We start from the raw sequence: 121,896 nt of genomic DNA, 5'->3' as shown, positions 1-121,896 counted from the left end.
ACCATTGCTTTGTATCGGCCCCAGCTCTCCAGTCCCACTTTGACTTCCTGGAGGCCTAGAATGTGTTGTTCCCCATCTGTCTTGTCTGACCACAGTGAGAGGAATGCTCTTTTGTTGCATGCCAGTGGCACTCTATACCTTCATTGCCACCAGCAAGTTAGAGAGTGAAGCTAATCAGAGAAATTGACAGCTGTCAAACGTCCCACCGAAGTCAAACATGCTTGTGATTTCCATACTAGTAAAATATTTTTATTATTTTTATAACACAAGGAAAGTAAAGATTTCTTTTTGGTGTATACCAGAGCTAAGGGAAGCAGAGTAAGGGGATTAATAGGACTTTTATGCACTTTTGATGATCATAAAAAGTTAACAATACCAACTGCTTGCCATAAAACTTATCATAGCTCCAAACACATATAAAGGATGAGTTTTTAAATCTATAAAAGTAAAAAATATACAGTTGGACGCTCTAACACTTATTCCATCTTCAATATAAAATTGTAAACATTTATTTACACAAAGCACATGTGTATAAGAGAGTCCGAGCACCCTTTTCTTCTTGAGTCATGGCTCTGAGAAGATGGGAGAGAGGAAGTGGGTTACCTCTTCCCAACTCCTCAAAGCCAGACTCATAAATAAAGCCATGGGCAGCTCTGGGCAGACCCCAAGAATCACATTTTATTGCTATGACACTGCAGCAAGTGAGCTGCCCACTGCCTGTGGCCAGCCTGGGCCTAAGGTAGAGTGCTGGGGCCAGCTGGTGTGGCCTGGGCAACGGAGGCAGGAGGTGGGCAGCGGTAGCAGGAGGCTGGACGAGGAACGGGGATCCATCTCCAGCCCTTAGCCCTGTTTTTGGTAGAGAACCCGCTGAAGTCACTCCCTTTCTTCCCCCTACAGTGGGGAGAATCAGAGGGTGGCGTCTTCACTGACTTTATGATTCACCTGCTTCTCTGAGAGCTGAACTGAGTTTCTAGGGGCTGGGTGAGGGGACATGGCAGGAGAAATGGCTATGAGGGACAAGGACCTGAGAGCACAGGTGCCCTCAGTGAAAAAGGCACTGCCGGTGCAAACTAGTTAGCAGTGTGTGCACGTTCTGACCCTCCCGGTGCGAAGGCTGCTCGTGCTTCTCCTTGGCTCAGTTCTTTACACTGGACGAAGTGTTCCAGGACCCCAGGACAAAGAGCCGTGGTTTCTCTACAGACCACTCTGCACGGAAGTCACTCCAGCAAACACCTTTCCCTCCGCCATCCTGTTAAAGGTCTCACTCTGTGCTCATCATCTTGCTTGTGATGAAGACAAGTGCTCCCTCTTGCTGTTAGCAGCCCACGCACCATATTCTATTCCACGGTTTCTCTGCTCAGACATGGCCATCAATAGACCTTTTAAGAGAATCTACTTCAATCTTTAGCAAGGACGGGGGTTAGTGTTATAAAACCACTTTAAAAGTGCAAGTCATCAGCTGTGGGAGGAGCAGAAGTCTGGAGGGTAAAAAATAAAGTGATGCCTAGACGGCAGGCTGCCTGCAGCCTTCTTTCCCCAAGCCCGTGCCAGGCTCAGACTCCCTAAGGAGTTTGACTTTTCCTCTTCTAATGCAGTGAAGTCAGCCACTGTTTCCCGTTTTGGCTGGAAGAGGCCAGGAGTTAGAAGGGTCGTGGGGATGATGTGGAGGAGGAAAGATGTGTGTACAACTGAATGGCACTTCTATAGTGTACATCCGGGTTGTCAGACATGCTGAACCTCCACCTTCAGCATTTAACCACGCTAGGGCATGGAGGGATTCCATGGGGGCCCAGTGTTCTCAAGAGTGAGTGGCAGACAAGAAGTAGGAGATTTCAGGAGGGATCCTATCTGGACCACTAGATGTACCATCTGTGGCATCCTGATCATTTTGGCATCTGCAGTCACAGCCTGTACTGTGGCAGTGATTTCCAGTGACCATGAAAGCTGACAGAGCAGGAATAAAGAAGGCCTCGACTCCCAAGGAAACCCTGGGTTCCCAGTGCCACTTACGATACAACCACCACCTGTCCTAATCTGCTTAAAAATCTTAAATTAAAAAAATTATGTCTACGCTATAAAATGCAAATAATCCTATTTAAAATTCCAACAGAAGTTTGTTCCCAGCCTTGAGGCAAGTGGAGAAATCTTGGGTTAAAACACGGCACATATTCTTGGTAAGCCTGATATGGAGGGGCTTAACTGTTTCCACTGGCTTTTTGGTCATCTGGGTAGGAAGCTATCTTTCAAACTTCTATCCCGCTATGCCACCCCTAGTTAGTGACGTCAATGTGCTGAGCAGCCCAGTGGCCATCAGAGACTGAGCAGAGCGGGCCTCAGGTGTGGCCCAGCTCTCTGGGCCGTGGCTTTTGGTCCAAAGTAGTTGCTTTCTTGAGTCTGAGAACAAAAATATAAGATGACTAAACACTGAAAACACCACGGTCGCCGCCTCTGTTACTGTGACCCTAAAAGATCATCCAATTCATTGATCCACTCCTCAGAAGTCCTGTTCTTCAGCAGCGAGTCGATCAGGTCAGTGTGTCCAGCCACACTGGACAGACCACTGCTACCTGGCTGCCCGCTGTAGGCAAAGGGCAGCTCTTGGCCCATGGTCCTCACAGGGTAAGCCTGCGCACAGTGTAGCCCTGGCCGGCCGCTCATCTGGGAGGTGGGGCTCTGGCCGAAGGCCCCCAGCTCGGGCCCCGAAGGACTTAAGCCAGGTAAGCCCTGCTGCGGGGCTGCTTGGGGAGGTGCAGATGCAGGGGCACTGTTCCTCTGCTGTGTGCTCACTGGGGGCAGCATGGGCCCTGCTGCACCTGTTGAACTCAGAGGCGCCATGGGCCTGCTGGGCATGGCTTGGGAGAACTGCTGGCCAGCTAGTTTCAGGTGGGCTTGCTGTATGTGGAAACTGGGAGCTGCAGTGAAGGGGCTCACACTGCTGTTCCCAGGCGTCTGGCTGCTCAGGTTTGGCATTCCCTGATGCTGCCACGAGGCATTCTGGCTTCCCATGGCTGCTGACACCCTTGGGACTTGTGGCTTTGTTAAACCAGGAGGCAGGGTTCCCTTACTGTGCTGCTGGGAAAGACTGGCACTCCCCAGAGAGTTCTGTCCATATGCAGCCGAGGTGGAGGAGTTCTGGCCCACGTTGGTCTGCCGTGGAATGTGGGCATGTGTGCTGGTAGCCTGTGGTGGGGGCTGGGCAACTATCTGGGCTAGGCCAGATGCCATGCCATAAAGGCTGTTCTGAGGCAAACTCTGGGACCCAGTAAACTGGGCTACTCCACGGTCCTGCTGGCCTGAGCTGGAGGGGAGAGAGGATACAGGGGCATGTCCAGGGCCCATGGACATCAGAGTCCCAGGCTGAGGAAACACTCGAGGACAGCTGGAGTTGGATGGACCCAAGTTGTTCATCCCAGGCACAGCAGCAGAAGGTCCTAAAAGAAAGAAAGTTCTAGCCGTCAAATCAGCATTCATTTTTCTTTGTTTGTGTGTGCATATAGGTACAGGTGCATATGTGCCACAAGCGTGAGGGAGTAGGAGGACAACAGGCAGGGGTTAGTTCCTGTCTTAGTTAAAAGAGTTTCTACTGCTGTGATAAATACCATGACCAAACCTGAGATGGGGTCTTGCTATGTAACTCTAGCTGTAGACCAGGGTGGCTTCAGGCTCACAGAAATCTGCCTGCCTCTGCCTCCCAAGTGCTAGTAATAAAGGTATGCACCACCACACCCAGACGCAGGGTCTGAAGCAGAGGCCATACCCGGATGCTGCCGACTAGCCTGTTTACCACGGCTTGCTCAGCTCTTACTCCCAGGACCACCAACCAGACCAGGGGTAGCAGCACCCACATGGGCTGGGCCCTCCCATGTTAATTTCTAGTTAAGGAATGCCCCACAGGTTTGCCTACAGGCCACTCTTACTGAGGCATTTCTCAATTGAGCATCTCCCTCTTCCCAAATGTCACAAACTAGCCAGTACAGCTCCCTCCCACACCAGGTGGGACTTAGGGATCACACTCAGGGCATCAGACTTAACCTGTTGAACTATCTTGCCAGCCCATGTTGGCATCCCTGACTATCATGGTCAGCTGTCTCTGAGACCCAAGCTGCAGCTCCTCTTCCACGGGCATGAAAGTCAGAGCCCTCACATGTCATGGGTACAGGGACAGGAACAGAACTCAAAGACAGACGATGGAGGGAGATCCAGAGGGGAAGCCAGCTGTCAAATCCATATATTTATCAAGTAGCCAACAAAGTTTTCTCAGCTGGGAGTAGGGATTTCAAGACCAATACCCCAGAATCTGTCTGTGGAAGCCAACGCCATCACGTGGTGATGCGTTGAGCAGCAGGTTATAGGAATACACGGCTCTGAAGGCGTTGTGCCTGCCATTTGGGGAAGTGTTGAGAACTGAATGTGGGGCTGAGGGAGAAGCTCAGTAGGTAGAACTCTTCCTTAGCACGCACAAGGCCTTGACTCCAGTCGCCAGTAGCACAGAAGCACATGTGAGTGCACCCATGCAAACACACACATATGTAATACACATACACACAGAGGCATACACAAACGTGCCCCCATAGGCACTTGTATCTCATGTGCATAACACCCATCAAAGGGAGACATAATAAAAATAACTTTTAAATAACAGTTGTGATGAAAAGGGGAGAGCTGAAAAGGACCACTTCACTGTGGTAACAGCCCAGATCTATCAATGTGGCATGGAAGGAGTTGAGAACCCAGGCCAGGCACATGTTCCAGTGGCTCCAACAGACTTCCAACTCATATTCCTAGCCAGCACACCAGATTGCACCTAGACTCTTTCCTGGCTGTGGTCAGTTTCTATGACACTTCACCGTGAGAGTTCACTAAGGAAGGCAAGGCCAGCATACACCTGACATGTGACTTGCAATCTCTATAGCTCAGAGGTGACGCTGAGGCTCAGGTGCCTCCCTTCTTTGTGACACCAGAGTGCACTAGAATGCATCTTTCCATTTGGGAATGTTGGTTTTCTTTTAGAGACAAGAGTCTTCGATTCACTAAGATGACGCTGAAGGTGATACTGAACTTGACCCTTGACCTTCCTGCCCTCATTTCCCAAGTGCTAGGATTACAGGAAAGCGCCACCAAACCCAGCTTGCTGTGGGGTTCTCCTACGGACACAAAGAACTATTTTTTTTTTTTTTTTTTTTTTTTTTTTTGGTTTTTTGAGACAGGGTTTCTCTGTATAGCCCTGACTGTCCTGGAACTCACTTTGTAGACCAGGCTGGCCTCGAACTCAGAAATCCGCCTGCCTCTGCCTCCCGAGTGCTGGGATTAAAGGCGTGCGCCACCACGCCCGGCTTCAAAGAACTATTTTAATTAAGATTTACACATAAGCCAGGTCGTGGTGGTGGCACATGCCTTTAATCTCAGCACTCAGGAGGCAGAGGCAGAAGGATGAATTCAAGGCCAGCCTGGTCTACAGATGAGTTTCAGGACAGCCAAGGCTATACAGAGAAAAATCCTGTCTAGCAACAAAACAAAACAAAACAAAACAAAACAAAACAAAACAAAGGCTTACACGTAAGATGCCCTCTAACAGTAATAATTTTGCTCCAGATGGATGTTTAACTGAGTATCCTCGTAGTCAACCCTGGAGACCTTCTTGTGCCACAAAGAAACTGAAAATCTAGCCCTCTCTTCCTAACCACAGCTTCTGTGAGCAAGTAAATTCAGGAATTCTATCAGTACCATACACCATGAGCTCGACTCCCCAAAGCTGCCTTCCCCCAACCTCCTTCACCTCCCCTTACCTGTGAACTGTCCAGCCTGTTGTGGGAAGGTGCTTTGTGTTGGGTCTTGGTACTGGGGGGGTGGGCGGGTCAGATGACGCTGAAACTGCTGCTTCTCCTGCAAAGTGCCAAGAACAGAAACAACCAGGAAAACTCAATGCAAGTCTGAAGTCAAAACCAATGAGCAGAAACGCAAGGTGTACAAGCAAGTGTGTCATTCACAAGGGGCACCAGCAAGCCTGTCACTTGCTCACAGGCATCCGTGAGTGCAGGGAAGGCAAGTGACTGCTCATGGGTGCAGTGTTTGGGGTGATAAGCATGGGCTCTGGTGGTAACTGCATTGTAACTCTGCACAACAGTTACAATGGACATCACTGGAGTGTGCTGGTTAAGCAAACCGTATGTGATAATGAATAGATCCTAATAAGCAGCTAGTTTAAAGATGGCGGGCATGGTGGTGGTGTTGCACACCTTTAATTCCAGCACTCGGGAGGCAGAAGCAGGCAGATCTCTATGTTTGAAACCACCCTGGTCTACAGAGTGAGTTCCAGGACAGCCAGGGCTACACAGAGAAACCCTGTCTAGAAAAACAAAACAAAAATTAATAAGGAACTGAGGCAGTGACCAACCTCAGCAAAGTGTAGTCTCTAGAGTCGGGTCCACAGTATTCTCTTTGTTTGTTATGTGGGTAAGCATTGCCATGGCGTGTCAAGAGGGCTTTGGGTGTGGGTCCTGCTTTCTTCCTCGTGCTGTCACAGGGTTTCTTTTGTTCATTACTGAAGCCAGGCTTGCTGACCCAGGAGCATCAAGGGCATCTATCCCCGCTTCCCATTTCCACTTACGGTTACAGATTTGGACCCTGCTTTACATGGGTCCCAGAATTATGAACTTAGGGCCTCCGACTTGTGAGTCCCTCCCTGGCCTCTTCCCTCCCTTTGAGATACCACATCGATCTGTAGCCCAGACTGGCCTCGAGCTTACTGTGTAGCTAAACATGAGGGTGATTCTCCTGCATCAGCTTCCTGGCAGCTAGGATTACAGGTGAGGGCTCCTATGCCCAGCTAGCTCCTGTCTTAGTTAGAAGACATGGTTCAACCTCTCAAAGGCTCTCATCATCGCCTGGGGTCTGCACTATTCCTGGTAACCCAGTAGGAAAATGTGCATCGTGATCTGAGGACTTCAAGGGCTGCTCTACTTTATGCCATTTTTATTTATTTGTGTGTGTACGGATGTGTGCCATGGTGTGAAGTTCAGAGAGCAACTTGCTGGAGTCAGCTCTCTCCTGCCACCTTGTGGGACTCTGGGTCACACTTAGGTCATCACACCTGCATACAAGGACTTCTACCCACTGAGCTACCTCAGTAGCCTTTTATTTTCTTTAAGATTTATTTATAGGGCCTGGAGAGATGGCTCAGCGGTTAAGAGCGCTGACTGCTCTTCCGGAGGTCCTGAGTTCAAATCCCAGCACCCACAAGGTGGCTCACAACCATCTGTAATGAGATCTGACACCTTCTTCTGGTGTGTCTGAATACAGCTACAGTGTACTTACATATAAAAATAATTAAATGTTTTTTTTAAGAAAAAGATTTATTTATAAAGAATTATTTATTTTATGTATATAAGCTGTCTTCAGACACACCAGAAGAGGGCATCTGATCCCATTACAGATGGTTGTGAGCCACCATGTGGTTGCTTGGAATTGAACTCAGGACCTCTGGAAGAGCAGTCAGTGCTCTTAACCACTGAGTCATCTCTCCAGTCCCTTCTTTAAGATTTAATATTAAAGGTTTTGTTGTTGTTGTTTGATATAGTGTCTCACCATGTAGCTCAGGCTGGCCTCAAACTCAGAGATCGACCTGCCTCTAACCTTCAAGTGCTGGGATTAAAGGTGTGCACCACCATGGCTGGCATATTCTTAAAAACATATTTGTTTGTGTGGGTTTCTGTGTACCACATGTATAGAGGTGTCCACAGAGGTGAGATATGGTGGTTGGATTCCTGGAACTGGAGTTATAGGCAGTTGTGAACCACCTGATGTAGGGGTGCTGGGAGCAGACCCCTAGCCTAGCTGGTCCTAACTTCTTAAACAAACAACCTGTCATCACGTGTGAATGTGTGCGTGAATGCTTGCTCTTGAGGTGTGCGTGCCACGGTGTGCTGTAGACTCTCACTCTCCGCGTGTATGTGAGATTCAGGGATTGCATGCAGGCCATAGGCTGACCAGCACTTTAGCACTTTACCTGTTTTTATTGCTGGGCTGAAAAGGGGGTTTTAAAGGACACGGCACTGACACTGAGTGCAAACAAGCTGAAATGGTGCCTGTTACCTGCTCAGCCAGGAGGTGCTGCCTCTGCAGGAACTGCTGCTGCTGCAGCTGCTGCTGCTGCTCCCTCTGCTTCTGCTGGTCCAGGAGCAGCTGGTGCTGCTTCATCACAGCTGCCTGCTGCTGGCTGCTGAGGTATGGGGAGCTGTTGTGAGTGCTGGCCACTGACACATTAGGCTGGGTTCCCACACTGGCAGCTGGGGCAGGTACAGGGACACTGGGAGGGTTCTGCTCCTGTCAACAAAGATGAAGGGATACAAGTCAGGTAGTATGGATCCAACCCTGATCAGGCCAGGTCAGCTGCACCCAGTGACAGTCTTGTTCTCTTTTGTACTCCAAGCCTCTGCTTCCCTGATTTTATAGTTTGGACATGAAATGCCCCTCATGTGTGTGGAGGCATCTTTAAGTTTTAGCACTTGGGAGGCAGAGGCAAGTGGAACTCTGTGCGTTCCAGATCAGTCAGGGATACATGAGACCCTAACTCAAAATAGCAAGCAACATTCCAAACCAACCAACCTATAACCTATAAAAATTCTCATTAAAAAGACAAACAATAGGGCTGGAGAAATGGCTCAGTGGTTAAGAGACTGACTGCTCTTCCAGAGGAGCCAGGTTCAATTCCCAGCACCCACATGGCAGCTCACAACTGTCTGTAATGCCAATCTTTGACACCCTTATGTAGGCAAACCACCAATGTACATAAAATAAAAATAAATTATTTTTTAAAAGCCAAAAAACAAGCCAGGCAGTGGTGGCACACGCCTTTGATCCCAGCACTTGGGAGGCAGAGGCAGGAGGATTTCTGAGTTCAAGACCACCTGGTCTACAAAGTGAGTTCCAGGACAGCCAGGGCTACACAGAGAAACCCTGTCTCGAAAAACCAAAAAAAAAAAAAAAAAAAAAAAGCCAAAAAACACTAATACCCTACAAATATCCTAGCCTCCAACCAAACAAAACAAAAGCAAAATAATGCTATGTTGTTAAGAATGCAGACTTGCCTTATGGCTGCCCCAGAGAGCATGAAATCGTTTTTATGCTCACTTGTCTATGCGTATTTTTCTGGGAAGACACAGATACTTTATAGTGTTTAGATTTTAAATTTTATTTGGTGTTTCTTTGTGCACCAGTGGTCAGCATCAAGTGACTTTCTTCATTGTTTCACCTCATTTTCTGAGAGAGAATCTCGTGAGCCCAGAGCTGCTCAGTGTAGTTAGACAGGCTGGCCAGTGAGCTGCCGGACTCCTGTCTCAGGAGCACGTTCTGAGCACATGGCCCACCACCTCCGTACCCTGCCTTTCTTGAGTTCATGCTTAAAGCCATGGAACTTAAGACATCCATCCCCTCCCCCTCAATTTCTTTTCTCCAAAACAAAACAAGCAAGGCCTCACACTGTAGCCCAGGCTGGCCTCAAACTTGTGGCAATCTTGCCTCAACTTCCCTGTGCTGGGATTACTGTGGGATTACTGTGAACCACAACTGGTTTGTTGTTTTGTGACAGGGTCTCATTTTATAGCCAAGGCTGGTCTTGGACTCAGAGATCCCCCCTGCCTCTGCCTCCTCAGAGAATGCAGGATTTAAGGTATGTGCTGCCATGTCAGGCTATTTGACTAACACACACACACACACACACACACACGCACGCACGCACACACACACACACACACACACACACACGAGAAGGATTTATTTATTTAATTATATGAGTGCTCTGTCTTCATACACACCAGAAGAGAGAATCAGGTTCCATTACAGATGGTTGTGAGCTACCATATGGTTGCTGGGAACTGAACTCAGGACTTCTAGAACAGCCAGTCTTAATGGCTGAGCCACCTCTCCAGCTCCTTATTTTATTTATTTTTTGACAAGGACTTATGTAGTTGTTTGGCATGAAAGAGATGACTAAACTAAATTAGGTGATTTCTCAAATGTTTGTGTAGTTAAAGTCTAATTTATACTAAGGAATTTTTTCTTGCCGAGCGTGGTGGTGCACGCCTTTAATCCCAGCACTCGGGAGGCAGAGGCAGGCAGATTTCTGAGTTCAAGGCCAGCCTGGTCTACAAAGTGAGCTCCAGGACAGCCAGGGCTACACAGAGAAACCCTGTCTCGAAAAAACAAAAAAAAAACCAAAAAAAAAAAAAAAAAGAATTTTTTCTTTCTAGACAGGGTTTCTCCATATAGTCCTGGCTGTCCTGGAACTTGCTTTGTAGACCAGGCTGGTCTCAAATTGCAAAAGATCCTCTACTTCTGCCTCCCAAGTGCTGGGATTAAAGGTCTGACCACCACTGCCTAGATACATTAAGGAATTTTACTCTATTTTTATTAAGGATCAATTCCAGTCATCTGTAATCTCAACACTTGGGAGGTAGAGGCACGGGGAATCAGGTTCAAGAGCAGCATGGCTCCACAGCCAGCCAAGGATAAATGAACTGTGCCTCAAAACACGAACATCAGCCTTGCCCTGTTTTTTACATTTTCCACTTAAAAGGATGACAGCAGCCGCTCCCACTGTCTCTTGCACACTGATTCTAGCTCAGTGTGTGCATTCACTAGTGCCCATAGCAGAGTGATGGCAAGTGAAGGCCTACTCACCTGGCCAGGTGGAACCAATGACCGGAAGGGCATGTTTCCTGACTTTGGTTTCATCAGAAACAAGGAGTTCTGCTCGTTACTCAGATGGGGCAGCTGCTGGGGAAGGTATGCCATCAAAGCTGGTTTGTTCTGGCCAGACCCAGGACCACCTTGACCACAGTCTGCTTTGTAATGAGAAAGGGGTTTTGTATTGCCATAGTCTAGCACAGACCCTTGGTTATTCACGGGGTTCTGATTCAAGTTACTTGGTGACTGGTGACTCAGCAGGTTGGAGTGGCTAGGTTGGAGGTAGGGGCCTCCTGGCCGAGGAGAACTCTTGTTCACACCGGGCATCATGAGCAGTTTTGAGTTGGTAAAGTCTTGCTTGTAGCCAGAAGGGCTGGCAGGCTTCTCCATGGGATAAGGAACATCTAAGGGACTGTGGGAGGGCCCTGCCTGCTGCCACGTGGCCAGCTGGCCTGGGCCCGGTGCTGCGGCAGCTTGCTGGGGATTCTGCAACATCTGCTCGCGCTTCTGCTTGGCAGCTATCTGCTGGAGCTGGTGAGCAGAGGACAGCTCCGAGGCCCCGCCTGGGCCCTGGCTAGGTAATACCACATTCGTGAGGGCTCTTTGTGCACTTTGAGCCTGGGCTGATGCCGGCATCAGGTTTGGACTGGAATTATCCACCCCAGGTTGACTAGCTGTGTGAAACAGAGTCTGAGAGCTCCCAAGGCTTGGAGAATCTGTGCCCACAGGGGCAGATGAGGCTCCTAGGAAGGTCTGGCCTGCAGACCCAGCCCTTACTTGTGGGGAACCTAACTGCTCCTGCTCAAAAGCTGCTGGAGAGAACTCAGTCTTAATATTAATGTCCTGGGCCAGGGGGGGTTGTGTGGCAGAGCCAGGAGGCTCTGGATCCTTCTTCTCCTCAAAGTCCTCCGTAAACAGGTCCTTCATGTCTTCGTCGGGCACTGACCTGTTGAGCTCTTCAATGAGCTCCTTCCACTCCTGCTCGTTAAGGTTGAGGTCAGGCATGAGGTTGCTCTGAGCTACGGAGCCTCCAGCGCCCGCAATCATGCACGGCAGGTCGTCCACTGGCTCCTGCTTGAGTTCTTTACTCAGGCTTAGAGGAAATGGCTCACTGGAGTTGCCTCCATTCAGGTGGATGCCTGAGTCTGCCAGACACTTCTTGTTGATGGGATCGAGCCCCAGGGAGTGCTTCCCAGCGGTCTGCAGGGTGTCTCCCCCTGCAGGCTTGTCAGGCTGGCCCAGGGGCGAGGCAGGAGGAAGTCCATTGGCAGACACACTGACCCCCAGAGGGGCCTCCCGGCGCGTCTTCTTATGCCCAGGAAACAAGTCTCCGTAGCCATTTGGTTGATCGCCATTCTGAGGGGAGGCAGCACTGTCAAGACTCCTCTTCACTGTATCATGAAGATGCTGAAAAACATTGGAACACAGACTTAGCCTTGTCTTAGGTCTCTTTGCTCCCAACAGTGACTCAAGCAGGACCTTGATTGCTCCCTCACACCTCCCTGCCCTCTGCTTCCCCTTGCAGCACTCCCTCTAGCACTAGGTCTGGCCTGGCCAGTCAGAACTGGACATCTGAATTGCTATGGGAAGGTGATCATTGCACAGGGCTTTGGCAGGGCACAAGCTTGATAATGGCTGCTGTCATCTCGTTTGAGGGTGCATTAGGTCACCACAGGAATCCTGTATCTTGTTATACCCAAGACCTGCCAATGTCCTCAGCTGCCACCTCCAGCCCCTCTGCCCCCAACCCCTGACTTTCCACTCCTAAACCAATACATTTTTCCTTGTGCTTAGGCTGATTTAATATGGATCCTATAACTTCCAACCAAAGGAGCTGGGCTAGCTTGAATGAGAATGGCCCCCTTATGCTTAGATATGAGTCACTCAGTGGAACTGTTTGGGGAGGAGTAGGAGCCTCAGTGGAGGAGTTAAGTCATTGGGGGTGTCCCGTGCTGTTTCAAAAGCCCACACTGGGGACAGTCTTGCTCTTTCTCTACGTGAAACCTGTGGATCGTATGTGAACTCTTGGGTACTGCTGCAGCACCATGCCTGCCACCATATCACTTCCCATGACGGTCCTAGACCGTCTGAACGCTTTCTTTTGCCTTGGTCATGGTGTCTCCTCACAGCAAGAGAACAATGACTAAGACAGGAATGCTGACTGTAGTTTTTCTTCCTCAGGTAGTGGCAGTGGTGGCCACAGTAATCCTACGTCCACCTACCTGCCCATTTCTTATCCTTATCAAAGCCACATGCTCCCTCCACGGGACAAGCACCACATGAGCTTCTGCACACACCACATGGGCTGGTTGTATTTTTCAGCTCTTGTCCCACTTAACATCTACTTATTGTGTGTGTGTGGTGGGGTATGCACACATACCACAGTGTATGTGTGTTGGGGGAGACATGCATACAGGCCACAGTGTGTGTGGGTGTGTGTGTGTGGCATGTCCACAGGCCACAGTGCACCTGTGGAGGTCACAGGACAACTCGCAGGACAAGGTTCCCCCTTTCACTATGTGGGTTCCATGGCCTGAAATTTGGGGGTCAGGTTTGGGGCAAGTCTTAACCCACTGAGCCGTCTCACCAGTCACCCCAGCACCTCCTAAGCAGCTTCTGATTAGTTGACCCATTGGCAACCTTACAAACACTGCCACTCCTACAAAGTCTGTCACTGGACTCGATCATGTCTGCTCTGGCACCCTCATTTTCTTTGTGACTAGCTTCACTCTGCTAGCCTTATTAAGAGTTTACTTGTGCCGGGAGGTGGTGGCGCACGACTTTAATCCCAGCACTTGGAAGGCAGAGGCAGGTGGATTTCTGAGTTTGAGGCCAGCCTGGTCTACAGAGTGAGTTCCAGGACAGCCAGGGCTACACAGAGAAACCCTGTCTTGAGAAACCAAAAAAAAAAAAAAAAAAAGTTTTCTTATGCCAGTTTACAAGTGCTGTGGGGACTATAAAGGCAAATAAAAGTCAGTCATTGCACTTAATGGCCCTCCAGTCTCCTGAGAGCACAGAGCAAACTGGACATTGCTATAGAATAAGACAAATGTCCCATGCATGCCATTGAATAAGCTCCCTAAGAGTTGGGGGTGGGAATTCCTTGATGAGAACTGGCAGAGTGTGGCTCCCTCCCTCCCAGCCCTGGGCTTCAGCTCTAAACACCTCCTTCCTTATGCTCACATTTATTAACTTATATCTTATCCTTACCCCTCACCCCCAGTACCGAATCCATCTCCTACTACTTCTGAGCACATGAAGTGTGATATCAAAAATATCCCAGCCTGGTGCTGTGTGTGGTGTATGCTTGTGAGCCCAGTACTTAGTAGGCTGAGTTAAGTCTTTAGAGTTCAAAGCCAACCTCGACTATGGAGTGAGACTCGACTCTTCTTTTAAGATTTATTTATTTATGAGTACAGTGTTCTGCCTGAATGTTTGCCTGCACACCAGAAGAGGGCACCAGATGCCATTATAGATGGTTGTGAGCCACCATGTGGTTGCTGGGAACTGAACTCTGGACCTTTGGAAGAATGGAAGAGCAGCCAGTGGTCTTAACCTCTGAACCATCTTTAAGTCCCTTAAGACTCTATTTATTTATTTATTTAACAAAGAAAGTGTTCCTAATAACAGTTTTAGTTTTCAGTTTTCAGAGGAGTCAGAGCAGCGCAGAAGTCCACGCTCATGAATCGGGCTGCAGGGAAGGGCTACTGATTTGGAAGCAGTGCGGGCATTCTCTAATCTGAATTTGTGTCTCAGCAGCAGCCTGTGATCTGGTCACTAAGGAGTTTCCTTCACCTCTCAGTTTCCACTGCTGCCATCCTTCTTTCCCACCTTATCAACATTTTCCTTTTATCCATTTTAACTGTTTGGGTGTTTGGCCTGCTTGCTTGTCTATGTATCACATGTGTGCAGTGCCTATGGAGGACACAAGAGGGCACTGGATTCCCCTGGGACCAGAGTTCTAGTCAGTTTTGCTTTGTTTTGTTTTTAAATTTATTTATTTATTTTATGTAAGTACACTGTAGCTGTCTTCAGACACCCCAGAAGAGGGCATCAGATCTCATTACGGATGGTTGTGAGCCACCATGTGGTTGCTGGGATTTGAACCCAGGACCTCTGAAAGATCAGTCAGTGCTCTTAACTGCTGAGCCATCTCTCCAGTCCCTCTAGTCAGTTTTGAGCTTTCATGTGAGTGCTGGGAATAGAACCTGAGTCCTTGAAGAGCAGTGAGCACTCTCCACTGCTGAGCCATCACTCTAGCCCCACATGAGGATTTTCTTGATTATTAAAGCTGATGACTCTGAGTTCTACCCCTACCAGCTGGCATTCCTTTAAACCCACATATGGCTACATAGTTTCTCTAAGAAAGGGAACCGTGGGGCAGAGTAAGCAACTTAATCTGATCCAAGAATCCAATTTAAGAACAAGCCCTTGGGGGCTGGAGAAATGGCTCATTGCATAAGAGGCTGCTATTCTAGAGGACCTGGGTTCAATCCACAGCACACACATGGTGCCTCACAACCACATGCAGCTCTTTCTATCTTTCCTATCATCTTTTGCTCCAAGTAACATCTGGCTGGTCACTTTCCCATGTTTCCAGTGAAGGTAGACACCAAAGGTGTCAAGTCATTTATAAGCCAGTCAGCTGCCTCAGATTAGAACAGAATCCCTCTAGAGTAGCCACATTTAAACAGCTGCAGACAAGTTCCAAAAGAACAGCTCACTTTTCTTTCTTTCTTTTTTTTTTTTTTATTTATTATATGTAAGTACACTGTAGCTGTCTTCAGACACTCCAGAAGAGGGAGTCAGATCTTGTTATGGATGGTTGTGAGCCACCATGTGGTTGCTGGGATTTGAACTCCAGACCTTCAGAAGAGCAGTCGGGTGCTCTTACCCACTGAGCCATCTCACCAGCCCCCAGCTCACTTTTCTAACACAGTGCTTCAGCCAAGAGAAGTGCTTGGCCACATCCTCAACTAGGCAAAGATTTCACTGAAATGATGTAGGCTGGGGTGGGGTACTGTAGGATGTGGTAGCCCTGGCTGATTCGCAAGCACTGGACACTTGCAGGAGTGCTCAGTATGTGCAAAATCCCTGCAGGGGAAGGAAAAGTGGGAGAAGCCTGGGTGCCCAGTCTCCAGACATCTACAAGGAAGATGAGAAGACAATCTGAACAGGTTGAATAATATCAGGATGGAGATAGGACACAGAAACAAGATGCTCACCTACAATCTGTGATAGTGTATGTTCTGTCCCCACCACTACTATAGTAAAATTATGTGAATATTGTACAGTAATACAAGCCCAGACTCCATCTATATGAGCATATGCTGAGCTTAGAGGTACAGAGAATTCTAGAATGATCTAGTTCCATGGGGTACTGTTCCATGGGATGATGTAATTGGGTAGCTGTGGTCTGCAGAATATCTAGTGTCTCTATAATGGCATCCTTAGTCCTGATTCCCACCCCACGTGGGCCAGCTCTCCTACAGGAAGGCCAGAGATTCTTGATGCTACCCACCAAATTCCACTCTAGGAGGAGGTCTCCAGGATATCAGCACAGCTCTGAAGCTATAGTCATTCATACCCTACAGACAAAAATCAGCATCCTGGCTTGTGGACAACACCCCCATCATTCTTTACAAGGTCTCTCCCTAGCTACTACTAAGATTTTAAAGATTACTTTTATTTTAGATGCATGCATCTAAAAGCACTATGTTTGTGCCTGGTGCTCACAGAGGCTAGAAGAGGGTGTCTAGTCCACTAAAGCTAGAGTTACAGAGGCTTATATGTTATCATGTAAGTGCTGGGAACTGAACCCAGGTTCTCGGGAAGAGCAACACTCTTAGAATCGCTGTTCCCACCTGCCTGGGATTTGTTCTAGGGTCTCACTGGTTATACATCTGGCTATGTGAGCTCTTGAGTTCTGAGACTACAAGTGCACACACACTGTATCTGGCCAAGATGTCAGCAATCCCCTAATTAGTGGCCACCATTTCTTCTTGTTGCCGTTCCTCCTTCCTCCCCGGCCACATATCACCCACTGCATCCCTCAGGTCCTCTGTAAGGTGACTTCCATCTGTCCTACTTTGGATGTGGACCACACTTTGAGTCCTTCCGTTTCTCTGTCATCTGTGCCCCACACCATATGTCAGCTAATGAGTCTATGTATCAGCCTCTCTTCAAAGTGCCTCACATTCCTGTCCACAGTCTTGTTTTAGCATCAGCTCTCCCACCCCTGCTGCTGCTGCCACCACCTCTTCCTCTTTTTGAGATAAGGTTTCTCTGTGTCTCTGTGTAGCCCTAGCTGTTCTGGAACTCTCTAGGATTAAAGGCATGTGCCACCACCTTCCCAGTTCCTTCTTTTTGGCTCTGAGCTGTCTCTTCTGATCCCTGTCCTCGGATGAAGCAGTGTAGTCCTCTCCTCTGTCCTACCACACATGTCCTAGATCACATCTCCTCCCTCTTCCTCATGCTCCAAGGGCTGAACACCTCACCCAGAACAAGTCCAACGCCACTGGCTGGAATGCTAAGTTAGCAGCTGCCCCTCCACCACCTCTCCTGCTCCCACAGAGTACCCCTCCACCACCTCTCCTGCTCCCACAGCACCCCATGAACCTTGCAGGTCTGCAAATGTGCAGGCTCATTCTTCTCTTTGCCCAGAGCGACTTTTCTCTCTTCTCCTTTCAGTGACTCAACCGTCATGCCCCATCGTCTGCACCCCCAGTTTTGTTCACTTCATGGGAATGAGTACCAAGCGTATAGGAGCAAACTCCCACATACACCCCATCCTGGGACAGTGAGGAGCACACAGGGGATGGAATGTGCTGTATCCAGGTGCTCACCCACCTCTGCAGACTCCTGCTTCCCTCTATACCCATCTGCACACCTGCCCTAGGGCACACAGGTGCCTTCAGATGCAATCTAGCCCTAGGTAGTGTCCCCACTCTAAGCTTATTCCTATTTTAGAGGATGTCAGTACTAGCCAGCCAGTTCCACAAACAGAAGCCAGAGTCCCCCTGCCCCCTATATCAAAGCAGTCTCCACCATCCCCCTTAACCTTCTACCCACCCCTCCTTAATTTTCTCTTTTATCTACCAGTTCAACCACCAGTCCACCTACCCACCCAACCAAGACAGGGAGGGTCTTTACTCACTGTGTAAGCTGTACTGCCTGGAAGTCAGAGCTCCACCTGCCTCTGCCTCCCAAGTGCTGGGATTAAGAGTATACCACTATACCTAGCTCTTTTTCTTCTTGTTGTTAATGTTGGTGGGGAGTCAACAGGACTCTACACACCAGGCAAGCACTTACCACTGAGCTATATTCATACCCCAGTTTTTCTTCACCCCACCTACTTGCTGTATCCACTAACACCAGCGGCTTCTCTTTGAACTATTTGAATGATTTCTAGAACCAGTGTTGCTGTACCATGGCTCCTACCCATATCTGACTCCAGGGTCAAATAATGACAGTGACTAGCAAATGTGTGATCAATCCTTTTCTCGTGCCCTTCTGTGGCTCCTGGTTGCTCTTGGGTCTTCACAGCACCAAGCTTTGGCTCTGCTGTCCTTGAGTTTTTTCTCCTCAGCCATATCATAGCTGCACCAAGGCTGTGGCTCCCTGGAACTCCTCCAGAGCACAGGATAAAACAAAAAGAAAACCTCATGTTTGGCTCTTTCCCCTACTACAACTCATTATATATTCAGACTGACCTAGACTCATAATCCTCCTTTCTTAGCCTACAAAATGCTAGGGTTGTAGGCAAATACACACACTTCACTAGAACTCCTAATGAATTCAGCTTCCTTCCCCCACAGCTCTATTCTGCATAGATACGCTCAGAGGCTTCACGGCTGTTTTTGTTGGAAAAACTCATTATTTACAAAGTGTACCTTGCCACTCTGTCACTGTCTTCAGACACACCAGAAAAAGGCATCCAATCCCATTACAGATGGTGGTGAGCCATTGCTGGGAATTGAACTCAGGACCTCTGGAAGAGTAGTCAGTGCTCTTAGCCACTGAGCCATCTCTCCAGCCCCTGTTTGAGTTTCTTAATCTGGGATCCCACTGAATATTCAAACACCCCTAGGACATGAGACCCATTGATCCCATGTTACAGCCAGTAAAATTCAGTAAATCTCATGTTTTCTACAGCTTTCAGTGTTTGGCTATCTTGGGAAGGATCCTTGTAAATACTGGAGTCTGCTTTAGATCCTTCAGCCCAATCTTGCAGATGAAATCCCAGTGGGAAAATGGCATGCATCAGAGTTTCAGATCATACACATGTTCCCTCAGCAAAGAATGGGGAAGAGCCCTCCAGGTGCTATCAGTAGAAAAACAAGCCCACACAGGCCCACAGCAGTTCTTTTTAAGAGATACATAAGGAGCCGGGCGTGGTGGCGCACGCCTTTAATCCCAGCACTCGGGAGGCAGAGGCAGGCGGATTTCTGAGTTCGAGGCCAGCCTGGTCTACAAAGTGAGTTCCAGGACAGCCAAGGCTACACAGAGAAACCCTGTCTCGAAAAACCAAAAAAAAAAAAAAAGAGAGAGAGACATAAGGATCTGGGCAGTACTGCTGCACATCTTTTTAATCCCAATACTTAGGAGGTAGAGGCAGGCATTATTTCTGAGTTGGAGGCCAAACTTGAGTTAGTTCTACAGAGTAAGTTCCAGGACAACCTGGGCTACCCACAGAATCCCTCAAAACAAACAAGACACGAAAAAGAAATACAACAGAACTGCCTATAACATACCCTGTTGTTAGGATTTTACCTCTTTTATGTCATTTGCCTGTAGTTTAAAATAGTTGCCCATTAGGGTGCAAACAGCCCAGCACAGGGAGTACATGAGGCCTCTGGAGGTCCCTCCCACTTGCTAGGGACATTCTGAGGATGGCAAGGTCCCTCCAGACACGACTTTACAGTTTGGTGCCTAAAAACTTTTTGGAGTGTTATTGTGGGTCGGTTCTTGAACTTTTTTTTTTTTTTTTAAAGATTTATTTATTTATTATATGTAAGTACACTGTAGCTGTCTTCAGACACTCCAGAAGAGGGAGTCAGATCTTGTTACAGATGGTTGTTAGCCACCATGTGGTTGCTGGGATTTGAACTCTGGACCTTTGGAAGAGCAGTCGGGTGCTCTTACCCACTGAGCCATCTCACCAGCCCGGTTCTTGAACTTTTGACTGTCCTGCCTTGCCGTCCCGAAGGCTGGGACTGTAGCCATGCTGCAAATGCACACTGCATTTTCTTTTTTAAAAAGATTTATTTATTTGTTTCATGTATGTGAGTACACTGTAGCTGTCTTCAGACACACCAGAAGAGGGCATCCAATCCCATTACAGATGGTTGTGAGCCACCATGTGGTTTCTGGGAATTGAACTCAGGACCTCTGCAAGAGCAGTCAGTGCTCTTAGCCACTGAGCCATCTCTCCAGCCCACATTGTTTTCTTTTAGAACAGGTTTATCAAGTACACTGGCACTGACTGCCTCCATTGTCCTTAAGTGTTTACTGTGAATTCATTTTAGATTAAGAGGAAACTACCAAAGTAGTATGGAAAGGCCACTCTGTCCAGCAGTCTCTCCCCTTTTCTCTTTTAAACTAGCTCATGTAGCCCAGGCTGGCCTTGAAGTTCTTTTAGCTGAGGGTGACTCAACCAACAGAGACACATTCTCAGATCTTGAAGTAGCGTTAACTAATGTCTGAGAGATGAGAAGGCCTCGTGAGTGGGGAAGGAGCTGTTTTAGTTAGGCTGAAGACAACTTGGAAGGTTTAGTTCACTTAAAAGAAAAGAAGTAGGGCTTTCTAGCAAGTTCGAATGCCTTTTTATCATCTTCTTCCTCTTCCTCCTCGATGAGGAACAAGGTGAAGAAATGGCTGTGGGATTCCCACGTCATATCTAGGAACAGTGAGTAATACTGACTATGTGTGCTGTGGAGAGAGACATCAGCAGGACGTGGCTGGAGCAGTAATAGCACACCTTATCACTCAGGAAGAGGGAGCAAGCGAGAGGACAGACAGACAGGTGAAGAAAACAGAGCATAAAGGAGAAAGGCAGGTTCAACTACAACAGAAGGTAAGCGCTGTACATGAGCAGCAGACCAGCAATTAGAGGGTCCCTGGTGAAATTCCCTAAGCACAAGTTACCAAGTGAGGAGGCGTAAAGGGTGAGCATGGAGAGTTAATTCTTTCTCAAACTCAGTTTGAAAAGTAGACAGAATAAGTGGTTGCCAGGGACTGAAGGGGAGGGGGGAGGACTGAAAGGAGAAGGAAGGAATGATGGAGGAGAAGGACTGTAGAAGAGAGGAACAGCTGAAGGAGATGTAGCATTTCTTACTATGAAAACGATCTGTAAGTGACTACAATTGCTCAACTCTATGAATATACTAACATGCCCACTGAACTAGGTATCTAAAATGGGAGGATGAGGCAGCATGTGAATACTATCACACTAAAGCTCTTATTTAAAACCGAGGGAGGGGCAGCTAGATGATTCAGTGAGTAAATATGCCTGCTTCCAAGCCTAACACCTAACAACCTGAGGTAATTCCCCAGAACCCTGGAAGTGCCTTCTGACCCACATACATGCAGCATGTGGGGGTGGGGGTGGGGTGTGTGTGTGAGGCCTGAGGCTGAATTCAGGTATCTTTCTCAATCACTGACCACCTTATCCACTGAGCCAGGGTCTCTCAGGTGACTCCAGACTTCAGTACTCTGACAAGTTCAGCTAAGTGCACTCGCCCATCTGTCTCCCCTCAGACCACAGTGAGCCCCCACGCTCACCCAGCATGCACTGTGTGCTAGGGAAGCAAATTCAGCTCCTCCCACATGCCCAGCTCATACTTCCTCACTTACCATTGCCCTAGATCCCCCTCAGGACTCTGAAGCTCTGATCGATCAGCTGTCTTCCTGTTTTCTACTGCTGGTGTGGGTCACAAGGGACCCTCTTTCCAGGACTTTGAGATGGTCTGACTGCCATGGGTTTATTTGACTAACCTAAGTCTGGGCACAGGCTTACCCTTTAATGACGGATCATTCCCTGCAGCTGTCAAAATTAAGTTATATAGGTAATTTCCCACTTTTTTTTTCTACTGTAATTTCTATTATTCTGATATTGGGACATCTGCACTGGTCCTCCAAATTCCACCACCCACCCACCCATCCCCCAATGCCCCAGTTTTTTGAGATAGGATTTCTCTGTGTAGCCCTGGCTGTACTGGAACTTGCTCTGTAGACCAGATTATCCTCAAACTCAAGAGATCCATCTGCTTCTGCCTCCTGGGTACTGGAATTAAAAAGTATGTACCACCATGCCTGCCTTTTTTCCTTAAAAAAAATTGTTTTTTTTTTTTTTACATTTGTTTATGTGTTTGTGTGATTGTGTGTGCATGTAGCAAGGCATGTGTGTGGACAACTTGGGGGAGGGAGTCCAATAGTTCTTTTCCACCATGTGGGCCCTGGAAACTGAACTCAGGTTGTCGAACTTGGCGACATATCCTTATCCACTTTTTCCCCTTGGATTTTCCTCTTTTTATTTTTAAGATTTTTTTATTTCTATTTATGTGTTTACATGAATGAATATGTTGGATTGCCTGAAGCTGGAGTCGTAGGTGCTTGTGAGCTGCCTGGTATGGGAGCTATAAACCAAACCCAGGTTCCAAGAACAGTACACGTTCTTTTGTTTTGCTTTTTTTTTTTTTTTTTTTTTGGTTTTTCGAGACAGGGTTTCTCTGTGTAGCCCTGGCTGTCCTGGAACTCACTTTGTAGACCAGGCTGGCCTCAAACTCAGAAATCCGCCTGCCTCTGCCTCCCAAGTGCTGGGATTAAAGGCGTGCGCCACCACGCCCGGCTTTGTTTTGCTTTTGATACACAGTCTTGCTTTGTAGGCCAGGCTGGCCTTAATCTTCCTGCTTTTGCACCATGTCTGATTCTCTTTTCAACCTTCTTTATTTACTTTATTTATTTAATTTTATTTTTCAAGACAAGATTTCTCTATGTAATGGAGCCCTCCCTGGCTGTCCTGGAACTCAGTTTGTAGACCAGGCTGGCCTGGAAATCACAGATTAAAGGCATACACCACACCCTGAGCATGAATGTTTGCCTGTATGTATGTCTGTGTATCACAAGCACGCAGTGCCCTTAGCGGCCAGAAGAGGGCATCAGATCACATGGATCTGGAAAAGTAGTTGTGAAGAACCATGTGGTTGCTGGGAATTGAACTTGGATCCTTTGAAGAGCAACTAAACTGCTGAGCCACTTCTCCTGCCCCCAGGCCTCACTTCTGATATTGTTGGGAATTTGCTTCAAAACATAGATTACAGGGCTGGTGATACAGCTCACTGTGGAGTCTTTGCTTAGCACATCAAAGCCCTGGGTTCAATCTCCAACACTATACAAAAACAAAAAGTACCATACAGTGCTGAGCTGCTTGCTACCTAAAAGGCTGAGGAGGGATGGCTGCTTGAGTCTGGGAGTTTAAGACTATACTAGGTGATAGTGAGACTTTCTTTCAAATACAAAACAAACAGATGGGGGAAAAAACAACCCCTCAATACCCAGGCTTGGAGGCACAGAGTCATCTTAGCTCTCTCAGCATAGAGGCAGGAGTCACAAGCTAACCTAAGCTACAAAGCAAGACCCCATCTTAAACAATAAATGGCAAAAGGCCATTTGGGAACAAGAGGCCTGAGCTGTTCCTCTCTCCTCCAGTACAGCAGCGGTTAGGTTCCGAAGTCACTGTGAGTACAGGCTGCCTTGGAAGTATGTCAGTTCACTGTCTCCTGGATGCATTCACCTGCTGCACAGAACCTTTGTACATCCTCCTTACCCCATCCCCATGTCCCGGGCTCTTTAGGTTCACTGTGCTCAGCTGATCTGCCTGTTAGACTTCAGTCTCACAGACCCTCTCTAAAGGGAAGTGCTGAGCCAGGGACCTGGATCCCTAATGATGAGCTGGGTGGCGATAACACAGGACCCTGATGGAGCAGCACAATCAATTCTCTCCTCTTGCTTCACACTCTGAAATTCTCTTTCAGTTGTGTCTGATGGACTAGGACATTCCTGTCTGAGACCCTAGTAAATGTAAGTTTCCATTTACCTGGTTAATCTAGTAAGATATAAGCTTCTGTAGCTAGAGCGGACACAGCATCTGGGAGGAAAGCAGAACAAGTTGAATTCTAGCTGGACTCAGCAAGATCTTGTTTCCAGAAACAAAACCCAGCTGAGGATACAACACAGCACAGTAGAACAGTGTCTGCCTCATGAGCATAGTGCCCTGGGTTCAATCCCCAGAAAAGGCAAAACCAAGAAAAAGAAGAAACAAATAAGAAAAAAGAGCACAGTCTTCACAGCCCCTGGGTCTCAGAACCGCTGACAGCAAAGTAAAGCCAGCGTTGCTCAGCCCTGCACTGCCCACATCCTTCTGCTGCCCGTCTTTGCTATCTGGAAGAATTATGTGTGTATAATCCACATATACATTTGAGACTGTAAGATTTTCTGAAACTCTGCTCTCTGAATTTTGAAACTTGTCTAATGAAAGCACAATGTGTATTCTCTCTGCTTTCAAACAGCATCTTAGTAGCAAAAAAAAAAAAAAAAAAGTGTACTGCTGGACAGGATGAGGGAGTGAGTGCATCCCACCTTCTGTGAGGCATGGCAAGGGTGTTATGTAGATCTGTAAATGCCCTGAACTAAGCACACTCCCACACAGCTAAGGGTTTGGACATACCATCACTGAAGCTCATTAACAACAGTAAGAAATAAATCCCAGGACTGATGGTGAATACCTGTAGTTTCAGAACTTGAGAAATAAAGGCATAAGGACAGGAGTTCAAGGCCAGCCTCAACCACATAGTCAGAGGGCAGTGTAGTAGGCTACATGAGGCTCTAAAAGGCAAAGAAAAAAAAAGAAAGGAAACTGAGAGGTAGGGATGGAAGAGTAAGCGAGGAGGTAAAGAGTTACAAAGTGCTGTTGTACTGCACTGGCTCTCCACCAGTCTTCAATGAAAAACCATTGGTCTTTACTACATAAAATAATAACCAGCAACTTACTTTCTAATTTTTAGAGTGCTTTCACCTATGATCCACCTGCAGAAACTAAGTAATCCAGTGGAAGGGTAAAGAGGCTTTACTTTGAATTCTGGTTCTACCAGTTTGCTGGCAACGTTGTCCAATTAGCCTGCTGTAAGTCTCAGTTTACTTACATATCATTCGCCAAACAATGTCTACTATTTGAGACTGAAGTGAACATTAAATAAGAGAGAAAGACTTTCCTTGTTTCATATATAGGAAGAAAATCATGGGCACCTTTCTTTACATTGCCTTTGAAATGACAATGTCCTTGGTCAGGCAGTGGTGGCAGAGGCAGGCTCTGTGAACTCTGGGTTCAAGGCAAGCTTAGTCTTCAGAGTGAGCCCAGCACAGCCAGCGCTACCGAAACAGGGGGTGGGGGAACAAATCAAAAAAGCCGATGGCTCAGTGGTTCCTCTGAGGACTAGAAATTGGATTCCATGGATCCTATATAAATGCCAGGTGGGGGTGGGAGCTTGCCTATAATAATTCCTGCTTCAGAGACAGACGGGCGCCTCAGAGCAAACTGGTTAGCTAGACTAGCCATATCAGCGAACTCGGGATTTGATTGATATTTGATTGATAAACCCTGCCTTAGGTGGAGCCGGGCGTGGTGGCTCATGCCTTTAGTCCCAGCACTTGGGAGGCAGAGGCAGGCGGATTTCTGAGTTCGAGGCCAGCCTGGTCTACAGAGTGAGTTCCAGGACAGCCAGGTTCAACCCTCAACCCTCAGAACAAATCAACCACGAAGCCCTGAAACTTGCTATCCACTGTACTCTCTCTGTTGCACATTCCCTCAGACCCCAGGAGCCAACCTTCTTTGTTTCTCAGTCTGACTCAAGTATCTCATACAAATGGAATTATGTAGTGTTTGTCTTTTTTGTGACTACTTTGTTTCATTTAGAATAATATCATCTGGGTTCTTCATGTTAGAAATGAAAAGGGGCTGGGAGATGGGACTGTCTGTACACTGCTGTTGGTGCAAACATGAAGAGCTGAGTTTGGATTGCCAGCAACCACACACACACACTCACACGACCCAGAAAGGCATCTAATGTCAGATTTGGGTCTGTACATACACATATGCTACACATACATGAAAACAGAAAAAGACAAGATTGCCTTCGTTTAAAAGTACTACTATTCCAGGGGCTGGGGAGACGGACGGCTCAGTGGTGAAGAGCATGCACTGCTTTTGCAGAGGACCTGGCCTTCTCCCCAGCACCACATGGTGGCTCACAACTGTCTGTAACTCTAGTCCTGGGGCATCTGACACTCTCTCTGGGGCATCAGGCACACATGTGGTGCACAGACATTTTTAAAAGTAATATTACAGGGTTGGCAAGACGACACAGTGGTAAAGGTGCTTGCTGGGTGAGGCTGGTCCCCCGTGCCATCTCCAGATCCCACGTAGGACAGACATATGTGCGGGTACGCACTGGAACAGGAACGGAAGAGCACTGTGTGTAGACAGCAGCACAAACTGCTATTTACTGATGCTGTAACAGTGTGATCTGGGATGAACAACAAGGTTTCATACGAAATGTTGCTGTAACTAAATTTCTTCCCTTCCTTCACATGAACCAAGATTTCTAAGGACTTACGTTTATAAAAACAGGATAAAAACTGAGAACTCTTCTTCATTCTAATGACAAGAAATGCTTGTCCATTGTTATGGACAAGGTAGGAGTGGCTACTTCACCTGTTTCATTAAGATTAAGGAAGGCATTTCTGCTAAGCCTGAACATTTTGCTTAATAGCTACTTATAAAAACTTATAGTGCAGTTGGTGTGCTGGTCTTTAATCTCACTTGGGGGACAGAGGCAGGTGGATCTCTTGTGGGTTCCAGCCTGGTCTATATAGGGGAGATCCAGGACAGCCAAGTCTATATAGAGAACCTGTCTCAAACAGACAACAAACAAATCGTTGTCCATTACATATTAAATCGTTATAATGCAACTTACAAAACAAATGTGGCACATAGACACTCACACATGTCCATGCTCTTATTCAACAATTAGTATACATCATTTGTACAAAATAATGGGTCATCATGAGTCACCTGTACCTACAAGCTACTCTGGCCACAGTCGTCACCCCCTTTACCTTCTCATGTCTCTCACCTCTCTGTTCCTTTTAGAGTCCCCCCTCCCCTTTTTAAATCTAGACTCTGCACAGGTGTTCTTTGCAATGAATCACCTTAATTTTCTTTAATTAGCTTACTTTTTTTTTTTAAGCTAGGGGTATAGGCTCAGAAGTAGAGTGCACAAGAGGCCCTAGGTTTTTTGATCCCCTGTACCACATACATAGCTGAACAATGAAAATCTGAAGTTCAATTTATAGATTTATTTTTGTTGCAGAGAAATACTGAAGAGTGACCAGTAAATGTTTTCATACATGTTATGTCAAAAATCAAAATATATATTATATGAAGTCACTATAAAAAAATTTAAGTTCCAAGAAACAACAGTAGTGATTCAAAGTTTTGTTTAAAGAAAAACATTCTCCAAATGGTTATTAAAGAATATCATGCTACTAAGATGCCTACTGGCTTCATTTAAGAAAGTGATGTAGCCATCTTATTTTTAAATGTTAATATTTATAATTCTCTAGAAGTTAAATTCCTTGAACTATAAATAGCATGTTTCACCATTTCACCTTCTAAAGTATCTGGTTTATATTAAGCATGCAGAATGTACAATTTTTATTTTTCACTTAAATGAATTATGGTAATTCATTATACAGTTGGTCTAAAAATAAATGCATTAATATTTAATCTTTTAAAAAAATGTTGTGTGTATAGGTGCTTTGCCTGTATGTATAGCCATGCACCACCTGTGTGCCTGGTGCTGGAGAAGCCAAGACATTGAATCCCCAGCAACTGGAGTTACATAAGTTTTAAGACACTATGTGGGTGCTGGGAATCAAAATCTGGGTCTTCAAGAAGAGCAGCCAGTGCTCTTAACCATGAAACCATTGCTCTATACCTGCACTTAGTGTATAATAAGTTTAAAAGCTTAGGAGGAAAAGTTGTAGAGATTTTGTCAGGCATGGTGGTGCTTGCCATTAACCTCAGCACTTGGGAGACAGAGGCAGGTGGGTCTCTGGCTACAGCTAGCTACACATGATACCCTGACCAAAAAAAAAAAAAAGAAAGAAAGAAAGAAGAGAAGAGAAGAGAAGAGAAGAGAAGAGAAGAGAAGAGAAGAGAAAAAAAAAGAAAAACAAAGGAAAAGAAGTTTGAGGAGTTAAAGATGTATCTCAGTGATGGAGTGATGGCCAAATATGTCAAGGGTTATGGAGTTCAGAGTGCTTCAAAGTGATGTCGCTAAGAGAGATGGCCTGATGGTTAGAGTGCTTGCTCTGCTTCCACAGAACCCAGGCTTCCACCTGTTAAATCCAGTTCTGTATCTGACACCTTATTCTGCCTCCACAGTCACCTTCACATATGTGGCATACACTCACGCAGGCTTAAACAAATGTACACAAATAAAAATAAAATCTTTAGTTTCCTAAAGAAATCAAAGTCCCTTTAGATGCTTTTTTGGTAAGAGGGCAAGTCCTCGTGAGTCCTGGCCTATTATAGTTTGCAATGACCTAAATAATGAAAGCTGATTACATTCATTTAGCCCAGTTCTCCCAAATATTTCACTTTAGGTGTGTTTCTGAGGATCAAACCCAGACACTCTAGGCAAGTGATCTATTACTGAGCCACTAAGTCATTCCAGTAGCCCCTAGAATTCAAACAGCCAATACAAAGCTGATGTTCCATAGAACCCCTGGGGGAAAAAAAAAAAAAACAAGGATAAGCCAGGCAGTATGGTACACACCTATAATTCCAGCGCTAGAGAGGTCGAGGCAGGTGGATCTTTGATTTCAAGGCCAGCCTAGTGTACAGAGTGAGTTTTAGCATGGCCAGACCTAAACAGAGAAACTCTGTATTGAAACAACCAACCAAAATGAAAAAAGAAAGAAAGTCAAGATAAATTAAGACTCGTCTTACAGATCAGTTCCTTTAAGTGTTCCAGGCAGCACTTGAGGCCGCCCTGCCTGAGAGATGCATGGGCTTCGCTTCCCATCACGGGGCTGACACAGACCCAGCATCTAAAATCCTTGGTTCCCAGGAAAAACTTACTATTGATTTTGAAAGAACAAGCATCTGAAAGCTGGAAGCAAGGTAGAGGAATATACGTAGCTTAAGGGGGTTTGTATAACTGCTTAAATAGAAGATTTGATAGGAATAATACAATTTGGCAGGTTAAATAAAAGATGTAGTAGAAAAAAAGTCCATTTTAAATATATTGGAAATACACATGAGAATGGACAATAGACTAGCAGAAATACAGATCTTGCCTGGAAGTTGCAAAATTATTATTACAGGTAACATAAAAAGACAGAAAAGAATCATCAATGTTATTTAGGAAAAAATATCACTTATTTTTAAAAAAAAAAGTGGAAGAGGTATTTGTCTAGGAACATTGTTTTTAAATGTGTAAATAAGAGGCCAAGAATGTGAAATTCAGGGCCAATATTAGCTCCACAGCTGACTACATGGGATCCTGTTCTAGAAAAGCTGGGGGGGGCCCCAATGGAGGAGCTAGAGAAAGTACCCAAGGAGCTAAAGGGGTCTGGGGTCTGCAAGCCTATAGGTGGAACAACAATATGAACTAACCAGTACCCCCAGAGCTCGTGTCTCTAGCTGCATATGTATCAGAAGATGGCCTAGTTGGCCATCAGTGGAAAGAGAGGCCCATTGGTCGTGCAAACTTTATATGCCTCAGTACAGGAGAACGACAGGGCCAAGAAGTGGGAGTGGGTGGGTAGGGGAGTGGGGTGGGAGGGTATGGGGGACTTTTGGGATAGCACTGGAAATGTAAATGAAGAAAATACCTAATTAAAAAAAAAAAAGAAAAAGAAATCACAGAAAAAAAAAAAAAAGAAAAGAAAAGCTGGGGGTTTTGTTTGTCTTTGATTTTTCTTTCTGTTGAGAGCTGGAACTTGAACTCCTGCTTGTACTAATGCTCTACCCCTGACCTACACTTTCAGCCCCACTCAAACTCTCGTTTTTTACATTTTTTATTTTATGTGTATAGCATTTTGCCTTTGTGTGCGCATGATCTTCATAATCTGTTCACCAGCCCCAGATTATCTTCCATCTGGTACCAAAATCTTAAAAAACAAAACAAAAAAAACCTAAGCCAGAGGCAGCAAGATGATGGCTCAAATTATGAAGCCTGATAACCTGAGTTACCCTTGGTCCAGCATGGTAAAAGGGAAGACTTGTCATCACATGTATTCACCATACAGTAAATAAATAAATGTAATAAAAATTAAAAATGAAAACTCCACAGCCGGGCGTGGTGGCGCACGCCTTTAATCCCAGCACTCGGGAGGCAGAGGCAGGCGGATTTCTAAGTTCGAGGCCAGCCTGGTCTACAAAGTGAGTGCCAGGACAGCCAGGGCTACACAGAGAAACCCTGTCTCGAAAAACCAAAAAAAAAAAAAAAAAATGAAAACTCCAATGATTAACACAAGTTAAGAGCCAGATAGTAAACTCATGGTATATTATATTCTGATTTAATTATAAGGTGTTTCCAATATTATTCAAATAGAAATAGCTAAGAATAGTCAAAGTTTAACAGTTCAGATATACTTTATATAGTCTTCAAAAATATCAAAAGTCCACAAAATATGACATTTATAGTCCTTTCATTTTTGACTAAGAGGCATGTCTGCTCCTGACAGTGCCCCCTTCATGGATCAAGAAGATACTGAGCATCGTAACCTCCACAGAGAGTTGCTCCAGCTGTACATAGTAGCACTGGGGAAGAACTGCCTAATTCATCTACAGACCAAAAGTACTGTCCAGGAAAGGACACAGGATGTGGGATAGTCGACAGCTTAGCTCTGCCAAGAAAGGGTAAGCTAGTCTTCCATAGTTGCTGCTTCATTTAAGGTCTGTCAGATGGTTCTGGGCCAGAAGGCTGAAGACAGATGCTTCAACATTTTAAATGGGCAACTGTTCAGGTAGTCAGCTATCTCTATAAATTGATTAAGCTTTGAAAGCTATGTTTTTTATTTTTGTTGTTGTTGTTGTTTGGTTTGTTTTTTTGAGACAGGGTTTCTCTGTGTAGCCCTGGCTGTCCTGGAACTCACTCTGTAGACTAGGCTGGCCTCGAATTCAGAAATCTGCCTGCCTCTGCCTCTGCCTCTGCCTCTGCCTCCCAAGTGCTGGGATTAAAGGCGTGTGCCACCACTGCTCAGTGAAAGCTATATATATTTTTTTTTTTTTTTTTGGTTTTTTCGAGACAGGGTTTCTCTGTGTAGCCTTGGCTGTCCTGGAACTCACTTTGTAGACCAGGCTGGCCTCGAACTCAGAAATCTGCCTGCCTCTGCCTCCCGAGTGCTGGGATTAAAGGCGTGCGCCACCACGCCCAGCTGAAAGCTATATTTTTGTGCTTCAAATATATTCAGATAATATTTAAATCATTCTCAGACTTCTGGCAGGGTTGAAGACAAGTTATAATCTCATAAATCAAACTTAAGTTTAATACTAAAAAAGATCTAGATTTTAAAAGATGGTTTGCAGATGGTAATACAAGTTAAAAATCAAAACATAATTCAGATATTATTATAGACTAAGATAATGTTAAAGTAATATACCTAAATTCACAAATTGATAGACTAGATGGTTATTAGTGCATATTATACCTTATAGTTTACATAACTAGTTGTATATCTGAAAGAAAGGGCCTTTTTAATGGACAAAAAGGGGGAAGCATGGATTTGTCTTAATGCTTGTATTATGTTATTTGGGTTCTCAAATTTCATGAGAATCCCTCATGTAAAATGCTGAGGGTTCCTTCCCCCAGTTGATTTCGATTGCTAAATAAAGTTGCCAGCAGCCAATGGATGGGTAGGGAGACAGAGGAGGGGACTTTAAGATTCACAGGCAAGGGGACTGAGAGAAGAGGAAGGACAGAACTGTCATGCTGGGGGAAGTGCAGGACACAGACAACCAACATGTAATAGTCATGGAGGACCATGCGCACGTGCGCACACACACACACACACACAGAGCGACCTAATTAGATCTAGTATAGCAAAGACAGAATGTAGACTTTAGTAATAACTCAGGAGTATTGGAGGGGAGGCATTATCGAGTAACCTAGCCATTGGGCTGATTAAGACATATTAAATATAATGTGGCATGTGTGTTTATGTCTGTCTGTCTTTCATTCAAGAATCCAACACACTGGGGCAGATATGGAGGAACTTGTGCCGCCTGCCACTGAGTGGTTAGAGCACATTCATTGTGTGTTTGTTTCAACCCACTGCTTACTGCTTCCCAATGAACCTGACTTCTGTCCCTGCTTACCAAGTTAGCAGTTGTCCGTCTGCCAGCCTGCTTAGGTCACTGACTTTTCTCACACACTCAGCAATCTCGTGTCTCAGAGATTCTGTACTGGTGGACCTATCTGGAATGTTCTTTCCTAAGACTTTCAGCCAGCCAATGGCTTTCTCTTAGGTACAAAAGAACAGAGAAGCTGGGTGGTGGTGGTGATGAACACCTTTAATCCCAGCACTTGGAAGGCAGAGGCAGGCGCATCTCTATAAGTTCCAGGTCAGCTAGGGCGGTACAGTGAGACCCCACCTAATTAACTAATTAATGGGGTCTAAGTTACCTAGGCTGGTCTCAAACTGTGCACAGTGAGACCCCTTCTAATTAATTAATTAAATCCTCCTTCAACCTTCTGAGGAGCTGGTCTCCTAAGTGCCCATTACCACTTCTGGGTAGAATTAATTTTTGAAATTACTGATCATTTCTCTCCATGGCACCAAGCTTTAATCTATCCTGTCCACTGTTATATTCCTAGTGCCTAGAACATGCTGGCCCACACAGTAGGAACTCAACACCTGTTACAAAAAGTAAAAAAAAAAAAGAAAAAAAAGGAAAGGAGATGCTCGCGCACACACACACACACACACACACACACACACACACACGCACACGGAGTCAGAGTTGGAAAGCAAATCAGAAAAGAACAGAAGCTAAGAGTCTTTGGGAAGAGGAAGTCAAGGATGATGACGTAAGAAACCACTGAATTTGGCAATGCCATATTTGGTGTCCTTTAAGGGGGCAATTTCAGAAAAGCAGGTAAACATAACAATGTGCTAGTAATTTCAGGTGGAAAGGGCAGAAGGGAAGGAGGAGCACAGACTGAGTGAGAGTGAGAAAGTGAGGACTAGTGTGGAGAATGTTTGCAGTTCTCAAGCTGAAAGGCCTGGTGAGAAAGGAAAAGTCATGTTTACAAACAAGACTGCCCCGCACTGTCACAGAACAGTGGCTTCTTCATGCTTAGATGTAGTCTTCAAATGAATTTACCTGTCTAACTCTTACATGAATTTCCAGTCTCGCTCACAGGAGTCCACACTGGGGAGTGGAGTAGAATAGTGTGATCTTCAGGTAGCTCACAGGACAAAGCCACTGGGAATTTGGGAGGGGAAACAGCATGCAAATGACAAGGTAACAAGAGCTCAAAGGGGACAACGGTTCAATCAAAGTGAAGTGTGCTTTGTATTGTTGGTGTCCTACTTCTCCATAAACGACAAGTTAAGCTGGGCATGCTGTTGCACACCTGTAATCCCAGCACTCAGGAGGCAGAGGCAGGTGGATTTCTGTGAGTTCCAGGACAGTGTGGTCTGTAGGAAGAGAAACCTTGTCTCAAAACAAACAAACAAAAACCCAACCAAACAAAAAAATGAGAGTGGATAAACAGAGGAGAGGAGCAGTTAGCTAAAGGAGAGCAGCTGCTTGTCAGCAGGCGAGGCAGGAAGGTAGCTTTAAGGATGAACAGGCTGAAGTGCAACTGTCACGAGCACTCATGGGCAATTCCTCTTGCCTCAGTAGCAAAAGTCTAACAAAGGCCACAGAGAAACTGGGAATAAAGATTTATAACATTTTATTATAGAAATAAACGGTCCTTACTTCCATAGAAGACTATTTTCACTCACAGAATGAAGGTTTGTATGAAGTGGGTAGTAACTTTCTATAATCTAGCAAGCCTAATAAGAAGGCCATCCTGGGGCTGGTGAGATGGCTCAGTGGGTAAGAGCACCCGACTGCTCTTCCGAAGGTCCTGAGTTCAAATCCCAGCAACCACATGGTGGCTCACAACCACCTGTAATGAGATCTGGCGCCCTCTTCTGGTGCATCTGAAGACAGCTACAGTGTACTTACATATAATAAATAAACAAATAAATAAATCTTAAAAAAAAAAAAAAAAAAAGAAGAAGGCCATCCTGCCATCAGGACACCATCTCTGGGACCAGCAGGGTAGGCTCAGCGAGTGAGTACAGGTGCTCGCTCTCCGCCCCTGAGTCTGACCCCTGACCCCTGACCCCAGGGCAGAAGGAAGGAGAGCACCAACTCCTCAAAGTCGCTCTGTGCTCTCCACATTCAAACTGTAGTACGCCAGCGCCTATGCACAGACCCAACGCGACACACACAAACTGTAGTACGCCAGCGCCTATGCACAGACCCAACGCAACACACACAAACTGTAGTACGCCAGCGCCTATGCACAGACCCAACGCGACACACACAAACTGTAGTACGCCAGCGCCTATGCACAGACCCAACACAAACGAGCAAAAATAGAGTGCACACGTTCTTTTCAAGAGCAAATTATAAAGAAAATGTAATAGGCTGGTTCCTCAAAAGCTAGGATAGAGAAAAGCCTCAAGTATTGTTCCTGATCTCTAACATGGTGGGTAGTGGTCAGGCCTTTGCTGGGGGGATGTGTTTGTGAGCTACCCTAAGAAGAAGAGGACAAGTACGTAAAGGGACTCTTATTAGCAGTATCTATATCAACCCTAGCTGTGCAGTGACTGCCTAACAGTCTGATATTGCCCCATCCTGGGAGGGTAAAATAAGTCTTTCTATAAAGATTAATGAGACCACACACACACACACACACAATTGGGAGTAACAGGTTTTCCCTTTTTTAGCTCCCTGCAAAGCTTTACACTTGGGCTGTCAAGATGGCTCAGCTAGTCTTCCACCACATCTGATGACATGATTATAATCCCTGGGACCCACTTGGGGAAGCCAACTCCAGCAAGTTAATCTTCTAGTCTCCACAGGCATGCTGTGGCATACATCTACCGACATCCACATATTATTTTAAAATGTAGTGAGAAAAATTCAAAGTTGTGCTATCCAAGTTGAAATCCTACATCATCAAGGCCTCTTTTCCCCTCTAAAGGAGCCACTGAAATGGAAACCCCACTGCTTCCTTAGAGAGACTTCTCTTGTAGGCCCAATCCCGGGTTGAACAGCTCAGCGAGCATCACACCAGTGAGAAGGCCCTTCCTCTGTAGAGAAATCAAGAACACTACCCACTCTGAAGTTTACACTCACAAGACCCTCACATCAAGCTTTAATAGGGTAGCATCAACCTGACATGGCAAATCTATCTGGTCAGGGCTTCACACTCAAAGGACTTACTGACAAGTCAGACTCAGGTCGCTTTTTAAAGCTAAGCTCGGTGGTGTACATCTTTAATCTCAGCACTTGGGAAGTAGGAACAAGCGGATCTCTGAATTTGAGGCCAGCCTGGTCTATAGAGCAAGTTCCAGAACAGCCAGGACTACACACACACACACACACACACACACACACACACACACAGTGTGCCCCCCAAAAATAAATAAATAAAAGTTTTGATTTTCATTGTTTTGAGTGTTGTACCTAAATGTCTGTCTGTCTGTCACGTATGTGCCCAGTGTGCTCAGAGGCCAGGAGAGGGCACTGGACCTCCAGGATCTCAAACTGCAGTTACAGACAGTGAGCTGCCAAGTGGATGCTGTGAACCAAGCCTGCTCCTCTAGGAGAGCACCAAGTGACCTTAACTGCTGCGCCAGCTCCCCTCCCCACCCTTCCTTTAAGATATGTTCTCCCTACACAGCCCCACCTAGCTTAGCTACATATACCAGGCTGGCTGTGACCTTACAGTTATCCTGCTGTCCCTGCTTCAGATGCTGGGATCACGCGCACGCGCAACCTGCTGGATTCAAGTGCTAACATTTCTTTTTTAAACACTAGATGAGAACTCAAGTTTTTCTCTAATGAGTCAGAAATTAAAAATTATGTAAATTCTATAAGTTTTATCATATTTTTAAACAGAAATTCAAGCACTATTAATATTCTTTCTGGAAGGTGTTGAAGGACAGTTTGTACAAGTTATGTACCATGTATTTGTACAGGTAAGTTTTTCTAATGAGCTTTCTTTTTTTTTTAAATATTTATTTATTATTATATGTAAGTACACTGTAGCTGTCTTCAGACATTCCAGAAGAGGGCACCAGATCTCGTTGCGGATGGTTGTGAGCCACCATGTGGTTGCTGGGATTTGAACTCTGGACCTTCGGAAGAGCAGTCGGGTGCTCTTACCCACTGAGCCATCTCACCAGCCCCTAATGAGCTTTCATAATCAACTTCAGTTGGGATGGCGACCTACTGCCCTCAAAGGTCTTTCCTTAGGGTTAGCAGTGTAGTTTGGTGGCCTGAATGAAAATGGCTCACAGGGAGCAGCATTACTGGGAGGTGTGGTCTTGCTGGAGGAAGTATGTCATGGTGGGTGGACTTTGAGGTTTCAGATGCTCAAGCCAGGCCCAGTGTCACCACATCTTTGTGCTGCCTGTACATCTAGATGTAGAACTCTCAGCCTCCTCTCCGGCACCAGCTCTGCCTGCATGCCATCATGCTTCCCGCTGTGAAAATGGACTATACCTCTGAGCTATAAAACGCCTCAACCAAATGGTGTCCTTTAGAAAAGCTGCTGTGGTCATGGTGTCTCTCCATAGCAATAGAAACTCCAACTAAGAAAACCAATAATTACAATGTCTTAGGCTCAGTCCCCCAACAGGGACTGGGGGAAAGGTGGAGATCTTTCAAGAAAAGTTGTTAGTTAAAGTCATTTTGGGTAAAGCACACCCAAGTTGGTTATCAGTCACTCAACAAGTACATGGGTGGCCTACAGTATGAATGGGACTTAGCCCAAGCCTTTCAGGCTCCAAAGCTTACAGTCTACTTGGCAAGACACAATACTGCTGAAGTAATGTGTGACTATGTGCTAAAAACAAAGGGTGTAAGTTGGGCAGTGGTGGTGCACCCCTTTAATTCCAACCCTCCAGAGGCAGAGGCAGGAGGATCTCTCTGAGTTTGAGGTTACAGAGTGAGCTTCAGAGAGTACAGTGAAACTCTGTCTTGAAAAAAAAAACAAAAAAGAAGTCAAACCAAACCAAACCAGAAACACGTATACATCACATACACACACACACACACATATACATATGGTTCATAACTGTATTGAGAGAGGACAATCTGCTGTGGGCTGGTTTTTCACCAACTGCAGATGAAGGTAGGCTGTGGCTGGAAGGACGGCAGGATTCTGAAAATGTTGAGAAAGATCCTGCAAGCAGCCGTTTAGTTTGAGAAATTTGCTCACATCACATCCACTGTCATTTCTTCTTTCCTCCTTCCTACGTCTGGGCAGGAATCACCACACCTACCTAACCTCATACTCATTTGATTCCTTCAAGAAACCTTGTAAGGCGCACAACATACCCTCGTTTTACAGGCGGGAAAGTGAGGATGAGAAGACTCGAGCAGCTGGGTCAGAACCGGTGTGTTCTGCCGTGTGGTCTCGCAGCGGGGATAGTGTGGGAAAGAAGGAAAGCAATAGCCCTGTGGGGCACATGAAAAGACAGGCTAGCTCAGGCTGGCTCCGAAAGCCAACCGAAGATTAAACCTAATTCCCTCCAGCAACAGAAGGGTTTCTAACATTTCAAGAGGAAGGGTATTAAGTGACTGAAAGACTAACCACCAGTTAGGGAAGAGTTTTAACAACGGCCCAAGTGAGAGACAATGAAGACATAAATTAGAATTACCGAACAACTTAAGTGTTGTAAAATTTTACTTTTAAACTACCAAGAATTTTGTAACACCCATTCCCCTCCCCCCTCCACACAGGTTTCCGGTTTATAAATCAGTTTCAGGGAGGCAAAACTTCTAACCAATAAATCTCGGGATTAGCTACTAAAAACCAAAGGGCGCAGCTGACCAACAAGCAACGTCATTTCCCCCGTTCAACAACTATTAATATTATCAGAGGTTTTTAACAGGCTTAGTAGGTTAATTTTGGAACTGTCAATAGTATAGCAGGAATCAGGCGTTCACAAATTCCAAAGTTCCCTTTGCGGGGGTTGGGGGAAAACGAATGCCTTTTAAGCAACTCCGTTTACCGAAACTTCCAAAGACTTTTCAATTTTCCATTCGGAAGCCGCGGGATACTGTCAACTGAAGGGAGACTTATTTCCATATTAAAGCCCTAACTAACCTCCGCGAAGCAAAGATCCAATCAACAACTGCAGACTAAGCGAGGCCAGGCCTATGGTGCAAGAACGCCCTACATCCTAGGCAACTCCAACGCGGGTCTGTTCCAAGACGAAGTTCTCATCAGTTGGAAATTAAGTTTAGGAGAAAAGCCTACCAGCAACTAACCTCCTGCTTTCCAGCCCCGACTTCACTCAAGTCCTCACGGGGAAGTTTTCCCAAAGTACACCGCAGTGCCACTTCTGGAAGATGACAAGCGCCCTGCCATGTTTGCCTCCTCCCAGGACCCAGACTAAGAAATGGGGGCGCTCGGGAAAGTTTCCCCGAGGCCCGATCCCCGCCGGAAGAGGCGTTTTCGGGAGTGAGTACTGCTGTGGCAGGCGCCAGCCTTACTCACCGCGACCGGGCGGCCGTGCTCCGGGCCGTCCGCTGCGTCCAGGCGCGCGGCCGCCGGGGCCGAGGCGGGGGCCGGAGCGGCTACCGGGGCCGTGGCGGCGGCGGGCGGCTGCCGGTGCTTGCCGGCGCGCTTGGCCTTGGCCTGGATGCAGCGCTGGTGCAGGGCAAAGGTGTGCTGGCGCTCGAGCTCCAGGCGCTCGGGAGACACAGCCTCGTAGCGGGCCTCACAGGTGCTGTGGTGGCGCCGGCACAGCTCGATGCGCCGGCGGAGGCGCTCCATGACCGCGCTGTGCCGCGGCAGCGCGAACTCCGCCATGGGGCAGGTGGGTAGCACCATGGGCCGCGGGCGGCACTGGCCCGGCCCGGGCCTCCCGGCGCCGGCTGCCACTTCGGGTTCCTCCGCTTCTGACGGCCCGGATCCGCCTCACGCCCGCGCCATGTCCGGCCGGGCTGTGGAGCGGGCTCGGGCGCGGCGGCGGGTCTTCCTCCGGCCCCGCTCGGCCCGATTCCAGGCCGGGAAACACCGCCCGCCTCAGGCTTCGGCCTGTCCGCTATACCCCTGCCCCATTGTTTTCCGCGCCGCTGCCGCCGCCATCTTAAAATTGTTTTCGGGGCTTTCGGAAGAGGGCGGGGCCTGGGCCGGCGAACTCTGCGTCACTGCTGATGGACAGAAGCTCTAGCCAATCAAAAGAAACCCGCTGCCCGAGGGCGTGGGGGACAAGCACGTCAGGAATTTTCGGGTATTTAAACTTAACACTCTGGCGAGGAGGGAAGCCCCGAGGCGGGCTCAGTGCGGCACAGTGGACTGTGACTGACGGGAACCTATCCAAGAAGAGCCACGTTTTCTGAACACCGCCCCCTGAGGGCAGTCCCTTCCGGGTTCGTGAGGAACGCAGGTTAAGTCTGAGTGAGGTGGAAGCTTTAAGACCCAGATGTTCAAAGCTGTCTATCTTTTTAGTCCACCCACACTATTTCGAGGTCAGCCATTTCCGACCTCATTCTTTACATACAGCCACGTAATTGATCAGAATTGTTTTGAGCTTGAGCGACCTAGTAGAGATAGTTATCACTGGTACTGTGAGCAATAGCTCATTACTTGAAGGGGTGAGGGTGGGAAAGAGTCTCAATACTGGGGACTGGAGTTATTTAGATCTACAGGGACATACACTTAAACCCGACTGATATGTAAAATTGAGTCACTCAAAGTCCAATCCAAAGCACTGGGTTCCAATGATGCCACTAGCAAGCAAGTGAGCGAAGGTAAAAAGCCAGGAAAGGACCAAAAAATGTTCTGGATGGTTACTGACACCCAAACTGCCATAGGAGATGCTGGGAGGCTTTGCACTAGAAGACCTCCCGAGCCACTCAAACATGTCACCCTTTAACCTCTTACTAGAGTTCATTAAAGTTTTATTTTTAAAATCACAAAGAAAAAAAGTTAACAGCCAAGTGTTTTTATACAAATGGAGTTAAAAAAAGAAAAAGGAATCCTAAGTTTTTTGGTGGCGGGAGTGGCAAAGATAAGTGAGCACTGCTTCTTCCCATTACCCAAGTGAAACCAGCAACTTTTGTGTGCAGTGATGAAGGGCTGAATCCAGGACCACATGAGTACGCTGCAGCTGTCTTCAGATACACACTAGAAGAGTGCATTGGATCCCATTACTGATGGTTGTGGGCCACCACGTGGTTGCTGGGAATTCAGGACCTCTGGCAGAGCAGTGGGTACTTAGCCGCTGAGTCAACTCTTCGGCCCACCATTAAACTTTCGAGTGTCAGGTACCCCAGATTGCCCTCAAATATATTGTCTGAGGCTGGCCTGCCTCACTCTGCTTCTGACTTCTGAGTACTGGGTTTACAGATCACACCATTACGCCCAGTTAGAAGTGCAAGGTTATCTGCAAAACTCTGTAGTGTATGAATTCAGGAAGCAACCTAAAACACAAAATATCCTGGGCATGACTTCCAATATCTTCAAATATGAAGCCTGAGAAATTTTTTCTAATAAAAACTGTTAAAATAGTTTCCATATATCCTAAAGAATAGTATCTAGGAGGACAGGGTGTAGCTCAGTGGCAGAGCACTGGTTCAAATGCCGGCAATGAGAAAGCTTTTGGGCTGTTGTCCATTTTACACAATGGTAATGACTAAACCATCACTTAAAATACAAAACTAAATTAAGTTCTCCTATGAGAAAAGATTAAATTAACCATTATTCAAACAGTAAAAACATTCAATGTTATGATGTAGATATTTAACACGGGGCTTTAATATAATGTCATTTATCAGTGTGACAATCTGAAAAGTGGACAATAGAAGAGTACTACTGGCGTAGACATTTTATAACAAGGAATCCAGCATAGAAAATCAGAATATAAGGGCGTTTATTTTAATTCAGTGCCAGGAATCAGACCCATGGAACCTTGCACATGCTTAGCAGTTCTACCTACTGAGCTACAATACCTGCCCTCTAAGCTTTTTTTAAGAGCTGAAAACTGCTGATCATTCACTAACGTGTCAGGCATTTAAGGAGGCTGGAGCTTCAATGGAACCTTGAGGGAGGAAGAGGGACCCAAAAAGGCAATGACCACCACCATGACATAAATAAACCTGTCATTGTACAGCCTGGGTGAATATAAAGTAGGCACAAAACAATGTCAATGTAGAATGATGAAGCAGATAAACAGATTTCTAGAAAAGCAATCATCCCCATGTTTGCTTCAAGGAGAAACCTGCAGACATGTATTCATTTCTTGCTAGTAACTGTTTATTTCACTCTATACATTTGGAAACGTCCGCTACATAGCTATGGTCACTGTGACCACAAACAACAGATGGTGATAAAGCACTGAACAGGAAGAAAAATGCATTCCACCCTCAAAAGAAATGAACCAGTGTTTATAAAGACAACAGATACAGCCTTCATCCTTAACAAATATATTTCTTTCCCAGTATCTCCCCAATATAAACACCGAAGAGTGTTTATATATATTCAGTGCAAGGAATAGTATCATTGGTACAACTGGACCACCTCTGGAGAAAGAATGAAATTGAAACATCTGTTTCTGAATACATTTCAGTGTGGTGTAATAATATTACACTATAGTGATGTGGGAGAGGCTCCTCTAGCACCCATCTGCATTCCACATGAAAAACAAAAAACAAACAAAAAACAAAAAGCCCTAAATTCACTTTTAAAAAATTCTACAAGCCACAAAAAAAAAATTTTTTTCTTTGAACAGGACTGCTTTATTATGTGAATTTTAAGACACAACTGTTACATGAACTGCAAATGAAGATTTTAAATATCCTACAAAAGTCAAATAACTCATGCTGTGTGTCAATTCTCCCATAAATACTTTTTAGCATGTGTTCAATTATAGTCAATTCTGAATTGGCCCACCTGTGGATTAGACTTTCTAAAGTCTACACAGAGTAAAAGAAATAGACACTAATGGAAAGTCTGTAATCTATCCTGTAGTTGGACCCTAGGAAGGTGTGGGCCAGCTAAAAAAGAAGAAACATGTCACCACAGTAAAGCCAACACTATGCAGAGCTTATAATTTTCAGCAACGGACTGCAAGCTGCGCTGTGAAGAAAATGCATAGCAGAGAAAGCTAGGGATGGAGGAGATCCATGAGGAAAACAGTGTCAACACAGTGGAACAGTGATGTAATTATCTACCCAGGCACCACCAGCATTCCTTAAAAAGCCTTGTGCTCCAGAGGACCCGAGCTGTCAGACCTCCTATAAGGGAAGTACAGTATGAACTGCTGCATGAAGCCAGCTCCTTTCCTCTGCAAAGGTGTTTGTGAATGGAGCAGTCCCTAGGGCAACAGAACACTGCACTTTATGATCTGATGTGAAATGACCAAGTCAAAGTCTCCTTTTAGTTCTTTTTGGGTCTATTCAATACAATGTAAAGGGAACTTTGATATAAATTTGGGCTTCCATCCAATCACTCTTGTGTCCTTAAAAGGAATTAACTAATGGAAGCACACAAAACAAGATTTATAACCACAAATGAATGCACTTGAACGTGATTACAATTTTAGGACAGACACATGAATGCTTTAATACCAAACTTAAAAAAAATTGTTATAAAAACTGCAATTCATTCTCCCTAGCATTCCTAATGTTGGTGTTATTTCTGCATGAACAAATTAATATATTAAATTAAGCCAAGATTTTAAACTGGCAAAAATTCTATCATTGTATCTAAAAAAAAAAAGGAAAAGGAAAAAAAAAGACAAACCTGGGAAATTTTAAAAACAACAAAACACTAGTTAGTTGCTTCATGTTACATTTCACAACCATTATGTTAAATGTTTTCCTTTCTACAGAAACAGGGTCCTTTACATTACAACTGCAATTATTTACTGCTAGATGTTTAAAATTACAGGCTAGTATTCACTGGAACCTGTTGATGGTGACATCTTGAGGTTTTCTGAGCTCCCACCTAAGGTACACCAGGCCCTCTCCTAGGACCACATTTGCAGGGGAAGGGGAGGGAGAGGAAATCACAGATCAAGTTCTTAAGATTGTTTCACTCTCTTCGTGGCTTTCTGTTTCTTGGCGATCTGTTCAAAATTTCATCCTCCTATTAGTTGAAAAGAGACGTCATATAAGTTAGTGTATTTAAAAAAAGCAAATGCTGCCAAATTTCCACAACCATTTAAACTAAGTCATTTCAATTGATGAAAAGGTACTGGAATTATAGGTATTCAATTTTAGTCTTTCTTTTCAGAAAACATGTACTTTCCCTAAACCTATTAACTTTTTAAAAACTGTGGTGGAGGATTTTACTTTTATTTAATTTGCGTTTGCCTGGATCTGCATCTCTACCCCGTGCATGCCTGATGCGCTCAGAGCCAGAAGAGGGCATCAGAACCCCAGGGATTGGAATTACAGATTGCTGTGGGCCATCATATGTGTACTGAGAATTGAATCCAGGTGCTCTTGGGAGCACCCACAGCACCACATAAAATAGGGTAGAGCACATACTAGGAATGGAGGCAGAAAGATTACAAGATCAATAAATATTACCCTTGACTACACAGAATGAAAGGATAGTGTAGACTACATGAAAGCCTGTCTCAAAAAGTTTGGGAGGCAAAGGCATGCAGACCTCTCAGTTCCAGGCCACGATGGGCTTCACAGAGAAGCCCTGTCTTGAAAAACCAAAAAGAGTTTAAAATGCAGTGGTATTCAAGAAATACCTTTGAGGGGACAGTGAGGAGATATAAATGTCACAAGACTGTTAAAAACTTGGTATTCCTATTTAAAAAAAAAAAAAAAAAAGAAAGAAAGAAAAACCTTACCAGGACGCAGAGCTAGCTCACTGCTTAAGCGCACATATGGCTCTTTGAGAGGACCCATGCCACCGGTAACTCCAGTGCCTTGGGGGATTCATCACCTCTGGCAACTGAAGTACTCACACGTACGTACATATTATACCCCACTCTGAACACACTTACTTTAAAAAAGTCTCTTTACTACATATGCGGTCAGCTTTGTTGCCTGAAGTATTTATTATCCCTCCCTTACCTCTGCTTTAGGCTTGCTATCTTCCTCATCTTGACTGCCAGCACCACCATCTTCTTCAGCATCACTCTTCTGTTTCTCTTCTAAGACAGAAAATAATAAATCTACTGAACAGATCTTCACATAGAGTTCTGACAATAATTATATCATCATTTAACAACAATCTACTATAGCTTGTCTTGTTAGTCAGGGTTTAGGACAGGTTTCTAGACTCCACTCACCAAGCTTCTCCTCTTCTTCTTCTTCATCCCTCTTGTTCTTCTCTTCTTCCTTCCCTTCTTCATCCTTTACATCTGGCTGGGGAGCATCCGTCTTCTTGTACTCCATAGCATTAGACTGTTTCTGAAATATTGCCAAGTGTAGGAGCCATGGTTATGTTGTAACAAATATATTACCCCTCAATTCCTGAATGTTTACAGGCAAAATTCTATCCAAGGTTGTGTAGAGGGAAGTTATGCAGACATGTGAAAGGCATTGTTCTTACTCTACACGTTTGCCCCATGGGAGGGAGACTGAGAGGGAAGTTAAGGGGGAGGGGTATCATGAAAACCAGAACAAGCACTAGGACTTGGTCAGGAGGCACAGGCTAAGCTTGACAAGCTGACTCATAGACTCCAACAATGGGTAGTGAGGGTAAGGCTAGAAAGACACCTTTGGATCTGACAAAGTGTAAATAATTTAAATAGAATCCTAAGTTAGTGGAGACAGCATGAAACAAGGTCTGAATAAGAAAAACACTGAGGCTGTGTAGAACCTAAAAGCACTGTTTGAGGATGTATTGTTTGAGAGAGTGTAGGCAGGGAAGGAGTCATAGATAAATAAGAATAGAAATAATGAGGAAAACGAGTTTGTGCCTAGATGGTTAATCTTATAGCCATTGTTCTTTTTTCCCCTAGACAGGCTCACTCCATATAAAGGAGAAGAATAGAGTGGAATGACAATCAAGGGACTCTAAATCCTGTCATCATTTGGGTACAAAGAGCCCCTGTAAAACACGGCCCAGTATTTACAGAACTACCACTAAAGAAAACCTCAGTGGATACAATTATTTAGTTAGACATCCCTACCTTTCCAGAACAGCAGAAGAGGATCACAAGGAACACTGGCAAAGCTACAGTCAGAATGTAGACCACCCAAAGCCATGGACGCTCTTCAGCTGCCTCCAGCATCTGCCCCACTACACCTGGCTGAAATACCAAACGACAGTAATTCAGAGTCCTGGTTTATGACACCAAATACAGGCTAGACCGATTGCTTCATAGTCATACAACTAACTCCTGTATTTCCAAAGGAGTCAAACTATGCACATTAAGAAATTAGGAAAAGCCGAGCAGTGGTGGGTCACGCACACCTTTAATCCCAGCACTTAGGAGGCAGGCGGATTTCTGAGTTTGAGGCCAGCCAGGTCAACAGAGTGAATTCCAGGACAGCTAGGGAGACACAGAGGAACCCTGTCTCGAAAAACCAAGTTAAAAGAAAACAAAACAAAAAATAGAAATTAGGGAAAAAAAAAATCCCCCACTTTACTGCTTTTACCATCATGAAGTTTCACCTGCATAGGTACAAACTGTGGCTTGTAATAACTGCAAAATGTTCCTTACTCAGGAAACAGAAGAATTATCTTTCTGCCAGTTTTCTGGCCATCCAAATCGCAACTCAACACCACTATTAGTTATTTGAAAATTCCACACAATTCCAACCAAGATTCAGCATTTTCAGTGCATTAAAACATACTTAAGCCAGGTGCAATAACACATGACTTTAATTGAAACACTGGAGGCAGAGGCAGGTAGGTCCCTGTGAGTTTGAGGCCAGCCTAGTCTACAGAGCAAGTTCTAAGACAGCTAGGGCTACACTGAAAAACTGCCTTGAAGACCAAAAAAATAAAATAAAATAAAATGATAAACAGATACAAATATACACATACATAAAACATAGGATTGGAAAGCCAAAATAGGAGTCTAACAGTTATATATTTTGACACTGAATAAGTAAAAAGATAAATACTAAAATCTGCTTTTTATAAAGTAATCAGTCTCCCCCAAAAGTAGATATAAATCCACAAGTAATGAACAATCACTAACCTCAGCAGCCCCATCAGCAGCTTTCTTCAGGCCCCACCCGTCATTGGCCCAATCATCAACTACTCTTCGGTCACCACTAATGATAAAGTTGTCAAAAAAGATGTCGGATGTCATGGACCAGAGCTCCAAACCAATAGCACTGAAAGGAGTCATCTTAAAAGGTTCTAGGTCTTCAAAGAAATCTGGATTTGGTATTTTCCTTGGTTTCCAGATTCCCTAGTTTGTGAATGGTGGGGGGGGGGGGGGGGGGGTAGGTTGGGGGCGAGGCAGAGACAAGAGAAGTTTCAAAACATCATTTCAGATAATAAGGAAAAAAGAAAATCTATGTAAGACTCATTTCACATGATCAAAGAAGATAAACATTAACTGTCAAATTTAAACAAGCACAGAACAATAAATGCTAGTAATGTTTTTATACTGAATTCTGGACTTCTACCAAATTCAGTCTCCAATCTGCAGGATCTTATTCTGAACCAACACCTGGTCCTGTGTAGCTCACTCTACCCTCAACAAGTGATGGTGGAGTGTAGTCAGTAAAGCCATTTCTCATTCCCCATTCCCCAGAAGTGATTTTAAAAAGTGGGCTAGGGCTGTAGGCCAGAAACACAGCACTTCCACCTAATATGCACGAGGCACTGGATTCAGTCTCAATACTAATCCTCAACAAAACACAATTGGTGGCGGCCATCCGGATAGCTACATGTCTGGTTTGGCTTGGTTCAACAGGGATTCATACAGCCCAGGATAGCCTTAACCTATCCCTGATCTTCTTACTTATAGCTGAAGTTGACATTTCAACTCCTGGTCCTCATGCAGATAACCAAGTGCTAGATGACAAGCATGTAACAAAGACATATTCACATAGTCAAATGGCAAGCTAAAGAATAATTTTTGGGGTCAGTCTTCCACTAGCAGCCTTTGGATGAAGACATAGAACTCTCAGCTCCTCCTGCACCATGCAAGCCTGGATACTGCCATGCTCCCACCTTGATGATAATGGACTGAACCTCTGAACCTGTAAGCCAGCCCCAATTAAATGTTGTTTTTTATAAGAAAAAAAAAAAAAAAGAATAATTTTTGGGGCTGATGAGATGGCTCAGTGGGTAAGAGCACCCGACTGCTCTTCCGAAGGTCCAGAGTTCAAATCCCAGCAACCACATGGTGGCTCACAACCATCCGTAACGAGATCTGGCGCCCTCTTCTGGAGTGTCTGAAGATAGCTACAGTGAACTTACATATAATAAATAAATAAATCTTAAAAAAAAAAAAGAATTATTTTTGTTTGATCATAGTTATCTAAATGGACAACTAAAAACATTTTACAACAGAAAAGCAAACAAAATATATGCATAGATAGATGCACCATACATCTAAAAGTATAAGTGAAAATTTATGACTATACTTTTTTTGGTTTAGAAACTGAAGCCAGGAAGGATCTACATTGGTACCTTCCCAGAACACAAGTGGAGCTTCATAGCTTCACTATACATATTACTACTGCTTTATATGTACCTACCTATCTTTGGCAGAAAACTGATGAGAACAAGCAATTAACTGACTTGGCATGGCAAGATCCAATTCCCATCACAGTTCCCTTATAGCCAATCTATGCACTCAACAATAGGGTATCCACACCCTAAGTTCTTCTACCCTACTTTTTTTTTAGATATAGCTCACTATGATGGTTTGAAAAGAAATGGGCTCCATAGACTCATGTGTTTCAATGCTTGGACCATGGGGAGTCACACTATTAGGTGTGGCCTTATTGGAGGAAGTATGTCACTGTTGGGGCAGGCTTCGAGTTCTTGTATGCTCAAACTCTGCCCAATAAATATGGTACAGAGTCCCCCTCTGCTGCCTGCAGGCTGCCATGCTTCCCAATATAATGACAATGGAATCAACCTCTAAACTGTAAGCCAGCCTTAATTAAATACTTTCCTTTCTAAGAGTTGTCTTAGTCATGGTGTTTCTCTTCATAGCAATGGAAACCCAAACTAAGATAGTCACATAGCAAGTTTGAACACTCCTCTTTCCTGTTTTTTTAGGTTTTATGTTTAGCCCAATATTCACTCACCTGTCTCTTAAGTTTACTTTCTCTTTTTGATTTGCTGGCCTTACTATTGATCAAACTTCTGCCAGACATGAACAAATTAATAAAAACACTTAAACCATCAGGAGACACAAACCTGGTAGTTAGGATTGTCAATCATGGGAGGTTTCCATTTGCCCTTATAATTGGGGTTGTCAATCATAGGTCGCTGCCAGACACCACACCCAGGGGCTGACTCACACTTGGGGTTGGCAATCTGAGGAGCCTCCCATTCTCCGTCCATATCCTCATCCCTGTGGAGGGATAAACAAGTTATATAAACAAACAACTAGTCTTATGCTCTCAAGATGTTTCTGGAGCTATACCAGCAGCATATGACAGAACAATATCTCATTTCTCATTTCCACTATCAATGCACTATCATAAACAACCTACTTTGTTTTTACCCAATGAAATTTAGTAAAGTTTGTAAGGTTTTTCACTCAAACTTGGGCAGTTGGCTTTTTATTTTTCCCTTTAGATTTTGAGTCAGGGTTCCTGTGGTAGCCCTGGGTGTCCACCTGCCTCTGAGTGCTGAGATAAAGGCATGTACTACTATACCCAGCTCTTTTTTTTTTTTGCTTTTGCTTTTTTGTTGTTGTTGTTGTTGTTGTTGGGGGAGAGGGGCACATAGTTATTGCTTTCATTGGTTGATTTTGGTTTGCCCAAGACAGAATTTCTGTGTAACAGCTTTGGCTGTCCCAGAACTCACTTTGTAGACCAGGTTGGCCTCAATCTCAGAGATCTGCCTGCCTCTGCTGGGATGAAATGCTTGATTATAATTGGGGCAGTTCAGCAGTTAAGAACACTGGCTTCTCTTCCAGATCCAAGTGATTTGACACATAGACAAACATTAAGGCAAAATTCCAAAGCACATAAAAATAAATTTTTACCCAGCACTCGGGAGGCAGAGGCAGGCGGATTTCTGAGTTCGAGGCCAGCCTGGTCTACAGAGTGAGTTCCAGGACAGCGAGGGCTACACAGAGAAACCCTGTCTCGAAAAACCAAAAAAAAAAATAAATAAATAAATAAATAAATTTTTAAAACAAAAACCAGGTAATTACAAAAGCAAACTCAAACTCACCAATCCTCTGGCTTCTCCGCATCAGGGTCTGGAATATACTCAGGTTCATCATCTAACCAGCCTTCAGGCTTGGTGGCCTCTTCATCTGGAATCTTAGAAGGGGCATCTTCATCCCTTAAACAGAAAACACCAGGTATGGCAACAAAGGCCAGAGAATCAGTCAAGGTAGGCTCTTTTACAAACCCAGATTAAGTCATTCTAGAAAACATTTATAAATCATTATCTAGGCTACTCTCCCCCCCACCACCACCACCACACATACACCAAAAAAAAAAAAAAAAAAAGAGAGAGAGAGAGAGAGAGAGAGAGAGAGAGAGAAAGAAAGAAAGAAAGAACTTAACTAAGAACAGCAGCTAAAGATCAACACTAAACATTTTTCTAATGGAACTACAGGAATCATCAAGAGTTATAAGGGAAGATGCTTAACTTCACTGGTTATCAGAGAAACTAAAACCATGGTAATATTCCACTATCACACATCCACATAGGAAGGCCATTACAATAAGAAATTCTGAGGGGAAAAAAGTGCTGGTGAAAAAAAGCGGGGGCAGTTCCTCAAAATTGGAAGTTACTGTATGACAATTTCATTCCTAAGTTTGTATCTGAGAAAAACAAAACCAAACACACATGAAAACCAGTACATCTAAAAGGCAACAACCTATGCATCTATCAATTACATAATGGTTAAGTGGATAAGCATAGTATATCATTCACTGATATGATAAAGTATTTCTCAGTCATAAAAAGAAATGAAATGCTTATCCATGTTTCAATATGGTTGAATGTTGAAAACATTTATGTTGACAAGAAGAAGTCGCATGCCAAAGGCCACATATTATAATTCAATGTCATTTCCATAAAATTTTTCAATGGACAAATCCAGAAACAAAATACAGGCCGATTAGTGGTTACCAGAATCTGGGGGCAAGGGACTGACAGTAGGGTACATTATAAAAAAAAATCCTACAATTAGATAGTAGTGTATATATAGCACTGCAGATACATATACATTGACCATCTCTGTTTTACACACCAAAAAAAAAAAAATACTCTCAAGATGGTTATGGTACAGCCGGGCGGTGGTGGCGCACACCTTTAATCCCAGGACTTGGAGGCAGAGGCAGGCGGATTTCTGAGTTGGAGGCCAGCCTGGTCTACAGAGTGAGTTCCAGGACAGCCAGGGCTACACAGGGAAACAAACAAACAAAAAAAAGATGGTCATTGTGGTATACAGTAAATTCAGCACTGTTAAGGCTGAGACAGAATCCTGAATTTGAGAATAACCTGGATTACATAGAAAAAGTCTTTTAAAAAGACACACACACAAAGAAAATCTCATCTAAAATAAGCCTCAAACGAACTAGAAAGATGGCAAGGTGGGTAAGAGCACTTGCTGCTCTTTCAGATGACCACAGTTCCAGTGTCTACTAGCATGGCAGGTTACAACCATCCATATAGCTCCAGTTTCTTCCGCCGGCCTCCTCAAGAACCAGGAACGAACAGTACAGGGACAAGATTGTCATGCAGACACTGTAAAAGTACTACTTCAGCTGGTAATCAAAAATCTCCCTGTGCTCAAGTTTAATGTTTAGTTTTGTCCTGGCACTGAACTCAAGGCCTCATGTCCACTACTACTGAGAAATGCCTCCCTCAACAGAGACTGTTTTATAACTATCTTAGTTTTAAATTAACTCTAGGATGACCTCAAAGTTTTATGTAACTTTTGCCCGATCTTTTAAAGCTTAAAACTCTTTTCATCCTATTAAAAAAAAGGTGATTGGCTGGGCATGGTGGTACATGCTTTTCATCCCAGTCCTCAGGGGGCAGAGGCAGATAGATCTGTGAGTTCAAGGCCAGCCTAGTTCAAAGACAGCCAAAGCTACACAGAGAAACTGTCTCAAAACACCAAAAATTTCAGCATTTAATAGCTTTAAATATGGCTAGGAGGAGTATTTAGCAATACAGCACATGTTTAGTATGCAGGAGGACTTGGGTTAAACCCTTAGCACTGTAACCCAGTTTAACTTGTAATAATGAAGCACTAGAATTGCTGTACAAAAAGATTGTCAGCAGACAAACCACAAAAGCTTTAGCATCCTATAGTTTATAACATAGTGAGCGATAATATATATTACTACCACTGGGTTCTTTTCCAGAGTAATTGGAACTTAAGTCCCCTCTTTTTCTTCTTGCAAGCAAGCACAGGGTCTTACTATGTAAGCCCACACTGGCCTCACACTTCATCTTTCTGCCTTGGCCTCTTGAGTGCTAGAATTATAGGCATGTTCCAATGTTCCTAGGCTGTATCACAGAGTATTTACATAATCAGATCTCAGCCAACATTTGTTGTTTAAACTATGTAGAATATATAAAATGTAAGCTAATACTCAAAGATGGATCTCCAAGATTTACCAGTCATCTGGCTTGACAGCATCTGGATCTGCTATTTTGGGCCTTTCATCCCAATCTTCAGGCTTCCGGTCTTCTGGGTCTTCAATTTCACGTGAAGGGTTTACAGGAGGAGTCATGTCATTTAGCAGATTTCCACTGTTCACAACAGACTGGTCAACTAATATTTCAAAACTATTGTCTGGATTCAAGACTGAAAAGAAATAAAATGCAATTAAAAATACTGACTAAACCACTCATTCCAACATTCCCATCAATCTAACACTACAGATCATGCCTTCTAGAGGAGACCCAGTGTGTTGTATTGTCATGAAACAAAGAGATCAAGGTATTGGGGTTAGACTGTCATAGTCAACAAAGCCTAGTTCTTTAAGAGCCTAGGGCCCCAATGCCATTTCCTTGGGTTCCTAGAAACTATAAATAAGTAATTTCTTTCTTTTCTTGGTTTTATCCAGACAGGGTTTCTTTTCTGTCTTGCCCTAGCTGTCTTGAAGCTTTCTTTGTACATCAGGCTAGCCTTGAACTCACAGAGATCTACCTGCTGTACAAATTGAAATGATAAATTTTAGCAAGCTATTATTTTCTCCAATCTGGAGATCAAACCCAGGGTCTTGTACACACTGCACAAGCACTTTTACCATGGACCATTCTTTATGAAAATATTTAAAGGAGCTCAATTAATGGCTCAGTGGTCAAGTTCTAACTGCTCTTCCAGAGTATGAAGGTTTAATTCCAGGATCTAAATGGCTGCTAACAATCTTCAATAACTTTAGTTGCAAAGGATTTTACAACTTTTTCTGGCATGTATGGGCACCAAGCACACATATGGATGTGGATGGAGGAAAAATACCATCTACATAATAATTAAAAATAAATAAGGGGCCAGGCGTGGTGGCGCACGCCTTTAATCCCAGCACTCGGGAGGCAGAGGCAGGTGGATTTCTGAGTTCGAGGCCAGCCTGGTCTACAGAGTGAGTTCCAGGACAGCCAGGGCTATACAGAGAAACCCTGTCTCGAAAAACCAAAATAAATAAATAAATAAATAAATAAATAAAGGGCATGAGAGATTGCTCATCGGTTAAGAACACTGGTTGCTCTTCCAATGGACCCAGGCTCAATTCCTAGCACCCACATGGTGGCTCACAACCATCTCAAATTTCAGTTCCAGGAGAGTAAAGGAGCTCTTCTGGCAAATGCAGACATACACATAATGCGCACACGCACACACGCGAACATGCAAAATATAGACCAGATATAGTAGAGCATACCTCTAATACCAGCACTTGCTAGGCAATACTAGTTTGAGGTCATGCACAACAAGACCCCATTGCAAAACAACAATAAAACCTTCAGGGTAGGCGGGCAGTGGTGGCGCACGCCTTTAATCCCAGCACTCGGGAGGCAGAGGCAGGCAGATTTCTGAGTTCAAGGCCAGCCTGGTCTACAGAGTGAGTTCCAGGACAGCCAGGGCTACATAGAAAAACTGTCTCAAAAAACCAAACCAAAACAAAACAAAAAAACCAACCTTCAGGGTATGGTGACACACTCCTGTGATCTCATCACTACGGTGATAGGAGGGTCATCAATTTTACTCTCAGATATACAGGAGTTTAAGGCAAGAGTACGGGGGTATGCAGAAAAAAAAAAAGCATTTTGTGTAATGGCTCATGCATTTAATCTCAGCACTTGGGCAGCAGAGGCAGGCAGATCTAAGCTTGAGGACAGTCTGACTACATAGAAAGTTCCAGGACAGACAGGCCTACATAATGAGACCCCCTCTCAAAATAATATTAATTTTAAATACTAATTGGTGAAACACCACGGCAGCAGATAAAGGTATCTGCCACACAATCCCAATGTTCTGAGTTAGAGCCCAAGAACCGAGAGAAACATCTTCAAAGTTGTCCTCTGACTTCCATACAATTACCCACAAACCGCATTGATAGGATCTAGAGAAGTGGCTCAGTAGTTAAGTACAGCAGTGATTCTTAAACAAGACCCAGCTTAATTCCCAGCACCTACATTAACACTCTACCTTCAGGGGACCAATATACACTTCTGGCATCTCAGCACCAGAAACCTTCATATTATAAAATCGTTATTAATATGTTTATATAGTGAACAAATTTCCACTCCTATTGCTATGTAAAGGAACAGAAGATAGTCTGCTCTGCAATTTTGAAGTTCAAATGGTTACAGACCACATGCTATATATATAAAGAAAAAAAACACTACCTGACCCACAAGTATTAAATATTGAAAAAAGTATATTATAATTTCGTTTTGTTTTGTTTTTATTGGCTATTTGCTTTATTTAAATTTCAAATGTTTTCCCCTTTCCAGGTCTCTCTTTTGGAAACCCATTATCCCATCCCCCCCTCCCCCTGTCTATATGAGGGGGCTCCCCTACTCACCAACCCACTCCTATCTTCCCACCCTGGCATTCCCCTACACTGGGGCATCGAATCATCATACTTTTTTTATTTAACAATCTAGAAGGTTCTCAGTCATTAGAAGTCCTAGTACAATTTTAGGTGCAAGTGAAAATTTCCATTCTAAGAGGTAGACCTATTAATATATTGACCTTGTAGTGTTCGAACACTCCCACACTCTGGATAAAACCTATGAAGGGATCTCTCTAAAACGGACCTGTTTCCTTCTCAGCATACTAAGTCTGGCCTCTTAATATGGCCTTTAATGTTCCTGGCATTAGTGCATGTTCTCTTTCTGTAGTAAACCTGTGGCCACGGAAGAAATTTTTTTATTTTGGTTTTTCGAGACAGGGTTTCTCTGTGTAGCCCTGGCTGTCCTGGAACTCACTCTGTAGACCAGGCTGGCCTCCAACTCAGAAATCTGCCTGCCTCTGCCCTGCCTCCCAAGTGCTGGGATTAAAGGCGTGCACCTCCACCACCCGGCTAGGAAAAAGTTAATTTACACACAGGGTATGGGGCTGTTTCAGTTATCATAAGTTTTCTCCTCTTCATCAAATTCTGCTTTGATCCACAGGCAGTTTAGTAGTTTCCTGGAGAAGCTGGAGCATAGTCTGATGTGTTACCCACATTCATCGGAAGACAGTACATGGGGTCTTTTTTAAAAGATTCTTCATAAAGAAAGGCTTTTAAGTATACAATCTTAACATAAACTAGATGCTAACTATGTAATGTTTTAAACCCCCCCAAACAGCTGGTTTTTCTTACTTAATGTATAAAGATGCGTTTTCTTGTCAGTGAAATAGGTCTTCAGGTCTGCATCTGGCCTCTTAGCATGTTTTTCTTCATATACACCCGTCTTGGGATTTTTGTGTCGAAAGATGAAATGCAGTTTGTAGTCCTCTCCACATTTATCTGGACCAAACATAATAGTATAGGGAGTCTTGTCGTGGAACTGATCCTTCAGAGACAAAGGTGGAGTGCTTTAAGTAACTCTAGTCAAAGAATTCAAAAAGCAAACTTTGAAAAATACATACTTCCTCTCATAAAACTGCATGCAAATTATTCTATTAGCTTTAAAGAAAACCTTATGATTTTATAGTGCTTCTTCAGATACCAGTAAAAAATAACTGGCAACCACCAGAAATACTAAAATGCTTTTTTAAAAAGAAGTTATATGCATACAAACTTCTTTCAAAAACAAGAAATAAACTTGAGAAAACTGAAAATTGTTAGCACACAGCTTTAATCCCTGCATTTATGAGGTAGAGACAGGTGAGGCCTCCCTGGTCTACAGAGCAAATTCCATGATATCCTGTGTAAAAATACAAAACAAAGCAACAACAAAAACCTAAAAATCCCACAGATGAGAAAAGCAGCAATGATATACTGCTAAGGCTTCTACAGTCCCCTGTTAAAGTTAAAAGGCCATTAGTGCTAAACCTCCATGGTTCACCAGCAGCAGCATTTCTTTTCATAGGTCTTGCAAACTTTTCTCTCTTTAAATGGTGGGGACTAAACCCAGAGCCCTATGAATGGCAGCCATGTACTCTACCACTGAACTGCATACCCCACCCCCACCCTAGCTCCAGATCCATAAAGCAAATGTTACACAGACAGAGAGCCTACCAGGCTGAGTTCTGGCGTCTTGGAAAGCAGCTTCACATAGGCACCACCACATTCTATTCCATTCTGAAAATTAACCTCATACCTAGTTTCAGAGAGAAATGAAAAAGTCCTATGGCATTTTGAAAGATCATATTTCCTATATTTCCTAATTGATTTCTCCCAGCTTGGTCATGTTTTATCAGATGTCATACCCACACAAAGGGTTCCATTGTCTACTGCTTTTATGTGGCCACTCCGTCACACAAAAATCAAAAAAAACCAAAAGTAATCCTTAATACAAAATCCAGACATTTGTTTGCTTCTAAGAAGGTAAACAACCAGACTGTTTTACAAGAAGATAAAAACAAAACCACTCAACATATTCCAATTCACACAAAATTCCTACTATAAACATGGTTTTTTAGTATGTTCAACTTTCATACTGTCACCTGAGATTACCCTTTCTAGAAAATTATCAAGATGGCACTGAACTTACTGAACAATGAGAGGCTTGGTATCAAACAGGAAGGGCTTGTTCAGTTTAGCAGAGATGGCGTGATGCTTGGCCCGAGACATCAGTACAAGTCCTTTATCCCCTGGAAGCTTTGTTTCCTTCATCTCATCTACCTCCCACTTTCCTACAAAAGAATACAAAATGGCTCTTGACTGTTAGCCACATGATTTAAAGTCTTTTAAATGGTAACGAACTAAATTCTGAGTTGTGTAAGTGTCAAAATAATCACTGTTTACCATTACATTTACATATGAGCTGAGTTACTAGTGTGCATGTGTATCTGTCATATGGTAAGACATGGCTTGAAAATAACAGTGGCCTATTTATTATACCTAAAGAGAAACTTTCATTTCTAACACGGATATTAAGAGTTCTAATTCTATCACACATAAAGCCCCATATACAAAGATGATATAATTTCCAAGAAAAAAAATCTGAAAATATCTTTTTAGAATACTTATTTTCAGCAAGGTATGGCGGCACAAGCCTTTAATCCCAGCACTCCAGAGGCAGAGGTAGGAAGATCTCTGAGTTTGAGGATAGCACACAGAACAAGAGCTCTACAGTGTTCCAATACAACCAGGATTAGAGAGACCCTATCTGTAAAAACAAACAACAGATTACCTATTTCTCAGATGTGCACAACTGCACAAGCCTTTACTTGCAGTACTGCGAGGCAGGCAAAGTCAAACCTACGAGTTCCAGATCTGCCTGGTCTACATAGCAAGTTTTAGGCCAGCCAAGGACACAGTGAGACCCTGTCTCATGAAGTCTCATCAACATGGCAGCCTAAACAACAGACAAGCTAATTTGAAAGAGGTAATCTCATGGGGGCTCAACTTCAGACAAAGTACTACAAGCAATTAAGGAATGCTGAGAGTAGAAGAAAGCCTTCCCAAGGAAGAGCCCCCAAATTGGTTCCCAAGTGGTCAGCCCTGAAATCATATACATGCAAATAATGCTATATAAGGAGCAGATTGTATTTATATACTTAGGGAAAATATAGTAATAAGGAGAGATAATGAATTTGAAAGAGAGCAATGGAGTGCATGGGAAGAATTGGAGGGAGGAAAGAAAATAATATAATTATATTTTAATTTTAAAAATAAAGATATTTTCAAAATAAATAGTTTTTTTTGTTTTTTGTTTTTTGTTTTTTTTTAAATGTGTGTCTGCCCATGAAGGCCAAAAGAAAGTATCTAAAGTCTACAGCTTGAGTTACAGGTAGTTGTGAAGCACTGATATGGGTACTAGGAAACAAACTTGGCTCTGGAAGAGCAATACATCCTCCTGATTACTGAAGCTCCAAACATCTTCTGACCTAATCCTAAGAGAGGTCATGGATCTAGTGGATACCCGCAGTATGAGCACATGGACAACACAAATCACAGTCAGTGGCCTCTAAGTTAGGAGGGGTGAACAAAAGTTAGATCTGGGAAGAGTCAGGTTAGGAGTAGGGTAAGAGGATAGTGATCAATGTATCATATGAATGTATGAAATTCTCAAAAAAACCCATGTTGTATTCTAAAAAGAGAGATACAATGGAGACAAGATGCCACTTTGATATACTGTATCTAGAACAAATGGAACTCTCACCATCATATTTGGCAATTTCATCATCAGTGTCATCTTTTTTGGCTTTAGATAAAATCCACCTGTAATTAAGAAGACCCCAGAGTTAAAATACATTCACTCTCCTGTTCTATCTACCCTATGTAACAAGACTCAAGAGAAAAGAAATCCCCAAAGAATAAAATCTAGGGTAGAAGAAAAAAACTGGAATGAAAGCAACAAAAGGCCAAGTTCCAGGATACATCCATGTATGAGGAGATGTACAGTTAGACACACTATCCCAGGAGCCCACTATTTAAGGCTATATCTAGCAGCAGAGCACTTGCCTCCTCTGCATGACACTATGTTCAGTCCCAATACTGCTTAAAAAGGGTCCAGTGCTTTCCCACTACTCTTATGTACAAGACATTCACCTCTCAAACCTTTACTCGCAGGGAAACACTTACCCTGACAGAGACCCTCTGTCAAAGGAGTCAGCAAAATAAACCTCCCCTGTTGGAACTGGAGCTTTGTAGGTGACCTGTGTTAAACATAAAATTAATTAAGCAGCAATATTTTAACCAAGCACAGTGGCACAAGCCTGCAATCCAAGGAAATCAAATCCCAAGGCATCCAGAGCTACAGAAGACCCTTGTTGTACTGGCGGGAATGGGTCATTTAGTAACATTCTCTAGAAGTCACTCTCAGGATTTGGTTTCAATTGTCACAAAGCTTTCATAGCTGTCCCTAAATTCAATCCACATGTACCAAAGACTGTCAGAAAGCTTAGCAAATATATATATATATATATTTTTAAAGCTGCTTTGCCTTTAAAAACAATCCCCTTTTTGGGGTGGGGTGGAGGAGTGCCTAAGCGATAGGCAAGTAACTATATATCCCCAGTCTCTGGCTTCATTTTTCTTTTTTCAAACCAAAAGATAAAAGGATCTACTTTAAGCTGAGAATGGTTCTATACATTTTAATCCCTCACTCAGAAGGTATAAGCAGGTAGATCTTTTTTTTTTTTTTAGATTTATTTATTTATTTTATGTATATGAGTACACAATAGCTGTACAGATGGTTGTGAGCCATCATGTGGTTGCTGGGAATTGAACCCAGGACCTCTGGAAGAGCAGTCAGTGCTCTTACCCGCTGAGCCACCTCTCCAGCCCAGCAGGTAGTTGAGTTCCAAGATAGCCTGGTCTACATAGTGAGTTCAAGGACAGCCAAGATACCCTGTCTCATAAAAGCAAAAATAAAAGGATTGATCTACTTCAAACCTTTGGAGATGGAGGAGTGCTGGTATCTGATTTAGATTTTGAATCTTCTACCTCTTCAATAACATCATCAAGATCATCTTCAATATCAATCATGTCATCATCATGTCCATCATGAGCCTCAATAGCTGCAGTTCCAAGGACCAGTAGCAAACACAGTAACCACTTCCCTTCCATGATCTATCTGCAAAAAGAATGGAATGTGAAGCCAGGCAGCGGTGGTGCATGCCTGTAATCCCAGCATTTGGAAGGCACAGGATTTCTGAGTTAGAGGCCAGCCTGGTCTACAGAGAGTTCCAAGACAGCCAGGACTGCACAGAGAAACCCTGTCTCAAAAAACCAAAAAAAAAAAGAAAAAGAAAGAATGGAATGTGAAATGTGCTGTTTCCCATTTTTAATTCCATAAAACCACTAACCTTAGTCTGTTCCTTGTTAATCAGGGTTTCAAATCATAGAACAACAACAACAACAAAAAAATTATTTTCAACCTATACAAAAGGGAAAGTGAACCCTGGGAGATGAAGGATTTTCCTAGATTCAGTCACTTAAAAGCAACATTCAAAAGCATCTCTAACTATACCACATAAACAGAGTATTCTGGTGCATACCTATACTAGTACTTGGGTGGCTGAGACAGGAAACCCCTGAATTAAAGGCCTGTCTGAACTGTGAAGTGCTATCAAAAAATAATAAAATAAATTACACCAATACCCCCCTCAGGAAGCACAGGTAGGAGATCAGAAGTTCAGTGTTGTCTTTGGCTAGAGAGTAAATCTCGAAACCACAGGAAACACTGTTTATTTCTCTCACATACAGTGTCAAACAATACATAGACCAAGGGTATTTAATTAATTAGTTCCATTACACCTATTATGTGTGACCTCTTCCCAAGAGCTGTGAAAAGACAATTTTAAGGAGTCTTTCCTCCTACTGCTTGAGTCTCTGACTTAGGTTATCAGGTTGGTGGCAAGCACCTTTATGTATCAGCCATATCTCCTTAACCCCAACTGTTCAATAATGTCCAAAAGTTCTTTCACATCTAATTTACAGTGACTACTGATTAAAAAATTAAAATGAAATAACAAATGTAACAGTTCACTTTACATTAAAGACTCACTATGGACACTACTGATACTGTTCAGTTCTCAGGCATACACACATTTTTAAATTAGTATTCTAAGATTCCACAACAAAAACATTAAGCAGAGTACTAGCTACTTTAAATCTTCTAAGCACTTAATTCTCTTGTGTATAAAACTAGCCCATCATGAGTGACAGGTAGGGCCTCTTTCTAAGGATCACAGCTCTACTGAAATAAAAGCCGAGCTATATATAAGACACGCAAAGTGAGCTGGGAGTAGGTGAGGCTTGAGAAAGCAGAACCAAGAGACTTGTATAAACATGTCCTCAGCAAGGCAATCTTCTCTTTCTTACACAGTCACCCAGTCAACCCTGATCTTTGATTCTGTTACCAACATAAGGACACTTATTGACATTCTGTCCTCTCTGAAGTCACCCTGATTCTTTACTCTTCAACACTGTCATAAAAGCTTGTATCTGCAGCACCTGTACCTCCTCTGGCCAGCAATCAGACCTTTCCCTCAGGCTGCTCTGCTGAGTATTCTCCCCAAAACCCTCATTCACTTTAATCAAGTCACTTTCTACCTCTTTATACACATTCATGTTCATTATTCATTTCCTCTTTCTATTCTAACACACTACTAAAAAAACTTCCAAAAATGGAGAAATCCTGAGAAGTCCATACCCAGTCTTAGTTGTGTCTTACTCTTCCCCTAATCCTATGTTAATATGTTGATTTTCTTTTCAATAAACTACAAATGCTGTGAAAGAGAGAGAGAGAGCGCGAGAGAGAAAGCGAGAGTGAACGCTCGAAAGAGCCTGGCATGGTAGCATAACCTTTAATACCTGGGAAATAGAAACAAGTAACACCTACCTGGTATATAAGTCTGGGCTGATAAAAGCTTAAAAAAAAAAAAAAGTGAGATCCTACCTTAAACAAAATAAAAAACACCAAAATATACCCAAATGCCAAGTGTTTTCCTGTGAGTTTTTCTTGGTGGCTATCACTCACCTTTCACTCTGGCCACACTATTACTTTTACCTACTTGCTTTCTTTTCTTGAACACTTCTCACATTCTCAAAGTAATATAAGCCCACAATTTCTACCAAAACTCATCATGATATTGTTATAAACACAGCAAGAAGCCGGGCAGTGGTAGCGCACGCCTTTAATCCCAGCACTTGGGAGGCAGAGGCAGGTGGATTTCTGAGTTCGAGCCCAGCCTGGTCTACAGAGTGAGTTCCAGGACAGCAAGGGCTATACAGAGAAACTCTGTCTCGAAAAACCAAAAAACACAGCAAGATACAAAAGCTTATGAAGCTTTTAATAAAAATATAATCCAGATACAAAACACAATAGTAAATGTTCCCTTGTATACCATGAGTGGAATTATAAAATGACCTAAATGCTATGGAAAAGCAGCTACCATACAGCTAATCAACAACTTCACTCTGGTTGCACAACCAAAATAACTGAAAGCAGGTTTGCAGAGGTATTTGCACATGCATGTTCATCACTGTAACAACAGCTTAGTAAACAAGCCTATTACTGATACTACATACATTGAGGCAATGGTTCTCAACCTGTGCGTCACAACCACTTTGGGAAGGATTGAACAACCCCTTTTCCAGGGTTCACATAAGAGACATTCTGCCTATCAGTTACATTACGACTCCTAACAGCAGCACAATTACAGCTATGAAGTAGCAAGGAAAGTAATTTTATGGTTGGGGATCACCACATGAGAAACTGTATTCAAGGATTGCAGCATTAAAAAGGTTGAGAACATTTTTTTTTTTCTTGGTTTGGTTTGAGACAGGGTTTCTAATATTCTCCAGTAACAGGAAAGAACACTTCTAGAAACATCCAATTCTATGAGAATAGGATAATATTTAAGACAGACATGGCTTGTTAGCTAATGGAATATGGTATAGGAATCTAGTCACTTATTCTAAGGAAAAGCTGAGAACTATGACATCAGATCTTGCCAAAAATCAGTAACCTCAAAATCAGGCTCAGGAGCCAAGACTCCCCACTCCCCATACCTACCCTTAATGTTAACTCTACATTAGTTCAGTGTAAAGACACAGAATTTTACACTGACAAACACACACATGTTTTCTGGAAACAAGATCTGGTTATGTCCAGGGTGGCCCCAAACTTGCAGTTCTTTCCTGTCTTCCAAACACTGGGACTTCAGATGTGCACCACCATTCCTGGTCGGCTTTTCATATGCTTTTCTCCCCCGGCCAGTCAGGGTTTCTTTCTCTCTGTATCCCCAGCTGCCCTGGAACTTGAACAGGACTGCCTTGGCCTCCCAAGCACCACTGTCAGGCTCTTTACATATATCTAAATGTATACACTAGTCCCTTTTTTTTTTTTTGGTTTTTTTTGAGGCAGGGTTTCTCTGTGTAGCCCTGGCTGTCCTGGAACTCAGAAATCTGCCTGCCTCTGCCTCCTGAGTGCTGGGATTAAAGGGATGCACCACCACTCCCTGGCTCCACTTTTTTTTTGTTCACATCAAATCTTTTTTCTTTTTTTTTTCTTTTTAAAGATTTATTTATTTATTATATATAAATACACTGTAGCTGCCTTCAGACACACCAGAAGAGCTATTAGATCTCATTACGGGTGGTTGTGAGCCACCATGTGGTTGCTGGGATTTGAACTTCGGACCTTTAGAAGAGCAGTCGGGTGCTCTTACCCACTGAGCCATCTCACCAGCGCCAAATCTTTTTTCTTTTCTGTTTTTCAAGACAGAGTTTCACTGTTCACCTACCATTCAGCCAAATTAACTTTACATCTACAGTCTCCTAAGCAGACAGCACACCTTATGTTGTTTCCCATAGTTTCTAAAAATTGTCAGAAAGTAATCTATAACAAGTGGCTTAAGAACAACAAAGAAAAGTGGCAGTGCACATCCCAGAACTCAAAGCAGAAGCAGACTGAGTTGGAGGCCAGCTTGACCTACAAAGTTCCAAGACAGAAAGGGTTATTTAGAGACCCTGTCTCCAAAAAAAAAAGAAAGGAAGGAAAGGGGAAAAGAGAGAAGAGCAAGCATGCAAGCGGTTTTGTCTGTAATATTTATTGTGGGTAGGGCTGGGAGAGAACAACTTTCAACTTACTAGAGTCTGTTCTCTTTCCCTCTTCCCACCATGTGGGACTTGTGAAATGAACACAGGCTTGGCAGTAACCATTTTTACACAGTGAACTAGCTCCCCACCTATGCAATAAAGTGTTTAAAAAAAAATCGGGGGCTGGTGAGATGGCTCAGTGGGTAAGAGCACCCGACTGCTCTTCCGAAGGTCCAGAGTTCAAATCCCAGCAACCACATGGTGGCTCACAACCATCCGCAATGAGATCTGGCGCCCTCTTCTGGAGTGTCTGAAGACAGCTACAGTGTAACTTACATATAATAAATAAATAAATCTTAAAAAAAAAAATCAATCTTTAAAAAAAAAAAAAATTGGGGTCTGGAGAGATGGCTCAGTGGTCACTGACTGCACCGGGCGTGATGGCGCATGCCTTTAATCCCAGCACTTGGGAGGCAGAGGCAGGTGGATTTCTAAGTTCGAGGCCAGCCTGGTCTACAAAGTGAGTTCCAGGACAGCCGGGGCTATACAGAGAAACACTGTCTCGAAGAAAAAAAAAAAAAAAAAAAAAGAGCACTGACTGCTCTTCTCTGAAGGTCCTGAGTTCAAATCCCAGCAACCATATGGTGGCTCACAACCATCCATAATGAGATCTGATGCTTCTTCTGTGGTATCTGAAGTCAGCTACAGTGTATTTACATATATATAATAAATAAACAAATCTTAAAAAAAAAAATCAAGCAGCAGGGAACCTAGATTTGCAAGGCTCAAGGGGAAATCAATACAGAAATTATCTTACTTCTATATAGAAATACATTTCTTACAATTCTTTTCTATTTCTAAGGCAAGGAATCTGGCACTCCTATATACCATTTCTTCTGCTTCTGACATAATTTTATTTTCTGCTTACAAGATATATCACTTTCTGGATTTCTTTTTTTTTTTTTTTTTCGAGACAGGGTTTCTCTGTGTAGCCCTGGATGTCCTGGCACTCACTTTGTAGACACCAGGCTGGCCTCGAACTCAGAAATCCGCCTGCCTCTGCCTCCCAAGTGCTGGGATTAAAGGCGTGCGCCACCATGCCCGGCACTTTCTGGATTTCTTGAAGTTCATCATTTACTGTTTTTTCCTATTTGGCTTGAACTGTGTGGCTTGTACATGATAGTCACATAATCTACCAATGAGCTTAATCTTCAGTCCTGTCTACTATTCTTTAGGATCACCCTAACATGTCCTACACAGGATTTTGTCATTAAGTTTGTTGCCACAGACCCCTTTGAGCTAGGATGCAAATGCAAGGCTACATGGTTATCAGTTACAAATACAAACACAACTGTTGTCAGTATATATCCACTTTTTCTTTTCCTTTTTACCAAAATAAAGTTTTGGTGAACTACAAAACCAGACCCTTGTGTGTGTTATGCACCTCAAATCTTTGTCTTATGAAATTACAAATTACTGTAGTAATTAGAAATCAAAGCCATGTAACATAGAAATCTTAAGATCTGAGCCTACTACAAAGACAATTTCTTCCAAAAATGGCTTAAGTATATCACTAACCTGAATTTCACATGGCTTTGCCTTTAATGCAAACAATAAAGCCGACAGTGGAGGGGACGAGTAGATACATACTATATGACACAAGTACTGATTTATGATCCAGCTCTTTAAAAAAAAGCTGGTCAATCCCAAGACTCTTTCCTAGCAGTCACATAATCGGACACTACACAAATTCTGTGTTACAAAGGAGCCAAAGGGAAAAATGTATCTGGTGCCTAGCAGTGAGCCTGATTACACTAAAATGGTTTGCAATGGTCGGCACCTGTGATCACAGCACTCCAGAGACTAAGTAGAAAGATCAGGAGTAACAGAATGAACAAGGAAGGCCAACCTAGGCCACCTAAGGCCCTCTCTCGAAGAAATAAAACAAGGCCTGGCAAGATAGCTGGGCGAGTAAAGATGCTTTGCCACCAAGCCAAGTTTGATCCCCAGAACTTATATGATTGAGAGAACTGGCTCCTGCAAGTTGCCCTCATTCTCACCATACATGTACTATGACATGTACATGTGTCATCCCCTCCCTGAGTTTAAAAAAAAAAAAAGCCAACGCCAAAAAGGGAAAAATTCCAAAAATAAATTATAAATTATTCTTAGAACTAAACTACACACAAAATGGGTGTGGTCTGAATAGACTTTGAAGAGTAGACCCATGTAAAAGGCCTGGTTTGGGTCTTCCAGTTACCTCCCTAAGGGAGCTCAGCAGTCACTGATTACAAACTACCCTGTATTAATTACTTTTGCCACTTTTTAAGTGCCTGGGCTGTCTACATGATAGCTTAGCATTCAGCATTCTATTGCTGAACTTCATCCCTAGCCCTTGTTTTAGAGACAGAATCTTCATTTGGTAATCCAAGGTAGACTCAGACTTAAAGATACCCCACCTCCATCTCCAGGGACTAAATAAGTTCATGTACTGCTATATCATGAAAAGAGCATTTTCCAGTTCTGTTATACATATAACTACTTCAAAACTTTAAGTTTTTTGGTTTTGTTTTTAATGTATTACTGAATCATGAGCTCAAGGCCAGCAAGTTCCAAGTCATCCAGGGAGTCACAGTAAAACTGGCTAAAAGAAAAAAAGATAGCCTGGTAAGAAAGCTCTCAGTGGACAAATAAAGACACTCACTGCTAAGACTGACATCTGAGTTCATTCCCTGGAGCCCACATAATAGAAAGAACTCCTGCATCCACCCATACCATACACACCTATACACACAATAGTAAAACCCTAATTTTTTTATGAATTATCTGCATGCACGTTTCTGCACATCGGGCAGCCCCAGAACCTGTGAAAAGTAAGGCGATATCAGATTCCCTGGAACTGCTGCTACAATCCACTATATGGGTTCTGGATACAGAACACAGGCCCTCTCTAGCCCCAGTATATTAAATTTAAGATGAAATTTAAGCTTAATGAAGTTTAGTCTTTCCCAATCTAGAAGGGTTTGAAGGACTGGAAAAGACATGATGTATTCCAGAAAATTCCTAACCACTTAGTAGCAAACCTGAGGCCAATGCCAGACCCTTATCTTTTTTTTTAATATTTATTTATTTTATGTATATGGGTACACTGTAGCTGACTGGATGGTTGTGAGCCTTCATGTGGTCATTGGGAATTGAATTTTTAGGAACTCTGCTCACTCTGGTCAATTCTGCTTGCTCAGTCCCTGATTGCTCCGGCCCAAAGATTTATTTATCATTATACATAAGTACACTGTAGCTGTCCTCAGACATGCCAGAAGAGGACGTAAGATCTCACTAAGGGCATATTTTTATGAGCCACCATGTGGTTGCTGGGATTTGAACTCTGTAACTTTGGAAGAGCAGTCAGTAGTGCTCTTACCCACTGAGCCATCTCGCAAGCACTAGACCCTTATGTTAAACAAGGTGGATGCTACCTGAGGTCAACCTCTGGCCTCAATGCACACACCTGGGCAGCCAATCATATGAATGTGTACACACCCATATACATACCCTAAACTTGATGTGGGTATGTATCAATGGTGTAATCTTTGTCTAGCACATGAAAGCCCTAGATTTGCTCTCCAATAATCAAATGATCATCCGCCTGCAATCAAACACAAAGCATAGACAAATACAAAGCCAACAAAATACATTATTTGCATGAAGACTTTGGCATGCTTCCCAACTTACCAAAGACAAAGAGGCCTAGTTTTCAGGGCCAAAGGTATCTTCAAGACCACCTACCTAACGCACTCATACTTCAGTGCAATACACCCAGCTTTTAGAAGGGTGAATTATCTTAAATCCTAGAAGTGGAAAGTTGAGATTTTATTATTTCACAGTGCTGTGATCAAAATCAGAACCTCCTGAAGGTGAACAGAGCCCTGCCTGTGAGTTGCATCGTCAGTGTTCAGCTGCAGGTTTTCTATTTGGAAACCTCAATTCCTTATTATCAAGACAGCTCAGTGGTGAACAGTAACCTGTCCTATCAGGGAGAACTGTTGTAGTTTCTCCAGCTTCTGGGGGACCTTGGTCAGCCCATCTACATCCAGTTCTCCCTCCTCCAGACTACAGACCTGTATAACTACTGCCCAATGCTTATACTCTTTTTAAAGATAAATTATTTTTTAAATTTCTTATGCATAGTGTTCATTTGCCTGCATGTAGGCCTACATACCATGTATGTGCATAGTGCCACAAGGCTAGAAGAGGGCATCAAATCCTCTGGCTCTAGAGTTACAGATGGTTGTGAGTTAACATGTTGGTGCTAGGAACTAAAGACAGGTCTAAGACCACCCAGTACTGTTAACCACTTAGTCATGCCCCCCACCCCCACCATCGAAGATTTTATTTGGTTTTACAGACATGTAACCCAATACTAATAGAGGCAGAAGCAGAATTATCACAAGCTTGAGGCCAGTTCTACACTATGAATTCCAGATCAGCCAAGGCTACATAGTATAATCCTGTTTCAAAACTCAAACAAAAAGAAACCTCAACTCTAATTTCTTTCATTTATGAAAATCATAGAAATAGTAAAATGATCTAATATTCTTAGTTATTCTAATATAAATACTAAGTAATTTTTGAAATAGCATGGAAACTTTAAAATGTGATTCCTATGTAAACTATACATTCCTTCCATTCATTTCAGCATACTATTGGTGTGAGTCTATGTTAAGGCTTGTGTATACAAAGGACAGACCTGATGTCTTCCTCCATCTCCCTTCACCTTATTTTTTGACACAGGGTTTGAGAGAACCTAAAGCCTATGAGCTTTAGCATCACATTGTCTCCAGTCCCCAGCACTGAATGCTGACAATATAAACTCAGATCTTAATGCTTGCACAAGAGGGTAGGCACATCACCATCTAAGCCATCTCCTCAGCCCTCATTTGACATTTTCTATTAAAAATTTTTGGTCTTGGTCTTAAAAAATTTAGGTCTTGGCAGGTAATACTTTAGGTGGCCTAAAAGACCCCATATAAACTCTAGGAGTTTCTATCACTATTTATATATTCTGCCCAAGAGCATAGACAGAAATATGTTTATAAACACATATTCAAATCACGATTTCTGGTTAGCTACTTAATAATGTGGGTCAATTGCTAATCTCTGGGCCTGAGTTTTTTCTCTAAACCAACACTAACTTCTGCTCTAGAACGGCTGACTAGGTTAAACATACATGAACTGCTTATGAGGAGACCTGTTTTACAGCATGCGCTCAATGTGACTGTTTACAGTTACTAGATATCACTACTATTTCTACTTGTTGATTTTTAATGAATTCTACGGTAAGTACTCTAAACTTTATTTTGGGGGAAATATACACTTAGTTGTATTTATTATTTTGTGGGTGTACACATGTGGAAGTCAGAGGGTGACATCCAGGAGTCAGTGCTTTCCTTACACCAAGTGGCACCCAGCAATAGAACTCTAGCTTGGCAGCAAGTGCCCTGACTCTCTTATCATCTTTCCACTATTTGTGTGTGTGTGTGTGTGTGTGTGTGTGTGTGCGCGCGCGCGCTTGTGTGTGCCTTCAGATTTTACTACTACTTACACCTTGTCAAATACTTAAAACATGGGCTAGAGAGATGGCTCAGAAATTAAAAGTGCTTACTGTTCTTGCAGAGGATCTGATACCCACATTAAGTGGCTTACAATCCTTTACAAGTGCCTTTAACTCTAGCTCTGGGGGATTCTGTACTCATGTGTACATACACATAGAAATGCATGATTAGAGGCCAGAGAGAATGCATACAGGGTAAAGGCACTTGTCAAGAAGCCTAACAGTTGAGTCCAATCCCTGATACCCATACTAAAAAAAACAATTCCAGAAACATCACACCAACTTCCATACAAGTTCAAATGCCATGGCACATGCTTGCACAAACAAAAAATAAAGTATCTTCTGAGAATTACATTTAATGGGGAAAAATACAACTTTACATGTTTAAAACATGTTTACATGTTTTTAAAAAGTCTGCATGATTACATACTCCTGAAGTCCTAGTCACTTGGGAGGCTGAATTTGGATGATTTAGTGAACCCAGAAATTCAAGATCACCTTGCAGTCAGGAGATAGTTAAGTAGTGGTGTTTTCCTAATTGCTAAGTTCAAGGCTTTAGAGTCCATCCTCAGTATTTGGGGGATGAGGTAGGATAACAAAGACAGAACAACATCCTGGGAAACAGTGTGATCAGTGACCTGCTCTATAAATGAGACCTATACCTTACTCACATGTCATATTTGGGGGTTTCTGCTTCATGTGCTGGGAATGGAACACTGGGTCTAGGCAAGAATTATATACCACCTTCTTGGATTTGTTTTCATTGACAGAAACATAGGAGTAATTTGTTGGTTTGTTTGGTTTTTTGTTTTGTTTTGTTTTGTTTTGTTTTTTGATACAGGGTTTCTCTGTATAGCCCTGGCTATCCTGGAACTCACTCTGTAGACCAGGGTGGTCTTGAAGTCAGGGATAAATCTGCCTCTGCTTCCCTCAGGCTGAGACCAAAGGTGAGCCACCACCACACCACCCAGCTAGTAAGTGATTTTTTTTTTTTTAAGAAACTTTTTCCTATTAATTCACTTTAAGATGTGAATACGCAGGATTGAGAGATGGCTCAGTGATTAAGAGTTGAATTCCAGCCGGGCATGGTGGTGCACGCCTTTAATCCCAGCACTTGGGAGGCAGAGGCAGGCGGATTTCTGAGTTCGAGGCCAGCCTGGTCTACAAAGTGAGCTCCAGGACAGCCAGAGCTATAAAGAGAAACCCTGTCTCGAAAAACCAAGAGTTGAATTCCCAGTTGGGCAACTTACAACTGTCTGTAATTCCAACTCCATATGATATGATGCCCTTTACTGGCCCCCATGAATAATATATTGCATATATATTCATACCAACATACACATAAATGTTTTTAAATATATATATATGTACACACACACATACACACACACAAATATATACATATATATACATATATATGTATATATATATAAAAGATTTATTTATTTCATGTATATGAGTACACTGTCCTCAGACACACCAGAAGAGGGCATCGGATCTCATTAGAGATGACTGTGAGCCACCATGTGGTTCCTGGGAATTGAACTCAGGACCTCTGGAAGAGCAGCCAGTGCCCCCAACCGATGAAATATCTCTCCAGCCCTAAATAAATCTTAAAAAGATTTTTTTTTAAAGACAAGAATACCACAATATGCCGGGCGTGGTGGCGCACGCCTTTAATCCCAGCACTCGGGAGGCAGAGGCAGACGGATTTCTGAGTTCGAGGCCAGCCTGGTCTACAAAGTGAGTGCCAGGACAGCCAGGGCTACACAGAGAAACCCTGTCTCGAAAAAACCAAAAAAAAAAAGAATACCACAATATAAAAATTGTCTAGATTCCTAAAAAAGAAAGAAAGAAAGAAAGATAGATAGATAGATTGATTTCAGGGCTGAAGACATAGTTGCTGCTCTTCCAGGATCCAGGTTTGATTCCCAGCACCAATTTGATGGCTCTCACACACATGGTACACAGACATACATGCAGGCAAAACACACACAGAAAATTAAATAAGCCTAAAAATTCTTACCTAGCACGTGTAGCAATAACAAAGCATTGAACAAGCACTTTCCTAATGAATTTTACAGTAAGCTATAAAGACTACAACTATCTTTGGCACTTTAATTACTTCTTAGGACTTTTTATGAGCTACCAATACTATTTGTCCATTTGCTTACACTTTCCCAGTTTCTTAGTATCTGCCCTCTCAAAGGTAAAGCAAGTAGCTAGCACACTCATTCCCATTTTTTCTTTCTTTCTTTCAATCCCATTTTTAAAGGATAGGAAGCAAAGTTATCATGCTGGACAGCCTTCTGCAGTTATGCTTACCAACTGCCACTCTACTCCCTCAAAGTTCTCTTACAGGGCAAGTGACCTCTGCAGGACAAGGATGCAAGGTGTGTTGTCAAGATGCACATGCCTTGTGGCTTTTGAAAGATTAAGGAGTTAATTGCACTGTTGAGTTAAGATAGCAAGGAGGTGACACCCATTCACAGACAGCTCAGTAAACTCCTATTGTGGATGGCTCACTACTATATACAGTTCTTCAGGGCCTGGCTCACCTGTAGTGTACCCTGCCTGGCCTGTAAGCTTAATTACAGCATAAGTACACCATGAGAATTGATTCTGTTCATGCCCTTTCAAAGGTTACTGGAAAATATACAAAGATTTTTAAGGTAACCCAATTTTCCCCCTTTAAAGGGATAGGAGGGCAAATTATTTTTTAAAAAAAACTGGCAGGATCTTCCATTTCTGAAGGGTAAAGAGACTGTAGCTCAACTTTGTCAAGCTTTTAGTATTCAGTTCGGTTTAACTTCACACAACTAGCAATACAATCACTAGTGTCATGACCAGCGGTTAATACACAGTGTCATCAATGTGTCCTCAGGTCCTGGCACACAGGCCTTCAATATAAACATTAGTGTATCAGTGTAATGACCAAGGCATTCGGATTTCAAGAAGCCAGTGCGATTCCTACCCACTGAACCTTTACTACACAGCCAATTTCTCATTCCCATTCCCTCGGAATTCAATACAAGGCCATCAGTCATTCTGTCTACTCCTGGGGAATGAGTCCTAAAGTAGAAAAAAAAAATCTCCCAAATTCTCACTCCCCCGATTAATTGCAGTTAGGTGCTTGAAGCAGGACTTTTAACCTTAACTAAGAAACCCAAACGGTCTAGTGCTCAGTTACAATCCCAACTGGATGACTAGAACTACCTGTATGACCTTGGGCCAGTCATTTCAAACTTCTAGGCCTCAGTTTCCTCCCCTCACTAACTGAACTTTCGCTTGTATTTCCTGCTCTTAAGGTCCTGTGAACACCCACACTGGATTACTATCTATCCACCACCGAATAGGCAGGTGCTTTAATAGTTAAGCCTTAAGTTTCTCAAGCGGTACTCGTTCTAGTACATTCTACTCCCTCATCAGGATGCTATGGTCCAGTCTTCCCTTTGGGTAAGTTATTTTCTAATCTGTAACGCTTATCTCTGGATTTACTTCACCTTTCCCTGCTATTTGGGCTACCTACTAGGCCGAATTCTAATACCACACCTGTACCGGATTACTCAGTCCACCTCTGGGTGGGCCTGGCCAGGGCCTAAGAAAGCTCTAGAAGCAAAGCCGTAGGAAGTTGTTAGCTTTCTCAGAGGTCAAGGGAAACCCCAGGACACCTGCCACGCCTCCCGACCCCGGCGGCGCTGCCCAGGCTAGCCTCTCTAACCCGGCCGCTCTCCTCAGTGCCCTGCGCGTCCGCCGGGGCCTGCGCCATTCGAAAGCCCGCCCGACCCCTCAGCCGTCGAGACTACAGCCACGCCCGACCCCCTCCGCCGCGGCGCCGCTCACCCAGTCCCCCAAGGCTCGTCCCAGGCCTGAGGTCCCCGCACACGCTTCCCGTCTCACCTCGAGCCTCCCGGGGACCACTGGCGGCTCCCTCACCTTCTCCCACCCGCACACCCGGCCCCGTGCTGCAGTGGAGACAGCGGCAGAGGCGGCCCGACCGTCACGTGCCGCAGAACTAAGAGGCCTCGGCTACTGCCGCCGCGCGAGCGAGCCCCACCGCACGAAGCCCAACCTCGCGTCCACCCCTCGTTCCTGAGTGGCTACAACGAACGTCAGATCCCGCCCCTTTGCGCAAGATCTGAGAATTTATTGGTAGATATGGCCATCGCTCGAAGCTCCTTCCCATACGCCCCCTAGGGCTATTCTTCGTGGAGCGTTGTGATTGGTCAAGAGCGAGGCAGGAAGTGGTTGCTGATTGGGTATGAAGGAAGAAGGCGGGCCGTCACCAAACGGGCGGGCGCGCGCCGCGGAGGGCGGACGGATCTGGCATGCGTTCTCGCGTGGGTCGCCCTAGTCCCTCAGGGCCGGTGTGTTGGTGGACATCCAGAAGACGACTTTCCGACCCATTGAGTTAGGAACCCTGTCCCAACCCCGCCTGGGACCTATGGCCTTCATCACAAATGGTGAGAGGTCGGGCGGTGTGCTTGCTCAGTGAGTGAAATCCCTCTGGGTAGCAGACACCGCCTTTTCCTGCGGAGTCATCGCCCTGAGCCCAGGAGCCTGAGACCTCTTTACCTAACAAAACACTACCTAGATTCACAATCATGTAACATGAAGTCACCTTTCCATGTGCCCGTGCTGTTTCCTGATTTTAGTCGTTAAAATCAGACATACTTTAGCGACAGAGGTGAGGAAAAGGGTGATGCCATGTGCAAATTTAAAATAGCCATTTCCTAACCCACTCGTTTTTCAATATGCTGATAACGCTGTAAGATTGAAGTGGCTAAGGATTTGGCTAGATCCTTGAGAATCCTGATCGCCTCGGGTTGTATTTGGTGACCCAAAGCTTTGAATAATGTGGAAAGAAACAGCAGGTTTTTCTACATGTGAAAGGAGCTTTGTTCCTGCCACCCCAAGAGAAAGGCAGTAAGGATTTGATGTTTGGGTCAATTTAGTAACCGCCAATTCTCACTCCCTAATTTTAAAAAAGAGAATTTGCTTTCCTTATTTGCCTTATAAAGAGCATGTTCAAAATGAAAATTTGAAGCCAGCTTGGCACAGGCAGTACACATAATTTAAAAAAAAAAAATCTAAATTTATTTAGGTTGAGTTCTGGCTTGTGTTACCCAAGATGGCCTTAAATTTAAGAAAGCCAAAAAATCGACTTCTGCAGAGAGATGTTAAAATATGTCAGTCCTAAAGGAGTAGAGGAATTGGGGCAGAACTTTTCTGTCTAAACTGACAAAGACTTGGACTGGACCTCATAGATACGCAAATTTTCTGTAGGTGGAGTTGGAAGGAAGTTCTTGAGATGAGAAAATTGTACAGAAGAGCAGGAAAGTGACTCTCGGGTATTTGGGGGATCCATATACTAAAAATGTTTTGGGAGCAATGGAGATGGCTCAGCAGGTAAGGACACTTGCCACCAAACCTGATGGCCTGAATTTAATTCCCATAACTCAACGTGGTGAAAGAAGAGATTGAATTGTACTCTGACCTCTCTACAAATTCACATACATACATTAATAAGTGTGAAATTTTAATAAAAATGAGGACATGATGGCTCCAAACTAAACAGTCCACAAAGAGACATGGAACGTCAGTCTTCTGATCTGTTCATGGTGTGTCATTATAGAATATTACAAGCTTCTTTTATGATTCAGTTTATCCAAATAGCTAAACCTTAACAATGTTAGCAAATACAGAGAGACTAGACATATACCTTCAAGTCAGTCAGTGTTAACCTGAGTAGACCTTCAGGAATTGATGAACCTTATTTATCAGAGATACCTTATTCATCCACACAAGTTATTACTTATCTAAAATTTTCTAGAAGCTTGGTGTTGAACAGTCAGCAAAAATATAAGTGGTTAGACATCAATCTCTAAGCCTTAATTCTCTCTCAATGTCATCATCCCCAATCTCTCTTACTTGATTTGATCCTACTACAAGCAACAGTACTCATGTTTACACCCAATTTTTTTCCCCACTGGCGACATTACTATTGGTTATTTCTTTGTACACACTAATCAGGCCCTGTCAAATTAATTGGTAGAAAATACAACTTCATTAAACACTTTGCACTGATTATGTAGATTCCTTTTAATTGTCTGTTCATGGAACTTGTCCAATTTTTCTATTCTAGGCTTTTCTTACTAGCTTGTAAGAAATCTACAGCTTAATGGTCTTGTGAGTGAGCTAGTTTGGATGGTTTGTAAGAAATCTCCACTCTCTGAGATGCTTCTTAAACTACTACTTAGAACCCCCACCCATCTCCAGCTTCATTATAAGTTTTAAGTTAGGAGCTATCTCTTTTCTCTTTTTGTTTTTTTTTTTGTTTTGTTTTTTTTTGTTTTTGTTTTTGTTTTTGTTTTTTTTGGTTTTTCGAGACAGGGTTTCTCTGTGTAGCCCTGGCTGTCCTGGCACTCACTCTGTAGACCAGGCTGGCCTCGAACTCAGAAATCCGCCTGCCTCTGCCTCCCGAGTGCTGGGATTAAAGGCGTGCGCCACCACGCCCGTCTCGCTCTCTTTTTGTTTTTTAAAGATATATTTTATTCCAGCACTCAGGAGGCAGAGGCAGGCAGATTTCTGAGTTCGAGCCAGCCTGGTCTACAAAATGAGTTCCAGGACAGCCGGGACTACACAGAGAAACCCTGTCTCAAAAAACCAAAAAAAAAAAAAAAGATATATTTTATTTATTATATGTAAGTACACTGTAGCTGTCTTCAGACACCAGAAGAGGGAATCAGGTCACATTATAGAAGGTTGTGAGCCACCATGTGGTTGCTGGGATTTGAACTCAGGACCTCTGGAAGAGCAGTCAGTGCTCTTAACCATTGATCCATCTCTCCAGCCCCTCTTTTCTCTTAATTGCACTTGTTCCTTCTTTTCTCGTTATAATTTGTGTGGGTTTGGGGGCTCCATGAGTGTGCTGTACTTGCATATGTCTGTGTATATGGAAGCAAGATTAGTAGGTCCTATTCTCCACCTAAACCCATTGAGGCACTGTAGACAGGATCTCTTCCTTGAACCTGGAACTAGGCCGGCAGCCAGCATGCCCCATTGCACTTCCTGTCTTTGCCTGCGACAGCATGGGGATCATAGGCATGTGCACCAAGCTCTTGTTTTGGTAGAAATTTTTCTTTTACTTATCCTTCAGTAATTTCATACATGTCTATTTGTCTGTCTGTCTGTCTTCTTTTTTACTTTTTGAGACAGGGTTTCTCTGTGTAGCTCTACTTGTCCTGGAACTTGCTCTGTAGACCAGGCAGGCCTCCAACTCAGAGATCTGCTTGTCTCTGCCACCCAAGTGCTGGAACTAAAGTTGTGAACCGCCACCACCCTATTCTTTTTTTTTTTTTTTAACCAAATAATGTTCTTGGGATTGGAGAAATAGCTCAGTGGGTAAGAGCACTGGCTGCTTTGTTGTTGTTGTTGTTTGTTTGTTTGTCTCTTTTAAAAGGAATCCTAAAAACAAAACAAACAAAAAACAAGCAGGGTGTGGTGGCGCACACCTTTATCCCAGCACTTGGGAGGCAGAGGTAGGCGGATTTCTGAGTTCGAGGCCAGCCTAGTCTACAAAGTGAGTTCCAGGACAGCCAGGAAAAACCAAAAAAAAAAAAAAAAAGGAATCCTGCTTCAATCCCCAACACCCATATGGCAGCTCACAACTGTTTGTAACTACGGTACTAGGGGATCTGACACCCAATTCTGACCTTCGTGAGCACCAGGCACATACATGGTTCACAGACAAATGTGTAGACAAAATAACCATACACACAAAATAAAAATAAAATTTAGAATAATTCTTTAAAACTATTCATGTGTATGCACACATGTCGTGTATGTATGAGAAAGAAGACAACTCCCAAGAGTCAAGTCTCTCTTTGCACCGTGTTTCCTAAGGATTAGACTGAGGTTGCCCTCAGGCCTAGTGGCCCTCTTAGTTGGGTTACTATTGCTGTGATAAAACACCGGGACTGACTTGGGGAGGAAAGGGTTTATTTTTCCATATCACTGTTCAACTCAAGGGAAGTCAGGATAGGAACTTAAGGCAGGAGCTGATGCAGAGGTCGTGGGGGCGGGGGGGGGGGGTGCTACTTACTGGCTTCTAAGTTTCTTATAGAACCCAGGACCACCAGCCCAAGAATGGCTTCATCTACAATGGACTGGGACATCACCCATTAATCATTAAGAGAGTCCTGAAGTAGTAGTGGTTCTCAGCCTTCCTAATGGCACAACCCCTCAATACAGTTACTTATGTTGTGGTGATCTCCAACCATAAAATTATTTTCATTGCTAATTCATAACGGCAATTTTGCTACAGTTATAAACTGTAAATATCTGCCCTTCCCAATGGTCTTAGATAAGAAGGTTTTTCAACTCCCAAAGGGGTAGCAGCCTACAGATTGAAAACTGCAGTCTTGCCTGGAGCCTGATCTTATGGAGGCATTTTCTTAATTGAGGGTCCCTTCTCTCAAATTTCTTTAGCTTGTATTAAGTTGACATGAAACTAGTCAGCACAGTGACAAATACCTTTAACTGCTGAGCCATCTAAATTGGCTCTCTTGTTTTTATTTTTTGAGAGTTCACTATAAAGGTCAAGCTGGCCTTGAATTTGAAATCTTCCTGACTCAGCCCCCTTAGGACACACACACACACATATGTATAGCTATATCAAAGATACATGAAGAAGAAAAGAAATACCAACTCACCTTATGCCATTCCAACCTGGAACTTGCAATGGAAGCTGTCCTTCCCCTTGGAGCCACCTGACTTCTGCTTGCTCTTCCTTCCCTCACTAAGAACTTCTGCTTCCAGTTGTTTGTTGAAGAAGGATCTCCCAATATAGTGCTGGCTAACCTGAAACATGATGTGTGTAGATGTGACTGGCCTTGAACTTGCCTCCTAATTCTGGGATTACAGAACTGATCTTGAGCACAGTTGCTCCTACAGCCCCTTCCTCTCCTTCCCCCTACATCCACACCCACACTTGTGCCTACTAAATAAGCAATCTGCCACTTAGCTACAACCTTGCCACAAACACATGCATACACACAAATTTTTAAAACTTTATGTTAGGGTAGGGTACATTTGCAGCTGCCACTGCATGGGTGTAAAGGCCAACGAACAACTTGCAAGAGAATCAGCTCTCCTTTTGATTTGTTGTTGTTGTTGTTGTTGTTTGAGACAGACTCTGTGACTGACCTGGAACTCTCTGTAGACCAGGCTGTCCTCACCTTCAAGAAATCTATTCTCTCCTACAATGTGGGTATAAGGATCAAACTTAGGTCATCAGATTTGGCATCTGGCACCTTTTTGGGACTGAGTTACCTCTTTGGCCCTTATCTATTTAATTATCTACTTACTTACTTAGAGACAGGGTCTCAGGTATACCGGGCTGACCGTGGAATCAGTCTGTAGCTGATGATGATCTTGAACATCTACACTTCCTCCCTTCTCGTCCTAAGTGCAGTGCTGGGGATGGAGCCCTAGGCCAACTGTGTTTTAAGTAAGCATCATATCAACTGAGGAATTCTTGGCCCATAATTTTAAGAATTGTTTCATATACGTGGACAGGGGGTGCACCTGCAGGTGTGTGGATGTCAGAAGGCAACTTTGAGAAGTCTGTTCTCTCCTTGCACCATTTATGTGAGTCCCAGTGATTTGAACTCAGTTCACTCTGCCTGTGCAAGCATCTTCACCCATTGCCCCATCTGCCAATTCCTTGATCTGCATGTAGTTTAAAGTTTGTTCCACATTTCCATGATTTTGAAAATGTACAGCACATGCCATGTGATCACCATCATTATCATGACAGAGAACATTCCCACTACCCAAATGCTCCTAATGTGGGATTTGTTTTGTTTTGTTTTTACGAGATAGGGTTTCTCTGTGTAGCCCTGGCTGTCCTGGAACTCACTCTGTAGACCAGGCTGGCCTCGAACTCAGAGATCTGCCTGCCTCTGCCTCCCAAGTGCTGGGATTAAAGGCCTGCGCCACGACGCCCAGCCTAATGTGGGTTTTGACTACCAAAGTAACATCTCTTTTTACAAACATCACTTCTGTCAGTTCAGTTCTGTCCTACACAACCCGATTACAAAACAGACTATATGCTTAGTCCCACAAGACTATATACTCCCTTCAATGATAGCGGCAAACAGGAGGCCAGGATAGCCCAGCCAATTTCTGAACTAATTACATATTTGAGGATTCTGATAAGCTCCTCTCAGGGTCCATAGTTTGCTAAATGGAATAAGCCTAGAGCTCCGAGCGGTGCCTTATGTATATACACTCCTTTACTCTAAAGAATGCCCCCCAGGAACAGCCAAAGGAAGCGATGCACAGACAAGATGGGCTTGAAGCTGCCATGCCCTCTGTGTGCGCCATACTCTCCTTGTACCTCAGTTGTTGACTAAGAAAATTCTCCTAATTCTATATGCTAGGGTTTTGTATGTTGGGGGTTTTTGTTTGAGGGGCTCTAGGAGGGACAAGGGCTAAGGGATCATTATACAGGAATCACTGACTAAATCACTAGCTACAGGTGACTGAACTCAGTCTCCAGGACATCTCTTCTCCCTTGGAGTGACAGTGGAAAGCTCCAAGGCAGTGCACACCTGGGTGTCTCATTTGTCACCAGCCTTCATGTTGAAGCTGTCTAGAGTCCACCAGTAGACATCTCACCCAAACAAATTCTAGAGTGCTGAAGTACAAAAGATATGACTCAGAACACAAAAGCACATTTCTCACCTCAAAGGGAATAAGTTTATTCTGGAGTCAAACATGAGTAACCATACCCAGGGAAACAGATTTAGGTTACCCCAACCTACCTGTTTACTTAAGGTTTTATAGTAACAGAACAACAGCAAAACCCATAAATCAGGATTCTTGAAATGCATGGGTAGAAACCTCAGGTAGGCAGCTATAGCAGCTTGGGGGAAGTCTCCATTCTAGGCCTCAGATGCCATATAATAACATTGTTATGGAAGATGGGGTCTTGCTAGTACATTCTAAAATGATTTACTCGATATGTTTAAGGACATCAGATTACACAGAGAGGTAGGCAATAAATGACTCATTTAAAGAGCTAAATATATCCCAAGAGAATCTGGCTCCCCACTTGGGAAACACCTTGGCTCTACACAATCACAGTTATTTTAACCAGTCAATTTGCTTTGTAGAATGTTTAATGCTAAGTGTGGCTTTGGGTGGGGGAAAGGGTTCGATTCCTTTCTATCACCCAGGAAGTCAAAGGCTTTAGGACTCTGTGGTAGGAACCAAACAGTTTTTGACTATACTTCATCCTATCCAAGTCTCTTCCTAACACTAGGATCAGGAAAGCTGACCTGCGTCTAAAGGTAAAATCTGTCTTTTGTAGAACTTCATAAACATGCAATCATCAGTAGCCTTTCCTTACCCATGCTAAGATTTCAGCTCCCTCAATTAACCTCACTCCCAAATTAGTAAATGGAAAATTCCAGAAATAAATATAACCAATTTTTAAATAACTTGTATTACAGTATAGTCACAATTATCCTACTATTAGAAGAGAATGAGGAAAACAGCCATGAAATAGAAGAAGCCCAAGGCCTCACATAGTACAGAGCACAGAATGGCAGAGGAAAGGAGCTGCTGCTTGAGCCATGGTTCCTCACCCAGCCCAGAATGAAGCTGCCAAACACTGCTCCAGTGCCAGTCCCTGATCCAGCTGCACCAACTGTCAATATCCCAGGAGACAGCGCTGGTCAGGAATTCGGCCTAGCCACCTGGAGAAGCAGTTGCCTTCTCAGAAGGCATGCAGACACAGGCCTGATTAGAAGTGTGCCACATAATGCTCAGAACTGGAGAAAGGAGCAGAGTCCTGATGGGCTCCATTTTCTGTCTTTCCTTATTTCTTTCTCTTTCTTTCTTTCTTTCTTCTTTCTTTCTTCACTTTTTAAATTTTTTTAAGACAGGGACTCAAGCCAGGCATGGTGGTGATATGTAGCCCCTTCCAGACTGGAGATTTTTATGTAGACCAGGCTGGCCTCAAGCTCAAAGATATCCACTTGTTTCTACCTCACAAGTGCTGAGATTAAAGGTGGGCACCACCACTAAAATATACATTCTTTTTAAAATGTTCACGTTTTGTGCATGGAGGATTATACAATTGCCACCACGTGAATGTGCAGATCAGGGGACAACTTACAGTTCTTTCCTTCCACCTTGTGGGTTCCAGGGATTGAACTCAAGTGGTCAGGCTAGGTCAAGTGCCTTTACTCACTAAGCCAACTTGCTGACCAAAAAAAAAAAATGTGAAATCTACCTACCTACCTACCTACTTACCTAACTGCATACTTGTATGGGTACCACATGCATGCCTGATGCACATTGAGGCCAAATGAGGGCATCTGATACCCTTGGAATGGTTGTGAGTCACCATGTGGGTGCTGTGAACTAAACCCATGTCCTCTGCAAGTGTTCTTAACTGCTGAGCCACCTCTTCAGCCCTAAAACTCTGTGTTCTAGCAGAATAGGCTACTACGTGCTTATGATCCCAACAGTTGGGAGGTAGAGTCTCAAGGGTCATTTCAGTTCAAGAGTTTGAGACCAGCCTGCAAAATATAGGAAGAACCTATCTCAAACAATATTAAAATAAATGAGAAAATGTAAACCAGGTGTTGTGACACAGGCTTAGAATCCCAGTCCTCAGGAGACAGAGGGAAACTACTGTTGCAGGACATTTAATCACAATCATCACAATATAAACCCACGTGTGAGCGTCCGGCTCGCCAGCAAGAAAGACGCCACAACAGGATCCTTCTGCACACATTTATTGGGAGAGCTTGATTGCAGAGGCGAAAAGACCCCGAGCCCAGAACTGGCGCTGCTTATATAGGCCTTATATAGGCCCTGTGTTATTTACTGAAAAACCCTGTTTCTAGTCCTGGTGTGGCTCAGCCCTTAGCACACACCTTTAATCCCAAACAATGAAGGTAAAGTTAGTTTGTGGAAGGAAGCACATGTGTTTGAAAGTGATGTCTAATTGAGACTGAATTAAGTTGTGTTTTATTCAGAATGTCAACAATCTGGGGTTACCAGTTAATGCCCCGGAGAAACAGGCTACCACAGTAGCCAGCTGATTTTATAGTGGGGCAAAAGGAGAGGTGTCAAGAGAGGCAGTCAGGCGTTGCCCTGATGAGTGGTCGACTGCTTCTCCAAGACTGTCTCTCCCATCACCCCTTGTACTTCTCAGTACTGTCTCTGCACCACTGGACTTCTTGGAGCAGTCTGCTTAGGATCTGCCAATATTGACGCCACTCCTCCAGGTACCTTTTAGCTAGCAATCAATTCAGAATAAATAAGCCTTACCAGCCTTATGCTGAACTATTAATACACAGAGAGAGAGAGAGGTAGAGGTAAAATCCTCTTCACAATGTAGAAATGCTCATGTAGAATGGGACCCCCTATCATCATACTTACCCCATTTTTATCTTGTTTTACTTTAGGGATGGTATCTTATTATATGTCAGCCCAGGCTGACTCTGAACTCCTGATATCAAGTGATCTTTAACCCACCCATAGTCAACTCTAGCTGGGACAAACTTTACTGAGATATAATTTACAGGCTATAAATGTTACCCATTTTAAAAGTGATTACTTTCACTGATTTATACAGTACAAGTACCACCAACAAATTCCTTAGTGCTTATTGACAATCAACATCCAGCCAACTGAAATGTGTGTCTCTTTATATCATATCTTATAATAGACCATGGATTTGGAGCTGGCATTCACAAACGGATATCACCATGCACAGATTGGTTGCAAAAGGCCCTTAGCCAGTAAACTAAGGTACAGATTAACAAGTCAGAACTGTAACCAGGAGCTAAAGAAACAGCTCAGTGGTTAAGAGCATCACTGGCTGCTGTTGTAGAGAAGCTGTTACCAGCACCCACATGGTAGCTCACAACTGTTGCTCCAAAGGTCTGATAACCTCTTCTGGCTTCTTTGGGTACAAGACACACAGATGGCATATATGTATGTGTATATATATATATATATATATATATATATATACACACACACACAGACCAACACTCATACAAATTTAAAAAGAAAACTATAACCGGGCTGGAGAGATGGCTCAGCGGTTAAGAGCACTGACTGCTCTTCCAGAGGTCCTGCGTTCAAATCCCAGCAACCACATGTTGGCTCACAACCATCTGTAATGAAATCTGATGCCCTCTTCTGGGGTGTCTGAAGAATGCTACATTGTACTTCCATAAATAAATACATTTTAAAAAAAAAAAGAAAACTATAACCAATTGTTGATTGAGCTATAACCAATGAAGTTGCTTTTATAGTATTTCACGTGAGTTTCTGTGTTTGTTGTCTGATCAAATCATTGATTTCTCTGGTTCTGGAAGCTGCTTGACTTTCATGTTTTCTTTGGCTCTACTAATTTAACCACAGAATTCCCCTTTTAGCTTTGGAATATCATGTGGGAACTTGCAATATCTGATTTTTTTGGGTTTTTTTAGCTTGTTCCAGATGAAGCATGTATCGGTACTTTATCCCTTTTTATGGCTTAATAATGTTCTATCATAAGGATATACCACATCTTATCTACTGATCGTTTGAAGGACAGCTGAATGGCTTCCAGTTACTAGCTGTAACGAGTAAAGTTGCTATGAATATTTGTACACAAGTATTTTTTGTGGGCATATTTCCAATTCTCTTGTGCAGCAGATAGTAGAATTACTGACTTGTGAGTTTATGTTTAGCTTTATAAAGAAACTACCAAACTGTCCTCCACTGTGACTGTGCCATCTCATAGTCCCCTGTGGAAGGTTCCAGTCTTTCTATGCCATTGCAAATTTACTATTGTCGGTTTTGTTTTGTTTTTTAAAGCCATTTAGTGGATGAGAGACTCTCTCGTTGTGGGTACTTCTAGGTCAGATGAGTCTCCTCTGGCAATAGAAGTGTTATTTTGTATATTTTTGCCTAGTCTTTCCTGGTACACTAACCCTGCCGAGCAGGGTGGAGCAAAGTTAACAACCCTAGGCAACAATGTCACTATTTTGACCCTTGTGATCCCAAGCTTTGCCTGGATAAAACTTCCATAATCACTCTGTGCTTCAAGCTTCAACTTCTAGAGCTCTAACTCACTCTCTCTCTCTCTCTCTCTCTCTCTCTCTCTCTCTCTCTCCTTTCTCTCTCTCCTCTCTCCCTCCCTCCCCCTCTCCCCTTACTCTCTCCCTCTCCCCCTACTCTCTCCCTCTTTCTCTTGTTCTCTCTCTCTCTCCCCTCCCCGCTGTGTGTGTGTGAACACACACATGCCACAGGTTATGTGTAGAGATCAGAGAAAACCCTAGGCTGTTGGTCCCCCGACCTTCCACTTTGAGACAGGCTCTTTGTTCTACTGGTCTGATAACCCTCAAGTTTCTGGGGATTCTCTGCCTCCCACTTTCCTGTCAGTATGTTAGGGTCACAGCCACTTGCACTATATATCCAGCCTTTTGTGGGTCCTGGGGATTCTCACACTTTTTTATGTGGGTTCCACACTTGACTGTCATGTGTTTTTATCCAGTGAGTGATCTTTATACCCCCTTGTCTTACTTTTTGAGACAGGGTCTCACCACACAGCTAAAACTGCTGGGACTTACTATGTAGCCTAAATGGGTCTTCAACACACAATCTTCCTAACCCCTGAGTGGCTTTAAGTTCTCTCCAGTTTTATAGTTTTCTAAGATAGGATTTGTTAATCTACCAAACCACTGCCCTCCCTCAACGGTTAGCGGAACAGTTTCCCTCTCCATCCACATTATCTATGTGCCCTATCTTACTTCCCTGCTTGCTTACCTTGGTCTCTGCTCTATGTGTAAGTTGTTTTCCCGGCCTGCATGTCAGCAACACCCCAACAGTCTCTCAGATCCCAGTGCCAATCAACACTAATCCCAGTATGCAGGAGGCTGAGACAATGAGAAGTCTGAGGTCATGACCTGGGGATGTAGCTCAGCTGGGAGAGTGATAGGCACAGTGCTTGCCTACCATGCAAAAGACCCTGGGTTCTATTCCCAGTACTGCATAAAGTAGGCACAATGGTACATAGCTGTAATGCCAGCCCTGGGGAGGCAGAGGCCAGATGATCCGGAGTTCAGTCATTCCTGCCTATAAAATGAGTTTGAGGCCAAATGGGCTACAGAAGTTCCAGTCTTACAAAACAAAAGTTTAGATAGGTTGTGAGGAAAGGAGAGCCCAGTGGTGTGTCCATTTTTTCTACCTTCTATCTCTGAGTCCCTTGCAGAGGTTCCAGCAGCACCATATTGGGCTGGAGTATCCAGAGGTTCACCACCATGGTCCATCACAGCCACTATGGGGAGGACATGGGGGAAATGTCCAGTCTCAGTGGAAAATAGGCAGTTCCTGGCCATGAGGACCATACATTTTGGATCTGGATTTATTGTACCTTTCTGTATGGGAAGGCACCAGCTACTTAAGAAATAAGGATGTTTTAGCAGGGCAGTGGTGGCACACACCTTTAATCCCAGCACTCAGGAGGCAGAAGCAGAAGCTGATGGACCTCTAAGTTTTAGGTGAACCTGGTCTACAGAATGAGTTCCATTATTAAGTGTGCACTCTAAAAAACAGGATTTAACTCTTGAATTTTTATACTAGATAAGATTATAAATGAACCAATGTCATGAAAAAGAAGTATGAAGCCATCTGGGCTTCACAATGAGATCTTGACAGTAAATAAATAGACAAATAAACCAGTACCCAAACTGTATTGCCTAATACTGAGCCAGACTTTCAGGGTTAGGGCTCACCCGTCTGAGGATTGAAGTAATTGAAGTACTTATAAACCAGTGAAAACATTAATCCAGAGATGCTAGCTCATACCTGTAATCCCAACACTTGGAGGATACAGGAATATCTAGGGTTCAAGGCCTATGTTATACAGGACCCTATCTCAAAAAACAAAAAAAGGTGGGTGGGGTAGAGAGATGGCTCAGCAGTTCACAGCTGTTCTTACAGAGGGACTAAGTCAGGTTCCCAGCACCCACCTGGGGTATACACATCTGCCTGTAACTCCAGCCACAGAGAATCTGATGCCCTCTTCTGGCATATACGCAAAGACATACACATAAAAATATGTCTTCAAGAAAACAAACAAACAAGAAAACCAGGGCCATCTAGGGCCCAGGAAGTAAATACACTTTCTAGCAAGCCAGATGGCAGTCCCTGGAACCCATGTAGTGAAAGGAGAGAAGTTACTCCTGAGAGCTCTCCTCTGACCTCCACATGCACACTATACAATAACATGTCCCTACCATGAATAAATAAATATAAAAAACATCCCATTGGTAAGTCGCACCAACAATAAACCACACGGTATTCAATAGAAGGGGAGAAAGTGGACTTCATGCTTCTAGGAACGTGCTGAGGGTCAAGGGCAGATATCACTTAGGGAAAAAGTAAGACATTTGGAGCAGGCAGCTGGGGATAAAACTTAGTGGTACTGCATGAGTCTCAAATGTGCAAGTCTTTGGGTTCAATACCCACCATAATAGGATTTTTTTTTTCTTGAGACAGAGTCTCACCATGTAGTTCTAGTTGGCCTAAAACTTGCTGTGTAGACAAAGCTGGTCTCAAACTCAGAGATCAACTTGCCTCTGTGTCCCAAGTGCTGGGTATGTGTCACCAAACTTGGCTTCAAAGTAATTTTTAAATAAATTCAGATCAAGAGCTGGAGAGATGGCTATTCTTTCAAAAGAGCTGGATTCAATGATAAGAATCCACATAGCAACTCACAACTGTAACTCCGGTCCCAGGGGATCTCCTGACCTTTTCTGGCCTCAGAGTGGACCAAGCACTCAAGTAGCACACAGACCTATATGCAAGCAAAATGCCCATGTACATAAAGTAAAATTATTTTAAAATTTCAAATCAAGCACAAATCACTAAAGGATATAAAATTTGGGGAAAGCTTGACAAAGAATGGGGTATTGATTATTTGTTTGTTTTAGTTTTATTGTTTTTTGTTTTGTCTTACATAGGAATTCTGTGGTGTAGAACTCACGGAGGTCTGCCTGCCTCTGCTTCCCAAGTGCTGGGATTAGAGGCGTGCACCACCACTGCCTGACATGAACAGGGCATTTTAGTAGCAGCAGTCTTTTTTTTTTTTTTTTTTTTTTTTTTGGTTTTTTGAGACAGGGTTTCTCTGTATAGCCTTGTCTGTCCTGGAACTCACTTTGTAGACCAAGCTGGCCTCGAACTCAGAAATCTGCCTGCCTCTGCCTCCACCCGGCAGTAGCAGCAGTCTTGAGTGGACACTCCTGGTAAGCCAGCAGAATTGAAGCACAAATAGTACATGTCAATCTCCATGTAGAGTTGGTAGATATCTTGGGATCATTTAAGAGAATACACGCTGTAGGCTGGGGATACAGCTCAGTTGATAAAGTGGTTGCCTGGCATGCATGAGGCCCTGAGACCAGCATTTTATAAACTGGCCATAGTGGCACATGCCCATTATTCCAGCACTCAGGGAGTACACGTAGGAGAATCAAAAGTTCAAGGTTGGGCTGGAGAGATGGCTCAGTGGTTAAGAGCAGCCACTGCTCTTCCAGAGGTCCTCAGTTCAGTTCCCAGCAACCACATGGTGGCTCACGACCATCTTTAATGGGATCCGATGCCCTCTTCTGGTGTGTCTGAAGACAGCTACAGTGTACTCATATACATAAAATAATTCTTTTTAAAAAATGACTATAATGTATATGAACACTTAGAAACAAGGCAAATAGGCTGAAATGATGACAGAAATTAGTTAATGGGCACAGAAATATTCTTCACATAACTTTAAAGCTAGCAAGGCCGTACAAGACTGGATAACACCAGCACTGGGCGGGGTAGGAGGTGCTACTGAAGTAACGGGATAGGGCTTCAAAGAACCTGTCCTCCAAAGCGGGGAGGGGACAGGCTTTTTTCATTTAGGACAACTGCCCTGAGTCTATTTTGGAAGCTCAAAGCTCAGAACAGAATTCTGTTATGTGCAGAATACCTCAGGTGTTCATCAAAGTGATAGCAAGCTTCCAGGTAAAAAGGGATTGGTCCAGACAAAGCAAGCACACATGGGCTAGAGATTAACCCCACATAGGCTTAGCTGAGTGAGTGCACATAAGCATAAACCTACTTTTAAAGTATTCATTTAAGTAGACAATGTAGCTCAGTTACAAAAAACAAATAAATAGTATTCATTTATATCTATTCTATAAATATAAATCATAAGACATTTATTTTAATTTTTTAAAATTTTTTTTCTGGTTTTTTTGAGACAGGGTTTCTCTGTAGCCCTGGATGTCCTGGAACTCACTCTGTAGACTAGACTGGCCTCAAACTCAGAAATCTGCCTGCCTCTGCATCTCAAGTGCTGGGGTTAAAGGTGTGTGCCACCACGCCCGGCCATCACAAGACATTTCTGCAGTGCTGAACACAGGGCCTTATGCATCCTAAGACAACACTCTATCACTGTATAAATCCTCAGCTCTCATCAAAGGTTTTTCTTTTTACATGTGTTAGAGACAGGGTCTCACTATATAACCAGGTAGAGCTGGAACCAAGATATCTGTTTGCCTCTATTTTTTCAGTGCTGGGAATAAAAGCTTATGTCTTCATGCCTAGCACAAAGGTTTAGTTAGTTAGTTAGTTTTAGTTTTAGTTTTTTTGAGGCATGTTTCTCTGTTGTAGCTCTAGCTGTCTTGGAATTCTTTTGTAGGCCAGGCTGACCTAGAGTTCACAGAGATCCACTAGTCTCTGCCTTCTGAGTGCTGGGACTAAAGGTGTACACCAGCCACCACGTTTAGCTAGCACAAAAGATTTTGAAACAGCCGGGCAGTGGTGGCAAATGCCTTTAATCCCAGCACTTGGGAGGCAGAGGCAGGCGGATTTCTGAGTTCGAGGCCAGCCTGATCTACCGAGTGAGTTCCAGGACAGCCAGGGCTATGCTATACAGAGAAACCCTGTCTCAAAAAACAAAAAAACAACAAAAAAATATTTTGAAACTTAAATATAAAACAAAGATAAAAATCAAATTAACACTTAAAGAAGCCAACAATGAGAAACTGGTCAAAGTTGGAGAGAGAGCTCCATGGTTAGAGCACTGGCTGCTTTTCCAGAGGACCCAGGTTTGATTCCCAGCACCCACATGGTGCCTCACAACCATCTGCAACTCAAATGCCAGGACAGCCAATGCCCTCTCTATGAGCACCAGACATACATGTATGTGATGCAGACAAACAAGTAGGCAAAAAAAAATCCATACTCATAAAAAAAATCAAATCATTTTAAATTATGTTTTGTTGTTTTTGAGAAAGGGTCTCACTGTGTGGAGCCCTGGATAGCCTGGAACTCTGTAGACTGGAGCAAGCAGAAACTCACAGAGATTCTCCTGCTTCTGCCTCCTAAATGCTGAGATAGCAGGTCTAGCACAGTGCCCTGCCCAGGTTTTAAAAATTAGAAGAGAAACATTGTTCTGCTGAAAACAACAAAGGGCTGTGTTCTCTGGGCTGGTGCCTCGGGCAGGGGCAGGCACGTGTGTGAGCAGGAGACTTATTTTTAGTTCACTGAATTCCTTCCATGACTGAAATCTTCCCTGAAACATCTCAGAGCTCTGTTTCTGCCTGCCTTCCTGCTACTGGGATTACTGGCTTATAAATCCTTTCACTTTTAGTCTTGGCTGGCCTGCACCTCACTTGGCACACCAGGCTGGTCTCCAACTCAGAGAGATCTGACTGCTTCTGTCTCCTCAAGTGCTAGGACTAAAGGCATGCACAACCACATTCGACAAGTGTGTGTGTGTTCCTGCATACAACACATGTTAGGTGCTTGTGGAGGCTGGAAGAGGGCATACGATCCCCTGAAACTCCACTTACAGGTGAATATGAGTCGTGCCATAGCACCTAAGTGGATGTCAGAGGACAACTTGCAAGGTCATTCTCCCTCCTACCTTGTTGAGGTAGGGTCTCTTGTCTCTGTTGCTCTATTATACGACTTTGGCTAGCAAGCCCATTAACTTCCTGATGAATTTGTCCTGCCTCCCATCTCTCTGCAGTGCTGGAATTACAGATGTGTACAACCACAGCCAGCTTTTTACCTGGGTTCTAGGGACTGAACTCGGGCTGTCAGACTTTCACAGTTCATCTAATCTATGAACCATCTTTCCCAGCCCTGGTTCACTCTTTGCAAAGCACTGAGATCAGCTCATTTTTCTCAGAGAAGGAATAGTGTCACCAACAGAATACCTCAGAAGTATTCACCAGGGTGGATGGTGTAGTCAGGGATAGAGCAGTTGCCCAGCACACCCATGGCTGCAAGTTTGAGTCCTAGAACTGCAATAAACAAATAAGCAATTATCAGAAGCCAGAACAAAATTGTTATGGGTAAAACAGGATTTCACATTTTCAGTTACAGGAGCGTTATCCTGGATTGCCAGAAGGGACCCACTGGCCAAGATGCATGCAGTACAAGGAGATCTGAAAATTTAGTTTTGGTTCCTTTTTTATTTCCCAGAGACAGACAAGGTCTGGCCTCAAACTCAAACACTATTGATCCATCCCAAGCTGGCCTGGAACTTTCTGCAATCCCCCTGCCTCAGCCTTCAGCCTGCTGAGATAACAGTCCTATAATTACATACCAAGCTTTAAATTTCGTATGAGCACCAGGTGTGGTGGTACTTTAATCCCAGCACTGGAAAGACGAGGCAGGTGGATCTCTGTGAGTTTAAGACCAATATAGTCTACATATCAAGCTCCAGGCCAGGAGAGGCTCAGAGTTAGATTGTCTCAAAAAAACAAAACAAAAATCTATTGTGTATATATTATGTACTATTACATACGTGGATGCTGTCCAGGTCAGAGGAGAGCTTTATGGAGTGTGTTCCTTTCCTCTACCTTGGTGCAGATTCCAGCGATCAAACTCACTAAGGCTGTTAGGTCTGCACAGCATCTTTACAGGCCCAGCCATCTGCAGGCCCATACATGGCTTTTTGGTTCCTCTTCTTCCCTAATGTCATTACAACAAACTCCGTGTCCTTATTCAGATCTGCTGGTACTTGGTATTCCCTCCTCACAGGGGACAGATTTAGATGATGATGTAGGGAAAGCTGTTTAAAAAAAGTTAAGACCAGACCAGGTCAGGCATGGTGGCATACACCTTCAATTGCGGCATTTAGGAGGCCCAGGCAGGCATATCTCTGTGAGTTTTTGAGGCCAGCCTTAAACTGAAAGTGAGTTACAGGATAGCCAGGGCTGTTACACCACAGAGAAACACTGTCTTGAAAAGCCAAAAAAAAAAAAAAAAAAAAAAATTTTTTTTTACAGATTAGAGAGCTGGCTCAGCAGTTAAGAGCACTGGCTAATCTTCCAGGGGACCCAGGTTCAGGCTCAGTTCCCAGTACCTACACAGCAGCTTACAACTATCTGTAACTCCAGTTCCAGGGGATCTGGCACCCTCACATAAACATACATGCAGGCAGAACACCAATGCACATAAAATAAATCTTAAAAAAAAAAAATCAGCCTGGAGAGATAGTTAAGAGCGCTGGATTGCTCTTCTGAAGGTACTGAGTTCAAATCCCAGCAACCACGTGGTGGTTCACAAAGATCCGTAATGAGATCTGACGCCTTCTTCTAGTGTGTCTGAAGTCAACTACAGTGTACTTACATATAATAATAAATAAATCTTTAGACTGGAGTGAGCAAGGCCAACTGGAGAGAGCAGAGGTCCTGAATTCAAATTCCCAGAAACCACATGATTGCTCACAACCATCAGTACAGCTACAGTGTACTCATATACACTAAATAAATAAATAAATAAATAAATTTTTTAAAAAGTCAAGATGTACTGTGGAGTATTCTTTTTGTTTATATTGTGAATGTAAATCCTTCAGTTAACATTACACATCTTCAAGAGATAGCTCAGCACATTGAAACATGAAGACCAGGTTTCAGATCTCAGCACTTACAAGCTTGTAACCTTGTAACACACTCAGCCATCTGCAGGCCTGTGTAACAAGCACTTACACACTTGTAACCCTAGCTTTGAGAGGTGCAGAGACAGGAGGATTTCGGTGTCTTGCAGCCTTCCAAACTAGCAGAGAAACACAAGCCCAAAGTTCAGGGAGAAAGTCTGCCTTAGAGGAAGAGGCAGAAATGGTAGAGGAGACCTAAGAAACTCTTCTGGCCTTCACGTGATACACAAACACATGTAGTGCATAGGTACACTCAAGCACAGATCTGAGGCTGGAGCAAGCGCTATTCTCTTCCAAAGGATCTGGGTTTGTTTCCTAGCACTCAAATGGATAGCTCACAACTGCCTATAACTCCAGCTTCAAGGAATCTTACTCCCTCTTCTGATCTACACACACATACACCATAAACTCACACTGATATAAATATACAAATTTAAAAATTTTTGGCTGGGCAGTGGTGGTGCACGCCTTTAATCCCAGCACTTGGGAGGCAGAGGCAGGCAGATTTCTGAGTTCCAGGCCAGCCTGGTCTACAGAGTGAGTTCCAGGACAGCCAGGGCTACACAGAGAAACCCTGTCTCGAAAAACCAATCAATCAATCAATCAATAAATAAATAAATGCATTTTTGTATATATTTTAATCTTTGTATATGAGTGTTTTTCCTGCATAAGTTTGTGTACCACATGTGTGCCTGGTGGCAGAGGAGACCAGAAGGTGTGGAATTTCCCTGCAACTAGAGTTACAGATGATTGTGAACTACCATGTGCTGGGAATTGAAACCTGTCCTCTGCAAGACAAGTGCCCTTAGCTGCTGAGTCATCTCTCCACCCCCCTCCTCTCTCTCTCTCTCTCTCTCTCTCTCTCTCTCTCTCTCTCTCTCACACACACACACACACACACACACACAGAGACGTACACACACTTGAGCATAAACCTCCAGGACTGGACCGATGGCTTAGTGGTTAAGAGCACTGACTACTCTTCCAGAGGTCCTGAGTTCAATTCCCAGCAACCACATGGTGGCTCACAACCACCTGTAATGGGATCTGATGCACCCTTCTGATGTGTCTAAAGTCAGCTACAGCGTACTCATATACATAACATAAACAAATCTTAAAAAAAAAAAAGAATAAACTTCCTCAGAATCAAAGTGTGTTTACGAAAGGAATTAGCTGGCCAACGGGAGCTGTTTGCTAACCTTCCTAACCTTCCCACTTCAGTGACCAATTAAGATTTCTTTGTGCTTGGTAGCTTTTCCTCTTGGGGAGTTGATGAAATAAAGGGAATTGAAAGTTGCCTATCTTCTGGTGGCCTCTCATGACCTGCCCAGAGTACTTTTAGCCTTCTGGCTCTTGCCATGTAGCCCTGGGTACCCCAGAACTTGTTATGTAGCCCAGGCTGGGCTCCAACTCATGGAGACCAGGTTGCCTCTGGCTTCCCTTCCATGCATTGGGATTAAAGGCATGGGCCACCCATCACGCCCTGCTTCACAGTCTATTTAATTCTGTGCATTTTCTTCAGTGCTAAAGATGGAACCCAGGTTCCGGTGCATGCTGGGCAATGCTCATCACTGAATTACACCTCAGTTCCTTCCTAGCTGTTAGTTGAAATTAACTTTCATGACAACTTGCATGGTGAAAACAATGGGTTTGTTTAAAACCTTCCTGGGGGCTGGTGAGATGGCTCAGTGGGTAAGAGCACCCGACTGCTCTGCCGAAGGTCCGGAGTTCAAATCCCAGCAACCACATGGTGGCTCACAACCATCCGTAACAAGACCTGGCGCCCTCTTCTGGAGTGTCTGAAGACAGCTACAGTGTACTTACATATAATAAATAAATCTTTAAAAAAAAAAAAAAAAAAAAAAACCTTCCTGGGCTCTCTCTGATCCCATGCCTACCCGACACCCTGTGAACACCCCTAAGCATCCAGGTGAGGAAAGAGCTCTAAGCATTCCTTTTTTTGGCGGGGGGGGGGGGTGGGGTGGGGTGTTGAGACAGGGTTTCTCTGTGTAGCCCTGGCTGTCCTGGAACTCACTTTGTAGACCAGGCTGGCCTCGAACTCAGAAATCCACCTGCCTCTACCTCTTGAGTGCTGGGATTAAAGGCATGCACCACCACACCCAGCTTGAGCATTCCTTTTATCTATTAAAGTGACTATGTAACATACACTTGTCTGTGTGTAGAGTGTATGAGTGTGTGCATGTTAGAGGTCAGAGGTTGACTTCTGGTGTCTTCCTCAATCACGCTCCATCTTGTTGGTGAGACAGAGCCTCTCAAGTAGGCCCTGGAGCTCCCAAGCTCAGCATACTGACAGCCAGTAGGGTCCCAGGGTCCTCCTATCTTTGCTTCTTCAATGCTGGGACCACAGGCAAGAGGCACAAGACCCAGCCTTCTACATGGGTGCTGAGGATCAGACGCAGATCTGTAAGCATGCACGGCGGGAACTTTAGCAGCCAAGCCATCTTTCCAGGTGGTGAACTAGCTTTCTTATTCAGTCTAGGAGTGTAACCCTGAGTCAAAATGGGTCTTCTGTCCAAATAAAACCTCCTGAGAAAACACCTTCACAGACACACTGAAGAGATATTTCCATGGTGGTTTTAACCAGTCAATTTGACACTGAAGATAAACAGCTCTAATTTTGAGGGGAGGAAGGATTGGGAAAGCAAGGGAAGACAGAAACAGAATAACCACAAAATGTTAATGGAGGAAACACCACTTTGTTGAGAAAGGTCTCACTGTGTAGCCCTGGCTGTCCTGTAACTCTCTATATAGACCAGGCTGGCCTCAAACTCACAGAGATCCACCTGCTTCTCCAAGTAGTAAAGGCCTGTGCCACCATTCCTGGCTCAACTTTATTATAAATAAAGTTATTAAAAATGGTACTGAATACTATAGAAAAAGAAAAACAATTATAGAAAAAAAGCACCATAAATAAAGTTAATTAAAAATGGAGCAAACTCGCTGGGCATGGTGGCGCACACCTTTGATCCCAGCACTTGGGAGGCAGAGGCAGGCGGATTTCTGAGTTCAAGGCCAGCCTGGTCTACAAAATGAGTTCCAGGACAGCCAGGGCTATACAGAGAAACCCTGTCTCGAACAAAACCAAAACTAAAATTGTAATTTTTCCAGAGCAGAACATAAAGGAAAATCTTAGTTTTCCTAGGATTGACAATGATTTTTTAATTATGATACAAAAATTATAAACCCTAAAACTAAAAAATTATAAATTGGACAAATTAAAACTTTTACACTTATAAGGAATCACAGACTATATGAAAATATTTGCAAATTTTACTTGACAATTTCTGTTATGCATTAAAAATTTATAACTCCTAGCAGTGTGAAGAAGCAGAGAGGACGACCCCGAGACAGACCAAACCCTTGCACTGCCATATACCTATGTTCAGCACTGACGTCCCCTGCCACCGCAATGCCCAAAGAAAGGCTGAAGGGGATGCTAAAGGAGACAAAACCAAGGTGAAGGACGAGCCACAGAGAAGATCTGCAAGGTTGTCTGCTAAACCTGAACCTCCAAAGCCAGAGCCCAAGCCTAAGAAGACCCCTGTGAAGAAGGGAGAGAAGGTATCGAAGGGGAGGATGGGGAAGCCAACACCAGCAAGGATTAGAATAATACTGCAGAAAATAGATGTCAAAATAGCCCAGGCACAGAAAGCTGAAGGTGCTGGAGATGCCTAGTAACGTGTGCACATTTTTGATAACCATGTACTTCTGATGACTATACAATTTGAAATACTATTTTGTTTTGTTTTGTTTTTTGTTTTTCGAGACAGGGTTTCTCTGTATAGCCCTGGCTGTCCTGGAACTCACTTTGTAGACCAGGCTGGCTTTGAACTCAGAAATCCGCCTGCCTCTGTCTCCCAAGTGCTGGGATTAAAGGCTTATGCCACCACTGCCCGACTGAAATACTGTTTTTTATCAAGTTTTATAAAAATGCAGAATTTTGCTTTACTTTTTTTTTAAGCTATATTGTTAGCACACAGAACACTTCATTATTGGAGGGGAAAGATCATGTGTTACTAATAAAATCTCTCCCAAGCTGGACTGAGGACAGAAAACGTCATTTCCTGATAATTTTGGAAGGCTCCTGTTGGCTTCCAGGAGAGCTATCCTGGTCTTGCATAGATGGCCACCAAGACACAAAATGCCTTGTGGTCTAGGAAAACTCTAGGTTCATTTTTATATCCTCTTCCCACTGTACCATCAACATAGACTTAATTCCCTTAAAACCAGAGACCTGTTGGAACATGGCCCCCAAATTGGTTTTCCAGTCTATTGGGCGATGTGGACTTTGCAGTGACTTCATTGAGTGTTCTCAGAAGAGCGCTGGTTCCTTTTATAAAAGATTGTAGATCTTCAGATTGATAATTCTGCCATGTTCGTTTCCTGAAAGTCAGGGTTGGCTTATGAAAAGTTGTTAAACAACATCCTTAATGTGAGATGTCAACCCTCACTCTAAGCTACTTCCCCCTTTTCAAAGCATCGGATTTGGTAGTCTATACAAGCAGGGAATTTGGACTTTCTTGTATATTGTTGATTGTCTGCACACGTCCTGCCTGAAATAACATGATTGTTTATGAAAAGCATCTTTAATAAAACTGGTTATAGTTAGGCTTGGGAAAAAAATTACAATTCAAGCTAAGGGGTGGTGGTGCATACCTTTAGTCCAGGTACCCAGGAGGCAGAGCCAGGTGGATCTCTGAGTTAGAGACCAGCCAGTTCTACAGAGCTAGTTTCAGGACATTCAAAGAAACCCTTTCTCAAAAACAAAAACAAAAACAAAAGCCACAAAAAAAAAATTACAGTTCAGTAAGGCACACAGTGCCCCAGCTACACAGTGAGCTTGAGGGCAGCATGGTGAATATGAGACACTATCATAAACAACGATGGGGCTGGAGAGATGGCACTGCGGTTAAGAGCACTGACTGCTCTTTCAGAGGTCATGAGTTCAATTCCCAGCAGCCAAATGATGGCTTACAACCATCAGTAATGGGATCTGATGCCCTTTTTTGGTGTGTCAGAAGACAGCTACAACTGTACTCATTAAAATAAATAGATAGATAAATAGTTAAGTAAATCTTAAAAAAAAAAGACAAATCCAATTTAAAAAATGAACAAGAGCTGGATGGACATTACATACCTACAATTTTACCACTAGGAAGGCTGAGGCAGGAGGATTACACATTCAGAGCCAGCAGGGGCTATCTTGTAAGGCCCTGTCTGTCTCAAAAGCAAAGCAAAATAAAAAGATAAAATAGCTGGGCAGTGGTGGCACACGCCTTTAATCCTAGCACTTGGGAGGCAGAGGCAGGCGGATTTCTGAGTTCGAGGCCAGCCTGGTCTACAGAGTGAGTTCCAGGACAGCCAGGACTGCACAGAGAAACCCTGTCTCAAAAACAAAAAACAAAACAAAAACAAAAAACAAACAAAGATAAAATATTCAAAATATTCGAACCACCACTTTGTCAAAATGACTAAGAAACTTGTGCACCTAGCCATTAGAAACATGCAAATTAAAGCCTCAGATTAGACAATATAGACATGGTAAGACAATGGTGAAAATTAATTTTTAATCTTACCAAGCTCTGGCCAGGACTAGAGGAGCTGACCCTTGGGGTCACTGGTGTTAAGGATGTGCTACCCACCTCCACGTGACCCCACCATTCCTATGCTTGTATCAAAAAACAAGCATAGGGAAACAGGGGAGTGGGGAGGATCCCAGCAATGGTTGGTTCAGACGTGTGCGCTAGTTTTATGTGTACTTGTCTCCAAACAATAAACAACCCAAAGCTCTACTAACGGAAAAGAACAGACTGTGTGGTAGATCCACATGATGGAACACTAGCCACCAATAACATGAAATAAATTGTCAATACAACATGGATGCCTTAAAATAAATCCTCTACAAGCTAACTGCTACCACTTCCTTACATAGGAGTTCATAATGACTAATTCTAGTATGTAAAACTCCATAGACTGTAAACTCCATCGATGAGAACAGGTAACTTCTGCAAGCAATGTAAACCTTTACCAGAGTTTTATTGCCATAGGCTTTTGGAGATGAGATCACATAAATTATCCATACATAACAAATTGTACATTAGACATGCCATTTACTGTGTTAATTATACCTCCATAAAACTGTGACAGAGTGGATACTGTGTGAGTTTATAGTCCCTGAGAGCTGCTGAGTCCAGAAGTTCAAGGCTAATATTATAGAAACCCAGACTTAAAACCCTTAAAGAAACCTCCAGAAAGCAGTACTGCCACCTGCTATGCTTGATCATTCCCCTGGGGTTGGGTCCACCTCCTCCTAGGGCATGCAGAGGGTAAGTTAACCAGGAAGCCCTGAGAGGAAACCAAGATTAGAAAGGTCACGTAGAGCTGGGTGGTGGAGTCCTAGCAGGAACCTGTAGGCAGGAGCTGAAGCAGAGGCCATGGAGAAGTGCTGCTTGTTTCTTCCTGGCTTGCTCAGGCTGTCTTTTTTTTTTTTTTATAGATTATTTATTTTATGTATATGAGTACACTGTAGTTGTACAGATGGTTGTGAGCCATCATGTGGTTGTTGGGAATTGAACTCAGGACCTCTGTTTTTGTTTTTGTTCTTGTTTTTTGAGACAGGGTTTCTCTATATAGCCCGTCCTGGAACACACTTTGCAGACCAGGCTGGCCTCGAACTCAGAACCTGCCTCTGCCTCCCCAGTGCTGGGATTAAAGGCATGCGCCACCACACCCGGTGAACTCAGGACCTCTGCTCGCTCGGACCCTAAGATTTATTTATTATTATATGTTAGTGCACTGTAGCTGTCTTCAGACACACCAGAAGAGAACATCGGATCTCATTATGGATAGTTGTGAGCCACCATGTGGTTGCTGGCTTTTGAACTCAGGACCTTCAGAAGAGCAGTCAGTCCTCTTAACCACTAAGCCATCTCTCCGGTCCTCAGCCTGTCTGTCTTATATCACCCTGAACAGAATACCTGTCTAGGGATTGCACCACCCATAGTGGACTGAATCAATAATTAGAAAGTGGACTACAGACTTGTGTACAGACCAATCCTATGGGGGTGTTTTCACAACTGAGAGTTCTTCCCAAAGGATTCTAACTTTGTATCAAGCTGACATAAAACTAGTCAGGACCGTCGGGGTGTGCTTGTGGATATTATGCCTGTGGAGGTCAAGCAAAGGCGTCTGATCCCCTGAAGGAGGAGTTACAGGCAGTTGCAAGTCACCTGGCATGGGTTCCAGAGAACCAAACTGGAGTTCTGTAGAAGAGAGCAAGCACTGTGACCTGCTGAGCCATCATCTCTGCACCCCTCGACCTAGACCTTTCCTATTGACAGTGTGACATCCAACTGCTGCTTTGTTCTCAGATGACCACTCACAGCCACCCTCCAGGCAGTAACTGACAGAAGGGGCAAAGACTGGCTCTTCTCTCTCTCTCTCTCTCAAGAATTATTTTTTGTTTCATGTATGGATACACTGTGCCTGTCTTCAGACACCCCAGAAGAGGGTGTTGGGTCCCATAACAGATGTTTGTGAGCCACCATGTGGTTGCTGGGAATTGAACTCAGGACCTCTGGAAGAGCAGTCAGTGCTCTTAACTTCTGAGCTATCACTCCAGCCCCAACTCTCCACTTGATGCAGTCTAGTCTGTGCTGAGTCACCCAGGGGATCAGACTGAAGGGCATCTCCACTCACACCAGTCTCCCTTTAGTGTTAAGCCTGTCCTTCTATCTTTTTTCCTGAGAGTACAACCCTCATAAATCACTCAGGAATTTTCATCAGACATTGTGCTCTCAAGGACCTGCTGTGTGACACCATGTTATGAGGGATTATCTAGTAACTCCCTGTACCTCTATTTTCTGTTACCACTCATGAGATGGGGCTTTGTAAAGAGGATTTGCAGATCTTATGGAGAACCTGAGTTTGATTTCCAGCACAGCAAAGGTCAGCTCACAATTACCTGTAACTGCAGGCAGGGATCTGATGCCCTCTTCTGGCCTTCTTGAGCACTGTACTCACATGCATAAACTCCACAGACACATACATGCATCACTTTTTAAAGATAGAATTCTTTGGCTCACAACTGAAGGGTCCAGAAGAATGGTGCTGATATCTTCTGGTCCTGATGAGGTCTTCCTGGCTGCAATCTAACATGGCAGACAGCAAGATGGTAGCTGGTAGGGGCTCAAGAGGAGAGACCACACAGAAAAGCTATTTCAAGCTTCTTCCCTCTCTTCTCTCCCTCTCCCCTGCATTTTTAAGGCAGTCTAACTCTACCCCAGGCTGATCTAGAACTCACTCTATAGCTCAAGCTGACCTTGAACTGAAGGGTCATCCTCTGACCTCAGCCTCCTACGTGCTGAAATACAGTTAGGGGCCCACCATGCTTGGCATTCATGTTACTGCTTTTCAGTAGTATGTGTCAATTATGCATGAAGGGTTTCATCCTGACTTATTCATAGACACACATAGTGTATTTCCATCTTATTTACCCCCTTACCCTCTCTTCCTCCATCACAATCGATAATCATCTTCCTCTTTACAACTAGCCTCTCTTCTAATTTCACACTGTATGTTATTTGGAATTGGGGGAGGGGAGGGGGGAGAAGAGACCAGGAGCCTGTGCAAGCTCAAAACAAATCAAAATTTCATTAGGGCTGCTAACAGGAACATGGGTAATTTATTTACAGGAGCATTGGAACATGAACCAGCGGCTACCCCATCAACCATTAACTGCATATAAACCCTCAGGGTGGGGTAGGGCTCACTCTGTAAGCCAGTTTTTCTGGAACTAAGCACTCAAGCCCAGCAGCAATCTCTTGTTGGTGTAGTAGCCCCAGGGCCCTCATTGCTTTCACTGGGCATATCCATTTAAAGGTTCCAGTAGGGTGGCTCTGTAGGAGAGTTGATTTGGAAATGGAAGGGTTCTTTGGAAAGTCAGTTGGATGGTGCTTTGCTGGGGCAAATATGTGAAGGAGTGTTTTCCCAAAGTGGACACAGGTGAAAGACCAAGGCAGACTCGTGAAGGAACATTTAGCTGAAGCAGACACAGGTAAAAGAATGTTCTCCTAAACCAAGCACATGAAAGGACATGTGATGGGTTCTTGCTAACAACATACATGTATTGTTAGCCTCACACTGTGTAGCTGAGCTACATCTGCTGGGACTCCATAGAGACAAGTGCACCATAAAACTTCTGGTAGTGTGCTGCAGTTTCTTGCCGCTGCCCTGGCCTTGGGCCGATTGGCAGAGTGATGTCTGTTGAGGCAAGACACATGCTGAGGCAAGACCTGTGGAGGACGCGTGATGTTTGGAGGAGATGAGTAGGACTCAGCAGTGACGGAGGCTTAGCTAGGTTGCTTACAGAGCTAGTTGTGCAATGCTTGTGGGTCTTGAGTCTGCCCTGATCTTCACTTCCCTGAGAGAGGCATAGCCAAGAACTCCTGGTGTTCCTCTGCGGCCCTCCTGCTGACTCAAGCAGAGGCTGAGGCCTGGCTGTCTCTGCTAGGTCATGCCCGATTCGTGTTTGCTATCCTCATTCTACCAAACTAGACTGCTGGTGTATCTGTGAAGTGCTTGTGAGTGGGTCGAGCTGCCGCTGCTGACCTGTGAACTGAACTGCTGATTTCCTGGCAACACAGATGGGAGTGGCTCCAAAGAACCTTTCTAAACAGGTCCACTTCTCCCGAATCCTTTCTTTCCCACTACTTCTGGTGGGTGGTGGGCTACATGGGAGGTTAAAGCATTTAAGAACCATCATTAAGGGCTGGCGAGATGGCTCAGAGGGTAAGAGCACTGATTGCTCTTCCAAAGGTCCTGAGTTCAATTCCCAGCAACTGCATGGTGACTCACAACCATCTGTAATGGGATCTAACACTCTCTTCTGGTGTGTCTGAAGTCAGTTACAGTATACTTATGTATAGTAATAAATCTTTTTTTTTAAAAAAAAAAAAAGAACCAGCCGGGCGTGGTGGCGCATGCCTTTAATCCCAGCACTTGGGAGACAGAGGCAGGCGGATTTCTGAGTTCGAGGCCAGCCTGGTCTACAAAGTGAGTTCCAGGACAGCCAGGGCTACACAGAGAAACCCTGTCTCGAAAAACCAAACCAAAAAAAAAAAAGAAGAACCATCATTAAAAATTGGATTTGAAAAAAATTAAAAAGCTACAGGAAGAGTATACAAATACCATGCAGGAAGCCCTGGGCTCAATCTGTCCCCAAAAGTTTCCATTGCTACACTCTGGACTAAGGTTGCAAAAAAATTCCTGGAGGGCAGTCTACATGTACTCTAGAGCAAGGTCAGATTCCTTATGCTCGCCTCCCATCCATCCCATTGCCAAGAACGTTGGCTTAAGCCAACTGTGTGCCACAAGCCTATAGGCTGGAGCTGCTCAGGAGACTTATGTATAAGGGAGGAGGATCACTTAGGCCTAGGAGATTTTAGCCAGCTTAGGCTAACAACGTGAGATCAGGTCTCCAAAAACCCAAGTAAGGGGCCTGAGATGCCTCAGTGAGGGAGGGGCCTGCTGCACAGGCCTGAGACCCTGAGTGCAGAAACCCCGGTTCTCATGGGGTTGAGTGAGTGTGGCAGCCTGCATCTCTAACCCCAGTGCTGACACAGGACACTGACACACACGCACCCCCCCCCCCCCCAATCTACAGGGTACAGCAATGTCTGTCTGGAACTTAAGGGAGAGACAGAATGAGTAAGATCCCTCTGCCCTACCTTCATTAATACAACACATGACTTTCATAGCTGGCCAGAAGTCGAGTGGTACCCAACTCCCACCTCGTTCACAGAGTGCATCTCTGGGAGCTCCCACTCTCACCTTTGATGTCACTACAACTCCAAGAAGACACTTCCCTGGCAAAGGTGAGGGTAGAAGATCCCTACAGCTTATTTGGCCAGCTGGCCTTGTGACTCTGCTAGCTCCAGGTTCAGTGAGAGACTCTGACTCAAAAAATAGGGTGGAAGACCAGGCAGGTTGGTGCACACTTTTGATCTCAGCACTCTAAGGCAGAAGCAAGTGGATCTCTCAGTCTGAGGCCAGCCTGGTCTACAGAGCTAGTTCTAGGACAGCCAGAACTCCATAAAGATACTCTGTCATTATGTTTATAAATAAATAAGTAAACAAGTAAGGTGAAGAGTGATCAAGAAGATACTGGAGGTTAGCTTTTGGCCAGAGGTCACACTACCCATACTCCCACCTTCCACATAGAAGCCAGAAACGTCTGATTATAATCTGGCTAGAAGGCTAAGGCAGGAAGCAGGCAGATCCCTTTGTTGTTTGTTTTGTTTTGTTTTTCCAGATAGGGTTTCTCTGTGTAGCCCTGGCAGTCCTGAACCAGGCTGGCCTCAAACTCTTGAAACCCACCTGCTGCCACTGACTGGCTCAGGAAGATTCTTACTAACCTGGGCTACAGGGTAACCTGGGCTATCCTGTCTCAAAAGGACCTAAATCAAAACAACAAAGATTTAAACAAAACGAGGGGTGCGATTTTAAGATTGAACGCCTCCCCTCCCCCAGAACAGGGCCTGGAACACCGTCAATGCTCCGTAAACTTCCCGTAACTGAACACACTTCACTGTCTGCACCACCTCTACCCTAGGAGGCCTGGCAGGGAGGCATTGTGAGTCACAGCTGGCAGACAGTTGGGTGCCGCAACCCAGAAATGGGGCCAGGCCTGGGACAGCAGCTTGGGCACCGCCACCACATCTTCCAGGTGAGGAACAACTCGCAAGGAATGTCAGGAAACAAGTCTACTGGGGAAGTTGTGACCTCAAAGATGGATGTGTAGGGACTTCCAGAGACTCACTCCATGAGCTAAATCAGGGGGTGGGGGAGAACACCTGTCTCTGCCCCCCTGCACAATTCTGTTGGTTTAATGAAGGTGTGGCAGAGGAAACCCGACAGCAGTTTTCGATCCTGCCCTCGATGGCAGGAGAGGTATTTGAAAAACCACACTGTAGAATCAGCACTTTACAGGTGTTGTGAGAAGAGTTAGGAAGCAAGCAAGATGGGTTCCGGTAGTTATCTGGGCTTTAGATTCCCGTCAGTAGTCGGCTAAGGAACAAAAGTTAACTCTAGTGTGCAGCATTCCAGTTACTTGAAAGCTAAGCGTAGGTCTAGGCTAAGACACCTGTCTGTCCTAAGATGTCATTGATTACACTGGATTTTAATATACGCCTTTCCAGCTGGACCAGGAACATCTTGAGGGTAGACAAAGGCTGTGCTTGTGGTATCCTCTGTGCAGGTCAGACCTGGCATGGAGCAGGTGCCAGTGCTAGAATGTGCTAGACATCTCACCAGACAGACGCTCTGCCGAGTTCACACTAACCCTGGCTTTGCAGCCATCAGCAGCCTCCCTTAAAGAACGACACCACAAATGTTCAGCTTCCCTGTACTGTACAGCAAAATGCCCTCTGGCTCACCTTTCTAGCCTACGTTTCTGCTATTCTCAGAACCAATCCTATTTGGCGGCTCTTTCACGCATCTGGAACTCGACAGCCCTTTGCCTCACAGCTGTCAATAAGGAAAGGCCTGTCCTACTTGCTTGGCTACTGATCTCTACTTGTGGCCCCCTACCTGTGGTCTCTCCCAGCATTTCAGAGAACGTGGTTCCTGAGCCTTTACCTACATTATTATCCCTTTTTTTTGTTTGTTTGTTTTTCAAGATAGGGTTTCTCTGTATAGCCCTGGCAGTCCTGGAACTCACTCTGTAGACCAGGCTGGCCTCGAACTCAGAAATCCACCTGCTTCTGCCTCCCAAATGCTGGGATTAAAGGCATGTGCCACCACTGCCGAGCCCTACATTATCTCTTACACACATACACCCTAGATAAAGGATTCCAGGGAGGTAATTTTGGTGAGCGCGGCTGGTGTGACTATGCAGGAATGGTCTCCTCTACTAGCCTACAACTGCAGAGCCTATCCTGAGCAGGCCGCTCACAGGCCATTTGCTTTCCAGCAGTGCCACTGGCTCGCCTTCACCATTCCAGAACATCAGGGTTCCAGTCACCCGCGCGCTCCGCGTGGCCCACACCACCTTCACCCTGGAGGCTTTTGAGTGCCTGGCGGCGAGCCAAGCGGGCCGCCTGTGGGAGCAGGTGAGGCAATTCTGGGTCGACCACTTCTCGCGCCGCTTCTCGCCGCGGAGGCCACCGCTGCGCCATATCTCATCCATGTCCACCTTCTATCTGCTGGACCACCGCACACGACAGGCCGAACTGGGGCTCAACTACGGCGAGCCTCGCACCCGACTGAGCGACCGCGAGGCCTTCGTCTTCCGCGGCGGCCGCTGGACCCCAGAGGGGAAGGGCGCAGGCGCGCGCACGCCTCTGCCCTCCTCCACCATCCCGGCCTGGAAGCCACAAGTGCAGCCGATCCAGAGCCAGGTGCTGCTGGAAGAAAACAACTACCTGAAGCTGCAGCAAGAACTGCTCATGGACATGCTAACCGAGACTACGGCGCGCATGCAACTGCTGGAGAAGAAGGTGGTCGCGGATAAAGACCCTGCGGCCCCGGCGCGCTCCTGGAAGAGAAAGATGCCCAAGCACGGGGGCGCGGGAGTACTTATAATCCAGCCGCGCGCTCTGGAGTCGCGGTGATGCAATAAAACTGTACCTAAAGCAGGGCCGCGCGTGCGCGCCTCGCCTTGCCCCGCCCCGCCCCGCCCTGGTGGCCCGGGTGGTCCACTTCCCTTGGGCGTCCCGGTGTTCCTTGGGTGCAGCTGCGTGAGGCAGAGATAAGTAGGAAAGGGAGTTAAAGCGCATGAGATGCTTGGGCAGTGCGGGGGAGGGCGCTTGGATTTTTCTCCAAACCTTAGGTTCTGCTTTCCCACACTCACTCTTTGTTTTGTTCTCTATTGGTGAAGCCTGTGATTTTATCATACGTGGAATAAAGACTTCTGTTCGACCCAGCATTAAAAATAAATGTATAGGAAGGGGTGGCGCACGCCTTTAATCCAAGCACTGGGGAAGCAGAGGCAGGCATATCTCTGGAGTTTGAAGCTAGCCTCTATAGACCTAATTCCAGGCCAGCAAAAGCTACACAGAGAAACTTAAAAAAAAAAAAAAAAAAAAAAAAAAAAGCGTTGGGGCCACACAGTATATAAGTGTGAGATGGTGTGTGTGTGAGTGTGTCTCAGGAAAGTGCGACATAGCTCAGTGTTAGAGCACTTGTCTAATTTATACAAGGCCCTGTGTTCAAACTCCAGGACTATAATTCATTTTAGAGATGGGGTTAGGTATACCAGACTGGAACTCATAATATTCACCTGTCTTTCTCCACTCCCATTTTTTCTGGGGCTAAAGATATGTGTCACCACACCCAACAGCAAATAACTACTTAAACATGTTTCTAGTATACTGGATGTTGTGGAAGAGCTGATAAGACCCAGGAGAGGAGCCGGGCGTGGTGGCGCACGCCTTTAGTCCCAGCACTCGGGAGGCAGAGGCAGGCGGATTTCTGAGTTCGAGGCCAGCCTGGTCTACAAAGTGAGTTCCAGGACAGCCAGGGCTACACAGAGAAACCCTGTCTCGAAAAACCAAAAAAAAAAAAAAGACCCAGGAGAGGCTGACTCACAGTATTTGTATATTTGACTCTTTGGGGGGGGGGCTCTTTTTTAGTGACCCTAACCCTAACCCTGCCCACTAAACTATCTCCCTAGCTGGGAGATAATAGATCAAAGTGGGAAGGTTTGTTCCAGTCCACAGTGTCAGAGGTTTCAGCCATAGTCTCTGGGTCCTATGGTTGCACAGTGTAGTATGGTGAGAGCACTTGGAGGAGCAGCTGTGTTCAGATGTCAGAATGCAGAGAGGATGGATCCAACATGCCCTCGGGGATACAGGGCTAGTGACCTCCTGCCTCCTTCTAGGTCCCACCCCCTAAAGACTCCTCCCTGTAGGCTTACAGTCTTGAGCTATGTTGTGTAAGTTTCCTCTGAGATTGAAACATTTCATCTTGCAGGGAAGCTCCTTAAGCAGGGAGGTAAACAACTCAAAGAGCTTCAGGAAGTCCCTGAAATGGACCAGATTCACTAGGCCCCTCCCTGCCAGAGTAAGCAATAAAAGATGAGAGTCCCTCTCTCATGAACAAAAGCTGAGCTGCACAGAGACTCTCAGAGGAGAAACCCTTCCAAGACTCTTAGATCAGACCAGCTGTCTGGAGGAAGCAGACACCAGCTGAGCTACCTTGGAAGAAAGAAGCTAAGACCAACAGAGGACCTGGCAAGGCCACTCTCCAACCTGTTGAGTGGCCTGCAGGCCATGCAGTGTGCTCCAGGTTCCCAGCTTTATAAGCTGTCATTCTTGCTGGGGCTGGGCTTCGGTGATGCAGCTGTCTTTGAGTCGTGTCTGCTCCTTAATGGCCCCTCACCCATATTCCTGTAAGTCATCACAATAAAACTCACTGGTTCCACCAAATTGGACTTCAGTGATATCTGTACTCTGGTGTGTTTAGGGTTCCCTAAGTGGGATGAGCACAGGTGTGTTGCATCTCCCCAGGAAATGTTTTGCTACACAAATTTGAAGGCCTTTGGGGGGACATTGCAGATCCAAACCATGAAAGTGCCAATTTTTGTTCTGGTGAATTAAGTCACTCAAAAACATTTTAGATTTTGCAGTGTTTTGGATTTCCAATTTTTCAGACTAGACTGGGTTAACAAGACACAAGAAACAGGAGCGAAATTCATTGTAAGAATCTGTTAGTTAGCCAGGGGGTGGCAACACAGGCTTCCAATCCCATCAGTTGGAGGCAAATGGATCTCTGTATGTTAGAGGCCAGACTGGTCTACAGAGTGAGTTCGAGGACAGCCAGGGCTACACAAACCCTGACTCGAAAAACCAAATAATTAAATGGAAAACAAACTGTAAAAACATGATTAAAAAACAAACAAACAAAAACAAAAAAACTAGTTTAGGAGACATGGCTCAGCGGTTAAGAGCACTTGCAGAAGACCTGGATTCAATACTGAGAACCCACATGCTCTCACTTTTACCTCAGTTGCAGGAGATCTGATGCCCTCTCCTGGCCCATACGGGTATTACATGTATGTGACAGTCTTACATTCAGGCAAAAACCACCCATACACATAAAAATAATAAAATTGGAATAAACGCAGGCCTCTCCTTGGCTTGAAACTTGCCAAGTAGGTCAGGCCAACTGGCCACAGAGATCTCCTTGTCTCTGCCTCACCAGCACCAGGACTGCCAGAACGTGCCACCACACCTGGGTTTTTTTTTCATATGAGTTCTGGGGACTGAACTTAGTTGTACTAGAGCTTTTACCACCTGAGCCATCTCCCCAGCTGAGGAACTCAGCTCTTATGAGGGGAAAACAGACGAGTAGTGTACTAGGAAACAGAACCTGACAATCTGGGAACAGAAGACCTTGCAAGAACATGTGTAGGTTAACGGGGAGAAACAGGTGTGACCACTGCCCTGTGACAGACCAGCAAAACATGTAAGACAACTGGGGAAAGGTGGTATGTGTGGGTGCATGTTATGTGTAGATGCTGCATGTGTGTGTGTGTTTTAAATGTATGTGTTGTTCTGTATGTATGCCTGTATGCCAGAAGAGCACATCAGATCCCTTTATAGATAGATGGTCCTGAGCCACCAATGTAGTTTTGGGAATTGAACTTAGGACTTCTGGAAGAGCAGCCAGTGCTCTTAACTGCTGAGCCATCTCTCCAGCCCCAGGAATGTGACACTTTTAAAAAGATTTGAGGGAGCAGAGGATGGGGGGAAGCCCAGGTGGGTGCAGTGCCTGCAGATGTCAGATGAGGGCATCGAATCTCCTGGAACTGAAGTTACAGGTGATTGTGAAATACTGTGGGTGCTGGGAGTTGAACCTGGATCCTTTGCAAGAAAAGCCAGTGTTCTTAGCCCCTGAGCCATTTCCCCACCCCACAATTGATTGATTGACTGATTGGTTCATTGATTTTGAGACATGGTTTCTCTGTATAACAGCCCTGGCCATCCTGGAACTCACTACGTAGAACAGGCTAGCCTCGAATTCATACAGATCTGCCTGCCTGTGCTCCCTAAGTACGAAGATTAAAGGAGTTCAAACACTAAGCCTAGCTCAGCCCGTGTTCCTTACCTCTCTTATCAATTTGGTCCTAATTGGCTCAGTAGACTGCATCAGACATTGCCTCTCATGCCCGATTCCTTCGGTCACACCTGGCCTTTCTCTACTGTCTTGATATTTAAAGATATAAACTGGCAGCCAGGCGTGATGGTGCACGCCTTTAATCCCAGCACTCCGGAGGCAGAGGCAGGTGGATTTCTGAGTTCAAGGCCAGCCTGGTCTACAAAGTGAGTTCCAGGACAGCCAGGGCTACACAGAGAAACCCTGTCTCGAAAAACCAAAACAAAAAACAAAACAAAACAAAACAAAAAGATATAAACTGGCAAAACCCAAGTGCTAGCAGCTAATCCAAGGTCCTGCCTTCTTCCCAGTCATGAGGAATTGAATGTACCCTTGTACTATGAGCAGAAATAACTGAGTAAATCTATAAAAAAAAAACTGAGCCCAGGGTTTCTGTCAGAAGAAAATGAGCAGCTTCAGTGGCAGCGAGGTGATGGCTGCACACCACTGTGAACAGACGTCACAGCCCAAATTATACAGTCCCAGCTGTTCCATCTCTAGGACAGCACAGCTGACATAGTGTTATTCCTTATTCCACCTTATTCCAGTGCTCAGGGGTGCAGACGGGACAATCAGAAGTTGAAAGTTATTCTTGCTTTTGTGAGCTCGAGGGCAGCCTGGGCTACATGAGGCTACCTGAAAAACAAAACAAAAGCAAGGGAGCAAATAAGTAAATAAAGATCAGGAAAAATGTGTGTGTGTGTGGGGGGGGGCTAACTCACTTGGTAGGATGCTTGCCTAGACTATACAGAGTCCTAGGTTTGCTATCCAACACTGCATGACCTGGGCATAGTGTTACACCTCTGAAATCCCAACACCAGAGAGAAGGAAGCTGAAGAAACAAAAGTGCAGGGTTATCCTCAGCTAAATAGCAAGTTCCAGGCTAATTTGAAATACATAATATCCTGTATCAGAGGAGGGGAGCCACCTAGAGACAGCACTCTATGTAAGACATTTGAGAAAATCTAGCCAAGAAGTGCAGAACCATATGGTATGTGTTACTGCATTAGCTATATTAATTACTATGCCTGTATGTTTTCCTGTATTAGTTATACCAATTACTGTGTAGCTATGACCCAACTAACTGACTAAAGAGAGGAAGATCTGACCTGGCAGCTGAAGGCCAGGTGGTCCCTGTCAGGCTGAGACCAACTCAGCTACCACTCAGGTCCAGATCCAGCATGTTGCGTGCCGTGCGTCTACTCCCCAGCATCTACTCCATCTATGAATTGCTGGAGCACATGAAGGAGCTAGTCCTGCAGAACCAGAGAGAGCCACAGGATCACCAAGACTCTGGGCAACAGCAGGATGGACTAGAGGAGACTCAGCAATGGTCCAGTTATTGGTGGTGCATCAGAAACTGGAAACTAGGCCAATGACTCAGTGTTACAGTGAACATTTGCATGTAAAGCTCTTTGGGCAAACACACACACACACAGAGCTTCCAATGCCACTACAGTGAATGAGTACGTGATGGGAAAGATGGAGGAGCAGAGCGGTGTGTGCACTAGAGACAGGACAGATGTGACAGGTGTGCGAGAGAGAAGGCTGCAGTCGATGGAGGAACATGTCATTGTCTGGTAGGGTCAGCAGTGTGGTGGGCAGCAGCCTGGAGCTTGCACAGACTCAGCCCCTGGACCACTCCCCTGCTGCACGGTCACCTTGGCTCTGAGGAATAGCAGGATGTCCAAGATGAAGAGTGGTCCATTTCCTGCACTGGATCTCCCTGAAAGACCTCCATGGTCCATACCTCCCCAAGAGGCTATGCTGGTATCAGTGTTCTGTGCTGCTGCCCCAGGCCGTGATGAAGCCATGTGGGCATCTGTGGTCTGTGCTAAACCCTGTCAATATCCATGGCTTATGCTGCTTCCAAAGCCCATGTTTGGGCTCGTGGTCATACGGCAGCCAGGAGCAGCATTGACATCTGAGGTCTGTGCTACCACTGAGGGCCATGCAGTTGTCTGTGGTGTATGCCACTGTCTGAAGCCATGTTCATGTGAGTGGCCTGTGCAGGCTCCTAAGGCCATTTTGATGGCCGTGGTGATCCATACTGCCACCAGAGGCCACCAGGGGTCCTTGGCACCATGCTGATGCCGGAGACCACGTGGATGTCGGTGGTCCATGCTGTTGCCAGAAACCACATAGAAGCCCAGGACCTGTGTTCCCGCTGACTATAAATGGCAAGGAAGCTACTCCTGTAGTGGTATTGCTGACTGCAGAAGCACAGTTGAATAAGAGGGCCATAGAAAGCTCCCGAGACAACCCCTATGCCCTAGCCCCCCAAAGTAACAGCCTAAAAAGGAAGCCATCAAAGAGAACTCTTAGGAATTGTGGTAAGGATGCTACAGAGCAGCCCTCAAAGTTGATGGCTTCTGGGTGGGGAGGTGGGAAGGACTCAGTTCTTTAGGGGACAGGCCTTGGGAATTTGCCCATGCTCCAGTGAGCATATGAATAACCCAAATTGGATCTTTCTTTCTTTCTTTCTTTCTTTCTTTCTTTCTTTCTTTCTTTCTTTCTTTCTTTCTTTTTTTTCTGAGGAGAAGGTCAGAAGGGTAGGGGGTAGACACGAGGGGACTGGGAAGTATGTGTGATCAGGGTGGATAATGTGAAATTTCCAAATAATCAATAAAAATATTATGTTGGGGGACAAAAAGAATAAAAAGATTTTGTTTGGCTTTCATTTCAGAGGGCTTAGTCTGTGAGTTCTTTGACCCATGGCTTTGGGAGAACAACATGGTAATGGGAGTGTGTGATGTAGTTTTTTTTTTTGTTTGTTTGTTTGTTTGTTTGTTTTTAATTTAGTGGCAGAGGGGAAGTAGAGTTATTAGGCACTTTCCTGTTGCTGTGATAAAACAGTATGACCAAAGAGAACTTAAAGAGAACGTGGGGCCAAAGAGAAGCTCGAGAGTGAGGCACACTGTTCAAGGGTGAGGAGCACTGCTCGAGGGTGAGGAGCATGTGTTGTTCTTGCAGTTGCCAGTACCCACAGGGTGGCTCACAACCATCCGCTGCTGCAGCTCCGGGGAACCAGACACCTCTCTGGGCCTCTGCAGGGTCCTGCACACACAGACATGTACACATAGAGTATGGAAGGATTTAAAAGAGAAGAGGGTTTACTTTGTGTTATGGTTCCAGAGGGTCTGAGTCCATCATGGTGGGGACATGGCAGAAAGTGGCAGCCACAGTGGCAAGAAAGAAGCTGAAGTAGGTAAGGGAGAGAGATGGCTCAGCAGCTAAGAGCACTGCCTGATCTTCCGGAGGGCCTGGGTCCAACTCCTAGCACACACGTGGCAGTTCACAGCTCTCTGTAACTCCAGTTCCAGGGGATCTGACACCTTCACGGACATGCTGGCAAACACCAATGCACATAAAACAAAAGTAAATTATTATTATTATTTTAAAAGAAGCTGAAGTAAACTGGAAGTGATTTTTTTTTGTGTCAAAGTCCATCCCCAGTGACATACTTCCTCCAGCACCCCACCAACTGAGGACTAAGTGTTTAAATACCCAAAGTCTACAGAGGACATTTCGAATTCAAACCTCCATACAGTGAACCTAGAGGAGGCCAGAGTCAGGTACAGTCTCCAAGAACACATATGCCAGTGAGCTACTTACTTCCACCACTAGGTCTCACTTCCTACTTCTTACCACCTTCCAGTAAGGCCACCAGAAGAGGTTTGAAGAGAACGGCCCCCAGAGGTTCAGTCCTTTGACTGCTTGGTCCCCAGTGAACGGATGGGAAGGATTAGGAGGTGTGGCCTTGTAGCAGGTGTGGCTTTGTTGAAGGAGATGTGTCACTGTGGGTGGTCCTGTCTCTCTCTCTCTCTCTCTCTCTCATGGCCTGCTCCAGCATCATATCATGTCTGCCTGCCTCCACACTCTTTGCCACGTTGACTCACCCTTTGAAACTGTAAGCAAGCCTCCAATTAAATGCTTCCTTTTATGAGTTGCCTTGGTCATGGTGTTTTGTCAGAGAACAGTGACTAAGAAAGACACTGCCATATTAAGAATCCATCAAGCGATTAAGCCATCATTCAGCCAGAGCCCTTATGATCTAATCATCTTTGGAAATAGCCACAGGGACACACCCAGAGTCTGGTGTTACCAACCTCATAGGGACTTCCTCACATCAGCAGCTACACTTAACCATCAGCCCGGCATCTTTGCTTTGGGATTCTGAAGCCGCTTGGTGACTTATGATTTGTTGGACTTCGTCGAGGAAAATGAGCCCAAACATAGACTGGCAGGGCATGGGTCTCATAGGAAAGCAGACCCGCAGGAAAATAGCAGAAGGAATGTGAGAACAGAAAGACAGACAAGGGTGCTGCAGCAAGAAGCGGTGCTGGGAGCAGCGGGAGTGAGCGCTCTGGGGTGGCTTACCACGGTGAGGATTTTGTCCAGAGGATGAGTGTACACTGAAGATTTTTGAGAATGGTTAAATGGGGTGGTGCGATGGCTCAGCAGGTGAAATGCACGTGCTGTGCAGAGCCTGCTGACCTGGGTCTGACTCCTGGTACAAGAAAAGAGCGCTGACTTCCAAAAGGTGTCCTCTAGCCTCTGTACATGCGCACGTGGACATCATACGCACATAGGCACAAGAGGCATGCACAAAAATAATTTTTTAAAATAGAAGGGTTTCGATGGGTGTGGTGGCGCACGCCTTTAATCCCAGCACTCGGGAGACAGAGAGAGGCAGGTGGATTTCTGAGTTCGAGGCCAGCCTGGTCTACAGTGTGAGTTCCAGGACAGCCAGGGCTACACAGAGAAACCCTGTCCCAAAAAACCAAAAACCAAAAACAACAACAAAAAACCCAAAAACAAACAAACAAACAAGCAAACAAACAAACAAACAAACAAAAAAAGGAAGGGTTTCTGGGTAACAAGCCCTTAACCCTAGCTCAGGAGGCAGAGGTAGAAGGATCTCTAATTTTCAGGCCAGTCAGAAGAGAAACATGCTGAGACCTTGTCTCAAAAAACAAAAACAAGAGGGCAGGAGAGATGGCTCCAGGATTCAGAGCACAGAAGGCGCTTCCAGGGGATCCAGGTTCCATTCCTAGCCCCCACAAGGCTGCTCATAACTGTCTGTAGCTCCTAGGGGGTCCAATGCCCTCTTCTGGCTTCCGTGGGCACTAGGCACAGATGTAGGCAAAGCACTCATACACATAAATTAAAATGATTGTTTAAAAATACACGAAAGGGGCTGGTGAGATGGCTCAGTGGGTAAGAGCACCCGACTGCTCTTCCAAAGGTCCAGAGTTCAAATCCCAGCAACCACATGGTGGCTAACAACCATCTGTAATGAGATCTGGCGCCCTCTTCTGGAGTGTCTGAAGACAGCTACAGTGTACTCACATATAATAAATAAATAAATCTTTAAAAAAAAAAAAATACACGAAGGACCCAGCACTCGGGAGGCAGAGGCAGGCGGATTTCTGAGTTCGAGGCCAGCCTGGTTTACAAAGTGAGCTCCAGGACAGCCAGGGCTACACAGAGAACCCCTGTCTGGGGGTGGGGGTGGGGGTGGGGACAACACGAAGGAAAGGGAAGGGTTAAAAACGGGTCTGGGACTGTCGAGGAGTGTGTTGCCTGGCATGCATGAAAGCCTGGGCTAGTCAGCAGCAGTGGACAAAACTGGCCGGGTGTATGAAACAGGCAGGAACAACTGTGGGGCTCAGGGTCTTCCTCAGCTACCCGGGAGTCATGACGGCCTTGTGTGCCACATGACCCCACAGAACAAACTGCTAAAAATGGCTTTGTGTTATGTATATTTTATCTCTCTTCTTAAATATTCTTTTAAAGAATATTAGCCCTCAGTACGTTTTATACACAGCTTGAGACTTAATTGCAGGGAGTGACCTTGGCTGAGGCGTTAAGAAGCCAGGACCACTTTCCACAAGATTCAAAATCTGTTAGTTGGGCTAGGGGTGCAGCTCAGAGCATCTGCCTAAGCTGGTAAGGCTCTGGGTGTCATTCCTAATACTCCCCCCCACCCCCACCCCCCAAAAAAACCAAAACAAAGAAAAACGTACAAAAGCCAAATAATTCGAAACAAAGACTTTTTTTTTTTTCTTTTAAAGGAAGCCGCCGAGTGAACTGAAGAGGGCGCAAAACCGCAGACCTTGACGGTAGCGGGCGAGGATCAGGGCCAGAGCTGTGAGATGTCTTCCTTCCCACACCGATTCTCATTGACCAGTTTAAAATGGTTGCCAGCCATCGCCTGGCATTGGGAGGGAGAACTATTCCATTTAGACCAAGGAGGTGGCAGGGCGAGCCCCACGGGAACCCACCTTGCTCTCCCGCTGCTCTTCCTAGGTCACGGAAGCTTTGAGAAACTGTCATCTGAGCAGACCCTGCGGGGGAAGGAGGGAGCTTCAAGCCCTGGTGCTGCTGCTCCTTTAATATTTTAGCCTTGCTGGGGATAGAATCCGTGACAAGCTAGGTAAATGCTCTCCCACTGAACTGAACCCTCGGTTCCCTTTCCACTCAGGGTTCTGATAATCCTTATAACTCCGAATTTTAAAATCCTATCATCCATCCATCCATCCATCCATCCATTTTTTTAAAAAAATTATTTTCAGTGCACTGGTGTTTGTCTGTATGTAGGCATGTCTATTGAGTCCCCTGGAGCTGGAGTTGACGGTTGTGAGCTGCCATGTGGGTGCTGGGAATTAAAGCCAGATCCTCTGGGCAGTGCCCTTCATCTCTAAGTCATCTCTCCAGCCCCCAATTTTTTGTTTGTTTGTTTGTTTTTGAGACAGAGTCTCCCCATGTCCCCATGAAACTACAGAACTCCCTCTTAGGATCAGGCTGGTCTCTCAAACTTGTGGTCCTCCTGCCTCTGCCTCCAGAGTGCTACTAGGACTATTTGCTAAAAATGTAGATCCATAAGTAACTGAGTGTTCAGCATTATGGCAGTTACAAATACTGAGAAGAACAAGAGAGATCCGTTTGTGTCCCCACTATGGAAAGGTAGTCTATGAGAACACTTTAGACTGCTTGCTCAGGTATCTGTTTCCATGTATGTGTGCAATTCTGGGTATTTCAGGAACCTGAGTGCTACACCCACTTTTCTTCAGGTTTCCGAAATTCCTGCTGCTGAGCCTGAGGGCACACACCTTTAATCCTAGCACTCTAGCTCAAGCAAAGAATTTTAAAAATATATCTTCATGTAATTAATAGCATCAAAATGTACTAAACATACATTCTGAGAACCTTTGGCTTCTCTACTTTCTTTTTTTTCTCCTCAGAGACAGGGTTTCTCTGTTGCCCTGACTGTCCTAGAACTCACTTTGTAAACCAGCTGGCCTTGAACTCACAGAAATTCTCCCCCACCCCTGCCTCTGTCTTTCAACTGCTGGCATTAAATTCCTGTGTGATCATACCCTGCTTTGAAGCTTTTCATACATTAAAAAAAAGTTTTAATTATGTGTTTGCACCTGTGTGTACACTGGAACCATAGTGATGGTCACCTAACATAGGTGCTAGAACTTGAACTCAGGTCCCCTAGAGGAACAGATGTTCTTAACCACTGGGTAATTTTGCTAACCCCAGCTTTTTACAATTTTAAGCTTAAATCTTTCAACAAGGCACAGTAGCCTTTACCTCCTGTCCCAGTACCCAGAGGCTGAGAGAGATGGGAGGACTGGCAATTCATAGTTACTCTGGGTTACATGGTGAGCTCTAGGCTGGCTATCTTGGGCTACGTGCTGAGTTCCAAGTTAACCTAGGCTACAATGTAGAAATTTTCTCAAAAGAAAAATCTAAATCTCCCAACTATAAATTTAATTCTTTTAAAATCTGTGATATTCTTTTCTTCTTTCTTTCCTTTTCTGTTTTTCTTTTGATTTTTCAAAACAAGTTTTGCTTCGTGTAGACCTGACTATCCTGGCACTCACTCTACAGACTGGCCTGCCCTGCTTCCTGAGTGCTGGGAACAGAGGTGTGGACCGCCACCACTCAGCTGTTTGGAGTTTGTTTTACTATGGAGCTAGAGCACCAGGGCTATTTGGCTCCAACCTGCCAATCATTAATTTTAACATTTATTGAAGAGCCTTTCTATTCTGGTGGGAGTGACACCTTAGTAGATGACGAATTCTAGACCACACCTTGGACCGGTCTCTAGATTGTTCACTGTCAATGCATCAGTGTATTTTAGAGGTTTAATTGCACATTTATTTACTTTACATGGTTAATGTATTTTTGGCTGGTCTGAAAATTTCTATGTAGACAGGGCTCTCTTTGAACCCACAGAGCATGTCACAACTTTCTGAGTGTTGGGATTAAAGTTATGGGCCACCACAGCAGCCTCCCACTAGGCCAGCCTCCAATTCACTCTGTAGTTGACGACGGTGATGGTTTTGAATTCCTGATCCTCCTCCTTCCAATTCCTGAGCTCAGGGCTCCCTCGTACCTGGTTAAGACTACACCAGTTCTTCCAGGTGTGGTGGCGCATGCCTCTAACCCCAACCCCAGGGAGCCAGAGGCAGGCTGCTCTACAAAGTTCCAAGACAACCAGAGCTGCACAGAAAAAATCCTGTCTTGATTTATTTTTTTTTCGAGACAGGGTTTCTCTGTGTAGCCCTGGCTGTCCTGGAACTCACTCTGTAGACCAGGCTGGCCTCGAACTCAGAAATCCGCCTGCCTCTGCCTCCCAAGTGCTGGGATAAAAGGCACCATCACTGCCCAGCGAAATCCTGTCTTAAGAAAAGAAACAAAAACAAAGAAAACTCCCTTCAAGAACATACAAGCTAGAAATTACTGTATAATATTTATAGCATCATATATTGAAGATATTATCTTTCACTGTTAAATCTCTAGGCAGCATTGTGGAAAACTAATTAGGAAATTTTCTCTGTTCACTCTATCAAATTGTGTGCATTTATGGAGGGCTATAACAAACATTGAAATTGAATAAATCCCTCGATATTTTCTTTATTTTCTAAAAATTGTTTATGGTGATCAGATAATTCACATTTGCTAAATTTTAAGGCCACACAACGTGGGTTTTCATGACTTTGCATTGGTTTCATAGATTGTGTATATATATATATACTTGAGCACTAGTATATCATCTGAATTATTGACACATTTTATTTGGAATTTTATTATCCAATAATAAATTCTAATATTTTTTAGTGAAAAAAAAAAAAGAACATACAAGCTCTACCAAATCTAAGATGCCATCAGTGTTAGGATGTGATATTAGTTTATATTTCACTATGAAAAGCACCCACTAACCAAACCCTGACATGCCATTGGTTTTAAGTTATATTTATGTTTTGGATAAATTAAACTGGAAAAAAATGTGTTTTTACAATTGCTGAAAATGTTTTCATTTCTGGACAGGAAAGGGTTTCCAGGGTTTAGTTTTGGTTTTCCACATAAACACTTTTTAATCTTTATGTGTTTCAGCCCAGGCATGGTGGCACACATCCTTAATGCCATGACTGGCTGAGGCAGTCAAATCTGAGGCCATTCTGGTCTGCCTAACTGAGCCCAGGCCCGCCAGAGCTACACAGTAACCCTGTCTCACACACAACAGATTATGTATGTTGTGTGAATATATATATGTCTCATGTGTGGGTGCCCACAGAGGCCAGAGGAGGGAATTCCCTGGCGCTGCTCAGGGTGAATATTGGAAACTGACCTCTGGTTCTCTGGAAAAGAAGCACTAAGAAATCTCTCCAGTCCCTTATATATAAACCTTTTATTTATTTGATTTTGTTTTTTTTTTTGATACAGGGTTTCTCTGTGTAGCCCTGGCTGTCCTGGAATTCACTCTGTAGACCAGGTTGGCTTCGAACTCAGAAATTCACCTGCCTCTGCCTCCCAAGTGCTAGGCGTGCACCACCACGCCTGGCTATTTATTTATTAAATAGATATTTTTCGGTCTTTTTTTTATTTAAGATTTATTTATTTTATGAATATGAGTATACTATTGTCTTCAGACACACCAGAAGAAGGCATTGGATTCCATTATAGATGGTTGGAGCCACCATGTAACCACTGGGATTTGAACTCAGGACCTCTGGAAGAGCAGTCAGTGCTTTTAACCGCTGAGCCATCTCTCCAGCCCCACATAAATAGAGTATTTATAGATTGGATTGTACATCACATTTACAGATAAGAAATCAGTCTAGGCTCAAATAACAAGAAAGCTACTGCTGCTTTGAGAAATGCAGGCTCCACGTGCATTTTACACCCAGGAGCAGAAGACAGAATACAGGTTTCCCCTTAGACACTTGAAGTATGTGCAGCAACACTTGACCCCTCATCTTTATGAAACAGAACCCACATATGATTCTCCCCCACTGTTAGGCCTAATGCACCAGTTATATAAATATCAACAAGGACAGGAAGTGCAAGCCACACAAACAACCTCGTTTCTTCCAGAATACAGCAACAGGAACTGGGGAGATGGCTTAGCCAGGAGAGGCACTTGCTTCTCAAGCCCCCAAATCTGAGCTTCATCCTTCTTCACTCTGAAGACTCTAAGCCTTGATTATTAAATTTAATATCTGACCTATCTTCTGCTGCTTCATCCGCTTTCCTGCTAACGGTCTCTTTATAGCATTATGTAAGCAGCACCCAAAAGCCGGCCGTGATGGCTCAAGCTTGTAATCCCAGCATCCCGGAAACTGAAGGAGGAGAACGCCTCTGGACACCCGCCTAGCCTGGGCTATAACTTGGGATACAAAGACTGGCTCAAACAAAGAAGAAAGCACACGAAGACCAAAAGAGCAGTTAAGAAAAAGCACAAAGGGGCTGGTGAGATGGCTCAGTGGGTAAGAGCAACCGACTGTTCTTCCAAAGTTCCGGAGTTCAAATCCCAGCAACCACATGGTGGCTCACAACCATCCGAATTGAGATCTGACTCCCTCTTCTGGAGTGTCTGAAGACAGCTACAGTGTACTTACATATAATAAATAAATAAATCTTAAAAAAAAAAAAGAAAAGAAAAAGCACAAAGAGAAAAGCAGATCTTGGTGAGTTCAGGGCCATCCTGGTCTACATAGAAAGTTCTAGGCCAGATAGGGATATATAGTAAGATTCTGTCTAAAAAGAAAAAAAAAAAAAAAAAAAAAAGAAAGAAGGAAGGAAAGGAAGAAAGAAAGAAAGAAAAGGAAGAGGCACTAATTAGTTCAGACTGGCCTCAAAACTCCTGGGACCTGAATGCTCTGCTGTGATTAAAAATGTGTGCAACCCCTGCCTGGCCCAGAAGCTGAACTTTTTCTGTGAGAAAGCTTTGTGTTGGACAATTTACATCCAAGGGAACGGCTATAGTGTAGCATCTGCTCACTAGTGATCAGATACAGATAGTTAACCTAGTCCCAGTGATAAGTTAGTAAGGATGAAGGGAAAGGGAAAGCCCGTGTGGTGAAACTCAGGCGTGTGCAACCCTTGTACACAAAAGGATCTTCAAATCCTTCCATTGTTAGAAATTACACAAATACTCAGAGCCTTCTGCCAAACAATTGTCCATCAGAAAATCCTCATTGTGTGTGGTGGCACACACACCTTAATCCTGTCACTCTGGAGGCGGAGGATCAAACACTTGAGACCATGCATGACTGCAAGGGGAGTTTGAGGCCGGCCTGGGATGTGTGCAATCAGGACTCAAAACAATAAGGAAAGGACACAATAAGAGAAGATAAAGTTTTTATCTATGGTTATACACTGCATTTTCTCTTACGATGGAAAAATAACCTTCCTATACAACTAGAATAGAATTTAGAGAAACATCGTAGGAATGTGGTTGTGTTGTCAGAAGGGAAACAAACATTTTCCCCCCTTCAGGTGAGAGACCTGGATTGCTAAGTTGCAGTGACTCTCCCATCTCAGCATCTCCAGTAGCTGGGAATACAGGCACACTACTGTGCAAAGTGAAAAAAGATGATTCAAACAAAAAACGGTGTGTGTGTGTGTGTGTGTGTGAAAATATAGTTGAGTGGTTGGTTTGCTCAAAGCCTTTCTAGCATGCTTCATTGCTCTCCCCATACATCTAATCATAAACCAACGATCGCAGGTCATCTAATAAGAATAGGGCTCTCAAATGGTGTGAATTAACTAAAGAAGAGTAATCTTAGTTTCTGGTAATCTATCTCATGTCCCAAGACCATGTAGGGGAAATATACATGTTAAGCAAGCTCTCTACCACTACTATTTCTCTTGTCTTCTTTTTGAGACAGGCTTTCACTAAATTTCCCAGGTTGCCTTGAACGCACTCTGTTGCCCAGCCAAGTCTTGAAGTTGCAGTTCTCCTGGACTGGGCTTGTGTTCTTGCCTTTCACCCACCTCCTGGCCTGGAGACTTGGGAGTTCTCACTTTTCGATGAGCTAAGCTAGTGTTTTCCGTCTCCTCTAGATAGATCCTTTGCAGGTGAGGTCATGTGCCGTTATTCTCCCAGCCTGTTTCATCCGAGTTTCCCTTACACCTGAAGGTTTACGTTACACAGCTCCTGTTGCTCTCTTGAAGTCTTGTGATGCCCTTCTACTTAACACCCTTGCGCAGACTTAAAAGGTCTGAGTTCTGCACGCAGTCTCTGCACCTTTCCTTTGATGACACCCCCCCCCCCCTTTAAAAACCAAACTGTTCAAACTGGATTTAGCCTCCTCAATGTTGCACTTGAAAGAAAAGCGTATTTTTGCCTGTAACCTCTTGTGATGGCTTTCCGAGGCTTACCAATTGTGGTACCTACCGTGGCACCGCCCAAACAATAACTCTTATTGTTAATTTCTAGGGTAGGTCAGTCAAATTCGGGGAAACTCGGGACATCATCCGTATTCTGCTATGTTGCAGGAATTCTCTTAAACGTCA

General features: G+C 44.3%; 3 protein-coding genes and 1 pseudogene across 5 annotated transcripts; 2 read left to right on the top strand and 2 right to left on the bottom strand.

Moving 5' to 3' along the window:
- Positions 1 to 244: 244 nt before the first annotated feature.
- Positions 245 to 39,247, bottom strand: Maml1 (mastermind like transcriptional coactivator 1). 2 transcript variants are annotated; one of them, XM_085830056.1, is made up of 6 exons: positions 38,547 to 39,247; positions 37,382 to 37,501; positions 10,678 to 12,090; positions 8,092 to 8,322; positions 5,787 to 5,883; positions 245 to 3,431 (listed from the first exon to the last, which is right to left on the bottom strand). In XM_085830056.1, the coding sequence occupies exons 1-6, from the start codon at positions 38,880 to 38,882 to the stop codon at positions 2,452 to 2,454; spliced, it is 3,177 nt and encodes a 1,058-aa protein (XP_085686182.1). In that variant the 5' UTR covers positions 38,883 to 39,247; the 3' UTR covers positions 245 to 2,451. The 2 variants fall into 2 exon arrangements, with proteins under 2 accessions (XP_085686182.1, XP_021032509.1); XM_021176850.3 differs by lacking the exon at positions 37,382 to 37,501 and having other exon boundaries at positions 247 to 3,431; positions 38,547 to 39,246.
- A 2,040-nt stretch (positions 39,248 to 41,287) lies between these two features.
- Positions 41,288 to 72,963, bottom strand: Canx (calnexin). Of its 2 annotated transcripts, none has more exons than XM_021176851.2 (15): positions 72,798 to 72,963; positions 59,135 to 59,315; positions 58,322 to 58,395; positions 57,900 to 57,958; positions 56,286 to 56,427; positions 55,811 to 55,892; positions 54,950 to 55,142; positions 51,756 to 51,945; positions 49,344 to 49,457; positions 48,357 to 48,513; positions 46,171 to 46,386; positions 45,154 to 45,273; positions 44,308 to 44,428; positions 44,090 to 44,169; positions 41,288 to 43,142 (listed from the first exon to the last, which is right to left on the bottom strand). In XM_021176851.2, the coding sequence occupies exons 2-15, from the start codon at positions 59,306 to 59,308 to the stop codon at positions 43,089 to 43,091; spliced, it is 1,776 nt and encodes a 591-aa protein (XP_021032510.1). In that variant the 5' UTR covers positions 59,309 to 59,315; positions 72,798 to 72,963; the 3' UTR covers positions 41,288 to 43,088. The 2 variants fall into 2 exon arrangements, with proteins under 2 accessions (XP_021032510.1, XP_021032511.1); XM_021176852.3 differs by lacking the exon at positions 72,798 to 72,963 and adding an exon at positions 72,741 to 72,759.
- Positions 72,964 to 82,650: 9,687 nt separating this feature from the next.
- On the top strand, positions 82,651 to 85,385 carry LOC110304472 (cytochrome c oxidase subunit 7C, mitochondrial pseudogene; annotated as a pseudogene).
- Positions 85,386 to 105,045: 19,660 nt separating this feature from the next.
- On the top strand, positions 105,046 to 105,877 carry Cby3 (chibby family member 3). Its single transcript, XM_021175905.3, has one exon. The coding sequence runs from the start codon at positions 105,111 to 105,113 to the stop codon at positions 105,534 to 105,536; it is 426 nt and encodes a 141-aa protein (XP_021031564.2). The 5' UTR covers positions 105,046 to 105,110; the 3' UTR covers positions 105,537 to 105,877.
- The last annotated feature ends 16,019 nt before the right edge of the window (positions 105,878 to 121,896 follow it).

Source organism: Mus caroli, unplaced genomic scaffold, assembly GCF_978045245.1.
Source record: "Mus caroli unplaced genomic scaffold, Mus_caroli_1 scaffold_13, whole genome shotgun sequence".
In the NCBI taxonomy this organism is placed as follows: Eukaryota; Metazoa; Chordata; class Mammalia; order Rodentia; family Muridae; genus Mus; species Mus caroli.
This window is presented reverse-complemented; position numbering and strand designations above follow the sequence as displayed.

What these genes read in the sequence shown, in the direction of transcription:
- Cby3 (XM_021175905.3), top strand. Translation starts at nt 105,111, where the DNA reads ATGTCCACCTTCTATCTGCTGGACCACCGCACACGACAGGCCGAACTG.
- Maml1 (XM_085830056.1), bottom strand. Translation starts at nt 38,882, where the DNA reads ATGGTGCTACCCACCTGCCCCATGGCGGAGTTCGCGCTGCCGCGGCAC. An exon ending in CATTGGTTCCACCTGGCCAG is followed by an intron (nt 8,323 to 10,677) that starts GTGAGTAGGCCT and finishes CTTTGTTGACAG; the next exon opens with GAGCAGAACCCTCCCAGTGT. An exon ending in ACAGGCTGGACAGTTCACAG is followed by an intron (nt 3,432 to 5,786) that starts GTAAGGGGAGGT and finishes TCTTTCTTTTAG; the next exon opens with GACCTTCTGCTGCTGTGCCT.
- Canx (XM_021176851.2), bottom strand. Translation starts at nt 59,308, where the DNA reads ATGGAAGGGAAGTGGTTACTGTGTTTGCTACTGGTCCTTGGAACTGCA. An exon ending in GACAGAGGGTCTCTGTCAGG is followed by an intron (nt 57,959 to 58,321) that starts GTAAGTGTTTCC and finishes TCTTAATTACAG; the next exon opens with GTGGATTTTATCTAAAGCCA. An exon ending in AACGCATCTTTATACATTAA is followed by an intron (nt 51,946 to 54,949) that starts GTAAGAAAAACC and finishes ATTTCTTTTCAG; the next exon opens with TCTTGAATCCAGACAATAGT.